The sequence below is a fragment of the Podarcis vaucheri genome (assembly GCF_965113315.1).
Source record: "Podarcis vaucheri genome assembly, chromosome: 16".
In the NCBI taxonomy this organism is placed as follows: Eukaryota; Metazoa; Chordata; class Lepidosauria; order Squamata; family Lacertidae; genus Podarcis; species Podarcis vaucheri.
In genome coordinates this window covers 39,946,517-40,074,102 of record NC_138754.1, presented here as the reverse complement: position 1 = coordinate 40,074,102, position 127,586 = coordinate 39,946,517, and the positions used below count along the sequence as shown (strand labels likewise).

Sequence of the window (127,586 nt, the reverse complement as noted above, 5' to 3'; positions counted from 1 at the left end):
CCAAGACCAGTTACCTGATCTCTTGCTATGCGGTAACAAAGACTTTATTTTAACTTGGAATCTTACATTTCTGTTCCCCTTTCACTCAAAACGCTGTCCAAGCAAGCTTAAATTCGGTTTTAGACAGTGGAGTATATTTTAAAATACATTGTCAGGGGTTCAGAAGCAGAGACGCAGAGAAGGGTGGAAACAGAGAGCGAGGGGGAGGAAGCCGAAGGGAGAATGAGTGATGATGACGACCCGAGATCTCCAAGCCTAAGCAGTGAGTCAGAGGACTCCCAAAAGGGAGCCCCAGTGAGCAGAGCAAGGGGGGGATCCGGGGGGACACCCCAGGAGGAAGGGAACAGAGGAGATTCAGAGAGCAGCAGCTGGAAGTCGGGACCCACGCTCATAACTGAGGGCGGCAGCAGCTGGAAGTCGGGACCCACGCTCAAGAATGAGAGCAGCAGGGAGGAAGGTAGCCAGGCATCGGGTTCCGGAGGCTGTCAGCAGGAGGGAGGGCACGAGTCAGGGGTGGTCACGCCCTCCTCAGAGAGCGAGGCAACGGTTAAGAGGAAAGTAGAGAGTTGGGCGCGCGCGCCAAGTTCAAATGCAGCGGAAGCTGGAGCAGTAAGCAGCCCGGAGAGTGAGCCAGGTCCTAAAGCCCGCCGCAAGGAGGCAGAAGGATCAGGGGGGTCAGCGTCAGAGGAGAGTAGAAGGGAGGAGGCCCAGGGGGGCAGAAGGACCCAGAGACGTAGGGAGAGGCGAAGGAGGTGGAGCAAGGCTAGGGTATTAAGCTGGTGTGCAAGAGGCGGGGACTCAGACGGGTCTTCGCCGACCTAGAGCAGAAGGTGTAGAGCTGCACGCTGCAGTTCGGAAATGAAACCTGTAACTCAATAAAGACTCTTTTAAAGTGGACGCTGTGTGGCGTGGTCCTATGTGAGCTGGGACCTGGTAGCAGCTCTGACAGTAAGACCCGTCTCTACAAAGCTTCAGAAACCTGAAACCTCGCAGCGGGAGCAGAAGCCGCTAGGGGAGGAAGAGGGGTGTCTGTAAGCGAGCTCACAAAGGTTAGCAAGATGACGGAAGAACAGAGGATCTCCGCGCTGCAAGAGGCAGTGACCCAGTTGTCCTCAGAGGTATTGGCTTCCAAGAAACGGGAGGAGGAGACTACAGCCGCCTACAGAGACCTACACGCCAGGTTTGAAATGCTTGTTAAGCAAGGGCAACCGGGACCCAGACCGGAGGGCGTGGGATTGGCACGGAGAGCAGGAGGGCTTGTGGCTCACTTCGATGGGACTTTGCAACAGTACCCTAATTTTAGAGCAGACGTAATGTGCGCACTGCAACTGCTGGCAAAAGACTTTAGAGATGAGGAAGAGAAGGTGGGGTTCATATTGTCCCATTTGCATGGGGATGCCAAAGCCTGGCTGCGCAATTTGTGGAGGGATAAAGATCCGGCGCTTCAGAATGCAGATGCCTTTATCAAAGCGATGGATGCGTGTTTTTTGTCTACTATTGATGTGGATCTTGCCAGACGGGAGATTCATGGACTAAAACAAGGGAGGGCGAGCGTCCGGCAGTATCACGCCCGATTTTTTGCGCTGGTCAGTGCTTTAGAATGGGATCGGGATTCGCCCCCTGTCAGAGACCTCTTCTGGGAGGGTCTAAGTTCAGCGGTTAAGGATGAAATTGCAAGGGGGGAGAGGCCCCGAAGCACGCAGGAGGTGGTCCAAAGGGCGCTGACTGTGGGGGTGAGGCTGGAAGAACGTCCATGGTGCAGAGATGAAGGGCGTGGAGGGCGCGAAGCAGCGAGAAGTTTCTCTTTCGTTCCGAGGGAAGCAGCGCGTGCGCAATCCACACCTCCGCCAGGAGGGGGAGGGGAACCGATGGAGGTTGGAGGTGCAAGGGCTCAGTCAGCAGCCAGAGCCCTAGCACCGGCAGCAGGGAAAGCGAAGCCTCCTAGAGGGAACAGGAAGTGTTACATCTGCGAGGATCCAGGCCATTTGGCGAAGGAGTGTCCCCGGAGGCTCCACAAGCACACTGCAGCCTCAGCAATGGTGACTGCAGCAACGCAGCAAGGAGAACCACAGCAGGGAAACGACGATGTCTGGCTGGAGACGGAGGCACTGGGGCCCAGCCAGACGCATCTGTGAAGCAGTCCCCAGCAATCTTGCAACCCACGGATCCCCTCCCACCCAAACCAGTAGTGCAGCTCACAGCATCTCTCCAGCTACCCGACGGCGTCACTATCGAAGTGCCGCTTTCTGTGGATTCTGGAAGCAACGCAGACTTTATAGCGCAGAGCTTTGTGGAGCAGCACGCTATACAGCTATTGCCTGCCACTCTGCCCCTGCAAGTCGTCACAGTGGATGGCAGAGAGTTGCTAGGGGGGCAGGTGGTGAAGCAGACGCCACCGATGGTGATGCGCCTTGGCAACCACAGGGAAGTCATCAGTTTTAATGTCACCAAACTGTCGGACACGCCCATTGTGTTGGGCATGAGTTGGCTGGACAGGCACAGTCCGACACTGGCTTGGTACCAGAGACAACTGATCTTCGGCTCCTCTTATTGCGCAGAACACTGCATCCTGCCCCGACGGGAGGGAGAGGAGGAGGAATCACAACTGCAGTTGGGAACGTTGCAAGCGGTCCCCCACAAATACGCGAGCTTTTTGGAGGTCTTCTGCGAGAAGGAGGCGGACAAGCTACCCCCTCACCGGCCATATGACTGCAAGATTGACCTCCTACCGGGGGCGACGCTGCCGAAGGGGCGGCTATACTCCATGTCTGAAGATGAAATGCAGGAACTCAAACAGTTCATCGAGCATAATCTGGAGCGTGGCTTCATCAGAGAGTCCAAGGCAGTGGGGGGCAGTCCCGTTTTCTTCGTGAAAAAGAAAGACACGCCCCAAAAAAGACTAGTTGTGGACTACCGCCTTTTGAACCAGATGACCAAACCGTCTGATTACCCCATGCCCAGGATTGACGACCTCCTCGCGACGGTGCGCAAGGGACGCGTGTTCACCAAGTTGGACCTGCGAGGGGCGTACAATCTCATCCGCATGCGGGAGGGCGATGAGTGGAAGACGGCCATGTTCACACCGCTGGGCACCTACGAATACAGAGTTATGCCCTTTGGATTACAAAATGGCTCTCACTGTTTTCAAGCTTTTATGCATCACGTATTGGAGGGACTCCTCTACAAGACATGCGTCTGCTTCCTGGATGACATCCTGATTTTCTCTGACTCGCAGCAAGCTCACGACCGAGACGTGAGGGAGGTGCTCAGCAGGTTGCAACAACATAGACTGTACGCCAAGCTGGAGAAGTGCCAGTTCGACACGACGGAGGTGGATTTCCTGGGATACAAGTTGTCGGACAAGGGGATAGCCATGGACAGCACCAAGGTTCGTGCGGTATTGGATTGGAAAAGCCCGCGCAACCGGAAGGAGGTCCAGCGGTTTGTCGGCTTCGCCAACTTCTATCGCAAGTTTATCAAGGGGTTCGCGATGCAGACGGCAGCAATTACGGACACGCTCAGCTCCAAAAAAAAGAAATTCATCTGGACGGAGCAGGCGGAACAGTCCTTTCAAGCACTCAAGCATCTCTTCGCATCGGAGAAGCAACTGCTGCATATCGACCCCAGTAAACCGTTGAGGGTAGAGACAGACGCGTCAGACAGAGCCGTGGGAGCTGTCCTGCTGCAGCGAGACCCGCAGGGGGTGTGGCGGCCGGGAGCGTTCTACTCCAGAAAGCTCAGCAAGTCGGAGCAGAACTACACCATCTGGGACAGGGAGTTGCTGGCCATTCATGCAGCTTTCAAGGCGTGGAGGCACTTCCTAATCGGCGCCAAGCACACGGTGCAGGTCTGCACGGACCACAAGAATCTGGAGCACTGGCGCACGGCTCAGTTCCTGAACCAGAGGCAGATACGTTGGGCGGAGTTCTTTGCTGACTTCAATTTCCGAATAGAGTACGTCCCAGGCGACACCAACATCATGGCGGATGCACTGTCCCGAAAACCGCAATACCTAGAAGAGGTGACGCCAGCGGCGGCCATGCACATCTTCGCACCGACGGCGTGGGCGTGTGCCTCAGCTACAGTAGACCTGGATGCGGTGCGACGTGCATTGCGGGACGACTCATTCGCGCAAGACAAGATGGCGGAACTGCTCAGAGGCACGGCTACCACGGACGAGTTCCAGGTGCGGGACGGCTTGCTCCTACGCAAAGGGGCTGTCTATGTACCAGGAGACGACCTTCGCGCCAAGGTACTGCAACAGTTGCACGACGCACCCACGGCCGGTCACTTTGGCACAGAGAAAACGATGGAATTAGTCGCGAGAGACTTCTGGTGGCCCAGGCTGAGAGGAGAGGTCGCGGACTACGTCGCGAGGTGCGACACCTGCCAGAGGGCCAAGCCGGTACACAGACCACCGGCGGGACTGTTAGAACCGCTGCAAACACCATTTGAACCGTGGGAGAGGGTGGCCCTGGACTTTGTGACGGATTTACCCAGCTCGAGAGGCAAGACAGCTGTGCTAGTGGTGGTGGACTTGTTCACCAAGATGGCACATTTCATTCCGTGTGCGAAGGTGGCCACGGCGGAACAAACCGCCAAACTGTTCATAGATCACGTGTTCAAAGTGCATGGCCTGCCACGGTCTATCCTGTCCGACCGCGGACGCCAGTTCATCTCGTCTTTCTGGCAGAAGCTGATGGGTTTTCTAAATGTCAAGGTCAATCTGGCATCAGCAAGACACCCGCAGACCAACGGGCAAGCAGAGAGGGTCAATGCCATCATGCAGCAGTACCTGAGATGCTATGCCAATCAACAGCCTGCGACGTGGGTGGATTACCTGCCGCTAGCCGAGTTCGCTTACAACAACACGAAGCACGTGTCCACAGGAGTGACGCCGTTCTTTGCCAACAATGGGAGGAATCCCAGAACCTTCCCGGGACTGGAGAGAGTGGGGGAAGGAGAACCACAGACGGCGGACGCGTTCGCGTCAGAGCTGCAGGCGGTCCACGATCAACTCAGACGGCAGCTGGAGCTAGCTAAGCACGCCTACAAGGTGCAAGCTGACAAGCACAGGCGGGTTGGCGAAGTGATCCAAGTGGGAGACTGGGTCTGGTTGGCAGCCCACGCAGTGCCGACCAGGTCGCTTGCCAAGAAGAAGTTGGGGCACAAGCAGATCGGTCCGTACCAAGTCGAAGCGCAGATCAACCCGGTAGCCTTCCGACTGGCGCTGCCGGAGGGTTCCAGAATGCATCCGGTGTTCCACAGGTCGGTGCTCACTCCCTACAAGGCACCTCACAGGTTCCAGGAGCCAGGGACGGCGCCAAGTCCGCTCCGGGAACGGACGGAGACGCGGGAGGTGAAGCACCAGGACCACATCAACGAGGTCACGGAGATTTTGGACTCCAGATGGGGGGAAGAGGGAGTCGAATACCTCTTAGCCAGAGAGGGCACCCGGGCCAGCGCCAATAGCTGGGTACCAGACTACGCTTTGGAGGAACCCCTGCTCAAGGACGAGTTTCATGCCCTCTTCCCACACAAACCCATGCCAGCGAGCTTCTTCGACGACTGGTTGTTCACACCCACACTTTCTTCCAGCACGTTCCATGGATTCGACTCAGAAGGGGAACCCGCACGGAGCACCCGTTCCCCAGAAGGTTCACCGGCAGGTTCGGCATCAGGCAACTCGTATTGGTGGGACGATCGACCAGAGGAGCGATGGCGCAGGAAGTGGCTGGAGATGCCAGGTCGAGCGACCGACGCAGAGACTGACATGGACGTGTTCGGGGAGGACCTCGGGTTCGAGCACGGCGGTACAGAGATGGAAGAGCAACAAGTCCACGTCGACGACCGCGAGGGGGAAGACTCGGAGGTCTTCAGTTGGCGGCCACCCACGGGGAGCGACCTGTATCCAGCATTCCCTCCCATGATGATGGAGCGCCCAGCACCCACACCTGACAGCGGGGAGGGGGGAAGGGGGGGCTTCGAGGGGGGGATGGATGTCAGGGGTTCAGAAGCAGAGACGCAGAGAAGGGTGGAAACAGAGAGCGAGGGGGAGGAAGCCGAAGGGAGAATGAGTGATGATGACGACCCGAGATCTCCAAGCCTAAGCAGTGAGTCAGAGGACTCCCAAAAGGGAGCCCCAGTGAGCAGAGCAAGGGGGGGATCCGGGGGGACACCCCAGGAGGAAGGGAACAGAGGAGATTCAGAGAGCAGCAGCTGGAAGTCGGGACCCACGCTCATAACTGAGGGCGGCAGCAGCTGGAAGTCGGGACCCACGCTCAAGAATGAGAGCAGCAGGGAGGAAGGTAGCCAGGCATCGGGTTCCGGAGGCTGTCAGCAGGAGGGAGGGCACGAGTCAGGGGTGGTCACGCCCTCCTCAGAGAGCGAGGCAACGGTTAAGAGGAAAGTAGAGAGTTGGGCGCGCGCGCCAAGTTCAAATGCAGCGGAAGCTGGAGCAGTAAGCAGCCCGGAGAGTGAGCCAGGTCCTAAAGCCCGCCGCAAGGAGGCAGAAGGATCAGGGGGGTCAGCGTCAGAGGAGAGTAGAAGGGAGGAGGCCCAGGGGGGCAGAAGGACCCAGAGACGTAGGGAGAGGCGAAGGAGGTGGAGCAAGGCTAGGGTATTAAGCTGGTGTGCAAGAGGCGGGGACTCAGACGGGTCTTCGCCGACCTAGAGCAGAAGGTGTAGAGCTGCACGCTGCAGTTCGGAAATGAAACCTGTAACTCAATAAAGACTCTTTTAAAGTGGACGCTGTGTGGCGTGGTCCTATGTGAGCTGGGACCTGGTAGCAGCTCTGACATACATGCATGTTGCTCTTTGTAAAACGTTATAGCAGTTGAACAGACTGAAACTAAAACAGGCAAATGAATCATTTTACATTAAACCAGAAGAATCAACACAGCAAACCAGGAAAAGCAGCAAAAGACTATGAAATAAAGCCGTCTCCACAAAAAAAGTCATTTTCAGCTATCGCCAAGACAACAGAAGGGAAGAACCTCCTGGGGAGAAGGTTCCGAACCGGGGCTACCAGAGAAGGCGCTTGCAGAACCCAGGGTGGAGACATGTGGCCTTCAGGTGTTGCTGGGACTACCATTTCCATCATCCCTGGCCACTGGGCCATTCCAGCAGGGACTCATGAGCTGGGAGTCCGGCCACAATTCCTACCCGAGAAGTATCTCCATCCGACGCTGATCCTTGACAGCATATGCCCCTGTTAAATTCTGTTTGGATTTTCCTCTCTCATCCCACCATCTTGTAAAGTTCTTAGAATTCAATAAGGGTTGAGCAAAGAGCTATGGTTGCATAAACACACCAAATTCCAGGACGAGGTGCATTTGAACAGCCTCTGCAGCCCCAATTCAGAAGCAGAATGCAGACTTGTTTCATGAAAGCAGTATCTGAACTGGAATAGGTCCTCTGCATTTGTCCATGTAAAGCAGTGCAATGCTATTTATTTGTTGTGCCTTGCTAGCTTTTGCTGTAGCCTTTGTCCAGCTTTGCAGGGCTTCAGCGGCACCTTCTGGCAGAGCACAAGTAGGTCCATTAAAAAGAGGAGATTGCTAATAAACAAATGGGAGGGAGCAAAACTTTACAGCTGGGTTTGAACCTTCATCTCACCCCTAACCAAAATGATTGTCAGGGATCATGGGAATTGTAGTTCAACATCTGGAGGGCCAGAAGTCCCCCATCTGTGCTTTACAGCCGTGACAAAAGCCAACATCCTTTTTGACCATGTAACTTTGGTCTTATTTAAAGGTAAAGGGACTCCTGACCATTAGGTCCAGTCGTGGCCAACTCTGGGGTTGCAGCGCTCATCTTGCTTTATTGGCCGAGGGAGCCGGCGTACAGCTTCTGGGTCATGTGGCCAGCATGACTAAGCTGCTTCTGGCAAACCACAGCAGTGCACAGAAACACCGTTTATCTTCCCGCCGGAGTGGTACCTATTTATCTACTTGCACTTTGACATGCTTTCGAACTGCTAGGTGGGCAGGAGCAGGGACTGAGCAACTGGAGCTCACCCCATCGCGGGGATTCAAACCACCGACCTTCTGATCGGCAAGCCCTAGGCTCTGTGGTTTAACCCACAGCACCACCCGTGTTCCTTGGTCTTATTTAAGTTTGTGTAAATCACTCTAGGAACCAAGGGTAGGATATAAATTGAACAAGTGAACAAGCATTTCTCAAATTCAGTAAGTGAAGGCACACACTTTGAGGAAAAAACAGAGACTAATTTCACTCCCACCAAAACAAGATTTACTTTCTGGAATTAGAACCTTCCTTAGATGATCCCACCACTTCTACTGGAGTCACCATTGATTTGAACATACCTCCTGGTTGTTATGAGGCAAGCCCAGAGCAGGGACTCCAAAGCATGGCTAATTCAGCTGTAAAGGGACGCGGGTGGTGCTGTGGTCTAAAACACTGAGCCTTGCCGATCGGAAGGTTGGTGGTTCGAATCCCCGCGACGGGGTGCGCTCTCACTGCTATGTCCCAGCTTCTGCCAACTTAGCAGTTCGAAAGCACGCTAGTGCAAGTAGATAAATAGGTATTGCACCGGTGGGAAGGTAAACACAATTTCTGTGCACTCTGGCGTCCGTCAGTGTCCTGTTGCGCCAGAAGCGGTTTAGTCCTGCTGGTCACATGACCCGGAAAGCTGTCTGTGGACGAACGCCGGCTCCCTTGGGCTGAAAACGAGATGAGCGCCGCAACCCCATATTTGCCTTTGACTGGACTTAACCGTCCAGGGGTCCCTTTACCTTCTTTAAATGCCACTATGCTGAGAATGGTTGATTCAACCACACCTAATGCAGGTTAATGAAAAAGAGGCAAGTACTGTGGTAAATCAGTAATAAACTGGCCACCTCCTCCTTTGCATGGGTTCACAAGTGCCTTCAATTATTTAATCCTGAGTAATTGAGACATGCTCATGAATCCAGGCAGTGTTTGGGAGTTAGTGGTGTGAACTTAGGTTAAAAAATATGGTAAAGGACCCCTGGATGGTTAAGTCCAGTCAAAGGTGACCATGGGGTGTGGTGCTCATCTTGCTTCAGGCTGAGGGAGCCGGCGTTTGTCTGCAGACAGGTTTCTGGGTCACGCGGCTGAACTGCTTCTAGCAGAAAGGAACACAGTGACGGAAGCCAGAGTGCATGGAAACCTTCCCGCTGCCACAGTACCTGTTTATCTACTCGCACTGGTATGCTTTTGAACTGCTAGGTTGGCAGGAACTGGGACAGGTCACACAATTTGAACCGCCGATTGAGACAGTCGATTGGCAAACCTGAGAGGCTCAGTGGTTTAGACCACAGCGCCACCTGCTTCCTTCTGGTGTGAACTTAACCCATGACTCAATCACTAAAATGTTCTGAGAATTGTGACAGACTGATGAAAAACACAGGACTCGTTGCTTGTTAGAACAATAGCTTTTTTTATTTATTTGACACCTACAAGATTTTGGTATCTTGCAGTTCTGTGGACAGGTTTATACAATCTCAAATTTTCAATAGTGCAACCTGTGCAAGCAAGAAGAAAAATGACAAACATTGTCCTTCACTTTCTTTATAAACATCTACTATTATAGGCAAAACAAAACTTACCCATATTTTTTAGATAAGTGACTATTCACATTTTGTACATTTACAATTTTAAACAGCTCCAGGATAAACTCTACAATGTCTTACAACATAAACAAAAGTATTCAAGTTACGGGGCAACGGGGAAAAAAATCAACCCAGCATACACATCGGAACCCTCACGTGCTGCTGCCCCCCTCCCCCCCCCATGTCTAATTTACAGCTCAAGTATTGAGTAACAAAAAACGAAAACTTTTTTTAAAAGGGCTGTAATGTGAAATGGAAGTAAATTTGCACTTGTGTTTCCTAAAAACCTCACTGGATAAAGGAAACATTTGAGAAGGAAAGAAAAAAGAAAATAAATCAGGCTTTTTTAAAGCCATTCTTGCAGCACACAATTAGGAACACCATCAACACATTTTAAAAAAGGAACTTTAAAAATTTAAGATGTTTTCATCACACACGCACACAAACATGTTGCAGATTCAAATATATAACCTCTAGAAGAAAGCCAGAAAATGCAATTGCTGGGCCTTTTTCTTAAAATGCAATCCTCAATGCTGTACTGAGATTGTCTCTCTCTTCCTTTTCCACGTTGACTTTTTGTGTAGGAGATCCTGCTCATGCCTAATCCAAAGACATGCACAGCCCAAACAAAAATGGGGAACAAACTTGAATGTGTGGTTTGCAAACTTTTAAATTTTCATGCTGCTTTTTAAATAAATGTACTTTTTTATTGAGACCTGTGTTGCCACAATTATATATATCATCTCTACAATATGAACTCAAAATACATGCATCTGAGGACCTCTCCTGCAGCAATGGCACCGATGTACTGCATTAAACCCTGAGCACTGTATGACAAGGTGAATGGATAGGTTGGTTGGGAATTTTCAAGCCTCTTCAAAAACAAAAAGTCATGGTTTGTAGCTTAAGTAGGACAAACATTTTTTGTAAAAAGAAGCAGCTCTATAAAGAGCATGGGGGGGTAAAAAAAAGGACACATGGACCACTGTGAAACAATGTTTGGCTTTCAGTTTGACCACCCTTCAGGTGTCTCTCCACTTCTGCACAGTTCTAAGAGAGCATGATGGAACTGAAAGTTATTTCTTTGGAATCTGTCCCTGATATTTTTAAAAAATGCAATGATGCGCTTGTACAGCCAAATACCAAAGACTCTCTTTTCTTATGCATTGTTGAAGTTGGTAATGCTCTGTGGGTGATGCTGTTGCCATATTTGTTGCTGTTGCACTGCAAGCTGTTGTGACTGGTCTGATGTCGAAAGGAGGTTTACAAGGGGAGACACACAATTTGCGGGAATGATCAAGCCTGCAACAGAAAAGATTGGGTCTTATTTCACAGACATTCATGCTGCTTGGAAGCAACCTACAGTATCCTTCTTGACTCCAAGGCAGTGAGTGGACCTCAGTTAACTGACCACCTAAAATCTTTTACTCTTGAGGACAATCACCAGCTTTGTGGATTTATGGTGGCTATTGGTGTCCAATCCCATATACTGTGCACACACAGGGATACTAGCTGCTACCATAGATATTAAGGAAACAGGTAAGTTCTCCATGCATCTGGGATATTGTCCTTCTTTAAGTAGAATCTGGCCACAAGAAATGCCCTCTGACCACTCCTCCTCCCTTTTTAACCTCATTTAGGGGACAGAGGCCTGATTAGAAAAGGTTATTTTAAGCATGATCAAGGGCTTGTGGTGAGCCCAGTACACCCATCCCTCCACCTTTTCAACTATGAATGAATGAATGAATGAATCTTTATTTACGTCAGCCATTGGCCATAGCAATAAAACAACAATACAATATACAGTGGTGCCTCACAAGACGAAAAGAATCCATTCTGTGATTCTCTTCGTCTAGCGGTTTTTTCGTCTTGCGAAGCAAGCCCATTGACAGATTAGCGGATTAGCGCTATTAGCTGATCGGATCAGCTGATAAGCGGCTTAGTGGCTTAGAAAAAAGGGGGGGAACCAGCAGGAACTCGCAAGACATTGTCGTCTTGTGAAGCAAGCCCATAGGAGATTCGTTTTGCGAAGCACCTCCAAAACGGAAAACTCTTTCGTCTAGCAAGTTTTCCGTCTTGCGAGGCATTTGTCTTGCGGGGCACCACTGTACAAATAATAGAAATAAAAAGTCAATTATATAAAATACATTTTAGGGTTTTGAATCAATAGTCAAATAGTGGATCTTATTCTGATTGCCCCAGCTAAAAACCTTGCAACCTTTGCTCATCTTGATCTGCCAAGAGAAAGGACACTGTGGCAGTGGCTGGGCGACCCGGAATGGACAATACAAGAAGGGTGATAATCTCATTCCTCAAGTCTTAATAAAGAGTGCAAGCCAGAAAGGCATGCGCCACCGATTCAGTACTGCCATCTCCACAGGGACATAAGCGTTTTTTGTGTGGAAGCAAGAGTAAAAGCGTGTCTACATTTTAGAATTTCTAGGTTATTCAGACAGGGTGCCAGAGAGTCAAAATGGGACGGTGGAAAATAGTCATACCATGGGCAAAATTTCCTTATTGTGGCCAAGTTTTTCTGACGCTCAATATCATGTAGGCACTGACAAATTAGACTGTTTGCTTTACTAAAACCCAAAGTGAGTAGCTGTTGTGGTTATAAACCACAAGAGTGAAGTTTTTGATAGACAATTTTAGTCCAGGCGCTCTTGTGACAATTTTGCAGCGCTAGGGATATTAGACCAGGGCGATTTAAGTTTAGGCGAAGCCAATAGTTAAGTGTCCTACGCCAGATCCGTAATTCTACTGAGGGAAGATTAGCCTCTAGGCGCAATGATGCATTTGGGACTCGGTGGTACACAGAAAATTTGCCTTACGAACTTTGATTGGACAGCTTTCATAGATCCAAGGTGAGTGCCTGTCCAAATCTGAGCCCCATATAACAACTGTGCTAGTGGTTTAGCTTTGGAGCACTTCCAGGACTGATGGTATAGGTTTACCACCTTTTGTGTAGAAAATGCATCTCATAATTTTGCATTTCTGGTGTGCTCCCCATGACCCCATAGACTGGGAAATAAGGCCAAGATATCTGAAAACTTTGACCTGTTCAATTAGCTGGTTGTCTATGCGCCATCTATGGGTCCTATAGTTTCTTGAGAAAACCATGACCTTGGTTTTCTTGTAATTCACAGCCAGCTGTTCTCTCTGACAATATCCTGAAAATGCTCTCACCAGTCTTTTTAGGCCTACTTTTGCTTGGGCTATGAAATGCCGGCCCTTTGCTCCTCAATGTAAGACACTAAAGAAACATGCTGCAGATTCAATAATGTATCCTTGGAGGGAAAAATAAAATAAAATGCAAAATTCCAAGAAACCAACAATACACAAAACTAGTTGTACACTTTTTAAGGTTAGAGAGACTTCAGGAGTTAGACTGCCACATGGACCAAAAGGTAACGACAAATTATCAGACTTGCCTACAATCCTCTGTCCATCCTCCGTCCGTAGCCGAACGATCTGCATTTTAACATTTGTACCGCTTACTGAGGCTAGAACTCCTTCTACCTTTGTCCAGACACTTAGGACTGAACCACACAGGACATAGTACGTCCGACAGCGCAGGCCAACTTCACAAACCAGGCCCAGGCCTGCTTTTTTGCAGTTGCCTCTCCTGAAAGAGGAAGGGAAGGAGGACTACTTAAAGATAGATACACATACACAATTTTTAATGAAAAGCAACACACAAGGATACTGATGTCCCACTATATTTTCTGAATAACGCTTTGATTTTACATAACAAATTGTTGCCACACAATAGACTAGTATGAGCTGCTCAAGCACGCAAGTCAGACAAGAATAGAGGATAAAGTTAGTTCTGAACAAAGAAGGTTCCTCAAGCCTAGTTAGAACTAGCACAAATCTCAGGCTCAATATTTCTTGTGGAAAAGCTGCCAATGCAACGCTTTGGTGAAGCTTTCACTAAATATGCTCCCATGCGAAGTTTCTTTTCTCAGAAAAACCCAGCACACCACACTAGGCATTTTGTACCGCAGCATTTCAAGAACTCACCAGTAAGCATGGGTGCAAGTGTCTGCTGATGACGTGTACTGCTCTAGCCAGTGGGCCACAGCATCGTCAGAAGGAACCTGAAAATGAAATAAATTAGATATTACATATTTATTACAGCCATATTTGGCTTCTTGATTTCCAAGATTAAGAGTAACTTTACAGGTCCCATTCAGATGCATGGCCAAACCATGCTCTCATGTTACATGGATGAGAAGAATCCCAGGGCACCGCAGGCTCACATGCTCTTCCTGCCCATGCAGCCCCCAGTCCTTACTGATAGAATACCATAGTTCAACAGTTGTCTGAAGGTGTGATCTATGGTTTGCAGAAAAGCACAAATCAGAGTTTGCTTGTTTGGAAGAACTGGCCAACTCTGATTTGGAACAAGAATCATTTTTATTTTTATTTTGCCAGGGGGAGGGAGTGAGGATGCTACATGTGAACGGAAGGCCCTGCAGAAGAGGACTATTTAACACCAAAATTATGGTTTGTTATTATGCCTAATTTAGTTGCAATACCAACTATTCAGCACTCAAGTATTTCCACAAGGTCATCTCATCTGACTATGGCTGCAATCCTAGGCATGCTTTACTTGTGTAGGAAGTAAATAAGATGGGTAGTTAGCCAGTGTGTGAGAGGTCAGCCCAGGGGAGAAGAGGCAAGCAGCAGGGCTGGGGCATGTGAATAAACTACTCTTTACATCTAGGATCTGTGTATTTTAAATGTAATGGATGCATATTAAGGGTATTCATGCATGATATTCATGCATACTTTGTTTCTCCCCTCCGCAAGATTATAGGTTTAATACATATGTGGTATTTTAATGTTTTCCACATGTTTAGTTAAATTTGTTTTCAAAAAGCAAGTAACCTTTTTATATTTTTTCTTTATTTCTGCATACGTCTCCAATTTCAATTGTTTTCCAGTATTTGGTCTATATACTAGAAAAAGCTTCTTTTTGGGATTCACTTCTTTCACCAGGATGGCAGTTTTCTTATTGTTTCGTATCTGGAAGAAGAAGGGGAAAAAGGGGGGGGGGGAGAAATACTGTGAAAATGCAGTATGCATTACTTAAGATACTGTCAGGATTTAACATTTATTTAAAGACAGACCAGGTTTAGAATGTGTTGGATGAAGCAAAACTTACCAGAAGAATAAGAAATCAAGATAACAAACTTTTTATTAAAAAAGTGGAAATGGTTTATTGAACATTTATAGATAAATTGTAAACAGATAAAAACATTGGCACGAGTATTGTAATTACCTGGTTTCATAAGAGTATATATTTAAAGACGATGAATAAATGAGCAAATTAGGTTAATTTGGATACACAGAAAATATTAAAAATAAATTTAAGGAGCCACAGAAAGGGGCAAGAAAGTCAAGTTTTGAAATGTTAAAATGATTGTAAAATTAGTGAAATGTATAAAATTAGTGAAATGTATAAACTTGAAAAGTATAAATAAAAAAAATTTAAAAGGAAAAGAGAAAGAAAATAAAACAGTCCTGTCGATGATGAAACACATCCCTAAACGCAAAACAGAATTTGTTTTATACAGAAGCACAGTTGGTGGCTTGTTTACACACACGTTGTCGTAGCAGTCAATAAATCACACTACACTCCCCAGAAGAAGAAGAAAAGAAACTGTTGGATGAAGTTAAGGAGGCAACAAAAATTTCAAGGAGGCAGCTTTATGGCACATGCAAGAGTAGTTCTGTCCTTCTGACCTCAGCTCTGCTCCCAGATCTGGTCTGAGGGGGCTGCTATTCCGGGAAAAGCCATCTTTTGCCACCATACTCTCAATCTCAGGCTCCCACCTGAAATACTGACTGCACAGTGCTTCAAATGCTTAAAGATACACTGCATAAATGTCAAGTATTATTTCTTTATTACCTTAAGAAATTATTAGGTTTGTAAGAAGGTAAAAGGTAAAGGACCCCTGGATGGTTAAGTCCAGTCAAAGGTGAATATGGGGTTGGGGCACTCATCTCGCTTTCAGGCCAAGAGAGCTGGCGTTTGTTCACAGACAGCTTTCCGGGTCATGTGGCCAGCAGGACTAAACTGCTTCTGGCACAATGGAACACCGTGACGGAAGCCAGAGCGCACAGAAATGGTGTTTACCTTCCCATCGCAGTGGTACCCATTTATCTACTAGCACTAGTGTGCTTTTGAACTGCTAGGCTGGCAGAAGCTGGGACAGAGTAATGGGAGCTCACCCAGTTGCGGGGATTTGAACCACCGACCTTCTGATCGGCAAGCCCAAGAGGCTCAATGGTTTAGACCACACCATCCACCCACTCCTTTTTTTACCTTTTTTTTTTGTTTTTATTACACACAATATATACTAATGTCCAATGAAGTTAACATGCTTTTGGGTGGAAGTTTGCAGAGAACAATCTCACCTGAAGTGATAAATAAAATCCATCTTCTGGTCCAGTTTGTTCAGCCCAAATCTTAGTTGCTTCTTCCCAAGACATCCCTCTCTCCACGCTTATCTAGAAAATACATTAAAAGTCAAAGGGTACTTAGCAGGAAGTTTTACCATTTAAGAGTCAACAAAAATGTCAGTGGCTCATGCAAAGGTGAACAATTAACCAAGAAACTTACAGTATACAATTCAACATGTCCTGAGGTAGAATATCCTGGTGTGAGGAATTTTTTAGCATCTGCCTTCCTCACTTTCTCATCTCCTGAACCCAGATCTTCAAGAAAGAGAGTCACAAGGTACATATGAGTACAGGACATAGAGAAGAACAAAAGTCTGCAATGATTCCTGTGTGGAGGAATCACCAGTCTCTGAACAGCCTCCTCTACTGTGGCAGCATATCACTCTCTGAGACATTTCTGAAGAAAATAAGGCAGCACGGCACATAAAAGCAGCATTACTCAAGCCTGCCTGCCTTGCCATCACAAGAAATACACGAGCAGTGCTGTAGAGACATGAGATAGAGGCTAGGCATCTGGGGCACTGCAATCCTCAGTAAGCATTACAGAACAGCACAAGAAACAGTGACTGTGCATGCGATGCCGGAATGGCAGAAAGACAGAGAGCTCAAACGGGGGACTAATCAAGGAAGCAGGTCGGAAGAACTTCAGTTGTTTGGCTCTTGCTGCTATTAAAACCATGGAGCACTTCCTATCCGTTCAAGGCACCATCTCAGACGCTGAAAGAGGTGGTGGCTGGTTTCCACTTGCCTCTATTACTGGCAGTGGAAGAACGTGGGCTCTGAAAAAAGCCTGGCATAGCAGGTTGTGCGAACGAACTCATGCTCTTACCTAAAATGCCCATGTCATATCTTCCATTCTTTTTAGCATTCTGTATTACTGCATTTAACGTGTCTGAGAAATACTGGAATAAAGCATTCTGCTGATGCACTTCCATACCCAGAATCCGGTTTAGAAATTTCCCTATATTGTTGTAATCTAGAACAAGAGGAGATGAAGCACTTTAAGCCAGATTATTTTGAGGGATGGGGGGAGAAACACAGCATTTTATTTCATCTTTGTTTTATCAGTGGAAAAGCACTATCCTGGCAGTCTAAACAGAAGGCAGGAACCTATGGCCTTATGGATGTTTTTGGGACTCCCAGCTCCCATCAGTCATAGCCAGAATGGTCAACAGTCAAAGACAATGGGAGCCATAGTTTGGCAACATCTGAAGGGCCACAAGAACAAGGAGGAGTCTCCACTGGCCAACTCTTTGCAGGGTCATGCCGCAATTCCACAGCAGCATAAAACACCTGCAGTGTGTTGTACTGGGTACCAAATTCAGCTCCTGTTTTCAACATTTCCTGTAGCTGCGGGGAGCACGGCAGCATTCTCTATAGCTCTTTGGCTCAACTTTATCTACAATCACCTCTGCTAGTAAAACCAGAATTGTGCACAACAGGAGAAATGATGGAATACAAATATCCTCGATTTGTATAATTAAAACTAGTTGATGAAGTTAGCTGTCTTGGAAAATAATTTATTTTTTGAAGCACACAGTACACACAGCCCCACCCTCTCTATAAATGCAAGTCATCCACCCACAATGAATGCAACCAAGATCCTAAATAAATGGATTGGTTAACTATAAGACAAATCATGAAACAATCTCTCTTAAAGTTCAGAGACATACAGAATACATTAATGGGTATTCTCCAATTCTCTGAAGAGGCAGATCTGTCTGGCACCTACTCCACTGTCTCATGGCTCATCACAAGGTTACCAACTGCATTATGTAAATGCAGATGGAGGTCATAGCTGACGTATCCCTATAAGCCCCTTGTGTAGGCACTAGCTGCCCACCTTTCTAGCTCAGTAAGTTATTTGCACTCTGTAGTATTTCTTCCTTAGTTATACTAGGCATTCTAGATTATTTTATGAGCAAGGATATAGGCAACTGTATGAGGTACACACTCTTCCTGAACTCTGTTTGAACAGTTTCTTCCCACCCTACCAACCTCAAATCTAACCATAAAAGCTGCATTAAGTTGTTCTTCTCCCCCTCCCAAGCCCCCTTCTGTATTAGGTCAGTGAGGCAGAGGGAAAGAGACAGGCTGGCTTCTGTCTTTAGAGCCATAAAAGACTTCAAAAGCACACTACCAATTTCAGATCACTGTGTTATCTGAAACCGTAGCTTTGCTTTGTATAGTCACACTTGAAGACTTTGGCCTGTATCTAACCAAGTTCTGCTTAGAGTAGACCCACTGAAATTAAAGGACCAAAGTTAGTCATGTATTAATTTCAATGGGTCTACTCATAGAAAACAACCCTTTCAAACTTTGCTGTTGACTTACAAGGCCATTACAGAATTAAAAAAAAAAAAAAAGGCAGTTACATAGACATTAAAAAGGAGCAAGTACCTTTGTCAAGCGTTAGAATTCCAGAGCGGTCTTCTACATTTATTAGGCCCACACCTATTAAACCCTGACGGACATCTAGGAAGAACAAAAGGAAGCTGTCATGGGTTCCATTCTTGCTGTTTACTAGTTTACTAAGGTAATTTAAGTACCATCAGTATTTGTGAAATGTAACCAAACCTTTGATGGTTTCCCTCCCCTAAAAACTAACACAACTGATTCAATATGCAAGAGTACAAACAGGTTCTGCTATCTACTACCCAAAGGCCCAACGATTCCATAGCTGGAGTGCCATAATTAACCCAAACCATTTGTACTCTCAGATCCAAGTTCTGAAAACAGATCATGCAATTTCAAAAGGAACTGTTGAATTTAGTTGTTAGGAAAAGGTACATATAGTCCCACCAAACAATTAGAGTACATAATTTTAATTCATTCTATGAAATTGTTTCCCTTCACTGATAAATGTGATTATCACTTCAGTACTTTTTCAAAAAATTCATATACCTTTAAAGAATTCTCCTGGATAGTCAGCAGGTGGAGACACCAACGGCGAGTCTAAGTTCACAATGGACTTCATCACTATTTCCAATGCATTTCGGCCATACTGTTAATGAGAGTGGGGGAAAACTATTGTAGCCACCATAAAATACAAACATCCTTCTTTTAAAAGTATTATGTTTCTCCCCTAGAAAGTCAGGACACTTGCCTTTCACATCCAAAATCTGGCCAATTTATACAGGCAGTTTTTTAATGTTTGATGTTTTTACTATGTTTTTATATGTGCTGTAAGCTGCCCAGGATGGCTGGGGAAGTTCCAGAGTCTATAACCCCAAAAGGGGAAAGGATAATGATGCAAAGAACACCCCCCCCCCAAAAAATAACAGCCTATTGTTTTTTAAGTGTCAAGGCAAGATAGGGCCTGCTTTATTCAAAAGGTGTCTCGCTTACCTTGTTGTCGAAGTTGAACCTGCTGAGGTCTCTTGTTTCTGTTGCTCTTCGGTCGCCATGAGTGAGAGCTCCCTATCAAGAGACAATAATTTTGAGACCAAGTTGTTTTCATAATATATCATCTCCTAAATGCTTAACACATCTTTATTCGCCATTATTTCACTTATCCACTGAATAATGCCTATCATCTGAAGCCAATGGCCTGGATCCAGAGATAAGCACAATGAAGGGGCTGGTGGAAATGGACTTTTCCACTCCCTCCTCCCTCTTGCAGTCTCCAACCCTTCCTCTCTGAGGGTTGGGACCTGTTGACCGGAGAGGACCTGCAGTGCAGGAGATAAACTCTCTAGTGAGGTGCCTTCTTCCAACAGAACTCTCACTCATGGAAGCTGAGTCTTGAGGAGTGGGTGGAAAATTCTGTTTCCACCAGTCCCCTTTGATATGCTTAATTTCTGGATACAACCCAATTTGCTTGTGCCTCAGCACATAACAAAGGTAGTGCAATTTTGTTCGATGAGAGGTACATTTTGCCCACTTGATTAAGAATTTAATCATCCAGGAGTATGGAAGATATTACAAAAAGTTGGCATAAGAAGCCAAAAGTATGTCAGAGAATAAGGCTCATCACCTGTACGACCATAGCCAATAAAGATGGGTTGTTGTTTCTTCGTTAAATATTTGTATTGAAAGTTTTCAACATAAGATACAATAAAAGCCCAACTAATAAAAAAGAGAAAAAGATACAGAAAAGCCAAAATAAGAGAAAATAAAAATAAAACGGCAAGGGGGAGGGGGAGATATAAAAGCCCTCTATCACAACTGTATCATGTCCTTTAACCATATACAAAAAGGTAGACCTTCCCAGCTCCCACCTGGGAACTTCTGTTTCTTCCCCCAGACTCCCACCCTGGGGGACCTTTTCTACCCTGTCTCCCACACAGAGCCCTTCATCATCTACCTCTCACTGATGGGAGGTACATTTTGAGCACCTGATCATGTCCACATGGCAGATCCTGTTCATTCTGAGGAGTAAAGTACAATCTATACTGGGGATAGGAAACCTGTTGCCCTGTAGAAGATGCTAGACTCCATCTCCCACCAGCTTCTCCCAGCAAAGCCAGCAATTGGAGATGATGTGAGTTATAGTCCAGCAACATCTGGTGGGCCAGATTCCCCATCCTGCATCTACCCAATGATTTGTATTGAGTCTCCAACATATTAACATAAATTGGGAACTGCTTAAATCCCCCTATGAACCCCTACCCCACACAATTTGAGATACCAGAGCCACTCTCTAGACCACAGAATCTTAGATGTTTTCTCCTTTGTTTTCAACTTTAACAGAACCTGGTATAATTGAGAAATGTGTTTTCTGGTTTCTGTGTCTTTAATCAAAATCTGCTCGCTTGCAGTGAATTTCCTAGTCAAAGCTATACCCTACAATCCGCTTACCAAGCTCTCCAGGCGTTTGGCAACGATTGACGCAAATCTTTGTTCTCCAGCCAGTTCAGATATTAGGAAGACATATTCTGGTGCGGTCACTTGGTTGGACCTGTGAGTTCGGCCTGGATAGGAAGAAAAAGCGGTTTTATTCACTCAAGTCACCCGGCATCAGCCACCCATTCTCAGAAATATTGGATAGGAAAACAGAGGTATATTTGGAGGCCATGTTCTTCACAACAATAAAATAAATGATTCAATTAACCATCTCAAACTGTTTTCCAGGGAATTCTGTGGTTCCTCACAAATTAATAAGAGGTTTATTTTAGGATTATAAAAACATTTCTTTACTGCCACATCATAAAATACCAGGGTGGGGTATAACAGCAGAATAGAAAACACTATGAAAACAACAATACATATAATAAATTGAGCAGCTGATCAAAAATTTTAAAATTAAACAGCCACACAGGCCTGCCAAGAAAAAAAGCTTCCTCTGTGAAAATCAGGAATAGCCAATAGCTTGCTAACTGCTACCATATCCTCCTTTCAGTATACAACCACAGACACGTGTGGTGCTGTGGTCTAAGCCACTGAGCCTTTTGGGCTTACTGATTGGAAAGTCAGCAGTTTGAATCTGCGCTACAGGGTAAGCCCCCGTTGCTCTGTTCCACCTCCTGCCAACAATAGCAGCTAGAAAGCATGCCAGTGCAAGTAGTAAATAGGTCCTGCTGCGGCAGGAAGGTAAACGGCGTTTCCATGTGCTCTGGCTTCTGCCATGGTGTACTGTAGTGCCAGAATCGGTTTAGTCATGCTGGCCACATGACTCAGAAAGCTGTCTGTGGACAAACATCAGCTCCCCTGGCCTGAAGCAAGATGAGTGCCACACCCCATAGTCAGTTCATATGAGGCACAACAGGCCTAGGAAATGTACACTGGTGGGATAAGACCCCCCACACACCAAGAAGGGAACACAATCCACAAACACCAGAACCTGTCGAAACCCCATGTTCATTGCCAAAAATAGTCTGGACATAGTATTGACTTGAAAGAAAGAAAGACCACTCTCTGCGGAGTGGGCAACACCAGGCCTAAGCAAATTTGAACCACTCTATGCTTGGAGCTAATAGGAGGACTAACTCTTGAAGACAAACAATTTTTATTGAACTATGAAGATTCAACTTGCTTGTGTTTGAAGCTACATTTTGGCTCAGATATACCCGAAGTGAAGAAACAAGAATTTAAACTTTACTTTTTAAGGAAACTATTTTAGAAGTGAATACTTAACTGCCTTGCAAGTCACTTCTTCCATAGACACAGATTGAATTGTGTTCAGTAGCTTTGTCTTTGTGGCAATGGAAATACAACTCAAACTAGACAGAACTAGAAAACTCTGTTCGAAGACTCCTACCATTATGTACCAATCAATGTGTTATCAGATTTCATTATCTTCTGGCACTGTGCAAAACCTAGCAGACTGAACTCTAGTTTGCATATCAGAACACTATGTAATTTGAGAGCCTACACACATCTGTTTAGCAGCATTGTAAAAATAGGCTACTTGCCAAAACTCTGTTACGGCAAATGATACAAACTCAACATTATGTGCCTGACAAAGAAGCATCATTTCCAAGTAAAGCCAAGACAAAACTGCTTACCAAACTGCTGTATTGCCCTATCTGCACTCCACGGCAACTCCAGAGTCATATGTACCCTTCGCCTCTGGTTCTTGGCTCGTCGATCTGCTTGCAATGAAATACCAGAGCTGGCTGCTTCAGAAATGATGGCAATATTCTTTAAGAGAGAAAGAATGGAAAGGTTGGATTTTAAAATTTTAATATGTCTATGGACAGGATGTGAACATGTGTTTGAACTGGTAGGAAGAGACTGTAATTCAAAAGGTAGATCACATTCTTTGCATGCAGAAGGGATCTCCAAGTCACCTTTAATGAAATAGAAGTTACATGTGTTTTATCTCTATTTTACCTCTTAAGCTACTATTAACTTTAATAATCTTTTGAATATTTTAAGTAACTGTTTTAACAGTCTTTTATCGAGAATGGAGTCAGAGGTTTCCTGTTACTGTTCTGCTCTTGTTTGATAGAGACCATCTTGGCTTTGAGTCCTGGAAGATCTGCAGGCCTTTTCCACCTGTCCTGGGAGGGCAGGACCCTGACTGACTCCAGCTACAAAAGCTGAGGCTGCTGAAGAGGACAGGGACCGTTCTGGCTGTATCTTAGTGCAGACCCAACCAAAATACTGCCAAGAATTCCCTGACATCTGTCCATCTATTTTATATGAATCTTTCCTTGAGAACTGATGTAGAGTAAAGAAAATGGTTACCTTATCTCCATCCATGAATCTTTGCTTCTCTGTGATGTTTAGGATTTCAACAGGAACATCTAGCTCAGACCTGGACTCGTAAGAGATGCTGCCATCATCATTACTCACGACTCTCCCTTTGCGACCTGTCATCTTGGGAAGAATGACCTGTTTTAGCATGCTAAACAGTGCTTTTAGGAATCCATTAAATACTTCCAAGCAATTTCACATGCACTCAAGAAAAAGCTTGTATGATTAAACATGCTGCCCATTTCTAGCAGAGTTTGTGTCCAAAACCTGACTTGCCCTAACAAACTTTTAGGTTAAGATTAATTCTGGTTCCCTTATTCTCTCCTCATGTGTCCCGATAACACCTGAAGGCTCACTCCAATGGAAGTAAGAACTGAGGGGTTGGTGGGTTTGGGGTGAAATAGTGACTGGTCAGAAGCCAGTGAGTTATTTTTAAAGGGACACAGAAGAACTTGTGTTTAAAAACTTCTCTATGAACAAAAGGTTGCTTTTGCAACTGTTTGGTTTTTCCTATTTGACAAAAGGGGGGGGGGCAGGGAAGCCAGGACAGTAGTGCTGGCTTTCTAAAACACCTACATGCTGAAGACATCCAAGTCTACTTCTCTACCCAGTAACTTTTGCCTTCCATTCAATTCCTTATCTATTAGTGTCTGATATTTCCACTTGGAAGCATCATCATCTGAAGCTCAGGATATCCAAGACTCTGGACTTCTAATCACTGAAGGCAATACCTTCTTTCTTTACTGACAATGTCACCAGCCATGCTGTTGGTGTGTGTGTGTGTGTGTGTGTGTGTGTAAGAAAGGGCGGGTGGACAGGGAGTCCTCATCAACAGTTGCCCAGAAGGGAATGTAATCCTCAGGCTAAAATAGGTTTGCTACACCTGTTATTAGTGGAAGGTAGTTTGACTCTAGGCCAATTAATGCAAAGGCACTGGAATGAACATCACTAGGCTTTATTTTATAAAATTATGTTTTGGTTTCTCAAATCTTTATTTAATTGCATTTAATGTTAAACATGTTAAGGTATGTGGATGTTCTGTAGCAATTCCTGCTCTTATGTTTGCACACCATAACACCTCAAACTACAGGTCTGCTTCCCACACAGTTACTTGAGATCCAGCACCTACCTCAGCCACATTCTCAGGACCACCGAGTTCATCTATAAGTTCATCCAGTGTATTAGGAGGAAGATCTTCTGATAATTTTTCCAATTTATCAAGCAATTCCTTTTTCATCTGCTGGGCTCTCTCAACAGCATCCTGACTTGTTACATAGCTGGTATGTGTATTACTGTTAGCTGTAGCATATATACAAAAAAAGGAATGGTGGTGTTTAGAAATGTGAAAGTGTTGTTTCCCTTGCTGGAAGGAGCATTCTGGCTTCAAAAGCCAATTCAGAAGCTGGACATTCAACATACCAGAAGTATTTGTAGTAGAGGAGGTAACTACTGTGGAAGAAAGAGAACTGGGCCGTTTGGATCCAAGTCCAGACGCTAGTAAGGCACTCTGAATGGAATCTGGGTCTATGCTTTTCTTCTTTTTCTTTTCTTTATTTTTCTTATGTTCTTTCCTAATTAGCCAGGGGTCTGAAGAAAAATAAAATGTATTAAAGGAGAAAAAAAGGCTTCTGGATAAATATGAAAATTATGCACCAGAGCAATTTCTTTTGTAGGTAAATCTTTTATCAGCTTAATGAAAAACAGTACAATTGTAACTTATGCACATTTAACACGTGCGGTTTCAGTTCTATGTGGTTAAAGGTTGGCCGGCTGAAATCACACAAACTAAATGTATGGAAAGCAGAAAGCTTAAAAGATCTTTTGTGCAGGGTTTTCCCAGCACAGAAGCTTCCAAGCCTTGCTTACATGGCTCTTGCAAGATCTTGTGGGAACTTGAACAGCTTCTTAAACTTGAACTCTCTTATGAGAGCACTCCAGAGCTTGAACAAGAGTATTCTAGAACTGATCAAGGCCCACTTGCTAGATGGCTCCAGAAAGGGAAGGATGCTTGCATGGCGAGTGGTTCAAGTATATGTGCTTGTGTGTGTATGTGCCATCCCTGGAGCGTAATCCCCCCACAAAATGTGATGGTACTATACTCAGCCTCTGCAAAGTAATACTACAGTGAATAGTGGCAGCACATGCAACAAAGCAACAATTGAGAAGAAATACTATATTACATGATACCCATTATTATCTCACCATCTTCATCATCCTCGCTAGATTCATCCTTAAACGGGTTGAAGTCATCATCTTCCCCAGAGCTTAAAAACCTGGAGCTCTCATTATCACTCTCTTCATTGTCCGAGATGTCCGACTCACTGTAGCTTTCATCAGAACTGCTCCCAGCTAGCCCGCCAGTTTTACGCGCTTTCTTGGCTTCTCTGCTTATTTCTTCACCTTTTTCACATGAAAGGTAATAAAGAGGTGGCTATCACTGAGTGGCATTTACCCCCACTATTCTCTCTATGGGTTGTTAGCAAAGACTTTGTAGATTTTTTATTATTTATGGATGTTTAACAAGGTGGAAAACCATATCAAAAGAAAAAGAAAAGGGGGGGAAAGGGCCCTGTTGTACTCCTTACACATTAACAGGCTTCCTTTCAAGTCTTCTTCAAAGTATAAAATTACAACTTCACTGGAACTGATATAAAAGGGCTGGAGATGAGGGCACCTCACAGGACACTGCCAAGTTTACAAGCCAAATGTTAAAAACCCAAGGTTGTACATATGTGTGTGAGTTTTCCTTTGCTTGTTCTAACTGTATGTAGTCTTTTCCTGTAACAAGTCATGATATTTCACTGCTGTTATCACCTACTGTACCAATTATAATTATTTTACACAAAGTTAAGGAGCTGAGAAGGGTCCTCATGGGAGCAAAGCAGTTTAAGACCCTGGTCACTCTGATGTGGAAACTGGGATGGGAGGCATATATAACAGCAGGGGTTGCTGAAGGTTCTATGTTTGTTGTGGTGCAGCAGGCCTATTAAGTCCCTATATAGTAAGAACGAGCAGTGCAAAGCCCTCTGCAACCAATTCCTGAACACTCAAAATTAAATGAGCACCACTTACAAAAAGGGTGGTTCAAATGAGATTTGTTTTTCACATCTCTTGATATTTAAATCAGTTCAGGCAATAGAGAAAGTGACAAACATAGTATTTCAGACAAAAAGCTTCACAGAAGAAGACAGACACTATGGTCTGTTCAAATAAGGAAGAACTTGCAGCTGAGTGTGGGTAAAAATCAGTGTACCAGTAGCTTGAATTAGTTCTTCAGTGACCCAGTGCCAAGACTCCCTGCTCTGTACAATTGCTGATTAGTCTTCCTTGCACGCCTGTGAACACAGTTACTTGCCAATACGGCTAGATTTTCCCATTTCATTTCATCTATATCCAATATTCAAGGTGGTGTCCATGGCTCTTCCCCTCATTTACTCCCCACAACAACCCTGTAAGGCAGGTTAGAATGAGAAACAGGCCCAAGTTCACCCAGTGAGCTTCATGGCCAAGTGGGGATCTGAAACTTGGTCTCCCAGGTCCTAGTCCAAAACTCTAACCACTATCTTAACTATATTAGAATAGCATTACAACTATGTACCTTTGCGTTTCTTCATTTTGTCCTCCTTGCAAGGGCTGTCTCTAGGAGAGTTGTTATTACTTTGAGCAGACAAGTCGATTCCCAGCAAGCTAAAAAGCTTCTTCCGGTCAGGAGCTGGGAAATGTTTCTCAATGAGAGACTGAAATACTCCCCTGCAGATTTAAAAAAGAAAAAACAGTTTTGCTTGGTTGAATGGGCAACCTAAAATTTCTCTTCTCCCAGCATTTTTAAATGCAGCTGTTTATGTGGTATTTTCTTGAAGGTCTGAATTGTTTCAGGCAGATGCTATTAAATCTCAATTCAGTCCGAACTGCCATACCAAGAGCGGCAATGAATCAGATGGGGACTGGTTAGTCTGGGGTCAATACTGTTCAAAAGAAGATCATCCACAGTACTGCATCATGGCAGAAAATTATGAAGGACCATGACTAGGCATGTGAGAGTCACTGAAAGCACACTATATTATATGCTGCTTGAACAAAGACCAATCAACTAAGAAACCAAAGACCTTAAAAACCATCTCCCCTCTTACATAAAAGGATACTGATAAGCTGGAATGTATGCAGAGGAGGGTGATCAAGATTATTGACGTTCTGGAAAACAGGCCTTATGAGGAATGTTTGGGGGAGTTGGGTACGCTTAGCATGGAAAAGAGGAGACTATGATAGCCATCTTCATATATCTAAGGGCTGTCAAAAGCTGTAGCAAGCTTGTTTTCTCCTGCCCAAGAGGGCAGGACCCAAACCAATAGATTCAAGTTACAAGAAAGGAGATTACGACTAAACATCAGAAATAACTTTCTGACAGAGCTGTTCGGCAGCGGAATGGACTCTTTCAGGAGGTGTTGGACTCTCCTTCCTTGGAGGTTTTTAAGCAGAGGCTGGATGGCCATCTGCCATGGATGCTTTAGCTGAGATTCCCTGCATTGCAGGGGGCTGGACTAGATGACCCTCAGGGTCCCTTCCAACTCTACAATTCTATGAATGATGCAGCAGAAGGCTGCATAATTAAGAGAACATTTTGCAGTCAGAGATGAGATTTTTAAAAATAACTTAAAATCAGCCTACAAGGTGCCGCTATACCCAGCAAAGTCACTGTGCAAGTCGCATGGCTTCTGCTTCTTTTTGTCCCACAACCCACATACACCTCAGGTCTGCTCCCAGGGTTCCTCCCAATACACCAGAGCAATCTGGGGTGTGCAGGGGGAGGATGCTCCGGTGTGGAAGCAAAGGTTGCTCTACTTATGCAATGACTTTGCTGGATACAACCCAGTGAATACATGAACTTATGTACAGCACCTATAATGAAAGTAAAGAAACTTGTAGCAGCTATGCGATGATTTTAGAGCTGGCACGAACGTTTCCTCAGGATAAAAGATCAATTAAGTTCTGTAATATTCTTTCCTATTGTTCTCAATCACTGTACGCTCTCATTCGGATTCCAAGAGTTTCCAGAAATTCTGATTGCTTGGGGTGGAGAAAAAAAGCAGCTGCTGGACAAACATCTCCAACATTTGCAGTTTTAAAACAGCATTGAAAGACCAAGTGCAGTTGATTAGCGAGCCCTCTTCCTCCTCCACATTAGCGAGCCCTCCCTCCCTTCATGTTCATTTTTTAGTAAGCTTGCTGGCGAAACCTATATTGATTTTTATTGTACAGGTCTCTGCATTTTCCAAGAACCTGAAAAACTAAGCTACTTCTCCCAGATTTGTATGACTGATAGGAGTCTTACTTTGCTGTGGAAACAAAGTCGTTCAGTTCCCCACCACCTTCTTCCAAAGCTTCTAAGGTTCTTGCTTCCCCTGTGGACTGCAACCCAATGACTACACACTGGAGAGAGAAAAGGACACTCAGTTTAAAGCTCTTCCAAATATACAAAGCATATCCAACCCCCTCATCGCCCCCACATCCGGTCACTCTGACATTCCCCTGAGAAAATGAAGCCATGTTTTGAAAACATTCTAGAGTCAAAGCCAACCTGAAACTTACTTTGCCATTCTTTATTTCTTCTCGTGCCAGCTGTACCACCCTTTTCACTTTGGAAGCTATGCAGAGGTATTTGAAGAATCTCTGGTGGGCAGACCAGAACTGGCCCCACATAGACTTCTTCATCCGCTGCTCAGCATCAATGAGGTCGGCTGCTTGCTGGAACTTCTCCCTGGCACTTACCCACTGAAAAAGGAACACCAGAAATTTTTCTATAAGTAAATATGATGAACTTTTACAGTGTAACAGATTAACCTGAGATGATTTGTCCAAGAATGTTTCAGTTTATCGCAGTTCTTTTCTAACTTGCTACCTTCAGGGAATCAAGGATGTATCGTTCTAAGGTGCTTAGTCAATTCAGAAAGAGTGCTGCCAATAACTACTGGACCTCAGTGTTGCCTTCTATGAGTTGAATACACCCTAAAATGAGAGACGGAACCTGGTGCCCTCCAGATGTTGGACTACAACTTTGATCTTCTCTAATAACTGTCCATGCCGGCTGGCGCTGGCGGGAGTTAGAAATCCAACAACATCTGGAGAGCCACAGATTCTCCATTCCCACACAAGAATATACCCCATGATAAAACACTGCCAAAGACGACTAGCAACAATGAGTATTCTGTCCTTCAGGGAAACTCACTCACTGCACTGATCTTCTCACTGAGGAGTCCCAGGGTTCCCTGTCAACTTCTGCACTATAGAATGATCGCTGTAACTTTGTTCATATCAATAATTTTATCATTAGTGCTTTTAATCTGACTCTGAAGACTGCAGTTACATTATGATGTACAAGACACACACCTGAATATTTAAAAGTCAGGACAAGTGACAGCCACCTCTTACAGGCTTTACAAATATGCATTGAGAGGTCCAGTAAAAAAAACGCATTTTCAAAGGATGGGAAACACATCAGTGATAAAATAATAAAGTAACTTATTTGAAACATTTAAAAACATGTTCTCCTAACTTCTTTCTAAGCCTTCACCAATAAGAGCATGAAAACCAACTTTTCAAGGAAATATTTTTATTTCCATAGTACATGCATGTCTCAGTCCAGAGAATTTACAAGTAGCACTGAAATCAAGGGGTAAGTTACTCATGACTAATTTGAATTATTTAAAATATTATTATTGTAATATCAATCTTACGTGTAGAATAAATAAATTTTAAACACACCACTTAAAGAACCAAGTGGTATTAGTCTTAACAGACAACATTAAATTAACAGGCTTCAAATACCCAACAAACAGTAATGTCTTCAGTTGATAATGAAAACTTATCAGTAATGTGTCAGATGGAAGAAGTTCCCCAACTGGAGCATCAGCACCAAGAAGGATCTTTCTCAGGTTACTGCATCATATGCTTCAACATATGTGGAGGGCCGCCACCACAAACCTTAATACAACCCTTTAGGTAAGAGCAGAACCACTGTACTGCCAACTGCCAACCTCCACAGCCAATCTAGCAAAATACCATGGGTTGTTGGTATTAGGAGCTGCTGAGAGATCAAAGAGGAGAAACAGGGTAGCACCTTCCCCTTCCGCCCTCCATCAGAGCCTGAAGCCCAACTGGAATGGGTCCAGATAATCTGTTTCCTTCAAGAACATCTAGATGGTCATCACCCTCTTGAGCACCTTCCCCAACATGTGCAACTGGGCAATAGCTTTCACAAACTGCTGGGTTCACTCTCCCCCCACCACCCCCGTCAACCGAGGAGCATGCACACTACTGCATCTTTAAGAGTGGCAGTTACTTCCCCATCCTGCAAATATTCATTTACCACACCTTGGACCCACCCGGTCAGCCACCCTACACCAGTCTGGATTAGGGTCTGTGTGTTCAACTACAATTCAAAAGGTACAGTGCCTAGTTTAACATGTAAAATGCTGTATTTAAACACACTTACCATTTTTACAGATTTATTATACATTTTAACATAGTGATGTGAAAGCTGAACCTCATCAATTTTGAAGGTTACACCCGAAAAGCTCAGCTGCCTTGCTATATACATTCCTCGTAGCTTCATATCCATAGCAACAATTTCCATGGCACCTACACCTCTGAAAACAAACAAACAGAAAGGAACCATCAAGGTAATTGAGAAGATGGAAATTATTTTAAAATAGAGAATCCTTGGATTTATTAGGGAAAGCTAATGTTGTATTAAAGCCTGATTAAATATGGTTTTTCAATGGAACAAATATCTTCAAGCACTATCACAAAATGACACCACCACCAGACTGACTTGCAAGCACCGTATTTTAAAAACACACTATAGACATGAGAAGGGAGAATCTGTCAAGCTTTCTATTATTTACATCAATGGACGACATGGACTTTGCCTCAAATAAGAAAGTCTCCTGGGAACATACAACGGAGGAACCAGAAGGCATTCTCACCCCCTTCCTGTGCCTTAACAGCTAATGTCAACTGAGTGGAGAAATGTTTGCAGTATGTGAGTTCTCAGCTCAGCAGGATCCCTTCCTGCATTTGCATCCAGCTTGAGTGTGGCACCCTATGGCTTGGATTGTTCTTTTATTGGAGGGGAGAAAGCAAGGTCCAGGTGAGCAAATGACCCTGCTCTGTGACTGAAGGACTAGATAATATGGCCTTCTGGAGCCATCTGATTTCAGTATACAGTAAGAGAGACTTGTATTGCAGTTTAATGTCACCAGCCCCGTGCTGTGTAACACTCCTCCAGCAGATGCAGCAAGCACCCTCAACTTTTGACTGAGGCACCTCTTGAAGATTTTTTCATGCCAACAGGCCTGTGCAGCTAGTTAAAACTCTCTTGACTAGTCACTTTAATAATTGTTTTGGACCATTTATATTGGTGTTTTATGTCTGATTCTTATACCACAGCGATATTTTAGTATGGTCGCATACTTTTATAAAAAATAAAACCTCCAAGTGACACAATGCAATGCAGTATCTGCTTTTGAAGGTAGAAATGGGTCCTTTATTTGCCATCATTGACAGAGACCTCTACACACAAGATCCTCCCACAACTGCTTTTGCATCTCTAGGAAGTTTGGCACTGAACTGAATAGTCTTCACATTTAGGTATTCTACTTACAAGCATGCATTTTGAATAAGGCAATTCACTATATTTCACTAGAAAGAAATTCAGATTTTCCTACAGCAAGTCTCCATTTTGTTTCATGCAGCTCCCCAGATTTAGTATAGTATCAGTTTCATTTCTGAGTCACATGAAATAATCCTCCCTCCTCTGCCTAGGAATTAAATGTTTGTTCTTACATCCTCTGGCAAATAATGTTGCCTTCAAATTCAAGCCGAGTTGTCCCCCTAAAACAGGGAAATCTTCAAGAGCCATGTGCAACTTGATAACAAATAACACCTCATATGAAACTGTCTTATAGAGTCAGACCATTCCCACGAGCCATCTTACTGAGGATAACCATTTTCATGCTGGATCTTCTTCATATAAACCTTGAGCTCTACCACATAGTTATAGCCTGCATATTAAACAACAAGAGTTGACATATGGAGTCAACAACTTACCTTCTTTCAACAGCCTGAATAAAGTCACTGAACTCCCTAAATGGAGTTCCTTCACCCCATATCCCAAGGCGGTTCATATATGCCATATTGCGTGGCTCAGATGCACCTGAAAAAAATATCTAGATTAAATTTCATATCTTTCCACCAACCTAAGTAACAAAACAACACCACATTTAAAACAGAGTACATACCTGTGGCACTAGCATAGACAACTCTGGCTTTTGGAAGTTTATTCTGCAGCTCCAGAACCGCCAAACCTGTCTTAGTTGGTTTTGATGACCCAACAGGACAAAGATTTTTAGCCTTGTGACATTCATCAAATACTATCTGAACATATTGTTAAGGAATAGACATTAATAATAAAAATAATCTTACTCCCAAGAAAGTTTTGACTTCCAGTGAAACAGAAAGATTGGTCATAATGTTACCCAATTATAAATAAATAATGCAGCACAATCCCAAGCACTTCTCCTTGCAAATGAGCCCCACTATGTTCAGTTGGACCTTCTCCCAGATAAACTGGATAGGGTTGCAACAGCAGTCGATTAATCATACAAGTTTTAGTCAATCAAATGTGCATATTGGTTGCTTTGGTATGACATATATATGCATGTGTTTCAGTGGACACCTTATAAGAACTTTCCTTCTATTTGGAAGAGAATGAGGAACACCTCAAAACAATGTTTAACATATACAGTTTTTAGAAGTACTGTACTTTTATTAACAATAGTTTTTGCAAGTAAGAAAAGGTGCTCCATCTGGACAATCAACTAAGAGCTAAAAAGTCAATCAAATACTGCAGCTTAAAGATCAGTTCAGCTTTTTATTAATTAACTAGACATCCATGTCTTGTATTTAATTATAAATACAAAGGTTTGACTGCTTGGAAACACTTCTACACTTGACACATGTCTTTCCCAAGTGACTAAGAGTCCAATAATTTAAAATCAGCAAGTCACACATGCTTAAGAAAGTGAGTGCATGCACAGGTTTAAAGAGCTATGGGAAGAGTCTGTTATTGTACCAAGTTAGAACACTGAAAAGATACAACTCCATCAAAGTCATCTCCGCACCAGTGAAGAAGTTGTTTGAGCCTCGTTTTATATTTACCCCCAGACTGACTTTCTCCAATAAGAGAGGAATAGGTGGCAAATATGACACCTTTCTTCACACTCCCGTTGTGTTTTGAAGAAATTTTTCCATATTTGAACTAAAATAAAAATACCATATTAGTATAAAAGACACCCTGCAACTGGCACAACTATTAGTTCCTTAAACTTCATTTACAAACTTGTACATCCAACATTCAATTTCCATCAATATAATTATTGTAAGGTTGCAACAGGATGCACATACCCAATACAAGCAACACTGTTAAGTGCAACACAGTGATCTTAATACCTATACTTTCTCCTACAAAGCTCATACACATTTTCTCTATTTTTAAAGCTAAAGTTCAAATGAGAAACGTTCCTAATCTTGGCAAGTTTGTGCCTGTGCCACTTTTTGTTTCTGCTGAAATAGTTCTAATACCAAGACACATGGAGAAATGTTTTTTGCCTGAAATCTATGGTCACAAGTTACAATACCCTTTTTGACTGTAACTGTACAACCCTGGAAAATGCATTTCCTAAGGAAAGGACAGCAAAAAGGTGGGCTAACTCCCAGAATTCAGTACACTATAGTAAGGGAAGAAGCGCAAATATTCAACCCTGCAAAGAGCATTAGACTTCTTTATTCAGTGTGAATAGTGGCACTGGTATGGCACATTCAGTACACCTTTGCTCTTTATTAGAAATAGGGATACTGCAGGATTTTGTTTAGCTCACATTTTTTAATGAGCTGACTTGATTTGTACTTCTCAGACCAATACACAGATCATAACAGTTATCCTTCAGTTTTTGCACTTGTTCACATTTTGTGACAAAGTTCTTGGCCCAAACATGTTCCAAAATGCTTATTTTATAAGAAAAGGCATAAGAAAAGAGTACAGTCATACTTCTTGTTACGTTAGGTTCAGGTTACGTTCTTTCAGGATATGTTCTGCCACGATCCGGAAGAAACAGAACGGGTTACTTCCGGGTTTCGCCGCTCACGCAGATGCTCAAAATGACATCACACGCATGCGCAGAAGCGGCAAATCACGACCCATGCACACGCGGGTTGCATTTTGCTCATGTTACGAATGGGGCTCCTGAACGGATCCCATTCGCAACCAGAGGTATCACTGTACTGTAGTGTGGTTAAGAAAATTCACAATAGATGCAGAACAGAGTGGATTTATGAGTGAACACATGCAAAACAGAAGTGGACTAGAAATAGATCTGTCCATTCCCAATTAGAAACCTGCACAAATGCAGTTCTTTCCAAGAACTTGTTAAAATGTTATGCAGCGCTTCCACCCAGATCAATAAGACTCTCTCCCACTGTATATATAACATCTAGTTGCCAATAACTCATTTGTTACTATAATCTTGCAAGTTTAACAGATTTGTTAAATCTATGAATGTCTAAGAGATAGTTAAGACATGGAGACTCATGTAAATGATGATTCGTAAAACTAATCATATTAATTAATTAAGAAGTCTAGCAGGATATCCAACGCTGTAAAGCAAAGGACTACAGAAGCATTTCCCACAACTAAATTTGTTGAGAACTACAAATTTCAGTGGAAGAGTTCAGAAGCAAATTACTACCCAAATAAACTCAAGAAAGCTCAAGCAATTGTCATGTGTTTTAGTAACTGGACACCCCCCCCCACCCCAATCCTGAAGTGCTCATCAAGCCTGTAGCAGTGCTCTAACACCACGCCAACATCTTGATTTTATAATACAGTACTGTACTGGAATAGCGGCATTCTAAGCAACTGTGTGCTAGTATTGCAACTTAGGCAGGAAGGCAACAAAACCATGAACAGCAGATTTTAGCATGTCTAAGATATACAGCATTCACATAATGTGCATCTCACACAAGCATACCTAATACTTTGCTTCAACTGTACATAGTAAAAAAATCCGCACCTTGTTTAATGAATGAACCAAAATGTTTTTTGCTCCAATATCTCTCAGATCTCTTTCTGCATCATATTTCAAATCATTTGAAACACTAAACCTAGGGGAGAGCAAACACAACTGTGAAGATACAGGCAAAAAAAAAAAGTTAAGGATCTTGCTTACATAGCATTCCCCCCCCCCCAATTTACGTGATCTCTACTTACCATACTGCCCTTTTTCTACCCAAGAGGTAGTTCTCATATATTATTCCAGCGATGGTCCTTCCTTTTCCTACACCTGCACCATCACCTATCAAGAAACCAGCTCTGTCTCCATTGGGTAGGAATGTTTCATGTTGCTGCAGAATGTTAAAAAAAGGAAGATAAAAGATTCAGCACAGCAGAAGTTACGCACCAACCCCACTCCTTCTGTAGCTGAACGGGAACTTGGTTCGTTTTGAGTAAACATGAAACCATGACATACCTGTGCTGCATATGTAACAGCTTCAAGCTGCAATGCTGACAGCCAGCCACTATCAATACTCTCTTCAGGAATTGAAGACTTATACCAAACTTCTGGAGGGGTAACACTGGAGAGAGAGCTGGTTTCTACCACTGGATCAGGATGACGCAGACCAATTTTTACTGTTTGTAGAATATAATACAAATATTATAGGCAACATCCTATCAGAGGTTACTTCAGCAAGATAAATTTTTTAGTGACTCTAATTCAAACATTTGCTCTTTACAAAACTAAAGCTAAGAACTGCTCTAAATACAAGGCTCTTAATCTACAAAGCCATCAGGAATTCGGAGGGTTTACGAAGTAAAAGGCAGAAACTAGAGTTCTATCTCAGTGTGACTCATGATTTATATACAGCCTTGTTTGCAAGATTTACATGTGATGGTACAGGCCTAGTCCCATCTCCTGAAGAAATGCAAGGGACTAAAGATGCTCCACAAAAAAATTAGATGCATGCAAAGCAACCACACTGCCTTAGACCACATGATAAAGCCACCTTGTTGAAGCTAATGAGGTCTGAGTTGGTAGAATGCCTGGATGGGAGATCCCATGTATGTCACCTTCAGCTCCATGATGGAAGATGCAGGACATAAATGTACTCAACGCATGAAACAAACATCTGCTGATTGCTTACTCAACCAAGAGGCAAAAATGCCCTGAAGAAATAATCAATTGAAGTGATATCCTAAAAGGAGCCTTGGATAAACACAAAGGCAATTCTGCCTATGCAAGGAATTCCCTCTCCTAAATTCCTGCATTTCCCCTTGGGCAGCACATACTTCCATTTGTGTAATTATCCAGTATGTTTTATTACATCATTCTAGCCCCCGCAACACTAGGATGGAAAACATCTAGAGATCTGTGGAGAGTGAAGAAGGCAGATGTTCACAGTGACATCTTTTATGGATGGTTCCCCCCCCCTTATGATTTTATTGTCGAAATTATGCCAATGAAGGCTGAATGAATCTAGAGATCTGTTGAGACCTAGTCTTCAAATGAAAAGAGGTAGGAGATATACAAATACACACTACAACAATTATCTACTTACAAGAAAGATATTGGTATACCTATGTACTGTAGTTTAATAATTTTTAACAGTTGAATAACCTATACAGTTGAATAACATACATTTTATGGGCATGTACTCTGCATACGTCTCTGCATGACCCATTTCTTCTTCATCTTCTTCTTCAGGCTCTTCTTCCTCTTTTGCTACTGGAACTTTCTGCAGCAAAGATGAATATTTGTAAATTGTGTTGATACAGAAACAGCAACGCTAAAGACTAATCAGCAAGATGGAGCCAAAAGACTCTGCTACACCAACAGAGAATAATGTTTATCTTTTAAAAGTGCTATGCCAGACTTCCAGTGTGCTGCAGGCTATGGTTGACAATGGGGTTTGCTCATCCTGAGCAACCCGACTGCTGCGAGGAGGCGGGAAGGGAGCACTGGCAAAGCACCTTCTCCAAAAAGCCCAAAAGGAAAATTTGGGTTCTGAAGGCTCCAGTGGTGTCAGGAACGCTCTCTAGTAGCCCCCAAAGCTCTGGAGGGAGCCATGGGAGCTCTGACATTGAGCACAGACACACGGCACGATCAAGACCTCACAACAAAATGTTTCATTAAAGCATTTTGCCATTAAAGCAGTGACTTCTCTAAAAAGCAGCAACTTCTCTAAAAAGTAAAAGGAATCCGGGCCAATTTGGACATAGTCATTTAAAAAAACAACAACATTTAATAAGAATATATCAATTGGATCCACACCCGGGAGGGAAAGAGGGCCCCCCTGCAAGCAGCTATTGATCTGCATGGAATAAAATCTGCAGGGACTAAGAGAAGAATAAATAAGCATTCCAGTGGATGAATCGAATTAACATTGTAATTTGAACTAATACTGGATGCATAAATTTAAGGCTTTAAAGTTCTTTTCCGGCAAGCTTTCCAAACATTGGAAAGGTAAGAAAAGAAAGCGGGACGTGAACTTTGTGGATTATCAATACTTTAAAGAAACCTCTTTATTTCATTTGTTTCTTTTTATGAACTAAATGAGACAAACACTGTATGTATTCCCAATCCCAATATTAAATTGGGATTGGCTTGGAAATATTTTTAGAGCATGCCATAAATGGATGGTTAAATATATTTATTATTGTTATTGTTGTTTCCATAATCATCATCATCACCATCATCATCATAAGGGTCCAATAGAAACCAGAAACAATTTGGGGGTGGGGTATTTATTTTTTAAAAAGAAACCTAAATCTTGGCAGCTGTAGGCACCTGTGAATATAGCTGGGTCAGGAATTCCCAAGTCACAGTACCACAAGAGAATGGCTTTCCCTAATCTCTGGATAAGCAGAGCAAGACCTCAGTAGATCTTAAGGAGTAGACTTATTTGTTAAAGGAGCAGGCACTCCTTCAGTAGCTTCTATATTTGGCTTTTGGGTGCAGAGAACTAAATTTTTCAGGAGCAGTGTTCCGTTAGAAAGCAATGTATACCTCGCTGCTGAGGAAGTTGCACCTACCATTGTAGGAGAAAAGCTTCTCATTTTCATGTCATTTATCCATATTCTTGCTACCTCTTTAGTAGATGCCTCCTTTTTTACAGTACCATTGCTTATATCAGCTACAAAGAGAAAATTTCCAAGTTAATATATAACAAATTAAATTTTCTAGAATGCAATCAAATCTCCTCTATAGTTGGATGCTGAGTCAGAGCATGTAAATTTCTGCGAATTTTAAACAAACAAAAAGGCAAATGTTTCTCAACAGGTTCTGCCACAGCAACGCTAAACAGGTTGTTAACCAGTACAGGTGCCACCGTTAAATCAAACTTACATCTGGATCACCTTGAAGGGTGGGTTAAAGAGAGGAAGCCCAATTCCCAGTTTTAGCAGTGAAACCAAAGTTTATCTTACCTGATTTGGTGGCATTTACCACCATTGTAGAAACTACAATTATTTCTGGAAGAAAGTCAACATTTTGGGGTCTAAATAATTTTTAGATTATTTAGATGAACACATAATTTAGCAGTCTCTCTCTCTCTCTCTTCATCCAAATCAATAATATGGCAATAGTACTAATAACTTGATATGATTCTGGGATGTGTATGTTATGTTCAAAGACTTGCAGAAATTATTTATTTTCCATGTGTCACATCCATGGCCCCTGGACAGAGTGTACTTCAAGAAAACAATTTCACCACATCTTTATGAGTCAGAACACAAGGCTAAAATGCAACTCTATTTTCACGACAGGTAACAGTGTAAATGCTTTTTAACCAAGAAAACATTCATGTGTTTCTATGCCACCTAAGAAGAGTCTATTCATTCACAGAAATACCCCCCCCCCGAGGAGTCTTTATCTTTCTGCAAGAGTTTGCTTTCCATCACAGTCTGCATTTAGAGAAAATGAAACAGAGCAAGTATGTTCTAAACAAGAGTCCTGTTTGTAAAGGTACTCAAATGTAAACTTCATGACACAGGTTAGCTTTTAATGCACACCATGCCCAGCAATTCACCTACATCGGCCTTCACTAACTTGGTGCCCTCCAGACATTTTGGACTACAAGTTCTATCAGCAGTGCTGCCTGTAAAGGTCATCAGAGACCTGGCAGAGATTGGCCTACAGTATCACATGCTACAAAGTTTACTATCTATTTAGAAGAGTCACATTAACATAGTTAGCCTGTCCAGTTTATGCTTGCACACCATTTTGTTGTAAGATGCTGTAGAAAAAAAATCAGGCTAAATACCAAATATCTAACATAGCCTTCTCCAATCTGGTACCCTCTGAATCAGGCTTCCTCAACCTTGGCCCCTCCAGATGTTTTGAGACTACAATTTCCATCATCCCTGACCACTGGTCCTGTAGCTAGAGATCATGGGAGATGTAGGCCAAAAACATCTGGAGGGCTGAGGTTGAGGAAGCCTGCTCTAAATGTTTTAAACTATGAACTATTATCAATGTGGCCAATGATAAGAGAAGATGGTTGCTGTAGTCCAAAACTTGTGGAAAGCACCAAGCTGAGGAAAGGTGATCTAGTATAAAGACAAATGGCTAAGGAGTCTGCAATGAGCATGCTAGATTATTCTGTTCAAGTCCCCCCAAAACTAATACTCCATACAGTCAGCTTCTTAAGCCACTTACTTGCAGCTGTCGCAACCGGCTGAGCAATGTTGGGAGGTGGCTTCAGCTTCATCAGCTCATTAAGACTGTTGTTTTTTAGCAGATCTTTTAGCTGGATCTGGTCCTTGGGAGTTGTGGACGTCAGGGCATTCCGAACTGCTGGCGCTGCAACTGACGGCCTGGTAGTGGTGCTGGTCTGTATAATTTTTGCTACAGTGATCGTCGGCCTGGTGGTGGTGACTGGGGTTGTTTTTGTCATTACTATGGTAGTTCCCAGAGTAGGAAGTTGGTTTATTTGATTCAGCACAAAGGTTGTAGTTGATGGTGGTTGCTACAGAAAGAACAGAAAGATCATTACCGTTTGCTGGAAAACCCAACTGAAAACTCTTATTTAGTCTTGGCCTGCAAGTGAAAGCAAAAACGTAAAACTGAATAGTTCCAGTTTCAATTTCAGACTCCACAGCAGGGTCTCATTTGTTTGCTTGAGCTGGGCGAGCCAGAAGTGTTTGTATAAAATCTTATCTTTTTTAGAAATTTGGTTATAATATAATAAAAAGCAGTGCTTGCAATAATTAATATAATGAAAGCAATGAATGGAGGAAATGGGTAGATATATACTCTGCAGGCAGGAGTTGGCCAACAATGCAGCAAGAATGAAAAAAAAAAATTAATGGTGGGGAGGGAATTAAGATGGGGTACTTATAAAGCTTTGTTTTTTGTTTTTAAAAACACATGCTAAGTTAACTCTGGGGCATCAGAAAAGTTCTCAACACAACTTACCCTATGCAAGTTTCCTAACCTAGGTAAAAGTTAAGTAATTTTTAAAAGACATTTTCCTGGATTCCCGCCCCCAAATTACTATTTAGTTTTTTTGTTGAGCTGTCATTTTAATAGTGGGTGGCATCCAATGTTTTTGTTCTGAGTGGATGGGGCTTTCATTCACAGCTCAAGAACAGTGCATTATACAATGTTGATGGTGTGGGCAGTTTGGGACCTGTTTAGTACAACAAGTCTTAAGAAGCACCATATACTGTACAATACTAAGGGTTCCAAATATACTCAACTGTCTCCCCACGGTAGATTTGGCCCTAACCATACAATACATACATGAATCAGCATGATATGCAAGACAGTGAACACTGAATTATACACTGTAGTTTAACACCTTTCCCATAGAAAAAACTGTTTCTTCATAGCTCAAGCCATTCTGTGATACAAGGTATCTGCAGGAAGTTTGTGCTTACTCATTTTTCTTTCTTCATGTAATCAATTCCATCAGAGGCAAATTTCCAACTCACACATTTACCGTATTTTTTCGTGTATAAGACTAGGTTTTCCCCCTTAAAAATAATGTCAAAAGTTTGGGGGCATCTTAAACACGGATACATCTCCCCCCATTTTCTAAAATACGGTAATTAAGGCTTTACTTCTCTTACCCTGATGTTCAGTACAGCTGGAGAAGATGCAGTCTGTGGTTCTGGTTTAACAGCAAGTGATGTTTCAGTCTCCATGCCCAGTTCTAAGGCACTAACTGGGGCTGACTAAAGAAAGACAGAGATAATAAAATCACATTGTGTAACATATCTTGGAAACAACATTCAAGTAAGACAAGCATCTCACTTGCTTTGCCTTTTTATTTATCTATTTAATACAGTCTACAGTCAAGAGGAAGCCAAAGGCAGTTGGTCTCTCAACCAGCAATGAAACTGCTCTGAAACCTGAGTGAATGGGTTAGTACCAAATGACAGTTGGAGAGCTTTTATTCTTAGATATATCCCAAAGAAGATACTGTATGCGCAGACATGCAATATGTGTTCACAACAGGCATGCAGATATTCCACACAAGATACTCTTGCACTTACTACTGAAAAATAAAAAACACTGACAACTGTGACCTCATGCAATTTCTAGATGACAACACATATTTTTATATAGTGATTATATAGTTTCTCTATGGAGTGACAGTGGTGCCCTGCACGCTCACCCTGCATTCTCCATGCAAGTGCAGTGCTGTAGCTCAGTGTTTCTCAACCTTTTTCCAACCATGGCTCACTTCCGATATTGTTTCCTTCCTGTGGCCCTTCTGTCCTACTGGACAGCTTGGTGCAAACAGTAGTGGAGTGCAGAAGTGGGAGCAATGCTGCCATAGGGTACGTGTGGCGATTCATCCATTGGGAAGCATGGTCACTTCTCTGTTCACCCTACTTGTTTTCTATTTTCTTCTGTTTGTGTCATGGCCCCCCATTTACCCATGGCCTCCTTGAAATAACCTGGGGGGCCCCAGGGAAACAATGCTATAGCGTACACCATTAGCCTACACACATCTCCTCCTCAGTATCAAGAGGAGGGCAGCACAGGGCACAGTAGCAAGAGTGGGAAAGCAGTCTCTCTCCATATGACTTCAATGGCATGAATCGAAATGCTTAAATGAGGCTAGGTTATTGCAATTGAAAGACAAGACTGACCAGGTGATGGATCTGATATTATTAAATGCTTAAAATTTTGCAAGACGTAAGCAGCACCACAGGCAGAAATACAAAATGTTACAATGTCACAGGAGAAACTTTCCCAAACTTTCTACCACTAGGAGCAGCACATAACCCGAAAAGTTTATTTCCTAGATTTTATCACCCTATCTCTAGCCACAACACTAAAGCACATTATTGACTTGGAACTGGGCATATTTAATGTACAAGAGGCTAGGATACAATGCTTGCACCCAAACTGGTTAGGCACACTTATTCTACAGCCATGTTGCTTCATATCCAAGCTATCATTTTGTTTTAGTGTAGAATAGATAACTTTTAAAATATCATTATTTTCCCTTTTCAATTACCCAGTATCAGCATTGTACTTGAATGAAAAGGCAGCTCAAAAGGTTATTACAGTAAGCAATTTAAGTGTTTTGGGTTTATCAACCTGCTGAACAGCTGGAGCTGGGGTTGCAAGACCCATATCTGTAGACTCAATATCAAACAGGTCATTTGGGCTGATTCCACTCTCACTCAAAGCAGCAAGCAACAGATCTTGTCCTGGTTCCACCATCTCTGAAACAAAGCAAATTTACAATTAGGTGGTTTAAGTGGCAAGAACTCAAGAAGACAATCCTTCTGCACACTTTCCACAAGCACAACTACAGCACCTATGAAGTTCTCAGACAACTCTTACAAATACTAGAAAATTATAAAATTATTCATAAAGCATTTAAATCTTCACGGCATTAGGTGAAGAACTATTGTTCCTGTTAGGTAAAGACTATTAGGTTAGGTCACACTTCTATTGTTCCAAAGAACCACCATAATGTCACTGGGATTTGCTTCTAATAAACATGTTTAAAATCAGAGCATTGGAAGATTTGGTCAGAGCAGTGGAACTAAAGTTAGAATATAGAGGGATTCTGACAACAGTTCATAGTTAAGAGGACTGCACGCCTTGTTTCACCAAGCCAGTGATGGGCAACTGTTTTGACAATTTCACCTAAAGTCTGAGGTATTAGGTCAGAGGTAGGGAACCCTTAGCCCTCATATGTTGCTTAACTACAACTCTTATCAGCCCTAGCAAGAATTGCCAATGGCCAGGGATCTTGTCTTCTGCGCATAATAGTAGGAAGGAGTGCAGGCATGCCTATGCCACACATAAGCTTCTACTCACTTCCAGGAGTGCCTGTGTCACATAAGAAAGGGGTATCACATGTTGGCCACAGCCACCTGGATAAGTCGGCCAAATTATAAAGTATCACCCCCAATACTTTTATTTTTTTTGCTTTGGGTCTTTAATATGGACATTATCACTTGGTTCTACTTTTCTGTAAAGTCTGCTCAGCATGTATGGTTGCTATACTCTGACCATATTCAATACTGTTAACTTAAAACGCAGAGACACAATTTCTCTTTCATTTACTACAACTGTTTGCATTAGATTAACCCTTCCCGTAACAAGGAAGGTGATACCATTAGTTTCCAGTAATGAAGAGCACAAAGTGAACTACCAAAAAGCAATACTAAAACACATTTACTATTAAGGTTATTCTCCCTTGAGTTTTGAATGAACTGAATTGGTCTCTGAAGTTGTGTGCAGCTACATCAAGAGCTGTGCTAAGTTGTGACAATTTCTCTCTCTCTCTCTCATATATATATATATATGAAGCCTTCCACCTGAATCATTTTTAAGGTGGATTATAGTGGTTGTAATAAAGTACAACACTTTGCCCTCCAACTGATGGATGGGGCCTTTGAAAACAGTTTGGAAGCTTCAGTTACTGCAGCCTCACAGGTTTAAGATGAACAGAAGAGAACACCAATTCTGTTCACATTAAATTGGTTGCCTGTATGCTTCTGAGCCCAATTCAAAGTGCTGGTTTTGACTTTTAATACTCCTTATGGTTCAGGAGCCCAATATTATTGGGAAAGGCATTCCAGAAATGAACACACCTGGACCCTTAGAACATTATGTGAGGCCCTTCTCCAGGTCCCTCCTCTGAGGGAGGCTTGGAAGGTGGTGGTGGCAAAGGGAGGCGGCCTTCTCAATAGTGGTTCCACATCTGTGGAATGCTCTCTTTAGGAGGCCTGCTTGGCACCTTCACTGACATCTTTTCAGCCCCAGTCTAAGAGACAATTTACCCAGGCCTTTGATAAATTCATTTGAGTTTGGTTTACAACCAAAGCTTCCTGTAGCTGTTACTGGGGTGGAGTTTTTATATGTTGCATGAAACATTTCCCCCTTGCCTACAGTACAATGTATTGTGTATATGTTTTGAAATGTACGTCACTTGCAGACATTTTGGGTAACAAATGATTAACACATTTAATAAATAATAATATGAAACTAGGTCACAGATAAAATATATTCATTATTAAAAGAGAATCTCAAAAAAGCCTGTGGAAATTACCACGGTCATTTATCAGGATTTTAAGTTGAATACAACAGCTTTCAATACCATTTATTTCAAGCAGAAAGTTTTCTGTCTTTGGAGCAAGAAAATATACTCATGTTCACAAAACAGATCCAGGTAGGTTGTTTTCCCCTATCAAACTCTGAGAATTATGTTCACAAAGTTAAACCAGCAGGGTTAATGGTCAGGGATGGTATGAGTTGCAATTCAGCAACTTCTGGAAGGCCACAGGTTCCCTGGCTCCGGGTTAAACAGACTTTGGATCTATTTCACAAATTAATGTTTTCCAAACAATGTTGATTCCACAGGAATGCTGCAAAAAAGTTCCTATATGGATCACCAGATCTTAGCCTTCCACATAAACCACATGTGCAGGACATAAACTTCCAGGTTAGGTTAGCTCCACCTGTGTAATTGTTATACACATGGTATTGATTGATCAACTAGAATACCCCCTCTTAGTAGCAGACTTTTACATTTCACTGAAAGATGAAAGTCTGCTTGCTGAGATAAGGAAAGAGAACTAGAAACATCCAGGAATGAAAATGATTTCTGCTTAGTCAGGCAGGCAGAACAAACTACAGCTGTCCCCACGTTTTAAATGCAGGCAATTCTCTTTAGAACTTACACACCTCAACTAGGTAGCTCAAGGCATCCTTTGACAAAGGGCTATAAGCTGAAGTTGTAACTTCTTTCACAAACAAAAGAAAGAAGCATAAATCCCAGCTTGCTGAAAAAGACTCCATCTGCAAGCATGCTATTGCCACTGGCAAACTGCAGTGGAGTTTGTTCTGACCTCTCATCAGTTGAAAGAGCCTGTGAAAGAGTATGTTTATATACATTATAGAGCAAGCCAGAACAGCCAGCTGCTATTTCAAAACACTGGAGTTGAAAGACCATGCTTCTTTACTATCTCTAATCTTGATGTATCCACTGATATTAACATTTAGATTTAAGCAAGGTGTGTGCAAGGGCCTTGGTTTAGAAATGATTAGATTTCTTTTTAATGGACCATATACAATTACAGTGCTATACATATAGGGGATTACCTGTTACATACTCAGTCCTCACCATCTTTCTTCTCTGCCCAGCCTATGTGGAAGCAGGGGGTGCTAGATGATTAGTTCAATCAAGGTGGAAACAAGACCCTGCCCTGACGAAGACACTAGGTCAGTGGTAGCCCATGTGCTGTCCTCCATATTTCACTAGACTACAATACGTATCAGTACAAGCTGGCATAGCCAATGATGAAGCATGATGGGAACTGCAGTCAAACAGTAACTCGAGGGCACCAAGCTAAGCCGCACAGGGAGCTGCAAGGCTTTTCCAACAGTAAAACAGCTTGGTATCCTGGCATAAACCCCAAAGAAAGTAGAAAACCCCATTCCTAACGGGGAAGGAGGGGGACAACCCCTTGCACCATAGACAAATTGAAAGGAAAACCCGTAATAATTTTTTTTTGGGGGGGGGGGCGAGTGTGCGAAGGAGACGACACACCAACTCAGTTACTTTCTTCACAGAGGTGGCTTTAAAGCAAATTCCTCCTCTTTTATGTCTGTTATATGGGGCCAGTTATGCTTCTTCTCAAGCTGAAGGGCTGGGGGAAGAAAGAGCCCCCTCCCCGCATTGCAACGGAGAACTTCAGGGCTCTGCGCTGTGTTGTTGTTCTTAAGCCCGTCTGGGGTGCGCGGAGGGGAGGGAAGAGGCGGCAGAAAACGTTCCCCTGCGCAGCACTGAGGGAGGGGACCCGAGAGCAACACCTGAGAGAAGCTGCGTGTGGGGAAGGAGAGCGGGGGGGGGCGCTTCTTCCTTCAATACAGCAAAGCTACGAGAGACAGAGAGAGATAACGCGGGGCGGCAGCGGAGGGACCCCCCCCCCCACCGACGAATGAAAACCAAAAACACCCCAGAAGGGTCGGGGCAGGAGGGACTCACTCTGGCCGGGATTCCTTCCGCCGAGCTGCTCTCCCTCCTCGACGCCTCAGCCGCTTTCTAACTCGCCGCCGCCATCTTTGCGCGCCCGCCTGCCCTCCCCTCGCGCAGAGAGGGCAGGGGGAGGGAGGGGCGGCGCGGCGGCGCGCGGCGAGGGAAAGGCTCGCGGCGGCGGGTGACGCTGCGCCACGTGACCTCAGCAGGACGGCTCGGCTGCTGGAGCTGCTGCTGCCGCCGCGGCCGCCGCCTTCTTCTGCCCGGAGACGCGCGACGCCACTGCGCAGCCACGTGACCATCGCCCGGACTCCGCCGCCCCTCCCGTCTCCCTCGCCCCTCGCGCCCAGGGAAACGCCAGTGCGCACGCGTGCTCCTTGCTCTCCTCGGCGTCGTCACCACAAGCTCCTTCGCCGCTTTGCCTCGCATCACGTGGCGGGCTGCCCGGACGATCCTTCGCCGCGTCCCTCGGTCACGTGGCCCGCCGTTTCCTCACGCTCTTCCCTCACTTCAGAGGAATGCGAAGGGGAGGGGGAGGCGCGGCGGGGGGAGGTTTCTAAAATGCGAACCCCCTCCGTGAATCCCGATGCCGGCTCGTAGTTCGCTGGAGTAACCCGCAAGCTGCCGCCTCAGGCTCAAGCGCTGGCCTAGGCCCGGTTTTTTTCCCCGTTGGGAGGGGCAAAAAGGAGGAGGTCGAGGAGACGACCGTTGGGAGTCACGTGATGCTGCTTCCCAAGATGGCGGCGCTGTGCGTGCTCACGCAAGAGTAAGAGGTCACACGTCCGGCCGCATCGCGAGAGTTTGTTACTCGTGTGGTCTGACGGGAGAGAGTCGTGCCTCCCGAGAGAGCCATGAGGAGAAGGTCCGGGGGCCCAGATAAGGCACCGCGCAGGCGCGCACGCGGGTCTCCCTTTCGCCTGGGAAGTATCCGCAGCAACGCGTGTCGCGTTTGGCCCCATTCCCTAAATGTAGCTGCACGTCCTCGTCTTCTGGAGCCAGCGCGGCGTAAAAGCTGAAGCCCAGTTGCTCTGCTTCTCCACCTCTCAAAGTCGAATTTGGTTCCTTTAATCTTTCAATGGTCCCATTTCAGAGAAAATGTACACGCTATTTCTTATTACCACTACGGTATTTAGTATAGAAATACAAAAATACATAACAAAAAACAGTGACTCCACCCATGCACAAAACCATTTAAAAGGCTGTCCGTAGATGGGTCAAAGGCCGTTGGCATAGAGGAATGTTTTTGTCTGGCACCTATTTACAGAGCATCTTATTATTACCACGTATACTGTGACTATACTATGAACGCAGGTGTTGCACTGCGCAAAACGCCCCAATAAAGGTCTCATGGGGAAAGCTGTGTAAAAAATTTCCTGGTGTTTTTATTTAGAATCTTGTCTGATTCTGTTGGAGTCTCATCATCGCACAAGGGGCAGAAACAGCAGATCCCCGTCAAATGGGACTTTGGTCACATCCGTAGCACAATGGCTTCTTCCAAAGAATCCTGGGAGGTGTAGTTTCCTAAGAGTTTCAATTTCCACCACCCTTAACAAACTACAGTTCCCAGGATCCTTGGGGGAAAGCCATGTGTTTTAAATGCACTGACTGCTATGGAAAAAAAGGTTAAGACTGGATCTGGAAGTCGTTTTCCATTTCTGAAATAAATCTTCCTGTTGCCAGTTCTCAGTGTTTTCATTTTCTGTGGTGTAGAGCATTCTTCAATATTTTAGGCATCTTTTTATTCACTCACAGTGTGATAGGAATTTTATTGTCTTAGATATATGATAATGTTCATAAGTGTACTAACCAAGCACATACAGTGGTGCCTCGCAAAACGAAAATAATCCGTTCCGCAAGTCTCTTCGTCTAGCGGTTTTTTCGTCTTGCGAAGAAACCCTATTAGCGGCTTAGCGCTATTAGTGGTTTAGCGGCTATTAAAGGCTTAGCGGCTAAAAGGCTATTAGCAGCTTGGCGGCTTAGAAAAAGGGGAAAGCGGGGAAAAATCGGAACACTCACAAGACGTTTTCGTCTTGCAAAGCAAGCCCATAGGGAAATTCGTCTTGCGAAGCAGCTCAAAAATGGAAAACCCTTTCGTCTAGCGGGTTTTCCGTCTTGCAAGGCATTCGTCTTGCGGGGCACCACTGTACATAGATCAGCACAGGAAGGCCAACCTGGAACCATTTTGATTCCTAAACTGAGCAAATGTTTTCTCTGCAAGGTCAAACTGGAAAAGCGTCCCCATTGTCTTTTCCTTCACAAATTCCTGTCTTAAGGGTATGTCTGTGTTTGAATAGGGTGTGAGTCTGTGACCTGGCCCAGGAACTACCGGTAAGTATTTATCACTACAAAAGAACGGCCAGGCTTCCCAGGCAATCCAATTAAGTAACATGCCAGATAGGAGATAACAACAGGAGAAAACCAATATTCAAAATTCTGTTTTAGACTGCCTTTTCTGTGATGTAGGTGTGATGTATCTGAGGGGTGGTCTTAGGTTACACCCCTTCTGTGATGTATGTATGATGTTTCTGGGGGTGGTCCTGATCTACAGGATGGGAATTTCAAAAGTCTTTATAAGGCCTTGCATACCATTTTTCTGGGTCCCTCCTCTCTCCTGCGGGTGAGGGGAGCACCCTGTTGTAATAGATCAATAAAGATCAAGCTTAATAGCTACTTTGCTTCTCAATATTCTCTGATTGGCCTCTGTTATTCTCTCCTACCAATAGGGAACCTATGTAAGGACTCTATATGGGCTCTTGGATACCCCATAAGGGAAAAGGGCATTTTTTGTTTACAACACAGGGGAGACTCTGTCTTTATGATTCTCCTGAGACAGACGGATACCAACAACAACATACATACATATACTTACATACACACATACATATATAGCTGTCAGCTTTCAGATTTGAAAATAAGGGATCAGCAACCTCACCTGTCCCGGGGACAGTCTACAAGATATCTAACAATTTGGGATAGCAGCAGGAAGCAGTTGGAAACGGTGCTGGAATAAGGGAATTTCCCACAAAAAAAGGGAACCTATGCATATACATACGTTGGGAGAAGCAATATATATATATATAAATGTATTGCTTCTCTCAGGCTTGGATTCAAGTAGAACTCACACATGGCTCTCACCACTATTTTTCTTGAAAATATGGTGCTGGAACTCACCATTAAGACCTCCCTCAGTCTCTTAGAATGGCAATGGTCCCTACCTGAAAGGTGCTGGAACTGAGTTCATGCAAGTTCCAGCTGCAAAAAAAAGCCCTGGCCCTCACACTCTGGCTTCTGCCTGCTTCTAGCCCAGCTCTCTCTCTCACAGGACTCTGGTTTTGTCTTTCTTACAGGAGCCAGGTGAGGGAGCACCCCCACCCATTTGTCCTTTGGCAGAAATCCACTTCCATACTTAGATGATGACTATGACCTTTCCCTGGCTAATTCAACAGTGGAATCTTCCAGTGGATTTTAACCCTTGCTGGATTCAGGAATTAGAAGGGATGCAGGCATCATACAGCCTAACCTCCACTCCAGTTTACACCATTATGTTACAGGATGCACATTTTAGGTGTTTTGTGTTTATTTAAATATTAGTTGAATTGTTTTAACGAATTGGCCTTCATGGTACATTCCAACTCTACAATTCTATGATTCTAACTTGTATTTTATGTTGAGACACTTTGAGACTTTTTATATAAAAAGCAACTATTAAATAATAAATAATAGCTATTAAAGAATAATCTCACTTGTGAAGAATACTCACAACTTCAGCAGCGCCATAGTTGCATGTCTCCTCAGAAGTAAAACTCATTGGTGGTTTAGTAGTTATGCACTGCATATTGGGAGAAGGCAGTGGGGTCTGCATTGTGTTTTACTCGAGTTCCAAGATTCACCAACAGGAGTCAGGCAAAAGAGACATTCACTTAGGGCTTACCCATACTGCTGATTAATGTGGGTAGAAAGCTCCCTGTACCTCCATTGATTCTTTCTTGTCTATAATATGTTGTCCCATACACAAGTCCCATATCACTGCTTTCCCACACTTTCCTCTCCCTCAATCCAGACGTTCTAATACCCTCTCCTTTATAGAGTATTCCTGATACAGTATGAGAACATATAGATTGTAGGAGGGAAAATGAGGGAAGGGTAGGGTAATTTTAAGATGTTTCAGTATTTTAACCTTTGCATATTTTAAAATAGGTTGTAATTTTTTCTCAGTGTTATTATTTAATCTTTTTGTAAACCGATTTGAGTGGGGGGGGGGGTTTACAATCAAACAGTGAAACGAGCAAGGGACACGGGTGGTGCTGTGGGTTAAACCACAGAGCCTAGGAGTTGCTGATCAGAAGGTCGGCGGTTCAAATCCCCGCGATGGGGTGAGCTCCCGTTGCTCCGTCCCTGCTCCTGCCAACCTAGCAGTTCGGAAGCACGTTAAAGTGCAAGTAGATAAATAGGTACTGCTCTGGCGGGAAGGTAAACGGCATTTCCGTGCGCTGCTCTGGTTCGCCAGAAGCAGCTTAGTCCTGCTGGCCACATGACCCAGAAGCTGTATGCCAGCTCCCTCTGCCAATAAAGCGAGATGAGCGTCGCAACCCCAGAGTCGGCCACAACTGGACCTAATGGTCAGGGGTCCCTTTACCTTTACCTTAATGAAAAAAGCAAGCAAACAAACAAACAAACAGATTCCACACCTGATTTACAGCCTTAGGGTTCAACCCTAAATCCCCTTATTGGAGAAAAGCCACAGCTTGAACTCTGTGGCACTTTCTATCAGCTACGTGTGTTTCCTTATGCCGGCGTTTCTCAAACTTGCGTCCCCAGCTGTTGTTGGACTACAAGTCCCATCAACCCTAGCTAGCAGGACGAGCGGTCGGGAGATAATGGGAGTTGTAGTCCAACAACAGCTGGGTCCTTCCGCCTGCTACACATAATAACTCGAAACTGTTACACACACGTGGAGTTAGTCCCGCCGAGAAGGAGGGACAACTATCACCCTTCTCCTCCTATCATGCGCCTGCTCTCCCCCTCGCTCGCCAATCAGCGGCAGCCGAACGCCAATTTTAAACACTCCTCCTCGGGAAGCTGTACTGAGGTTCAAGTGCAGAAAGGGAGCCGTAGCCAACCAGAGGCCGGGGAAACGTGAGCGGCGGGCAGCCGGACCAATCGAACGACAAGGAGAAACTCCACTGTATCCATTTTTTTGAAAGCGGTTGAGAGGTTGGGCAAAGCCTCCCGCATCTTTGCTGCGGGTTGTCTAAAACGGGGGAGAAAGGAGCCCCCCTCGGCTGGTTCTCGTCTGCCCCGTTTGCTGCTGGCTGTGAGCTTTGCTACTGGCGACCATGAGCAGAGGTATTCCTCCCCATTGGTTTGAGGACTATTATGGGATGGGGTTTCAGGAAGAATTTGATATGGGAGGAGCGGGGTCCCAAATGGACGGAGATAATGAGGATTGGGGGGCAAAGTGTGCTTTGGAGAGCAGGCGAAGATGGGAAGTGGGGAGGGGTCTGCCTTTGGTGGAGTGAATTTTTAAAAGTGAACGGAAGCTAAGCTGCAGGATGGGAGATGGGATTTTTGGTGCGTGGGTGGAAAAATTCAAGTTGTCCTGGGGGTGGGGAGCAGGGGCACCTTACAAGCGGGAACCTTGGGTGGTGGTCCCCAGTTTTAGACGATTATTGCACTTCTGTAGGGATCTAACAGCAAAAGGCGTGGGGCTTCCCCTCGAAGCTGATTCAACCAGTTCTTCTGAGCTTTTACAGTGTGTAGCTGTAATGGATAGTTGCTGAAGGGAGTTGAATTATACCAGTGTTTCTCAAACTTGGTTCCCCAGCTGTTGTTGAGGCTATGTACATTGTCCCTGCATAACCCATAGCTAGCAGGACCAGTGGCCAGGGGGGTGGGGTTGGGATGTGGTTGTTACCTGCATTAGTTGTCTAGCAGCATGGCTTTTAAAAGTCATTAACTCTGCAATGTCATTTAGCTGGGAGTATGCCCCAGTGAATTCAGTAGGACTTACTTGGAACATGGTTAGGATTTGTGCTGTAAGTTTGTGTAAATAGCTACCTGACAGTTCTGAAGGGCCCTATCTAAGGAGAGACATTCCTTTCTGAATATGAGATAATGCCTCTTCGAAAGGGGAACCCTCCCATCCATGGCTTTCATAATTTTAATTTAAAAAAATCAAAAAGAAGTCTTCTGTTTAATTAATATTGGAAGCACTTTTTTAAAAAAAAATAAAGGAAAAGGATCTGAATCGATAAATTGTGGAAGCTGCCGAAATTAAGATTTGTATGTAGAATAAAATATAGTGTTTTGTTAATTCACCCTTCTGAAAAGTGTTGTTGTTTTGGTATTTTTTTAATTTGCATTTTCACGTACTGTACAACAAACATTTGAAAGACAAATAAAAAAACAGCAACAGCAGCTCTAGTTGCTTAATTCTCATGGAATAAAGTGTATCTGGCAGCTTAAGGTTAACGCCAATACAAAGAGAATGCCTACACTGTGAATTAAGGTCATTAGTCCAATAAATTCCCCAAAGGTTTCCATGAGTTTGATGTGGTTGTCTGAATTGATAATCACATCATGTTTAAGAGATGAATGCCAAGCAGTGTAGGAGGATAAAAGATCCAATTTGCCACTGGCTACTTTGATTTGGCATGTCAATTTCCCAACCAAACATGTATGTACCAAGAATCAACAGACAAACCTGATGCAGAACCCCAAGATTTGGCTACTTCCAGATGTGTAGCCACAAATAAGAACATTAGCATTTCCCTTTAGAAATTGTGTAAGGTTAAAGTTCAGGTGATGGGGGGCACTGTAAGGAATGCATAATTGAAGATGAGATCACCTCAAAAAGGATGCTGAAGAATTGGAAAAGGTTCAGAAAAGGGCACCCAAAATGATCAAGGAGATGGAGCAACACCTCTGCTAGGAAAGTACAGTGGTACCTTGGGTTAAGTACTTAATTCGTTCTGGAGGTCCGTACTTAACCTGAAGCTGTTCTTAACCTGAAGCACCACTTTAGCTAATGGGGCCTCCTCTTCCTGCTGCGCCGCCAGAGCACAATTTCTGCTCTCATCCTGAAGCAAAGTTCTTAACCTGAAGCACTATTTCTGGGTTAGCGGAGTCTGTAACCTGAAGTGTATGTAAACTGAAGCGTATGTAACCCGAGGTACCACTGTACAGTACTTATTTACACAGTGCATAGTTATCAACTATGGAACTTGTTTGCACAGGAGGTAGTTATGGCCACCAACTTGGATGTCTTTAAAAGAGGATGATGAGACAAATTCTTGGAAGAAAAGACAACCAGTGGCTGCGAACCATGATGCTTCTGCTCTGCTGAATGGTTGGAGCCCGTAATGCTTCTGAATGCCAGTTGATGGAAACTGCAGGAGGCGAGAGGCTCTTGGGCTTGGATCCTGCTTGAAGGTGGCCACTGTGAGAACAGGAGGCTGGACTAGATGGGACACTGGCATGATCCAACAGTCTCTTATGCTCTCAAGTAGTATCTGGGGCACCTTGCATAAATGTAGGAGGATGTGAACCGTGGTACTGTGTGCTGGGAAATCTGAAGGAATATGGAGTTGAGACAGGTACATGTGTAAGGTTGCAGCCATGGGCAAGTGTCTGAGGTCCCCGATTTTGTAGCCCAACTACCTCCAAGGAAGCAATTTGCTTTTGCCTAAAGAGGTATAAGGAGCTATTCTATGACTGGAGCTATTCCATGACTAAGACATCACACAAATACATAGCTGTCAACTTTTCCATTTTCTTGCGAGGAATCCTATTTGGAATAAGGGAATTTTGCTTAAAAGGGGGGGAATGTTGACGGCTAGGCACAAATAAACTTGTGATCCTACACACCAAGGATCCTTCAACTTGGCACCCTCCAGGCGTTTTGGACTACATCTCCCATCAGCCACAGTCTGTATGGCCAACAGTCATCAATAATGTGAATGGAAGTGCAAAACTGAACACAGTGAATATGCACAGATAATTGTCAAATGTCTGAGGCTGCCTGTATTTATGACTTGGTTGTTTTGCAATTATTCTGTTTCCCTGCCACAATATTTCAGTCTATAGGCGGTGGAGCCTTAGGTACAAAGCTTTAGGTACAAAGGCAGGGCAGAGAGTTATTTGGCATATAAAGTGCAGATGACAGCAGAACTCTCTGGGGTGGAGGGTTTCTACTTTGTAAGGGGTCTGGGGCTCCCTGTGGAATAAGAAAAAAGAAGCTTTTTAAAAAACTATCGTGGGGGTGCATACAATTGCAGGTTCTTGTGTGGCATACAGAAATTCAACAGGTCGTGTTTGTTGGTGTCAGTGCCTCTTTAATGTCGTTCTGCAGCACCGTTATTAAAGAATCTGAAGTCCTAATACAAAGGCGTGAGCTCTAGGGGCGAAGGGGGAAGCTGAGTGGGAGCAGGAGGTGGACTGTTTTGGGGGCGCGGGGGGGAAAGCCATGCTATGGATCAAGCGCTGTCATAAATACCAGGAAGGAAGGAATGGTAACTTGGGAAAGTCATCCAGCGTTATGTCTGTTTGAAGAGGCCGGAAACTATACCAGGGGTCTAGAAGTGGGGTAGTTTATGCTCAGTGCATATCAGGGCCGCTGTTTGGGGGGGGGGGCTTAATTAGGCTGCATGTGCGGGAGGGGCAGAAAATCAAAGGGAGAAAGGCTTTTGCGGGACTTGGGATGAATGGCGATTTGGTCTGTGCCGGAGCTTGAAGCCTGGCAGCTGGAATCGGGGCCGGGGGAGGCTAATCCGTGGGGTCGGGGGGGGGGGGGACGACGGAGATGACCCCTGGCTGCTGAGCTGCCTGCCGCGGCTCCACCTGCTGGCCGGGAAGGAGCCTGGCCAGCCCTTTAAACATGGCGGTGGTGGGAAGCGGGGCAGCGGCGGCGGCGGCGGCTCCTCTTGCGCGCCGGGGGCTCCGGGCATGAGCCGCGCTCTGACCGCCGCCTCTGCCCGGCCTCTTCCCGCCACCCGACCCCGCTCCACCCGCAGGCCGGAGGAGGAGGAGGAGGAAGATGTCCCGAGCCCGAGAGGGCAGAGCCGACGGCGGCGCGGAGGTGGTCGCCGAGAGCGCCGAGAAGCGGGGCGCCAGCCGGCCCAGGATGAACGGGGTAAGCCGGGGGGGGGGGTCGCTGCTTCCCTTCCTTTCCCCGCAGGGACGCGCACGCTCGCTCTCGCCTGCCCCGCAGTTGCCGACAGGAGACGGCGAGGCTGCTCGGCCTCTCCAGCGCGCCCGGGGCGCAGCGCGGCGCCACCCAAGCGGGCGGAAAAGGCCTCTGGCGCGCCCGGCTCGTGGGCTCGGAAGCGCAGCCGGGGACGCCGCGCCGGGGGCTTCTCCCCCCCCCAGGTCACCCGCCCCCGCGAGGGCCTTTGCTGTGCGGCAGTCGGGGGCCGATGGACTCCTGCTGCTGCTGCTGGCGGGGCGCCATCTGGGATCCTCCCCGCCTTCGCCTTTTTGGTCATCCTAGGGTCCCACCAAGTCGGAAGCTTGGAAATGGCAACTCAAGATCCTGTTTTCAAAAAAAGCCTTTTAAAGTAGTGGACTTCTCAGGAACTTTAAAAATGAGTTGGGGCACAGATCTGGATGGTAGCCTTTTATGGGCTTGTCCCCCCCCCCCCATGAAGAGTGCTTTATACTCCAGATTTGTATGCTGTTTACCCAGGGCAACTCTGATCAAGCAGGCTGCATCAATCCCCATTTTATAGATGAGGCCAGAAAGGAATTGGGTAACCGAGGCCAGCATTGCTGAGCAAGGATTTGAGCTCTTTGCTCCAAGCTCAGAAATATAGCACTAGGTCTTAACATGAGTCATTTTTCTTCCTTTCTCCTCACCCCCCTCTGCTTGCTGCTACTGTACTTTCATTATCACTACTGTTATTGTTATTTCTAAAGTGCTTCAAAAGCTAAATGCTGTACAAAATTAGACCTTTTCTCCAGGGATAGAACTGTTGGTCCCTTGTACCATTTTGAAAGTGTAATATTTACTTGGAAACAAATCCCCACTGTTTTAACTCCTGCCTTAGGCATTGCTCCCTAAGGCAGGAGTTACCACTGTGGTGCCCATAGGCCCACTTTGTCCACAGAGGCCCCCCCTTCTATTCTCCCTAGTAGAATAGGATATGGTGTGCACTTAGTTGTGTCTGGGTAGAGCTCCTGATATTTTCCCCAGTTTGCAGATTGTTAGTGTTACTAGATTCTCACCTGCCCTTCACCAAAAGGTACCAGGGCAGGTCAGCAGCTGTATAGCCCTGAATGTGACAGGAGAGGCTTGTTGCCTTCCTGCCTCAGTTGTAGGCTTCCTGGTTAGCCACTGGGAGTGGCAGGATGCTGGACAGGATTCGGTCTTTGGTTTGACCCAGCAGGGCTTTTCTTATGTGCTCAGTCCTATTCATGACGTGGAAGAAATTCACATTGAGTCCAGTAGCAGTTACTGCCATGTCAGTGTGCTATGATTGTATGCATGTGCACTGCCACTAAGAATCCTAGTCATGTTTCCCTCTTCCAGTGTTGCATCCTGATATTTTATTGGGAATTGTACACACTGTTGTAAACCTCAGCTTCAGGGGCTAGAAACGTGGTGAGTTCCCCACTCTGCCCGCCCGCCCACCCCCAAAAGAAAGCTGGCGTTATCCACCACAATTCTAGAGTTGCATTTTTAAGAAGCACAAAAGTATGCCAAGAGAACCCGTGTGCCTGCATACTAGAATATTTTGACTGTTTCATTTTAGGAGAACATATTTACTTGCCAGTCCAAAATCTATACCTACATGAGTCCAAACAAACCTCCTTCTGTACGACCTCCACTTCAAGAGGAAAACTCTGCCACACATCATGAGGCAAAATGCCAGAGCAAAATGGGGAATGAAAGCTACAGAAAAGGAGACGGTAAGCACGAGCTTTTGTTATTAGCGACTTGGTTGGCATTTCAATCAAGGTGTGTGTGTGTTTGCACGCACATGTATGTTTCTTTTTAAATTTGTTGCCTAGATTTCATTCAGAGGGAAAATGCTTTTTCACAAGCACCATAAGAGGTTTCTTACAGTGATGTTGCATCATCTCTGTGGGTGCTGCATCTTTCCCCTTCCCCACCCCGTGTTGTATCCTCACAACAGCCCTATGAGGTAAGTGAAGCTGAGACACAAGGATGAGCCCAGATCCATCTGGAGAGCAGAGATGTGAACACAGCTCATCCACATTCAACTTTTCAACGTCACACTGACTCTCAAGCTCTCTAGAGTCTAGATCAAGAGAGGCGAAGCCTTTTCACTGCAAGGGCCATATTGCTTAGTTGGGAAAAAAAATGAGGGGGGAGGGCACCCAGTACCTCCCCAACCCCAAGCCAACATGTTTGGTGTTGACAAGGAGGATTTGCATATCCTAGTATCCAGGGCATTCCTAAGGTGGAGGTAGAGACATGGGGTGGTATCCAGTGCTGGATTACCCATTAGGTAGGCTAAGTACATGCTTGGGGCATGAGATGTTTTATTAAAATAATGTGGCATTTGAAGAAGCTGATCTTATCATAGAGTTGGAAGGGACCCTGAGGATCATCTAGTCCAACCCCCTGCAAAGACAGGCGAATGCAGTTGTCCCATATGGGGATCGAACCCGCAACCTTGGCATTACCAGCAACACGCTCTAACCAGCTGAGCTATCCAGGCATCATGGGGAAATATATTCTCATACTCTGCCCATGCACCCCCCTCTTTTCTCTTTTTATTACTTATTCCCACCTAAACCAGGGGTCATCCTACAAACAATAATTTAACTAACGCAAAGGACTCAGACTGTGTTGTAATAAATACCGTATTTTTCGCACCATAGGACGCACCGGACAATAGGACGCACTTTGTTTTAGAGGGGGGAGAACAAGAAAAAAAATTTCTCCCCCTCTCTGCCCAGCGCCCCTTCAGTGAAGCGGCAGGAGGCGATGCACAGAGAGGGGGAGAACTTTCCCCCTCTTGTTTTCCCGCTCTAAAACAAGGTGCCGTTTAAGGTGCGTTCAGGCGGCTACCTTGGAAGCCTGGAGAGCGAGAGGGGTCGATGTGCACTGGCCCCTCTCGCTCTCCAGACTTCAGGTTCCTTTCGACCTTCTCTTTGGGACGGGGAAGCCCACCACCAGCCCCAAAGAGCAGGTCAGGGAGCAGCGGAAAGGCGCAGCGGAGAGGCTCCTGCCATAGCCACGCATCACCTCTCCAGCTGGGAGAGGGTTGCGGGGTGCTTCTTTAGCCCCGCGTGCGCGCTCTCCTGGCTGGAGAGGTGACGTGGGGCTGTAGAGGCTCCTGCCATAGCCGCGCATCACCTCTCCAGCCGGGAGAGGGTCGCGGGAGGCTGCTTTAGCCCCGCGCGCGCTCCCCCGGCTGGGGAGGTGACACAGGGATGTAGAGGCTCCTGCCATAGCCATGTGTCACCTCTCCAGCCAGGAGAGGGTCACGGGGCTACGGCGTCTTCGCTCCATAGGACGCACACACATTTCCCCTTCATTTTTGAAGGGGAAAAGTGCGTCCTATAGAGCGAAAAATACGGTATATGTTTTATTACTGATAGAGTATTCTGAGTTAGATGTTCCTGATTTGGTCTCATCCCCCGTCCCCCGATGAATATTGTGCAGTTTGGTTTCTTTGTTGTTTCTATTTTGAATTACATACCGGGGAGGGTGCAATAATCATTTCAGTCCTTAGGGCCTCCAAAGGTCTTAATATGCCCCGTGTTGTGTCCAGTGTGGTGCTGAGTTGAGGTCACTTACAGACTGACTTGTTCCACTGGTGAAAAGTGTCGCCCCAGTGGAACGCCGTTGCGCTAGAGAATGCCTAAGTAGGATGCTGGCAATGTCTGTGACATAACAGACTGCACAATCTCTTGCACAATAGGCTTCTGCTTGCACAAAATGGTTGCGCTGGATTTCTCGCTTGCGCAATGTTAAATCCCATCTGTCCACTAGCACTGGATACAGCCCAGAGGTAACATTCAGGTTTGTTGCTCTGCACACCTTTGCCTCTGGTCTCCTCTATTCCTGGCATGTGGCCTGAGGAATGTTGCCCAGATGGTAATGCAGCCCGTGAGGCAAAAAGAGTGAGAAGATTTCTGAGGCGAGTGGTAGAGGAACCAAGGTTTGGGTGGTAAACAGAGCTCACTTACTACAGCACTCCTGTGTGCATTCAGTTGTTGGACGGGTTTAGCCGTCAAACGCATCTGTCTATCTCCACAGCCTTTTTCGCCTCCTGTGGGTTAGAATAATGTTTAAACTGGTGCACTGTTTTGACATGGAGCAAAGCAGATGTGAGCCTCCTCTCCTTTCATGTTGATTTGCATTCCCCCCCACCCCGGCCATCCTTTGCAGACAGACTAAATATTGGCAATGCAGCCGACAACACTATGAAATCTGAGGACCAGAACAGCAAAGAGTGTGAATCTCCAGCCTCCTTCTCCAGTCCCAAACCCGAAGCCCCACAGCCTCCAAAAGCCCTGCCTCCAGAGCCCGCTGATGTAGCAAACAGAAAGGAAGCCCCGAAGAAAGGTAGCAAGACCAAACCTGGCTCCAAGAGAAAGTAAGTGTGGCTCCAAGGGTGGCTCTGGAATACAGCTGATAAGGCAGCTTTCAGGCTTACAATCTGAAAGTCATGACGCAAAAGGAAGAGCAGAGGTTGAGGGAGGAGTGGGGGAAAGCGAGCACTGTTCCTTAGTTTTGGAGTTCTTGTAATATCCAGCTGGAGTGGAAAATAATTTGAAGAGAGGAGGACCATATGTTGCTGGTCTCTCAGCAGGGCTGATAGCAAGACCTTGCAGTCCCGTTTTTCTTCCTTTCTTGTAGCCTGATAGAATGGCTTTTCTTGGCTTAATAAAGCTGTCACTTTTTAAATGGGGCTAATGCCTGCTTAAGGGGATGCGGGTGGCGCTGTGGGTAAAACCTCAGTGCCTATGACTTGCTGATCGTATGGCCGGCGGTTTGAATCCCCGTGGCGGGGTGAGCTCCCGTCTTTCGGTCCCAGCTCCTGCCCACCTAGCAGTTCGAAAGCACCCCCAAGTGCAAGTAGATAAATAGGTACCGCTTTATAGCGGGAAGGTAAACGGCGTTTCCGTGTGCGGCGCTGGTGCTGGCTCGCCAGAGCAGCTTTGTCCCGCTGGCCACATGACCCGGAAGTGTCTGACACAACTGGCCCGTACGGGCAGGGGTACCTTTACCTTTAATGCCTGCTTAGGGACGCTGGTGGCACTGTGGTCTAAACCACAGAGCCTAGGACTTGCCAATCAGAAGGTCGGCGGTTCGAATCCCCATGACGGGGTGAGCTCCCGTTGCTCGGTCCCTGCTCCTGCCCACCTAGCAGTTCAAAAGCACATCAAAGTGCAAGTAGATAAATAGGTACCGCTCCGGCAAGAAAGTAAATGGCATTTCCATGCACTGCTCTGGTTCGCCAGAAGCGGTTTAGTCATGCTGGCCACATGACCCAGAAGCTGTATGCTGGCTCCCTTGGCCAATAAAGCGAGATGGGCGCCGCAACCCCAGAGTCGTTTGCAGCTGGACCTAACAGTCGGGGTCCCTTTACCTTTTAATGCCTGCTTATTGTCAGTAGGTGCCACTAGAGTGCAGTCTGTAAACAGTAAAAAAATAATACTGTACATGCAACTCCTGTTTTGCATGCATTCTGAGAACACACAACTGTGCTCACGAGCATCACCACAAACCTTGAAGTGGCAGAAAAAGGGGGTGGGTTGGGTTTATGCATGCTCTGCCAACGCACATGATGACCCAGAATGTAATCCCTGTGCAAAACAAGGGTTGCCTGTACTCCCAGGCATAGCAATAATGACACCTAGTGGGAATAACCAATTATCATAACGTGAAGAGGATAAAAAGGACACACAAGAGGAAGAGGGGAATCATAGAGTTGTAGAGCTGGAAGGGACCTCAAGGGTCATCTGGTCCCAACCTCCTGCAACGTAGGAATCACAGCTAAATCACAGGAAAGAGGTAGGACATTTAAAAATTGATCACATAAACTGACTGTATAAGCGGTGGTTTCAATTGCAAGGTGATTTTGGGTGTTGTTACGGTATAATGTAGGGCTTGGGGATCTGTGGTTGCTGGATGTTGTTGGACTCCCATCAGCCACAGGTCAAAGGTCAGGGGTGTTGGGAGTCCAGCAACCGCTGAAAAGCCACAGCCCCCCTCCCTGATCTCCAAGCCAAAAGGATGCAGAGCTTTGAGGGGACCCTGAGCTCTCCCAAGCAGAATGGGGATGCGGCAACCTCATAGGCGTACTAAGCACAGAGATGCCCCGTCCTGGGAGAGACGAGGCTGATTTAAGAGGAGAGTGGGGGAGCCCCTGGGCGTTCATGTGGCTTTCTCCATCTCTCTCAGAGCCCAAGGGAAAACGCAGCAGAACCGAAAGGTCACAGATTATTACCCTGTTAGAAGAAGCTCCCGGAAGAGCAAAAAAGAATTACAGGTACTGTCTTCTCTTGTGGTGCCTCTTCAAACAGCTTTGCCAAACCCCAAACACCCCTTGGGGACAGATACTCCACCAAGGAACTGTGAAAACTCTTACAAAGGGTACCATGGGAAGGACTGCCCCATCTGACAGCCCAGTTCCTTGTTTCTGGTTTTGTTTTCTTTTAATTCCACTTGCTTATTTAGTCACTTTTGGGGGCCAAGCAAAACCTAGTAAAGCAACATACAGAGAGAAACTTAAGCCATACGGACATACAGATGCATGGGAGGTGCTGAGTTAGATCATCAGCATTCTCTTAAAGGCAGTAGTAGAAAATTGTATGGTTTTAGGCCTCCTTTGAATGCCAGAACCTGACAGGGCCAAACATATGATAACAGGAAGAGAGGTCTACAGCTTAAGGGCCACCACTGGGAAACCCCTGTCTCATGTGCTCACCAGTGCAGTCATTAAAAAAAAATTTTTTTTAGTGCCGTCAGTTTCAGCCAGTGGGCACATGACAGGACCCCAAGATTACTGATCCTGCATTACAAATTTTAGTGGTCTCAGACTTTTGATTTTAAGTTTTGTTTGTAAGCTGCATTGGGTTTATTTTTTCATGGAGCCTTTTTCACTAGCTCCTGGTTTCTAAGCCCTACTGCAAGGGTTGGAACCTTTGGCCTGCAGACCAGTCTAGGCCTGCCTGGGTGTCCAGGTTAGTCCATGAGGAGATTTCCCCCAAATCACACCCACCTGTCCCTCAACTGATGCCACTGGGTGATATCAGTTGACAGGCAGGAGAGCAGGGTTCCCTTCTGCTGGGGTCTCCTTCACCAGAGCATTCCCTGTGGGCAACTTGCTGGCCAAGCAGGCCCTGGCAGTCAGCAGGATTAAACCCTTCGCTCACCAATCCTGCTGGGGTCTGCTTTGCCAGCCCTGTCAGGCAGGAAATGCATTGGCAGAGGTGACCCCTGCAGGGTCAAACTTTCCTCTCATCAGCTGACAACCTGAGGGTTTAATCCCACCCAGTTTGACCATGTGTGCTGGGGATTTAAAGAGCAGTGCTGTGCTTTGAAATGTCAGCGCTTTGAAGTCACAGTTTGGCCTGTTGGGGGAGAATCAGGATCTGGCTTAAGGTTCCCCACTCCTCTACTGCACATGTAGCCGAAGCAATTGTGTTACATTACGTTGCACCTCTGTTGCATGAGGGTTTTGAGGTATTGGGGTTTGGGGGTTATTTTTAAAGGTTTCTGTGGCCTTTCTGGAAGGGTGGCATCAAGAGGAGGTCTATGAACTATTTGCTGCCTCCAATGCTGTTGTTTCTATGTGACATTTTGGCTGTAGGGACTGGGGACCCTGTGGCCCTCCAGAGGTCTTTGGACTTCAACAGCCATCGGCCCCAGGCAGCATGGCCAGTGGCCCAAGCTGGAGGAAGTTGTTGTCCATCAACCTTGGGACACCATAGGTTCTCCACCACAGACATTCTATGAGGCTTTGAGAATCCTTTTGCCACTTCATGCATATAACAAAGCCAAGACTTTTGCTTCAGTGTGTGTATCGTATTTATATTCCCAAACTTACACAAAATAAGGGCTGTGGAATGCTTATATGAAATGGGAGATTTTATCATTGTGCAGTAGCAATCCTATGTGCATTTACAGGGAAACAAGTCTCGCTGTGATCAGTTTGACTTCCCAATAAGTTTGTGGTTGTGTGTTAGGATTGCAGCCCAACTCTTTTGCTTAAGTGCTGTATCCCTCATCATGTTTGCTTGGGAGCAAGCCTTCAGGAACTTTCTAAATAGTAGCACTTAGGCAGTGATCCTGTGCACACTTTGCATGTCTACTCAGCAGTAGGCCCCATGGAGCCCAGCAGTGCTTCCTCCCTAGAAAGTGTGCATGGGATCACAGCCCTAGGCTCATTCTTATAAATGTGGTGTTTCCAAGTAGCATTGCTATGTTTCTTGATCTCTTTTCAGATAGAGGAGAAAAAACGGATAGATGACTTAATAGAGAGCGGCAAAGAAGATGGCATGCAGGTAACGGCAACAGCATCCTGGCACTGCTGCTGGCAGTGGTTGTCCTCCAAGGGCAGGCCTGGGCTGCCAGTGAACCTCCAGGTGAACTATGGTTCCCATCAGCCCCAGCTAGCAAGACCAGTGAGCAGGAGTGATGAGGCTGTAGCCCAGCAGCTACTAAAAAGCTACAGGTTCCCCATTCCTGCCTTGGGGCAGCCTTCCCCAACCCGTTTGGGTCACAACTCCCATCAGTGCCAAGCAGCACAGTTGCAATCCCAGGAGTTCCTCCCAGTCCACCAGGTACCATTTTGGCAACGCTGGGATTCTCCTGTGGAGAGTGAGTTAGCTACAGTGGTGCCCCGCAAGACGAATGCCTCGCAAGACGAAAAACTCGCTAGACGAAAGGGTTTTCCGTTTTTGCGTTGCTTCGCTAGACAAATTTCCCTATGGGCTTGCTTCGCAAGGCGAAAACGTCTTGCGCTTTTTTCTTAAAGCCGCTTGAAGAGGCGCAGTTGCGACGGACCGTGCTTCGCAAGACGAGAAACATCGCAAGATGAAAAGACTCGCGGAACGAATTATTTTCGTCTTGCGAGGCACCACTGTATTAGTATACAGCAGGGATACTGGGTAGGATATTTTTAAGGTAACCCCCACCCCCACCCCAAGTGGGAGGTATTTATTTTTAGTTGTTTGTAGTATTGCAACAGATTATTGTAATATTGTAATGTAAATATTTTTGAAGGGGTTTTTTTCTTGCCTTGACCAAAATAAAGCAACTAACAAATTTAATAAATACAAATAATCATAATTCTGTCCTCCTCTGACCTCCAGTGAGGTAGCAGCTGCTCTGTGCTGGGTTCAGGCCGACTGCAACAAGAGAGCGGAAATCGGGTGTTTCTGCAGCAACGGTCAGCCTTGGACTGAGCCCCACACAGAGGCAGCAGTTCTGTCCCAGCCTGCTCCGGCAGCCTTTTACTCTGACAGGGCAGAGGAAGCTCTGGTTGAGCCGAGGGCTCTGTGGTGAAATCTTCTGAGGACAGCAGGGCGAAGTCCTAGGCTTTTTTTTGGGGGGGGGCTTCCCCGTGTGCAGTTCTGCTTCTGACTCAGAGGCCCCACCAGCGGTGCATATTTAAAGCAGTGTTCCACCCCTTAAATTTCCCTCAGAGAATCCAGGGAATGGTGGTTGAACAAGGCTGAGCCAAGACTTTTTGGCAGCTGAGGCAAACCACAAAATGGCAACACACCCTGCCGGGGAAGAGGGGGTGAAGAAGATCTACATCTGGAACGAAGGGGGGTGAAGATCGACATTGGGAATGAAGGTGGGGGGAGACTGGCAGCACCCTCTGTTTGCCTGTTTGCCATGGGGGGGTCCTGCCAAGGAGGGCACCACAGTTCCAGCCTCCAAGGAGGGCACCGCAGCCATTGCTGCCACTGTGGCAGCAGCAACAGGCAATGGGTTCCTTGGAGGCCGGAACTGCTGCCCTTGCGGCTCCTGCTGCCCAAGACAGTCCCCCCACCTTGCCTCATGGGTGGGCCAGCCCTGGTCCTGAGAATCATTAGGAGACCCTCGTTCCCCTCCCAGAGTTGCAGTTCCCAGAATTCCCTAGGAAGAAATACTGGCTGTTAAACCACTATGAGAATTTTAGCTCTGTGAGGGCAAACGGGGTGTGTGTGTGTGGGTGGGTGTGTCTCCTAATAATGCTCAGCACCCTTAACAAACTACAGCTCCCAGGAGTCTTTGGGTAAGCCATGACTATGTAAAACAGCATCATAGTGCTTTAAATATATGGTGCTGTTAGGGCCGGAGTCCCTGGACCACTTCTCCAAAAGAAAGGGAAATCTGACCCCAAGGTAATCAACTTGGTGACCTTCAGATCTCACTGGACTCCAGCTCCCATCAGGCTTAGCTAGCACAGCCAGTGGCTGGGAATGATGGGAGTGCAGTCCAGCAACAACTGGAGGGCAGCTGGTTCCCCACAGAGCTTTGGGGTGTTTGATGTCTTAGGCAGTAATCTATTTTAGAAATTTGGGAGGTCTCAGAAGCAGTTCATAATATGTTAACAGGGATCGGCTCCTCAAAGATAGAACGGGGGAGATCCCACTGGAGACCCACAAGTCCATAGCTACAGCTGCAGTCGTCCCTGGCCTGCGGGTAGGTTAACATGTCTTCTTCTTCTCTGCAGATTGACTTCATTGATGGTAAAGGGCGAGGGGTCATTGCAACCAAGCATTTTAAACGAGGGGAGTTTGTGGTTGAATATCACGGGGACCTCATTGAGATCACGGATGCCAAGAAACGAGAAGCTGTATATGCCCAAGACCCTTCCACTGGCTGCTATATGTACTACTTCCAGTACTTGAGAAAAACATACTGGTGAGCTCCACTCCTTCTGCGAAGATGCATCTTACATCAGGGCTGGGGAGCCTGTGGACTTCAACTCCCATCAGCCCCAGCCAGTAGGTCAGTGGTCATGGATGATGAGAGTTGTAGTCCAACAACATTGGGAAGGCCACAGAGTCCCTACCCCTAATTTGGAGGGTGAGGTAATGTTGCTTCAGACAGCTTCGCACTTGGGGTTTTCCTTGGCTTGGAGATATGGGGGCGGGTTCCTGAATGAAAATGGAAGGGGCATATTTCCCTCTTATCCTGGCAAAATATTTACTGAGAATCAGGCCATGTTAGAGTAGTTTGGATGCTTTTTCTGCCTATGACTCCCATGACACAGAGCCAGGATGGGAGACATGTGGTGCACCCGACGTTGTGGGACTCCAATTCCCTTCAGCCCCAAAGGGCCAGGGCTGATGGGTGTTGTGTTCTAATGTCATACAGAAGGCTGCTGACTTTCCCACCAGTGTGCTAGAGCAGTGTTTTTCAACCACTGTTCCGCGGCACACTAGTGTGCCACGAGATGTTGCCTGGTGTGCCGTGGGAAAAAATGAAAAATTCGAAAGATTTTTTTTTTTAAAAAAAGTCAAATTTTCGCCCACTAGGCGGGCGCTGGACTGTGCCCACCCTATTTTCCATCCATCCTGGGTGGGGATCAGATCGGATGGGATCGGATAAGAGCGGACAGGCGGTCCGCTCTCATCCGATTCCCCATAGAGAGCAGCGGGGCTCTGACATCTCCCTCTCCGCACACCATGGTGGTGTGCCTCATGATTTTTTTCATGAAACAAGTGTGCCTTTGCCCCAAAAAGGTTCAAAAACACTGTGCTAGAGCACTGGTTCTCAAAGGGTGAGGCAAGTGTGGTGGAAAGATTCAAGGACAATTTAAACATTTCACCATAGTATAGTATAGTATAGTATAGTATAGTATAGTATAGTATAGTATAGTATAGTATAGTATAGTATAGTATAGTATAGTATAGTAATAATTTCTTTTGGATACACAACCAGGAACAGTACTCACGCTTTTCTTCAAGCGCATTAGCTACTCTACAGTTCTCCATGACATATTGTTGTGAACAGGGATTTTCAACTCTGACAAATATGGAAGATCAGAAAAGAGAGAGGCTTCTTTATGTTGATGAAACAAGAGTCTGTTTGTCTCAAATTACGACCTAATATAGATGAGATTACCTGGAAAAAGCAAACTTACACCTCTCATTGTGTTTGTGTACATACTTAAGGTGCATATTCAAGAGGCTAGTTTATAATTATTTCTGGGAATGTTTCATGTTCTTATGTAGCTGCATTGTTCTATACTTTCTGGATATCCCAAGATCACAGTATAAAGTAGTTGTGTTCTATGTAATAAATCAAGCACTGCTGGGAATTTTTCTTTTTCTTTTCCAGTGTATTTCTTATCAATAACAAATTTTTATTCTGAAACAAGTTTGAGAACCTCTGGCCTAGAGCAGCTTTTCCCAACCTTGGACCATCAGCGATTGTTGGGCTACAGCTCCCCTCATTCCTAGCTAGCAGGGCGAGTGCTCAGGGATGATGGGAATTGCAGTCCGACAACATCTGGGGACCCAAGGCTTTGCTAAAGAAATTGTGCCTTTCTTGATTTAGCGTTCCTTCTCTTCTCTGCTCTAGTGTTGATGCCACAAAAGAGACCCACCGTCTTGGAAGGCTGATCAATCACAGCAAATGCGGTAACTGTCAGACAAAACTTCATGACATTGATGGCACGCCCCACCTCATTCTGGTCGCCTCCCGTGACATTAAAGCCGGCGAAGAACTCTTGTACGATTACGGAGACAGGAGCAAAGCTTCCCTTGAAGCCCACCCGTGGCTGAAACATTAGCGCAACTTCCTGGAACGGACTTACCAAGAGGACTCTTGTTTACAGCTCTTGCGGTAGACCCCCTTCCTGAGTCTGCTCTGTAACGGTGATTTGAGATGGCCGCTGCAGGGTGGAAGTCTTCCAGCCCTACCCCAAGCAGACTTGAACCTGAATTCCTGGTGATTTTAATACATTATGCTCATCTGGATTGCCTAATCCTCACTTCCTCTACCCATCTGCATACGAACAGAAGAAATAATCAGTGATTCCTGACTTGGGGTTTTGGGGACTGAATTTTTACTGATGAGAAAGCAGCTTTTACTAAGGTTTGTTCGTTTTGAAGTCGCAGTTTTGCTCGTGCGAGGGAGGGAGGGCGAGGAAAGGATAATATTAGGAAAATAAACGTCTGAGGAGTGTTGACCATCTCAGGTGAACGTCAGGGGCAGGGAAGATACCTGTTTCCCCTTCCTCTTTGGCCACTTCTTCAGTGAATGCCTTTTCCGGGGCACATCAGACACTTCTGAACTTCATCTGGGATTCTCACAATTCACAGGTGGGTTCTGGTGCTATTAACAGAAATCAGATCCCTGCAACCATTGGCAGAGATGTACTTGTCCCAGTAACCCTGGGGGCTGCAAATGGGGAGGAGAGGAGGGAGAAGTTTTGTTGCACAAGCAGAACAGCTGCACTGGATACAGTCCTGTTAGGTTGGCAACTAGATGGGCAAAGGGGTTATGTGAGGCTCTGCTAAAGGTGAGCAAAGCTTTCTCCTTTCCACAGTGACTGTCCATGCAACCCTTCTGGCACTGATTATACAGCTAATGCTTCTAGATGTACCTTCCTGGCTAAAGGAAGTAAACTGGAGCGAGTTGGTCTGTCATCACCTGCCTTGGACAACCATTGATCATATTGTCTGCCACCCTTCTCTGAAGCCTGGGATGGGGAGCATGTGGTCCACTGGTGGACTACAACTCCCATCAGCCCAACCCAAGCAATGACCAATGTTCAGGGAAGATGGGAGTTGTAGTCCACTAACATCCCGAGGGAGCCACTGGTCTCCCCTCCTGTCTTAAACCCAGCACGGATAAGTAGTCAGAGAAGGGAAAAGCTCTTCCGGCGTTTTAGGCCCCAGTGAGCGGCCTCTTGCCACCTTGGCATGGCCACACAGCTGTCCTTGTTTGGCTTCCTTCCACCAAGTCCTCCAGTGCTGACGTAGGATTTAGGGACCCAGGCTCTCTTTCTCTTTTTTAAAAGAGCTGTGAACTCCACTCCTGAGGTTGCTGGATTATTATTTTAAAATTTATTTTAAATAAAGGGCGTTTGATCCACGTAGAACTGTGAAGCCAAAATGTTAATAATTAACTGCACTTTCTCTCTGATAGAAAAGAGGGAGAAGAATAACTTGGAGAAAACTCGATGGTTTTTATAGAATCAATGGCCGACTTTTGCTTAAGGGGATTTTTTTTTTAATGAAAGCTTATTGGGACAAAGCTCTTTTTCAACAATCTGGCTGCTGGGAAGCATCAATCAGTTCTGGTGCGAACATGAGATTATTTATTTACTCTTGACTGCTCTTCGGGGACCTTGTCCCCAAACTTGGACTTCCTCTTCTTGTACACACACACACACACACACACACACATGCATGTATGTGCACACACATACAGGCACCCTTGGCACACCTCCAATTAGATCTAGTGGGATTAAATAGGTACTTGCAGTATATCTCTTAGGGCAAGGATGGTGACCCTGTGACCCCCAGATGTTGCTGGAATCTAGTTTTCATCACCCCAGATCACCTGCCATCTTTGCTGCCATGGCTGGGAGGCAAAGTCCAGAAACATCTGGGGCACATCAGGTTTCCCACTCCTGATTTTGGGTGTGCTCCTCAAGCTGGCACCAAGCGCTCTTGGACCTTGGCTGCATCCAAGGCTCTGGGAGACAGTTGGGGTGTGTATGTCCATGAATACTGTGACATCCTGGTTGTATGCTTCAGCAGCAAGTAGGGTGGGGTGGGGCAAAGGGAGATGGGACCTGACTTGGTAATGTATTTTTAAAAGCTTAAAAAGGACACCTTGAAGAAAATAGTATTTCTCTGTATAAGAAAATAAAGTGATGTATTTATTAATGATGAATTGATTGCTTTAGCCAGCATTGCGGTTCTGCCTTCACCCTTTCCCAGCTGTCTCTGACTATGTTCATACTGGGTGTCATTGGACTACAACTCCCATCATCCCTGGCCATTGGCTGGCTGGTTGAGCCTGATGGGAGTTGAAGTCCGCAACACCTAGAGGGCAACAGAATGGGAAAGCTGCTTTTGAGTGTTGTCTATGAGGTCATTTTATTTGCCATGTGCGAGCATTTGGGCTTGTGGGAACACCAGTGGCAGTTTTGGGATAGCACAACCGGTTTGGCTGCACTGAGTGCCACACTGCAGGGGGGCGTCACAACTATGCTGTAGAACAGAGCATGAGAAGCAGAGGGTGGGGGTGGTTGCCACTGGGTACACTGGGAAGCTCTTAAAATCCCGTGGCTGCAGCATGGAACCAGATTCAGCCTGATTAGCACGCCTAGTCGTAAATATTAGAATCATAGAATCCTAGAGTTGGAAGAGACCGCAAGGGCCATCGAGTCCAACCCCCTGCCAAGCAGGAAACACCATCAGAGCACTCCTGACATATGGTTGTCAAGCCTCTGCTTAAAGACCTCCAAAGTAGGAGACTCCACCACACTCCTTGGCAGCAAATTCCACTGTCGAACAGCTCTTACTGTCAGGAAGTTCTTCCTAATGTTTAGGTCGAATCTTCTTTCTTGTAGTTTGGATCCATTGCTCCGTGTCCGCTTCTCTGGAGCAGCAGAAAACAACCTTTCTCCCTCCTCTATGTGACATCCTTTTATATTACTGCCCTGCTCTTTGTGAAACTAGGGTTCAGTTCCCTGGGCCTCCGAAACATCTACTTCATGCATGGAATAAATTAACTTATGGAACTCACGGCCTGTTAAGATGGCTGCTAACCACAACGCTTGTGATCTACACCCTCTTTTGGAGGCCATAGGCCCCTGAATGCCAGTTGCTGGGATTCACAAGTGGGGAGGGTGTTACTGCTCTTGGGTCCTGCTTCCGGGCTTCCCAGAGGCATCTGGTAGGCCACTTTGAGAAAAGGATGATGGACTGTTCCAGTGTTTCTCAAACTTGGGTCCCCAGCTGTTTTTGGACTACAACTCCCATAATCCCTAGCTAGCAGGACCAGTGGTAGGGAGATAATGGGAATTGTAGTCCAACAGTTGGGAACCCAAGTTTAAGAAACACTGGACTGGTAGAAACACTACAGGACACTTACTGTGTTCTAGTGGTTGTGGTCTTCCATATGTTGAAAGTTTAACGAAAACAGCAGGGAGCTGCCTTAGGTCAAGGCAGATAATTGACCCATCTATGTTGGTGCTGCCTACATCAGAGTTTTGGATGCTGTGTCCCTCCAGATGTTCCCAACTACTCCCATCAGCCCCAGTGAGTGTGTCCAGCAGTCAGGAATAATGTAGTTCAAAATGCATGGAGAGTACCAGGTGAGGGAAGCCTGCTCCATATGTTACTAGCCTCTGACTTCCACCAGCCCCGGCCAGCAGGCAAATCGTCAAGGATGAGGGAGCACTTAGCCAGCCATGCTGGGGGTGGTGGGACACAGTTTCCCTATCCTTGTGATGAAACGTGGATTCAGCCAAGTCAGGGAGGATGAATTTGCCAAAGGCGATTCAGGTGTGATGGCGAGATGAACCCTCCCAATGCTGTGAGGGAGTGTTTCACTAGATGTAAGGAAAAACAACTGTGGATGGCTGTTGCCTTCATGTTATTCTCTGTGGCTTTGCAGGACTGCTGCCCTGGTCCAGCAGGGCTCATCTTTATAGTCCTCCTCCTTCCCGTGATAGCAACATCCTGTACGTGATGAACATTTTTTTTCCTACCAACATGATTTTCTGACCAATTCATGATAAGACTCTCCCTCCTGTGTGACCTGGGAGGTTATGCCACTGAAAGGGCTGTACCCCCTGACTCTCAAGAAGAACATCACAGCAAGGCGAAGACTAGCTTGGCCCCCTCCATCGGCCAGAGAAGGAGTAGGGCTGAGGACCTGCTTTTTCCTACCAGAGAGAACATTTGGCTCTAAGTGTTAGTTGCCCTGTGGCTGCAGAGCTGCAAGGAGGCACCCTCTGTCAACACCCATCAACCAAGACCACGGGGAGGCTGCTTCCCCCTCCCCCCGCATCCAAGGAAGGATGCTGCAGAAAGGTGAACACCAGTTTTGTTGTACTATACAATCACATGTGGGTATGAAAGGGTTAACCAGAGCCCTGAGCTGAAGTTGCCAGTGAGTGTGAGCAGGTTCCCAGCAGCCTTTTCTCCTCCAAACTTCTTTCTCTCTTTGCCACCTGCTGGAACAAGCTGGAGCTGCGGCATAGCTCCTAGCTACAAGCAAAAAGCCAAGTGAACCCAATCTCTAAAAAGAGATTTGTACAGCCTGCAACTTTGCTAACCCAAATATTATATGATCCTTTTTGTAAGGAAACAAAATTCTTTTTTTTCTTTGTTTTTACTGCCAGCGGAAGTAGACTTGTTTGCTGTAACTTCTGAAACATATTTGCACTTCACTTATTTGCAAAACTAAGTGTCTGTGATTTATTCTAGCCTATTTTCATGGGTAACGTTAGTTTAAAGTTGGATGGTGGCAGATGTAAATCTAACTAAGTTTAATGTGCTTGGAGCAATCAACATTGTGTTAGCTCTGCTACAAGAGAGTAAGGATCTCTCTTCCAAACCCCTCTCTCCAACAAGTTTGGCCCCATTTGTTGACCAAAGAAGAACAGCTGCAGGGAGTTTCCTACCACCACCACCCCTGTCCCTTGCAAGCTGCTCTGATGAGTATCATTCAGTTGAAAGCCAGATTGTAAACCTTCACAATAAATACAAAAATACAGAAATGATCTGATAGGCGTGCGTAGTCCAGACAAATAGTTCTTTTTCCCGCTGTGAAGTAAACCCTGTGCAAAGCAACAAATCAATAGGCAAACCTCAGAATGATTAAAGAAACAAAGGTGTGTACCAATTTATTCCACTCTTTGCAGGCATACAAGCCTTTCCCGTAGGACGGCTGCACCCATAATATGGGTGAGAAACATTTTGTAGCAACAAGGAACTTGGGAAAGGGATGCTAACTTTGCACAGAAACACAGTGCCCCAACCATCCTGCTGCTGCAGTAAACAACCAGCACAGCCATCAACTAGTGCAGTTTTTGCTCCAGGTTTTGTCTCCCATACAGCCTTCAAAGCTCAACAAGGGAGGCTCCTCTTCAAGGCTTTTTAAAAGCAAACCTGCATTTGGAAGGAGGAATAGATGGTGAGTGAGGATGAGGTACCCAAGTGCAGTGAGGCAACAACTAAGGCCAGGGCCACCATCACAGGTAGGTACAGTGGGGCACATGCCAAGGCCAGTGACCCCCTGTCACCCCGTTCAATGGGGGGAGTAGGGACATGTAACCCTGATTGTAGTAGAGACTACCAAGTCCAATCATTGCCTTATATAGATTAGTATTGTCTACTGACTGGCTCTTCACGCCCCCAGCCTGACTTAGAGATGCTGGGATTGAACCCGGGACCCTTTGCTTGCAAAGCAGATGCTTTGCCACACAGAACTAGAGCCCAGACTGTGCAACGGAAGGTGAATTACTGCAGGAGGGCGATAGGCCAAACGTGGCCCACCAGGGAGGACATATTTGGCCCACAAGTCCATTTTTTTTCAACAAGCAGAGTCACCTGTCAATCAGCTGACATCACTGATAGAGTGGCCCCAGCTGATGAGTGGGAGGTGGGTTCCATTCTGTGCTGGCTGAACAGGCCTATTTCCCTGCTGGGAACAGACGTGTGCAGCCAAAGGGAGGCTGAGGGAGCTGTGACCCTGCAGATGAATGTTGGACTCTGGCTTCCATCAGCCCCAGCCAGCAAGGCCAGGAGTCAGTGATGATGGGACTTGTAGTGCAACAACTGGTTCTCCATGCCTGTTTTAGCTGATTCTAATAATGGTGTTACCTTGAAAGTAGATTTCAGCTTCCCCTGGTAATAACTAGACCAGCAGGACTGCCTAGGCTTTCTTTCCTGCCCCTGGCCCACAACTACAGCAGCAGAACTCACAATCGCTTGATGGTGGTCTTTTCTTCCCTTCTTTGACACGAATCTGAAGTGGTTCCCACAGTCGGAGTCTTCTGCAAGGGATCACCCCAGTCTTTCTTTTCTGGAACAAGGCCACTGACAGAAAAAGAGAGGGGATTAAGCCCCTTCTAACATGACATGTGGACGTCATATACCCTTTTGTAATCATTAAGCACGAAACTGGTCACAGGCACACCATACATTGAAAGCATATTTTAAACTACAGTATTGGCTGGAATATAAGCCTCACTTTCTCCCCAAATGCCGACTGTGAAAAATTAAAGTGCAGCTTATATTTGTGACCTTACGGTATGCAGCCACTTTGCCAGTATTGCGGCAAAGTGGCGTCCGCCCAGTGTGTAGTCCCCCGTCCTCTCCTCCAAGGCCGGGAAGGGAGAGAGTGAGGAAGTGGAAAGGCCGCCGGCAACGCAGCGTCCCCCCCCCCCCCCGTGACGCAGCCATGAGCAGCGAGGAAGGGAGCAGCTTATATTCGGGCACAGTGGTACCTCGGGTTACATACACTTCAGGTTACAGATGCTTCAGGTTACAGACTCCACTAACCCAGAAATAGTACCTCGGGTTAAGAACTTTGCTTCAGGATGAGAACAGAAATCGTGTGGCAGTGGCACGGTGGCAGTGGGAGGCCCCTTTAGCTAAAGTACCTCAGGTTACGAATAGTTTCAGGCTAAGAACAGACCTCCAGAACAAATTAAGTTCTTAACCCGAGGTACCACTGTATTTTTTTCTCCCCCCCCCCCCATTTTAAAGGTGCGGCTTATATTTGGGTGTGGTTTATATTTGGGCCAATACGGCACACGACTTCCCGCCCCCCTCACCACCTTAAAGAATCTTGGCAACTTAGCTCAGGAGCTTTAAACTTTGACATGACATGTGAATACTGTCTCCTGTACCACTCAATATCAATTTTGACAGCACAGCACTGGAAAGATCTTTCCAATACCTAATTAACAATCCTAACAATCCTTGCATCTTGTAACATATGTCCATATGTCATTACTGTGTAGGTCTGTTATCGTCTGTAAAAACATTCAGTTTAAGAAACACTGGTGCTACCTCAATGTATTTCTGTGTTGTTATATTCATTTTAGCAAAAAATAATAACCAAAATACTTTTACCTCAGGGCAGTCCCACCATACATGGAAATAAGTACCCAAGAACAGCAGCCTCTAACAATTCAGTGATGATCATGGGCGAATCACTGCTACGTTTCTAGGGGTCAAGTACCACCTATGTATTCATTTCAAAAACAGTTTCAAGTTCCTCACTGAAACTGATCTGAAATGAGGCTTCAACCACAGTCTAGTCCATTGATCTGACTATTTCTTCCCCTAAGCCTTGTTTTCACTGATATTTTAAAGAGTCTAAAGAACATACATAGATCTTAAGAAGTTAAACCCTTCTCCCCTGCACTGATTTTACAAAGGATGAGAGTTGTTCTCTCTGGTCAGTGAAACATCATTATTGTTGAACTGACATTAGCAGTAAAGAACCCCCCACATCATACACACAACTAATATTACTTCAAAGTGGGTGGAAAGCCAAAGGAATCACAGGTGACTGGACATCAGGAAGATCTTTCTGACAGGAAAAGGGGTTTGATAGTGGAACAGACTCCCATGACAGATGGTGGATTCTCTTTCCTTGGAGGTTTTTAAGTAGAGGTTGGATGGTCACCTGTCATGTAGGATCTAGTTGAGTTTCTCACCTTGCAGGGAGTTGGACTAGAGGACCCGCAGGATCCCTTCCAAGTTACTCTACAATTCCACGAGTCTATTAACACATCTGCTTTTGCCTTCCAAGAGTTAAACATGGTTTATGTAAATCTATTTTCCATCTTAAGACCGCTTCTAATTTTTTCTTTCAAAGAAGGGAACATTGATATTGGAAGCCCACTCCCTACTTCCATTTCTGTTTGAACCAAGATATTCTCTCTCTTTCTGACACAACTTTGTCTCTCTCTCTCTCATGCACACATTCACAAAGAACCTCTCCCACTCATCCTTATCACTCTCTCCATCGCTGCAACCCAGCCCAGTAGGCTGCTGGAAGAGGGACAGATCACACTTACTAGAATCCTGAAGCTCTCACTTGCTGAAAGCTCCCTCTACTCCTCTGTCCATTTCTGCCGCCCTGTCTTCCACTTCTCCATCTGTTTAGGTTCTTCCCTATTTTTCCTTTCCAGCCAGCCCCAATCCCGTGAAATTAGAGGGCCACTATCAGTCAAGCAATAAACACATGGATGTGTGTTACCCAGTGTCTAAATCAGAGCTGCACAGCTTAATTCCTCAGCTGCTCACAAACTGCAAATAATTGCACAGTCCAGTACAGTAAGTCTGCATTCCAGCAGGAAAAACAAAACGTATTTGACGTTCCAAAGGGCTGCCTTAAAAAAGCCATAAGCTAGCAGCTTACCTCTTGTAGCACTGCAGCTCCTCCTGGGCCACCAGCAGCTGGGCCTTCAGCTGGTTGCGTTCCTGAAGCACCTCCCTCAGCTCCTGCAGCGTGAATCGCGGGCGGTTTGCGTCCGTGAGGTCTATGATCATCTTGTTGGGGCCAAGGTTTACCTACAAGGCAGGACAACAGCAAAACTCAAGCGGTGCAGGCCAACAGAAAGGGAGTCAAACAAAATGGCACCACCTGCGCCTGCTTGACCACTTCGCTCAGCAGAATTGGCACTTTTACAGATGCCACATAATACCTGCACCACATCTGCAGGAACTCAATCATTTAGTGTGACAGCAATGACACTTTGAAACTCCCTGCCTATTGATACCAGGCAGGTGACTTTACTGTATTCCTTACAGTAGCCACTGAAGACACTCTTATCTAGAGAAGCTAACCCAGATGTTTAGAAAATTTAACACAGAGTTTTAATCTGTGTTAGTCTCTTTAATTGTGGTTTTAATTTTCTATAATTTATGGTTGTAATTTTCTTAGTGATCATTTTTATTGGTTTATCTTTTTTGTAAACTGCTTTGATGGTTCCCCCCCCCCTACAATCAAGTGAGATATAAATTTTACAAAACGAAAAAAAGAGGCCCACGGAGAAACAAGAGCAAGGAGATCCCTGACATTTAGGTGCACAAGATAATCTTCACCACCAGCCCCAAGATCTGAGCACACTCAGTAAAGTGGGAATGCCAGTTGTAAAAGAAAAAATGGAAAAATGGAAAAAAATGGAGGGAATCAGAACATAAGAAGAGTCTGCTGGATAAGACCAATGGTCCAGCTAGTCCAGCCTCCTGTTCTCACGGCAACCAACCAGATGCCTGTGGGAGACCAGAACATGAGCCCATGAGCCCTCTCTCCTCCAGCTAGTATTCAGAAGCATTGCTCCCTCAAACCAGCTGAGGCACTGTGGTTAGCAGCCATTGCTGGCCTTCTCCTCCATGGATTTGTCTCACCCTCTGTTGAAGCCATCCAGGTTGGTGCCATCACTGTCTCCTGGGGGAGCGAAGAGGTACTTTCTTTTATCTGCCCTAAGTCTTCCAACATGCGGCTTCATGAGATGCCCACAAATTCCAGTCTTATAAGAGAGGGAGAAAAACTTTTCACCATCCACTTTCTCAATGCCATGCATAATTTTATGAACTTCTATCCTGTTGCCTTACTCGCCTTTTCTCTAAACTAAAACATCAGAAACGCTGCCACCTTAGCCCTGTGGTCCCTTTGAGCTTCTTCCAGGAGGAGGGCACGGCTGGCCAGAATCCTGAACAGCACTGCTCCTACTAGGAGGCAAGGGGGATACACTTCAACATTCTGTTGCAGATCCTACTTGCAGGACCATATGAGACTTAAAGAAAAAATCAGGTATTTAATGCTCCATTCCTATAGTTTGGCAAGGGCCAGGATGCTTACAATAAAGAATGATGTACACACTGCAGCATATAAAAACACAGGTCAGCTGTTTGAATTTGAAAGCTAGGAGAGAACTGAGTTCAAATTCCAGCTTTGCCATGCACCCCTGGGTGGCCTTTGGATAGTCACTTATCTTCTGACTTCTGCGCTGCTGTGTTATTACATTTATATCCCACCTTTTCATCACTCCAAGGAGCTTAAGTTCTCCTCATTTTATTTACCATCAGAACAGCCCTGTGGAGCAGACTAGATGGAGACACCCAAGTTCACCCAGTGGGCTTCAAGGCTGAGAGGGGATTTGAGCCAGGGTGTCCCAGGTTCCAGTCCAACACTTCGTTTTTTCCTTATTTTTCCCATTTTTATTTCCTCTTTTCCCCTCTGTGAATTTTTGTAAAACAGGAATAATAATAATTTTCCTTTTAGGACTGATTGCAAAGTGTAAAACTTGTGTAAATCACTTTCTCTTGTAGGACTTCAAAAAAATTCACAAGCATGTAGTTTCAGACTAGGACCAGGAGTGCATCTCCAGGCAGGGCTGGGAAAACCCTCCGGGATGTTGGATAGCCACTGGCAGTCATTGTAGACAACTAGGTAGATCGATAATCTACCTAGCACTTTCCTCTGGCCAAGCACTCCCTTTCATCCTAGTCAACCTCACAAGGCTGTTGTGAAGAAAAAATGCAAGAGATCTGATGTATGCCAGAGATGGGGAACCTGCGGTCTTCTGAATGTAGGCCTTCAACTCCCATCAGCTTCAGCCCGCAGAGTCAATGGTTGGGCAGGTTGGGTGTTGTAGGCCAAGAGCATGTGGAAGTAGAGCACCAGCAAGGGCAGACTGGCTAAAAATCTATGCACAGCACATAAAATAAATGTGTGGTCTCATTTTTATGGTAATGATAAATATGTTAACATTCATACCTGATGAGAATATTAAGGGCTAATAGCCGTAAATAAATAAATAAATAAGATCCTAATGACTAATATCAATTATGCAAACACCCACACAATTGCTACCAAATTAACCACACACTCTAAACATTAAAATTCCATGTGTAACACAGCAAACTGTGCGTCATGCAACGAGTTTGTTGCATTCACACAGTGTTCTCTTACAAAAATGCACAACTGCAGCTGCGCTTCAAAAGATGAGACTGCAGCATTACACCATCAAAGCACAGGCGCAAACAATCATACAGAGTTGGAAATGCTCAGTTCACGGCACAAGTCTGCAAGCTGTAATTCAGAATTCTGTGCGCATTGCACATGAAACATACATTTTGTTGAGAATCAGATAAAACATATGCAAGAAAGTCTGGCTCCCTCTCATCGGCCCTGTCTGGAAGGTGTGTGTATGTCACAGATTCCCAGTCCTCAGTGGACATCACCCTGAGCTTGGAGGAAGGGTGGGATAAAAATGTAATAAATTTCAACCATGTGCATAATTTTCACTTCTGCTCTTGCATGTGATCTGCCATGGAGCTATGACACTGCAAACAGGGGAGAAGGTTGCCACATTGCGATCTTCACAGAGGCATATCTGGCTAGGTGCAGGATGCGGGTGGTGCTGTGGTCTAAACCACTGAGCCTCTTGGGCTTGTTGATTGGAAGGTCGGCAGTTCGAATCCCCGCAATGGAGTAAGCTCCTGTTGCTCTGTCCCAGCTCCTGCCAACCTAGCAGATCAAAAGCATGCAAGTGCAAGTAGATAAATAAGTACTGCTGTGGCAGGAAGGTAAACGGTGTTTCTGTGAGCTCTGGTTTCTGTCACGGTGTTCCGTTGCACCAGAAGCGGTTTAGTCACATGACCCAGAAAGCTGTCTGCAAACAAACCCCGGCTCCCTCGGCCTGATAGTAAGATGAGCACTGCAATCCCATAGTTGCCTTTGACTGGACTTAGCTTTCCAGGGGTCCTTTACCCCCTTTTTTTTTTTTTACCTTCCCAGATGCATATTTGGCTAGGTGCAGAATGCTGGCTTGGCTGGTCAGTTCTCTTTTCTTCACTCAGCTGTGGGACACTGGAAAGAACTGCCTGGCTTTGTGCAGGCATGACGCTCCTTCCTTTCCCCCCTGTGAGTAACTCATTCCAACACTTGCATGACTGATACGATATGAAGCCTGCAGACAGCTTCCTGTCCAAATGGTGCCAGACCCAGGCAAAGACATCTCTTGCATCTCCAGACTGATGATGATGGTGATAATGAGTCCCATCAAGGGAAAAGGCAGAGTATAAATAAATATATAACAGTAATAATAATAATTGTAATGGGAACCTAAGGAGTTGCCTCATACCAAGCCAGAGCCTGGGTCCCTCTAGCTGCTGAAGACTCTCCCAGCCTGCCTGGAGTCGCTAGGGAGCCCTTATCCCTGCAAAACAGGTGCTCTACCCCCTGAGCTATGGCCCTGCACATCTCATAATGAGAACCGGTGTTGTGTGGTGGAGAGAGTGTCTGACTGGATCGTGGGAGACCACGGTTGGAATCCCCACTCAGCAATGATGCTCGCTGGGTGACCCTGGGCCAGTTGCACTCTCTGCCTCTCTCTCTCGCCTAAACTACCTCTCAGGGTTGTCGTGGGGATGAAATGAAGAAGGGGAAGAACTGTGTGACCACCTCGAGGTCCTTGGCGAAAAAAGGTGGGATACAAATGCAATAAATTACAACAACGACTCAGTCCCAACTTTGGACAGACCTCTTTTGTGCTTCCGCTGGCTGCCTGCTCCCGGAGCCCCTCCACCTCTCTTCTCAAGCTGTCTCTCTCCATCTTCAGGGCTTCCACCGTCAGGTTGGTCTCATTCACCAGCGCCTCCAGCATCTCCAGGATGCTGACGATCTTGAACTGCAGCTGGGCCACCTTGGAGGGCACGGCCACGCGCGGCTCGCTGCTGAGCTTGTGCAGCTCCCGGCCCAGGACGTAAGAGATGTCATAGACATCCTCAGCAGTCAGCTGGAAGGGGCTTTTCTCGAAAGCGCTGTCTGGCCCCCCACTGCCTTCCTGCTCCTCATCTTCCTCCTCCTGCTCCTCCTCCTCCTTCTGGTGCTGCTCAGCTTGCATGCCCAACTGACGGGATGCACCTGGGAGATCCAACTGCGCGAAAGGAGGAAGGGGGCTCCGGATCGCAAGGAGCTGCCTGTTGCAAACTCCAGCCACTTCCTTCCTCCTTTGAAAGTTTCGAGCAGAGGCCAAATCCTGTCCGCCTTGAGGGCGAAGCTCCCGAGGACCCAATCAAAGACCAGCGGGAGAGGTGGAGCTAAGGGAGGAGGGAGCAGGGTTGCCACAGGGATGCGGACGGGTGGGAGGGCGCGCAAGCAGGGCGGTCCCGTGACGAGGGGGCTCCCTTGGCAAGAAGGTTACTCAGTACACGTGCTTGTTTCTCAAAACCACACCGCCCCCAGTGCATTTATGACCCATATCATAAAAAAATAAACTTAATGATTTCACCCGTAGGCATTCTACATAACCATCCACAGTTGCCTAGAGTTCAGCAAGGCACTTGCTTCTCATACAAATACACGCACGTGCAAAGCGGTTGCAACCACATTTATAGCACTCTTAATAGCATAAAAAACTAACTTCATGACTTCATACAGTGTGTACACGTTACATATCAAAAACCCCAAACACCCATATTTAAAGCGTTCAGTTTAAAGCTTTTCTGAAAATAATAACAAGGTTTTTTAGTGTTAGAGAACTAAAATAATTATTACACATAGAAATAAATATAACCACAGTATTACTTACTTAACAAAGGGTGTAGATACTTCTGCTGCTTTTCCACCTGCAAAGAGCTAAGATCGCATACAAAGCACAACGGTCACATCCATACCATACATTTACGGCACTCTTCTATTACTTTTAATAGTCATGGCTTCTCAGTGGCGTAGCGTGGGGGGTGCAGGGGGGCCGGCCGCACCGGGCGCAACATCTGGGGGGGGGGCGCTCACACTCGCAGCTCTCTGCCCCCTGCTAAAATCCACGGGTTAGGGGGCGCAAATTACTTGCCTTGCCCCAGGTGCTGACAACCCACGCTACGCCACTGTGGCTTCTACCTCCCTCAAAAGAAAATCTGGGAAGTTGAAGGGCAGCATATTCCTGAGAACAACCAGTGCTTACACGCTGCACTTTTAAATCACATTTGAAACACATTCTTTCCCTGAAAGAATTTTGGGCAGTGCAGTTTACCACAGGGTTACACTTCTAGCAACCCTATAATGTTGTTTAAATGTGTCTGAAAGATATACAGGCAGCTCTGCTTACGTGCGTTCAATATGTGCATGACCGAGTATAGGCACATCACACTGAACTCAGAAGTGTCCTGGAAATGCCATAAATACATGACTGAAACATCACTGAACAGGGGTCTGCAGGCTTCTTCAATGCATTCCCATTATACTTGATTTCATTGTGTGTGGTGCCCTGTGGAAACAGAGGGCTGCCTGCAGTGTGTATGCAACCACAGTTGACTTCTGTCAATCTCCTGGGGGTTGGACTCAATGACCCTCAGGGTCTCTTTCAGCTCTGCAATTTAATTGCATGATACAGGATATTGGGATTCGGAAACCATTTCCAAAGCTGAATGTGGTTTACAAACTGCCTCCTCCTCATTGTCATGACTGTAAGCAACAGAATACGGACTGGACTGCTATGTACAGTGGTACCTCGGGTTACAGACGCTTCAGGTTACAGACTCCGCTACCCCAGAAATAGTACCTCGGGTTAAGAACTTTGCTTCAGGATGAGAACAGAAATTGTGCAGCGGCAGCGGGAGGCCCCATTAGCTAAAGTGGTGCTTCAGGTTAAGAACAGTTTCAGGTTAAGAACGGACCTCTGGAACAAATTAAGTACTTAACCCGAGGTGCCACTGTATTGTTTAATGGATAGGACATGTATTGTACTGCTGCTTGTAAATATAACCATTTTTTTTCTTTACCCCCCCCAAAAAGGATTTGTACAGTGGTACCTCGGGTTAAGAACTTAATTTGTTCTGGAGGTCCGTTCTTAACCTGAAACTGTTCTTAACTTAGCTGTCAAGCGTCCCTTATTTGGCGGGACAGTCCCTTATCCCATCGCCATGTCCCGCTGCTGTCCCTTATTGATGATGTCCCTTAAATAAGCTCCTGAAGGTAACGGGGCCCTTTCTATGTCCAGCTGTCTTTTGTCCACAACAAATTGTGGCTGTTTTTTGTGTTGAATAGATGCTATATGGCAATTTATGGACCTCATAGGTATCTCAAGCCATTTGCACGCAACAAAATATGTATTTTATCAAAGTAATTGTTGATCCCTTATTTTGGCTGCTGATCCCTTATTTTCGAGGCTGCTGGTCCCTTATTTTCAAATCTGTAAGTTGACAGCTATGGTTCTTAACCTGAGGTACCACTTTAGCCTAATGGGGCCTCCCGCTGCCAGTGTGCCGCCACCATGCAATTTCTGTTCTCATCCTGAAGCAAAGTTCTTAACCCGAGGTACTATTTTGTGGCATCTGAATATAGACTGCATTTTTAATCAAGGCATATATTGGCTTATATCTTGATCAGGTTCCTAAATTAAATGGGCTTAGATTTTCAAAAGTTTCAAGCCAGGCAGAAGACCAGCAGTTTACAACCTTGGTAATGTTTATCCTCCTAGACAAGGGCCCCTTTGACTGATAGCAGAAAACAATTCTCAAAGTCGTAAAAGCTGGAATTACAGACTGAGTGAGGACACTGACCCTATATGTTACAGAAGATAAAAAAGGCAGAAATAAATAATTAGGAATGAGTAAATAGTAAAATAATGCCAATGTGCCTCCCAGTAAAATGAGCCAGATCTTCTTTCCAAGGTTAAAGACCAAATGGAGAAGCATCTGGCTGGCAGAAAGAAAGCATTTTTTGGGAAGTCTTTTTAAAGCTGTTTCTTTCTTAAACTGAAGAGAGTTAAAGGGCAATAAATGTTGGGAAGAGCTAATGGGAAAAGCAGCTGGCTGGAGAAGGGGGGGGGAATGTAAACTGGAGAGGCTTCTTTTAAAGCGGTTTTTTACTGTGTTCCTTTTTACTGAGTTCCTTTTCTACTTTACAAAGGCCTTATTCCTTTTAAAAGGCTACCTATGTTATGTATTAAATATATTGTCTTAAATGTAATTATGCAAAGGATTTAAGAAATGCTAGATTTCATATAGTTGTAAGAGTTAAATTAAGTCAGCCACCAGCCTAGCCCTGCCAGACAGAAAGACGCCATCCGAGCAGTCCTGATATATTAGTTGTCAGACATTTGTTTAGAAACCTTCAAATGAAGGAGATCTTTCAATGTTGATGTGAAACTCAAGATCCTTGACATATGTTTAAGATAAAAATTTAAGATTAACCATTTGTTTTAGAAGGCAATAGGGCAAGGAGGGCAAGAGGTGAGCTGGTAATTAAGATGCCTTGTTGAGACACATGTAAGATATATTACTACTTATTTGTCATTTATAGATGTAACAATATATAGCTCTTTGTGTTCCATATAAGGACAGGAGGATATGGGTGTATCTTCTAGGATTGGTTCTAGCAATCAGCCAATAGGAAATTCAACCAGGCTGATTGGACAGAGGTAGCCACAGGAGGAGCAAAGGGGGCTGGATTAAGGGAATATAAGTGCTGGCCATAATGGCAGGAGGCCAGGCCAGAGCTTGGTAACCATATACCACTGTGCCTCTTATTTATTTGTCTGACAAATAAATTATTATTTTAATTTCTCTGTTGCTGCGTTGAATATTTCATTCCAGCTAAGCGTTAACCACAAGCAGGGTGCTACAATTTCTGGGTTAGCGGAGTCTGTAACCTGAAGCGTCTGTAACCCGAGGTACCACTGTACTTTCTTACTGACTGGATTCAAAATGTTTTTTGCTGATTTCTGCCTTGTTTTTTGAGCAGCCATGAAGGGAGATGGCAAGGCACCACCAATGGCAAGGCAGGCCAAATCAGTCACCTGAGACGCTTGATTCATATTATCCAATAAAAAGAACTATTTGACACCCTAGAGACCTTTGGGCTCAGTAAAACAAGGTTTTGTAATGTGTTGGGCTTAGAAAAACCTGCTTCTTTATTATTATTTAGCAAAATGTATATACTGCTATACACACACACACACACACACACATATGAAATGGTATAAAATTGCTGTGAACTGCCCTGAGTTCTTCGGATGAAGGGCAGTACACAAAATAAATAAATAAATAAATAAATAAATGAATAAATGAATAAATAAATATTTATTAAATTAAATTAAATTAAAATAGATTTTAAAATCGGCTGGGTTTTAAAACACACACACACGTATATAATAAAATTACATTTCTAAGTTGGGTTGCCTTAGCAGGCGCTGGAAATAGTACAATGAAGACGCCTGCCCAATAATAATAATAATAATAATAATACATAACTCTCAAGGCCTAAGAGGAGGGTGCTGAGATAATCGAGCATTATTTAAATTAGGTGTAACGCGCGACCTCTGCCGCCAGGGGGGCCCGCGGATACCGCGGCAGGCCCAACGTGTTTCCGGTTCCTGCCCCGCAGATTCGCGCCGGGCTCCTGGGGAAGTTCTTTTGGCGCGTCCGGGCCGCGGAACGGATTCTGCCTTTGAAAATTAACCGACCAACCAACAAGTATCAAGATCCATCGCTCTTCTTGCCAGGTCCACGGAATCTAGTGGTGGCGAATGAGCCGCTGCCAATGAGAAGCCGCCTTGCGAACTGCCTTCTTTCCTCCGGCAGGTGAGGAGGATTTCCCCCCTTGGGAAAAAGGAATAATTGGGCGGGGGGCGGCGTCGGCTGCTGGCTGTGCAGGCCCTTCTCGGGGGGGGGGGCGAGGGGGCCTTTTGAGCCGCCGGGGAAGAGGAGGAGGTCCTGGGCTGCCAGCAGATCAGAGAGAAGCAGCTTGCTTTGCTTCTGCAAGTTTTCCTTTTCTTTTTAAAAAAATAATTTTCATTAACAAACCAATCAAATCACATTAATTCCACATTATATCAATACATACTAAATTCCAAATATTTCCAAATATTTAACCGATTTTTTTTTAAAAAAATTAATTGTTGGGGGTACCCATGCTTCGAGCTCAGGAAGTTTTCCATTAGGAGACTCGCCTCCTGCTTCCCGGCCTCTGGGGCTTTGCAAGGCAGGCTGCGTTGTGACAGACACACGCACACAAAAGTTTCTGAAGAAGTGTGCATGCACACGAAAGCTCATACCAAGAACTAACTTAGTTGGTCTTTAAGGTGCTACTGGAAGGAATTTTTTTATATGCACACAAAAGGTTAGGCAGAAGTTCCACGTGGTGTTCAAGCAGAATATTCCTGCACTGGATGCGCAGCGTGCATTTAAAACGCACGACTCTCCCACCAAAGAATCCTGAGAACTAGTTTGCCAAGCGTGCTGAGAGTTGTAGCTCTGTGAAGGGGTAAACTACTGTTCCCAGTTACCTTTTTCGGGGGTGGGGGTGGGAGCCGTGTGCTTTTGCTGTGTAGTGCACATACAACCCAAGTCCATTGGTCTCTACATCTGGGCTCCGGCCCGCATCAGTTCTCCAGGATCTGAGGCAGAGGTCCGCCCCATCTCCTGCTGCTCAGTCTCCTATGGGAGTTTTCACAGGGGGTTGTTTGCTGCTGTGGCAGCACAAGGTCCTTTGATTCCTTTCTGCTGAGCAGTGCTGAATCTTCTGCAAGGAAGGGAGAGGGAGGTGGGACGGATGAGAGCCTAGTGTGGTGGAGTGGTCAGAGGGTCATACTAGGACCCAAGAGAGATGAGGGTTCAAAGCTGCCCAGAATGGCTGGGAAAATCCACTCAGATGGGTGGTGTATTATTATTATTATTATTATTATTATTATTATTATTATTACTCTCCTTGCTGGGTGACCTTGGACCAGTCACTGCCTCTCAGCCTTTTGGAGAAAAAGGCGAGATTTAAAAACTGCAATAAATAAATACATACATGAAATTAAGAATGGTAAGAGAAGGATGGTTGTGGAGGAGGGCAATAAGTCAGATCTCTCACCTCCCCAAATTATTATTATTTAAATGGAATGAGGAATGTGACAGTAATACAAATATAGTCCTGTAGCAAACCAACACTGACTTGTTTTACATTACAGGTAAGAGGTGTGCTAAATATCATAAATAGATTTTTTTTTAAAAGAAGACGCACAAACGGAAACAGGAACCCTGAAATCTGGAATGCACTAAAGGCTCCCCCTGCAGACAATGAACGAGTGGACGCCCATTGCAAAAGAGTATGATCCCCTCAAAGCTGGGAGCATTGATGGTACAGATGAAGAGCCCCACGACCGGGCTGTTTGGAGGGCCATGACGGCACGGTATGTCCCCAACCGAGGCGTTTCAGGGGACCCTCACCTCACGCTGTTTGTGGCCAGACTCAACTTGCAAACCACAGAAGAGAAGTTAAGGGAAGTCTTTTCTCGGTACGGAGACATCCGGAAGATCCGCTTGGTTCGCGACCTAGTCACTGGCTTCTCCAAGGGCTACGCGTTTGTTGAGTTCAAAGAGGAGCGTGCCCTTGTGAAAGCCTACCGAGATGCCAACAAGCTGGTTATTGACCAGCGTGAGGTATTTGTGGACTTTGAGCTGGAGAGGACTCTCAAAGGGTGGATCCCTCGGAGGCTCGGGGGCGGCTTTGGGGGCAAGAAGGAGTCGGGGCAGTTGCGGTTTGGTGGCAGGGACAGGCCCTTCCGGAAGCCCATAAATTTGCCTGCCATGAAAAGTGAGTTTTACGGGGAAGGACAGGCAGAAAAAAGAGAGAGAGGTTGGTCCAGGGACTGGAAAACGAGGAACAGAGACCAGAGGCGCTCCGAACGGGAGTGGTCGCGAGGATGGGCAGAGAGAGATGGAGCGCGTCACTCCAGAGAGGAACGGAGCAGAGGCAGAGAGAGGAGAGATCGAAGTCGGGACCGCAGCTCAAAGAAGCAAAGAGATGAAGACAGGCACTGATGGGCCGCTCCCTTCCAGTGCTACGCAGCCACAGAACACCAGTGGATTGTGGGAAATTGTGGGCCCATCTTCAAAAGCAAACTGAGACAAAGCCTGGATAACTGGCTCGTAAGCTTCAAAATAGTGGGGTGTTTTCATCATCACGCTCCACTGCACACTTAATGGGTTATCCTGTATGGTGTTGCAGGTTTTGATGAAATTGTTTAGTTGTCTTGCTCACTCTTCTACACCACCCTGCCCTAGCTTTTTGGTGCATATGACCAGTGATGCACAACATTCGTGGAATTCTAACAAACAGAGCAGAGAAAGGAAAGCTCAATTTGACTAAGGGGAATGTAATAATTCACAGGGCAGGGGGAAGAGAGGGTCTGCAGTGTAAAGGCAGGGAGGGTGGGTGAGGAGAGGGATTTTAGAGAAGCAAGAAAAGGGGCCAGATAGAAGGTGGCTAAACAAAAGGAGATAAAGAGCAGGCCAGAGGTGCTTAACTCGTGTCCTTTGGGATGCTGCTGTACTGCAGTTCCCATTATCTCCAGACAGCTTGGCCAACGGTTAGGGCTAATGGAAGTTGTAGTGCAGCAACACCTGGTGAACCGCCGGTTCCCCACTCCTGAGATAGGCAGTGGGTTGAGGAGCATGTGGTTCAGTGGGATGAGAAAAGGAGACACTAAGGAGAAACAAGGGTAGGCTGGGAGGGCTCTCCTGTAGGCCTTTGAGGTGGGAGTGAAATAGAGCAGCAAGATAGGGAACCTGGGACACTCCAGATGTTGCTGGACTACAGCTCCCATCATTCCTGACCACTGGCCGTGCTAGCTGGGCTGATGGGAGTTGGAGTCCAATGGTGTCAGGAGAGGCACCAGGTTCCAGCAGACTGGGCCTAGGAGGTAGGACTGGATTTCTTGTATCAGTTTGGGTTAAGGAGCCAAACCTTTGGCTGAGGTCCGTGGCTTATAGAAGATGCAAAAACAGACAACCTCTTGTTAATCCAGAAATAGTTTATTTAGAATATTAAAAAGATCTAGTGTTAACATAGCCCTATACCCACCCATTCCCTCCAAACATGCTGTTTATTGCCTTTTTTTTTACCTTACAGTACCCTGAATCTTTATTAAAGATACACATTCACTCCTTTTGCATATCACACAGTTGTGTGCTAAGCCTTATCAGACAATTGCATTAAGGGAATGCTCAAGTCTGTGACACTTAGCGAGATGTTAGCGCCTTGCTAGGAACTGAAAGCACATTGGCAACCCCTGTAATATGGGATTGATATGGCATGGAGACTTGTGACTTGTTTTGATGGTGGTTCTTCTGGGGTTTTTAATTTGCCCTGCACACCTTTGAAATGCGCCCTTGGGAGCATGGTTGGGTTTGAATCCAGCCTTTGGGTTAAAACTATTTCCCCAAGCCCTCCTGTAGTGTAATAAATTATGCAAAACAAGAATCTTTGCAGTGTTTATTCAGGTTGTTGCATCTGTGTGCATGTGATAAAGAGCAAAAATAAAAACAAACCCCCTTTTAAAATTATAGGACTATGGGGAAACTCAATTTCAGCAACACTTAAGCATGTAAAATATTAACAAGGATTTCCATTATTGCATTCATACTGTAGTCCAAAGTGGCTGGTGTCCATTAGGACAGGTAGGCTGTAAAGCAGGAGGCCAACAGGAGGTGGAGCCAGAGCCAATGAAAGGGTGGAACTAACCATAGTTTTGTCTCCATTCTCCCTGCTAAGTCAGCGCCATCTCCCTGGACTGGTTTTAAGAAGGCAGGCAGCTGGCAGCTGCTGAGGGCAGACTGAGATTGGTGGGGCAAAGCCCCATTTGCCCTAACAGACAAGCCTCCACTGTACACACAGTTCTAATGATGACCTCACGGACAGAAGGCAGCTGCTGATGTTGCTGCACAGGTCAAGTTCTTGGGATACACTGGACTGCCTGTTCACAGAGCCATGGGAAATGGACAAGCTGCATATTTGGGGCAGCTCTCTCCACTTCTTCACAAGCAGTCGGAGAACAAGAAATAGCAAACAGAGTTTTTAAAAAGAGCTACATGCCAAAAGCTTTTAAATACAATCCAAAACCTAATCTGTATTAGGAGCAACAAAAAATGCTTTCCAGTTTTCCAAAATACTTCTAATTTAAGAAGAACTGGGGAGGGAAGAAAAATCAAAGAATTGTACGAGTTCGTAGGGACCACAAAGGTCATCTAGTCCAACCCCCTGCAGTGCAGGAATCTTTTGCCCAACGTGGGTTTTGAACCCACAACCCTGAGATTAAGAGTCTCATGCTCTACTGACTGGCATGATGTTAAAGTCCTGAAATCCACAGCTTGTGGCAGCTGGGAGGAATTGTACACTCGACTTGAAAACTGCAGGCTTGTAGGGCAGCCCTGTAAATAAATAAATTCAAAAAATTTACCATTTTAATATGTTCTGTTGACCACTCCTCTGTATCAAGCTTGGAAACACAGGCTAGCATCTTCGCAAGCTCTTAGGAAATACACAGGCTAGTGGGGTGGGTGGGTCAAATAATCCATCCCCACTTTCGTTTCTGGCTTCCCATGAAAGCAGCTTTTATTCTATTATGGCTACCATGGAAACCCAATGGGCTCATGGTGGAGGAACCGTGGTCCGTCCTTGTCCTCCTCCAGCCCACTAACTTGCTCACAATGTCTTGTGTCCTATGGCTACAAAGCAAGTTGGTAAATAATACAGGGTTGCTCTCAGGCTTTAGCATTGTGTAGTATTTTATCTCTTCCTCTGCCCTGCTTTGTTTAGCATCGAGCTCATGGAAGAACTCTGGGGAACTCAAAAGCAGGCTCATAACACAACATTTTCGCTGGTTCTGATAAAACAGGCCTGGGGATCCTGTGGTTCTCCCGAGACTGTCGGTCTACAACTTTAATTATCCCTGGTCACTGGCCATGCTAGAAGGGACTAAGAGTCTCACTATATCTGAAGAGCCATCTGTTCCCCATCCATGCAATAAAGGGATTCTGCCTATTGGAGTAGTATTTTTAGTAGATCAGCACAACTACCCACAATGTTTAGCTGTAACAATGTTAAGTGACGGCAACCAGACGCGATGAAGCAATGGTTGTCAGTGGTCAGTTTTTGCCAGACGTCTCCATCTTTTGCAGCTGCACAAGAAACAAATTTAGGAGGCAAAGACCCTGCCCCGATCATTGCTTCTGAATTTTGGAAGAACTTTAGCTGCATGGCCTGACATGAAGTCACTGAACATTTAGCTGCAAAACTGCTGTCAAGCAGCCCAGTTCTTAGCTTGCCTGCAGCCTGGACCGAAGCCTATTTACTCAAGCAACTTTCCAAAGAGCTTAAATGGGATTTGCATCCTGTGCATGTAGGATTTTAGTTTAACTGAGAAGCAAGACCCTTTGAGAATCCAAGGGGAACTGCCTTTGCTTACAGGTATTTGGGATCAGTTGGGTTTGCTTACATTAGAGAAATCTCAGTCATCCCCTAAACCCATTTTTAAAATTCAGTATTAAAAGCTGCCATATGCCAAGTCATACCACTGCTCCATCTATCCCCAAACAGGCTACTGGGAATGGCATAAGCTCTGTGAGCTGAAGACTCTCCCAGCCTTGAGTTCTTTTATAGTAGAGAACCCAGTTCTTTTAAGGGGCACTTTAGTACAGTGGTACCTTGGTTTGCATACGTCTTCGTTTGCATACGTTTTGGATTGCAAACATGTCAAACCCGGAAGTGCACGTCCTGGTTTGCAACCTTTCTTGGGATTACAACCCATTTTGGATTACAAGCAAATTATTTTTGGAGGGCCCAATGGCGAAAGCGTGCCTTGGGTTACAACCTGTTTTGGTTTACAAACGGACCTCCGGAAAGGATTATGGTTGTAAACCAAAGTACCACTGTAATTCCAAAATATACATTAGAACAAAGCAATACATTTATTATACCAACCAAAATGTGGACAAAATAACTGTGCTCACAAGCTTCTGAGTTCCCGAGAACTCTGCATCAGGCTAGATGCAACTGGAGGATTCACAAGCTTCGCATGCTATTTTGTGACATAGCTAAGAATGGACCCACTGAAAATGAAGCACACAACTAATTTAAATGGGCCTACTCTTGAGTTTAATTCAGTTGAATACCACCCATTTTGGTTGGTTTAATGAAGGTATTGCCTTAATTCAGCCTTCACTGATCTGGTGCAGATGTTGTTCAACTGCAACTCCCATCTGAAGGAATCTGTAGCTCAACAGAATCTGCAGGGCATCAGGTCAGCGCAGGCTGCCCTGTGTGCTGAAATTACTGGAACGAGTGTCCCTCCTTGTTTATTCCCAACAGGAAAAGATTTGTTTTGGCCACATAAATGGCTTCTTTAAGGATCAGGTGGGTCCAGGCAGCCGCCAGGCAAGACCAGGCCCTGTTCCAAGAAGAGGGTCTTTCACATGAGACAGGAACTCTTCCAGTTGGAAAAACACTAAGTAAAAACCCTTACAGCTGAATCGCAGGGCTGTTAGTGACAGTGGCAGCTCTAGAGATACTGGGAGTGTCCACACCACATAAAAACAGTGGCTAAGGAATCTTACCAATACTACCAGCCTCCCTTTATATATAGCTAGAGTACTGTGATCATCAGAGGCCACCAGAAAGAAATCTTGGTTTGCTTTTTCCGCAACCAAATTAAGACAGGAATTATCAGAGTTAAAGTGATTTTTAGCTCAAAGGTCATCCGGCTAAGTTCTGTTGAGGGAAGGCCCATTTACATTCATGGACCCAAGTTAGTCACGTTCATTATTTTCAGTGGTCTACTCTGCATATGATCAACACCAGATACAACCCTATGCTAGTTTGTTTCCATGTTCTGGAATGGCAAGCTTTTTTAAGAAAGTATTTTATACACTGGCCCTGCTGTTTAGAGAAGATTCACTATGCTATTAGTATTCTACATATGCTGTTAGCCCAATGCTGAGAACCATAAGTGTAATTGTTATCTATATAGCATTGATGTTTAACTCAGAAAAATGCTTGAAAATTTTTGATAACCTTTGCAACAGTCCGCAGTGGATTTGTGGTCCAGAATTTTTTATCCCTGTATTGTAGATGTGAGGCTGAGGGACTAGCAGCTTGGTTAAGGCCACTAAGTAGGTTCATTGTGAAGGGGAGATCTGAACAGGGAACCATCCAGGGCAAAGTCTTAGCTAATATATTGTGTGGAGGAGAAGGGTCTTCGCACAAACCCTTGCTTTATCTCCAATGAATACGTGAGGGGGAAGCAGAAAGCTGGCAGTTAGCTACTACACCAAAATGGGACAATTGACCAACACTGAACAATGACCAATCAAGTTCCCACTGAGTTTGGGGTGGGGGGAGCCCTACACACACATGACATCATTCCATTTCATGGCAAACACAGGTGATGAGCGACAGCATGAATGGAGCCAAAATGAGATTGCTGAGAAACAAGAGGGCGGTAACAACACACTCTGGGAAACCCAGAGGTTTGCAAAAGTACAAGAAAACATCCTCCCTCTCTTTTTTTGAAAAGCTCCTGCTTGCCTATTAAATAAAGCCCAGTGAGGATGGAGGAGGCTTACCAGCCTCGGAATGTTGAATGCCGGTTGGAAAAGTAATATGGAAAATGGTAGGATGAGGAGGGACCTTCTTGGAGGAAATGGCTGGCTGGAACCTTGATCAAGAACACTCCTGCTGGGAGTGGGGGATACACGGCAACATTTTGTCGCCAGTTTCATTTGTTCTCACTATAATGCCAAATGGGTGGTTGCCAGGGTTGGGGGCACGGCCATTGGCCACATCAGCATCCATGGGACCCCATAGGTATGAGCTGACTCCTTCATCGCACACTTATTTTAAGCATAGGGTAGGCAGGAGATTGCATGGGGACTCCTTACATCAACTTTGAAAATATATTTCCTGACCTTGCCAAATGGCACAAAAAGCCTTGGAGGTAGGCAAGTATGTGTGTTACCCACATAGGTGAAAAAACTCAGACACAAGCACAGTGCGGCAGTTTGACGGCCTGTCGTCACATCGATAGATCATGAACCATGTAGCAAAGCACCTCAGGGACAGCCCTACTGTGAGCAGGGTCCCCAGCGCTGATCACTCAAGGGGCACATTTAAAGCCATATCATACCCCTTTAAACAGTCATGGCAATAACTACTCTAGGGTGCTGCAAGTTGTTACAAGAGAGTTGTTATGAGATGTCTATTCCTGACACAGAGCTACAATTCCCAGAATGGTTTAGCAATAAATCCTCCTTCACATGAAGTCTGAAAATTATAGCTCTGTGAAGGGGTCAGGGGTCTCCTAGCAGCTCTCAGCACCCATAGCCAATTAGTTCCCAGAATTCTTGAGGGGGACACTACTTTAAACATTTAGTGTGCAGCGGGCTCCATATAGGCAAAATTTGTTTCAAAACTGACTTTTGTTCCCAAAGCTATTGAAGAGACAACACCTGTGTTTTCTGTAGAAGAAACTGCCCTCGCAATGACAGAGGGGGAAGAGGTTAGGATACAAGGAGGAATTTTTAAAAGGGTTAGCATAAATTTCAGATGTTTAGTTTCCATTAATACACCAGAAAATTCATAGCAAAAATGCAAGGCACCATCACCTTGTACACCATGCTTTAGGCACTATAAATAACAAACCAAAAATAATAATACATAGTCCTGATCCATTTGGAAGGCGATCCAATTCCAGTATGTTGCATTAGTCATTTTCCACCATGGATTCATTCCTGCAAAAGGAAGGCCCTGCTTCAGCTGCAAACAGGACTTGCATTTGAGCATGACAGCTATGACTCGACGCCACTTCTCTGGAACAATCGTTAGAGGAAGATGACAGCTGAATGATCATGACGAAGTTCCCATCCCCAATAAACTAGGCAAGGGGCGTCTTCAGACGTTAGCAGGACCTTGAATGCAACTCTTCAGCAACAACATAGATCTCTTTTTTTGGTTTAAAGTGAACTTTTGTTAAGTGAAGTGAATGCAAGCTTTCAAAAACAACCCACAGGCTTGTTAAATTAGCACACAGCAACGACCCTGCAGGGTGGCTAGAGCGGAGTATGCAAAGCCATTGCTTCTACAGAGGCCCTAGGAGCTTGCTTTCGGAGTGTAGTCACCAAGTAAACATCAAGGGATTCTGTGTGGAAAAAGAAACCCCTCATTCCAACTGGGTAAGGGGCTTGGAATGGGGAGGAGAGCCGTATCCAGGTGCCACAATCCACTAGACAAGTTCCCTCATCTTTTCTTGTGCTGTTACCATTGCAACCGCAATCCCTGGGCTCCCGTCACAGGTGCTGGAGGGCTTCCAGGCCTTGTTCGGTGTATGCATCGTCTTTGTTCGAGTTGGCCCACTCGCCAAAGGAACTCTGAAAGGGGGCATTTCTCTGCATCGCTGGCATCCGTTTCTTATCACGGGAAAAGAAACTAAACCTTCCAAGAGAAGTGGGGTGTGGAGGAGAGGAGAGAGAAAAAAAAGGGGGGGGAACACCACACAGGTTAAGGCGTTGAAACTTGGGAGGAAGGATTTGAAAACATATTTCAGTGCTAAGTGATGCAACAAACATGGCCAAGCAATGCAAGAAACCAGGCCAAATTCTAACAGGGGAGAGAAATCTCTTGTTTTCGGGGAGACAGGTTTAGAAACAGCCTCTCAATTGGGACAAGAACCACATAAGTACCATTAGTGGAAAAGTGTAAGCCTTCTGTAGGTATTTCTCCATGCCATCATAATATGCTGGATTCCAAGTCACAGGGGGCAGTTTATGGGCACAGAGCAGGTGACCCCCCAGGCCCCGGGTCCAGGGTATTTTGCCACCTGAGGCAAAAGCCAATATGGCACCCATCTCCCATGTATAAAAGCTGACCAGATTGGCAGCTGAATCTTCCTTTGACAATGGCAGTGGACCAGTCTTCCACTGCACCCGAGGGCAGGATAGCTGGGTGGGGGGCCCCACAGGGCAGGCCGTATGACACATCCAGCGCTGTCCACTCCTCACCCCACACATTCTGTATCTGAGGCGGCCGCCTCACTCTGCCGCATGGGCCAGGCCTCTTCCTCAAATGCTCTCCCCGCAAACACAAGGACAGCTGAGAGGGGGCAGTGGGGGCAGGACCCACAGGCACCCTCCCACCCCCTGCAGGCCATGGGATTATGGGCACATAGAGCAGGCTATCTGGAGGGGGCTTGCGATTTTGTACCAATTACCTCAAGTGACATTGCTTTCTGTTTTTACACCAAGTGAAGGAAATAAAAAAAGTGAACAACTAGGGAGAACAATATTTCAATGTTCTAATTATTATTACCTTAGTCTGTGTGAAGGGAAAGGGATTTCTGTGCATTTTTTGAATTAGCTATTAGAGAACATTGAGAACACTCAATGGAACTGTAACCTGCCCCCTTCCATCCACTCCAGCCAAATTCTGCCCACTTAGAAATGAGGGGACTTTCCAACAGGCCAGATTTTGAACAGGTTTTTGTGACAAGCACAGATCTAATTCCAGCCAGCTGAAAGCTGTTGGCAATTATCCTTCCATCAAAGAGACTTATGTTAAAATTTTATTTGATTCAGTCTTGGGCAGGTTATTTCTCTTTCAGTTTCAGGTTCCAATTAGTAACATGGATTGTGGGGATAAATTCAGAGACTACGCAGAGGATCTCCCAATATACACAGTTCCAGTTATTTGTGTGCCTATGTGCAAATCTAGCCCAAATCCCCTCATTTCCAAAAACAGTTTATTATACAGACTGGGAAGAAGTTGGGGTAGCTATTTGCCAGGTGCAAGTCCAAAACCCAGACTTTTAAGAGCACAAATTCAGCAGTCAGACAGAATTTGGGCAGTGTACACTTCACAGTTAGTAGCATTTCAGCACAATCCTATGACATCTACTCAGAACCAAGACCCTTCAGTTCAATGGGGCTTGGGTCTCAGGTACATGAATTTAGGATTATAACCTGAATTACACTATGATCTTCTATTGGGACAGCACAGTCCAACAGAAGCAGAAGAAGCCAACCATATTCTTTGAGACGGCCACAATTAAAATATACATTGAATTTAGAAGCAGGATAGAGGGGGACAGCCCAGGTGTCCTGGTAGCCCAAACACCTACAAAGTTGATGCTGGCACCTCCAAACTTGAGACAGGTCTCCAGCCATGACATACAAAGGTGAGCACCTGTGTTTGGGCATCTTAGCAAATATATCCTTTACTCCAATTTGGGATTGTCTGTGGGCATTACAACCAGGTCGTAAACCTAGGTTGCCAACTTGACAATGCTTGTTCACTGCTGTTTCGAGGTTTGATACCCATCTGAGTCTCATTACAAGCTGAGATGTAAGATGACAGGCTATGCTATCCTAACATTTGGGGCTTTGTCAGTTAAATCAATATTGCAAATCATATTTCACCTGTTGTGATTAAATTTAAAAATAAAAACAAAAATTGCTGTGATCTGTCAGTAGGCAGGTTTCAAAAGCAAGATTAAACAACATTAGTGATTAATATGCTCCTATCTAATAGGTCAACAATAGGTTCTTGTTTGTCTGAACACCCGCTCCATCACTGGCAAAGTACATGTCATGGATGCCTAAACACTTCCTAGCTGCTGAATGGGAATGGCTCACTGTCAGAATGTTGACAAAGTGACAATTCTACAATGTCAGTTGAACAAAGTAGGCTTATAAGTTGTAGCCAGACAAGCAAGGGAATTTCAGGTAGAGCACTGGGGGCTGGGGGCCAAAGGGCCAGCAAGATGGTAGGAAGGACCGGAGTGTCATATATAATTTTTCAACCAACTGTCCACATATTTGCTTGCATCATTCCTGGCCGCTGGGCATTCTGGCTAGGGCTGGTGGGAGTTAAGAGTCCAGCAACACTGGTGAGGCCAGAGGTCCCCCTTCTTGCATTAGAAGAAAGTGCAAAGGGGCACAGACTGCTTAGTAAATAAGCGGTTACATCATGCAGCAGAGGAGCATTCTGATTGGCCATCTTCAAAAAAAAGTTTTATGATCCCACAGTCAGCCAAGGAGAATACAGCCAAGGTTAAGGTGAGGAACAGCCACACATCATGCACAAATAGGAGAACAAAAACTCCACAGTAACCAATTAAAAAGAGAGTTCCTACAAGGGACATAAGTCTTCTTATTGGCTGCAATGTGGGATCATCAGGGATCAATCCGGCAGCTACCATAGGCATTATAGCTGTAAACATCCTGGTTGGGAAAGCACAGACACAAAAGAGAAAAGAGGCTTAAGTAAGAAATTAAAAGATATTCAAGTACACACAAGCACAGGAGGGGGGGGGAGTAAATAAAGGAAGCCAGAGGAAACGACAGACATGGGTGCTGACTTACACAAAGGACAATGTTTTTACAAGGTGGGGAAGGGTCTGTATTGCCCTAGAGAGCCTCTGATCTCAAGGAGAGTCCTTCTGAATCAAACCAATTGAGAGTCAGTTGTGGGGGAGTGAGAAATGTCCTTATTATCATCTGAGGAACGTTAGAGAGTATGAACATAGGCTCCAACTCCTAGGGACTGAGGTCACTTCAGCCCACCCAGCAAAATACTGTGAGGGTCCAGCCCCTCCCTCCAAGTTGATGGGCATTGCCATTCAAATGGTGTGCATGACTGTGTCATGTGATTATGTGGGGCAGGGCTTACCTGCACCTCCATTATTTTATTCGAGTTGGCACCCCTGCCCATGAATGTTAAAGTAGTGCAAGAGGGCTTGATGTGTTTACTGTGGATGTGACCTTAGAGCTTAAGACACAAACAGGGAAAGACTAACTCCACCATGTCCTGTTTGTGAGTTCCCAAAGGCATTTGAGGGCTCTTGCACTAGCGGATGGGTAAGTTTTGTACAAAAGAGGAATCCGCTGTACTAGCAGAAACTCATTGCACAGTCTATTATGCCTGGGGCTGCCATATGTCCAAATTTCCCGGGGGGCAGGATATCCAAAATATGGAGTTTTGTCCTGGATCTTAGGCAAGTCAATGAAAAAATTGCAGCTCAACAATTTTGGGGTCTTTCTAAAAAAGTTGCTTATCTATTCTTAGGCAACCGTGTCTCACAGGCACAAAACATTTCACCAGTGTAGTGTAGCCGCTGGAGGGTCGGGGGGGAGAGAGTTCAAATCCCCACTTGGCCCTGAAACTCCCTGGGTGACCTTGGGACAGTCTCTGCCTCTCACAGGATTGTATCAGGGATTAAATGAGGAGGGGGAGAACTGTATATGTCACCTTGAGCTCCTTGGAGGGGGAAAAGGTGGCATGTAAGTGCAATAAATAATGAAGTATACCACTGGCTTTAACTCCGTGCTGCATTGCACACAACCCATACATTAATAGCAAATTCATTTGCTGAGCACCTGTCTTTATGTAGCCAAAATGGCACCATCCATGCACAAGACAGGAAATGCCAACAGGTTTGGGGGAACCCAAATGTTTGTAGAAGTACAAACAAACATCTGTGGGAGAATAAAACTTAAGAGGGCACAGAAAAAGCCGAATGAGGACTGAGCATGTTCTCTATGCATGGATGGTGGCTGATTGCTGGAGTGGAATGAATGGGACATCATGTTGGGACCTGGAAGGGGAGCAATATCCCGCTGCAACCGTTGGCTGCAGATGCCACTTGTTGCTGTTGATTAAGGACACAGCTGAGATCACCAGAGCACTTTTTTGCTTCTGACCTAAACACAGCTCCGAGACATTCCCAACAGAGCTGCTTCTGGGAGATGCTATTATTAGAATCAAAAACAACACATAGAGTTGTTATTATTCTGAACGGGTTTTCTACAGTTACACAGCTTGGCTGGCTGGGTTGCATCAAGCCTCCCCCCACGTCATTAAACACACACACACACACACACACACACAGAGAGAGAGAGAGAGAGAGAGAGAGAGAGAGAGAGAGAGAGAGAGGCTTTTGTCTGTCTTCTTTTTAAAGCCAGAACTGTTGATCATGTCAGCAACAAACAAGTGACACAACCTCTGAAACAAAGGGCCCTTTTTGCTCATTGTACAAAATGAGGTAGATCTGGCTTCTTAAAAAACAACCACCATATAAACAAAAATCCCTGCTCAAAGATTTACAATTTAAAAATTTCCTAATTGGTTTTTGCCTCCATTAATTTTTTTGTCCATGACAGCGACACAGTCACCTTCCTGTGCTAGCATCTCACACAGCTTGGGGAGCGGAGAGGGACGTCCCTCCCCAAAACACCTCTTTGCCAGTGCTCTCCACTGCTGAACCTCTGATACTAATTGAAGGAAAGGTACTTTTCACCTACAAATGAGTAATGAATCACAAACTGGAAATTAAGCACACTTTTTTTTTAAAGTTTAATGCTAGGAGAATCAATTAGACTTACTTTGGAGGAAATACGGTTTAGGATGCTAATGTGGAAAAAAGGGGGTCCTTTGGGACAAAGCTCTCTCTCATATAGAGATTCAAAATGCAGTTTGCCACTTTGGACCCACCCACCACCCACCCACGTTGCTTCTTAGTCCCCTCTCCATAGTCTCAAGAGGAGAAAAAAACAAAAGAAAACAGAACTTCAAGGGAATTTATGCTGAGGACATAGTGAAGCACCACATGCTTACTGCAGTTTGGTGCTTGCCATTTTCTAAGGTAGCAGCACCAGGGTTTTCCAGGAAGCCCACCCCCTGGTCCGGAGATTTCCAAGAGAGCTTGGCAGGCATCTAACTGTATGCACTGCCTGTCACTCACTCTTTTTGCACTACAGTACCAACAGATTTGGTGCCAGTGCATCCAGGCATTGTCTTCTATTGGCACACGGAACAGCATGGCAGGAATGAGGAAGCCATGGCCTGCTGGACGGCCATTGTCCCTGACTGTTTATCCATGCTGGCAGGTGAAAAGTTGGAATCAAACCCTATTCTGGAGGGCTACAGCTTCCCCCCCTTGCAGTGGGGCAGGGGTTGCCAGCCTGGTGCCTGCCATGAGCTTCACTGGCACACCAAGGCAAGGGCCCTGGACTCTGGGCTTACTATCGTTTTAAGTACATCTCTAGACCTCCTAGAAAGAAAGGTATGAAGAAGTCACCCTTCCGAGTAATTTCTGTGAAATGAAGAAGGCTGCCAGTGTTTTTAGCCAATGAGGGAAGTTGGAACTGTGACGGAAAAGTGCACTGTTTGGACATGAGGAAATAAGAATCCCTGAGGTCCTAAAGAGCTGCTGCCCCCCCCTTTAATACACTTTCATTGTTTCTCTATAATCTTGCAAGCAGAAATCCAACAGGTCGTACCTTTTATGAAAATACAATTACAGGGAAAGCTTCACCATGACTGTTCTCTCTCTAATTTCATGTTACTGCCCTGCCATCCCAAGGCAACCATTTTGTGACTGGCGCCCCAGCACTCTCTCAAAATTCAAAATGTGCCCCCACCCTGGTCCAAGAAGGGTGGCGGACCCTCGTTGTAGGTGATGACGCACACATTAAGAAAATGCGGGCTGCTCATTATTTACATAGCACTATTGGTGCAGCACATAGCGCTTTTTGGAGTCCAAGAGGAGAGGTCTCTTGCCTTAAGGAGTTTATAGTCTAAATTTCAATGCAGGGGAAACAAAAAGAGGAAGCAGGTAGAAGTGGAGTCAAGAGGTAAGCAGGTGGCAATATGCAGTTGTTTCAAGTACACGGTTAGGCTTGGTTACAGACTTCACTGCAGAAGGGTCATTATTATTAATTATTATTATTACCTATAATTTATGATTTGCTTCTAAACCACAGTCTCAAGGCAATTTACACATAAAATAATTTAAAATGGTTAAAAACACTAACAATGAATACATTTAAAACAAGATTAAACCCCAAACAAGTGTTTAGGGCCACCTAAATGTGGCGATTGGGCAGGTGGGCGAATCACATGCTTCCTTGCTCCACCCACCACACATTAAAAAACAAATTCCTGCATATTAAAAAGTAGCTCGGCCAGTGAGAAAAAGCTGTAGTTGGGTCTCATGGGGAAATATTCAGAGAAAGCGTCACGCTAGGAATAGCCAAGGTAGCAATTTGTTACTACTGACCCCAGGGGGAAATGTTTTGCTATGAGTTTGGTATGGGGGAGGAAGTAGGCAGAATGCGAGATCCTTCTCACCCCTGGCCCCACCAAGCAAAAGCCAGACTGGCTTCCTGTGTTGAGGTGATCGCCTGGGTGATGGGCCATGAAGAGAACAAAGGAAAGGGGGCTCAGTGTGATAAGACAAGTGGGTGGGGCTACTCCCTCAACACAGAGATACTTTGAAGGACAAAGCCTAAGTTTAGAGCTGAAAGGGGCAGTGCTGTGACCTGGAAGTAAAGAAGCAAGCTGGAGAGTCAGAACACAGTTTGAGAGCAATTTTGATTTATTCTTGAATCTATTGCACTTATGGAGGAAGCAAGACCCTTATATATGTGTAAATAAACCATACATCAGACAGGGCACCACAGTCTCTGTTGTGTCTCATTCCCAAAGGAAACAAGAACCCTGAGTTAAGCACCTGGAAGCCCTGGAATCTCGCAGAACTCAGAGGTTGGGGAGGCAGGCAACAGCATTTAAACTGTGTCAAAATGAATCAAACAGATAAACAAAAAGAGGTGCTTTGTGGCATTATGGAGATTATTCAAAGGACACTGAGCACCATTCTTTCTTAGAGCATTTTTAAAAGCCCATGGACCCCAAGAAGCATAGGAAAGCAAGTTTATTCCCCCCATGCTTGGTTTAAGGCAGCCTTGGGAAGAGGAGGGTACTTACAGTCGTTTGATTCCAGATTCCTGCTGAGTGGATGGTTTTGAATGAATAATGGTTGTGGGTTGGGGAGACCTCATTTCTTCATCAGCCTCATCACTTTTAAAAAAAAGAACAGGAAAAGAGATGAAATGTATACGTTAGATACCAAATACTCTCATTACACCTAGGAAAAATTAGTCACTCACTCTACACACAGAGAGGAGAGAGAAAGCATACCTCTGTCAGTGCATATAATTGTGTATATAAATAAAGGGGCCTCCGTCCTCTTGTCCAGCTGCCTGCTCATTGCCAGGTGCCACAAGCATATCCAAGACAGGCAGATGCCCAGTCTCTGCTTAGATACCTCTGGCACAGGTGGAGAAAAAGTGTGAGGAAAAGGGGCCCCATGCAGTGCAGGGAAGGGGTTCCCAAATTGTGGGAATGATGGATGGGTCCGATATAAGCTTTATTCCAAAACATGTGGAGGGTACCACATTTTCAGAGGCTGCACCAGAGAGCCACCCCCAGTCAGAGGAGACCAGAACTTACTAAACTGTTTAGCAACATGTCGGTTGCAGTGTATAGGTGTGTCATGTGAATGCTCTTATAAGGGGTTAGTTTAGCTAGTAAAACTGAATTACTGTGTCTCAAAACGATGCATGTCTGAAAAGAGTGTCACCAACACGAAATGTTTGGAAAGCTCTTGAGTAGACTCATCTGGGCTAAAGAAACAAACAGCCTGACCTGGTATAATGTAGGTTTACTGATTACTGCCTGAACATTCTTCCTTATCTTCATAAGAAAAAGGAGCAGAGAGAAGAAGAAGAAGAAGAAGAAGAAGAAGAAGAAGAAGAAGAAGTAGTAAAAATTGGGGGAAATCACTTGAAATATTATTGGCCCTTTTGACTAGCGGTGCATTTAAAAGTGTACCTAGTGTGAGGTGGTCCCAGGATTTTGGCCATTCAATAACCATGGCCCAATGGGAAAATTTATGGAAGATCAATTGGAAATTCACAAATTGTTACACGATTAGAGAGAACTTTCAAAAAATGCAACATTGATGGTATCTAACACCATGGAAACTTTCAAAAATGTATAAAAATGTGACAAGTAATTGTTGGAGATGCGGAGACTCAGGAACATTCTACCATATGTGGTGGACATGTAGGAAAATACAGGTATTCTGGGAGAGTATACATGCAGAACTGCAAAAAATGCTAAAGATCTCTTTCAATAAAAAACCAGAGGCCTACCTCCTGGGAATAACAGATTTGGATATTCCACAAAAGAGGAAGGGTATCTTTTTATATGCGATGACGGCAGCAAGACTTTTGATCGCAGCAAAATGGAAGAGTAATGAAATCCCCTCTATACAAGATTGGATCCAAAAGCTGACAGAATATGCTGAATTAGATGGTTTATCAGAAAAAAGAAAGAATAAATCAAAACAGGAATTTGTTTCTAAATGGGAGGTTTTCAAAGAATATCTGAAAAATAAATATAGTAGTTTAAATTCTGTTACAGCATTCGAGGAACTCCAGTAATAGTTGCAAGGTAGATATAAGTAATTAGATTTATTGAGAATAAGTTTAATTATGATAAAAGTGTGTATTGGCAATAAGTAATATGAATCTGAAATATGGAATAGACGGGAGGTTGGGTCTTTAGTGTTAAGACCAATAGATGTTTTATTGTTTGCTAAGAAAATTATGTGTCTATGGTTATTTTTGTAATTTGTGTGTAATTTGGTATTTGTGTTTTGTTCCCCCCCCTTGTTGTATAAATAAAAAACTTTATTAAAAAAAAGTGTACCTAGTGGCCTCTGAAGAATGTGAAACTTGTGGTTCTCTAGATGTGGTTGGACCCCAACTCCTATCAGCTCCAGACAGCATGGCTAATGGTCAGGGACAAGGGGAGTTGCAGTCCTGCAACATGTGGAGAGCTGTAGGTTACCCCCAAGTGGCCTCACCCAAGAGAGCTCCCCATTCTGGCTCCAGTCCACTTCCAACTAGTGTGGGCTTGCAACTGAACTTCAGTGCTAACACACACACAAACACAGAGGAACTGAGCAGACGACTGCAGCCTCAACAGGACGGATCCCACTGAAAAGCAAACCGGCTTCAGTCCAACTGCTTCCACATAGAATCAGACTAGAAAGGAGCTGAAAGCAACAGCGCACCTCTTATAATACAGAAGCTCCTCTTGCAGCAGAAAAACTTTAGATTTCAGTTCATTTCTCTCATGCAAAACATCTCGCAGCTCTTGCAAAGTAAACCTTGGACGGTTGGGATCCTTCAAATCCATGGCTATCTTCTCAGATTCTGAGATGTATTCATCATTGTTTGGTTCTTCGGCCTGGGAGGAACAAACAAAAATCCTACATTAATACATAGCTTGGGTCTTACTTTCAAGTCGCTTCGACTGCATCGTATTTTTTTCATAAGTAACCTAGGGCAAGCGTTTAATCTTAAAAACAAACAGCCAAGGCTGAAAAAGGAGGCAGCCAATGATGACGGTACTGGCTGTAGAGAGCGTGTGGTAATGTCACCTCTCTGCCAGGGTCTATTATACTCAGAGAAAGCTGGGAGCAGCTCTAAGGAGAGAAAAGAGGCAAGCAACATCACCATAAACCAACAGACTACAGAACAGCAGAAGAAAGGAACCATTCCTTCTAAGGGTCTGTGCACAAACAGACCTGGCGCCTGGCTGTGGAAAACTGGGTACAGAAGCCAAATCTTCCCCACCAACTGAATGAACAAAAAGCCGGTCAGATGATAATGATAACTTAAATTATTAATTATGACTTATTGATGCATTTATTAATATTTATTATTCATAATAAATGTCATATTTGTTTATTTAACAATTTTTATATATTGCTTAATCAACAGAAACCTCCAAGCATTTAAAATAAAGCAGTACAAACTATATACTGGATAAGCAAATACTGTAATACTGTACCCAGAAAGTATAGACTATATAATCCGCTTTCCATAGAACTGTAGTGTTGGAAGGGACCACGAGAGATACATAGTTCAAACCCCTGCAATGCAGGAATCATTTTGCCCAACGTGGGGCTTGAACCCACAACTCTGAGATTAACAGTTTTATACTCCATCAACTGAACTATCCCAGCCCAGAATAGCAGTCACAAAACATTTAAAATATCCATTTCACAACAATCCTAAAATACTAAAAGCCAGCACAACACATATACACCTAAACAATTCTCAGCGCACACAAACCAATCTGCAACACCAAACCAGCAACCAAAACCTGCAATCTGTCAAGGATGCCCACTCTACTCCTCAGCTTGGGAGAGATTCAAATTATCTCCTTGTGTTAAAAGAATTCTAAGGTCTCAAATATAGAATAAATATTTATAAATGCACACATATCTGTTAAGTTGTGGGTGAACATATCAGACGACACAGCGATTCTCCAAACATCTCTTGTTTATTCACAGGTCAGAACAGAACTGAAGTGAAGGGTTCAGCCAGCCTGCTTATATAGAGCTCCAGTACAATGTAACTGTAACAACTTTCTGTAACTACCCAATCACTGAACGTCACTTTCGATCCCTTATTTGCATATGTGGACCTGAACTATCTACAGTATCCCCCAGCTGGCCCAGGGTGAGAACTTCAGTACATAACATAAACCATGTGTCTGAAATAGTATGAAATAGCAATCCTGAAGCAATTTTGACTCTCCCAGTGACCTCAAATATTGCTCCGAAGTAAAGGAAACAAATGAGGAAAGCTTTCCGTTGTCTTTTTGCTTACAAATTCTCCAGGAACTAAAGTATTAACCATCACAAAAGAATGGCCAGGCTGCCCAGACAATGCAATCTGCGACTATTATTAGGTATCCGGGCAGACAGGATTTCTACTGTAGACCGCCTCCTATGATGTATGTATGATGATTTTGGGGTGGTCTTTGGCTAAGGGGGTTGGGCAATGTCAAAAGTCTTTAAGGTTTCTGCACACTTTTGTTCAGGGTCTCTCCCTCCTTGGAAGGAGGGGAGGAAACTCTGTTGCAACAGAAAAATAAATGTCTGCCTTGCTTTCCCCTGGATTCTGCCACCACCCATTCTTCTCTGACCGATCATGGACTTAGGGGACTCAGAGTCCCATGGGGAGTTGCGCAGCAAAAGTCAAACCCGAATTTTTACATCAGTTGCATGTTCACATTCTGTTTTGGGAAACAAATCTCACATTTCCTTCTTCTTCCTTGGCGCACAGTGTAAAGCATTTTATTTTAAAAGCTATATACAGAGCCAGATTTAGAAGCAGACAACCCAGATGCCAACTGCCTGAGGCACCAGGCTCTGGAGAGCAGTACAGTAGTGTCAGAGAGGGCATTTATTTAGCTACTCTTCTCTTAACTGCTGGCTTTAAGCCATGGTTTTCCCAGTAGTGATGTATGGAAGTGAGAGCTGGACCATAAAGAAGGCTGATCACCGAAGAATTGATGCTTTTGAATTATGGTGCTGGAGGAGACTCTTGAGAATCCCATGGACTGCAAGAAGATCAAACCTCTCCATTCTGGAGGAAATCAGCCCTGAGTGCTCACTGGAAGGACAGATCCTGAAGCTGAGGCTCCAAGACTTTGGCCACCTCATGAGAAGAGAAGACTCCCTGGAAAAGACCCTGATGTTGGGAAAGATGGAGGGCACAAGGAGAAGAGGACGAGATGGTTGGACAGTGTTCTCGAAGCTACAAACATGAGTCTGACCAAACTGCAGGAGGCAGTGGAAGACAGGAGTGCCTGGCGTGCTCTGGTCCATGGGGGTCACGAAGAGTCAGACACGACTAAACGACTAAACAACAACAACAACTCTTAACTGCTGAAATAAATACAAACAATACAAACAGTTCAGGCCCACCTGTAAAGCTGGCAACCCTCAAGCTGTACAGAGAGTTTGTATTAATGCTTTTTGTAATAGGTATGAGTTACTCGTGCGTAAACTGGTGCCTTTCTCGGTTAATTTGCCTTGTTAAACCTTTCTGACTGCACAGCCCCTTTTCATCGCGGCTGCCTCAGTCACTGGCAGAATCCGTCAGTGGGCGTTTCTTGAACCTCTTCCAACATAAAAGTTGTTTGACACCCAGTCTCCTCCTCCTCTTACTGCGCGGGAGTCTTCTGCGCAGGGAAGGCGTGGGTAGCGGAGGACCTGGGCTCTCCTCACTGATGTCCAGTGAAGAGTCCTGGAGCCCTCTCTCCACTTCCCCCATCTGCCTCCCTTTATCCCTGGTGTTGCGCCTATTGGCTTCCCCCTCTACTGAGCTGTTTCTCCCCCTGCTGCTGAGTCCTTCGCCAGCATCATCTGGGAGCCTCCCCTTCGCCTCTCGCTCCGATGTCAGTTCCCTGACACTTTTTTTTTTGCTTAATTTGCAGGAAAGAGGCACAGCTCAGCAGTTCAAGCATCTGATTTGCATGCAGAAGCTCCTAGCTTCAACCCCTGAGATATCCAGGTATGACTTGGAGAGAGCCCTGCCTGAAATGCTGACGAACTGGGGGCAATCTAAACAACACTGACCTAGATCAGGGTAGTCCGGCCCACGAGACCTTTCTTGGCGACCCCTAGCAACATTCAAGAACCACCTTAAAGCCTTAAAATTTTATTTTTTGTGTCATGCATCGTTAACAAAAGCACATTCATCTGCCTGTGTATTACATTTGTTTAATAATTAAAAATATTAAATCTATGTTGCATATTTAACTATATATATTTAATTAAGTATATTAATTGTGTATATTAAAGGTAAAGGTAAAGGGACCCCTGACAGTTAAGTCCAGTCACAAACGGCTCTGGGGTTGCGGCACTCATTTCGCTTTACAGGCCAAGGGAGCCGACGTTTGCCTGCTCCACAGACGGTTTTTCCGGGTCATGTGGCCAGCATGACTAAGCCGCTTCTGGCGAACCAGAGCAGCACACAGAAACGCCGTTTACCTTCTTGCCAGAGAGGTACCTATTTATCTACTTGCACTTTGATGTGCTTTCGAACTGCTAGGTTGGCAGGAGCTGGGACTGGGCAACAGGAGTTCACCCCATCATGGGGATTCAAACTGCCAACCTTTTGATCAGCAAGCCCAAGGCTCAGTGGTTTAGACCACAGAGCCACCCACAAAAGTGCAAAATCATGCTTTGTGCATGCACAGATGCACCGAATTGCAACCCGTGCGTGCGCAGATGCACCACTGTGGGTTGCGAACGTGCATCCCGCACGGATCACGTTTGCAACCCGAGCATCCACTGTATATAAAAAAGAGCAGTACTTTTATAGCAGATGCAGAAGCCAAGCCAGAACTGAGATTGTGGTGGTGGTGGTGGTGGTGGTGGTGGTGGTGGAGGAGGAGGAGGAGGAGGAGGAGGAAGGGGACAATAGGGCCCACAGAACTGGTTGTAAGTAAGAAGGCAATTCACCTTAATGGGCCACCGTTCACTGGAAGGTAGAGTGGTTAGAGTGTCAGGACAGAACAGGACCCAGGTTCAAATCCCTACTCAACCATGAAGCTCATTGGATGACCTTGCGCCACTCACTGCCTCTCAGCCTCACCTCCCTCACAGGGTTGTTGTGGGGATTAAAAGAGGAAGGGGGAAGACCATGTGACCATCTTAAGCTGCTTGGATAACAGGTGGGATATACAGTATACGCAATATATAAGTCATCTAACTACTATAGTAGCCTGCTTGCCCTACAGCTCCCTCACTTGAGATTTTAGTAGGAATTGGTTACATTTTTAAAACTCACCTCGGGAACTTTGAGAGTTAGAAACCTTTAAAAAATATAATAGAAAGGATGTCTTGTACCCGATTTTAAATACTGTACACCAGAGCTTTCTGATGTGTGTGTCAAGACACATTAGTGTGTCGGCTGCAGTGTGTAGGTGTGTCATGTGAATGCTCTTATAAGGGGTTAGTTTAGCTAGTAAAACTGAATTATTGTGTCTCAAAATGATGCATGTCTAAAAAATGTGTCACCAACACGAAAAGTTTGGAAAGTTTTGCTGTACACTGTGTGGTTTTAGTCAAAGAATCATGTAACCAACCACTCCAGCTCTGTTAGCAATGTAATATTTCCTTCCAAAGTCACTTTTTCTGTAAAGCCACTTTATTTTGAAAAAAAGTGTCACATTCTAAGCTCCCCTCAGGTATAAAAGAATGAACCTCCTGAGTTATTAGGGGGAGTAGGGGGACAGGCTGTGTCTAAGCAAGGAATCCTTCAAGTATCACAGAATCCAGTGCTTGGTGTTACATACGATATATTAAGAAGTCTTGTGTTTTGTTTTTTAAAAGATGTATGTGGGCTGTTTCTTTTAAAATACCAAGTTCCTAGTCCTCTCTATTATGCTGACAACTTCCCTTGCACTCATTCTTATACATCACCTACTTCCTTGTTAGGAAAGTAAATAGAAACATTTGCATACATGAAAACACAAACAGAATTATGCATTAATATTTAAATTTGTTCTGCACCCACAATTTGAATATCCACTGAGGAATTAGTACTGGGAGTCCTTCATGGCATTTACTTCTGCTTCACTCTCAGCTTTTGAGCCTCAGCCATAAACATGAGAGGCAGACAATAGTCCTCAATTGTGGCATCTGAATATAGACTGCATTTTTAATCAAGGCTTATATTGGCTTATATCTTGATCAGGTTCCTAAATTAAATGGGCTTAGATTTTCAAATGTTTCATGCCAGGCAAGAAGACTAGCTGTTAAGAGAACCTTGGCAATGTTTTCCTCCTAGACAAGGGGCCCCTTGATTGATAGCAGAAAACAATTCTCAAAGTCGTAAAAAGGGGGAATTACAGGCTGAGAACGAGGACACTGACCCTACATGTTACAGAAGATAAAAAAGGCAGAGATAAACATAATTAGGAATGAGTAAATAGTAAAATAATACCAATGTGCCTCCCAGTAAAATGAGCCAGATCTTCTTTCTAAGGTTAAAAGGCCAAGACCAAATGGAGAAGCATCTAGCTGGCAGAAAGAGAGCATTTTTGGGAAGTCTTTTTTTTAAAGCTGTTTCTTTCTTAAACTGAGAGAGTTAGAGGGCAATAAATGTTGGGAAGAGCTAATGGGAAAAGCAGCTGGCTGAAGGGGGGGTGTAAACTGAAGAGGCTTCTTTTGAAACTGTTTTAAACTGAGTTCCTTTTTCTACTTTACAAAGGCCTTATTCCTTTTAAGAGGCTACCTGTGTTGTGTATTAAATATATTGGCTTAAATGTAATTATGCAAAGGATTTAAGAAATGCTAGATTCTTATTTCATATAGTTGTAAGAGTTGTATTTATCCTGAAATTAAGTCAGCCACCCTGCCAGACAGGAAGACGCCATCCAAGCAGTCCTGATATATAGTGGTCAGGCATTTGTTTGGAAACCTTCAAATGAAGGAGATCTTTCAATGTTGATGTGAAACTCAAGATCCTTGACATATGTTTAAGATAAAAATTTAAGATTAACCATTTGTTTTAGAAGGCAATAGGGCAAGGAGGGCAAGAGGTGAGCTGGTAATTAAGATTCCTTGTTGAGACACATGTAAGATATATTACTACTTATTTGTCATTTATAGATGTAACAATATATAGCTCTTTGTGTTCCATATAAGGACAGGAGGATATGGGTGTATCTTTTAGGATTGGTTATAGCAATCAGCCAATAGGAAATCCAACCAGGCTGATTGGACAGAGGCAGCCAAAGGAGGAGCAAAGGGGGCTGGATTAAGGGAATATAAGTGCTGGCCATAATGGCAGGAGGCCAGGCCAGAGCTTGGTAACCATATACCACTGTGCCTCTCATTTATTTGTCTGACAAATAAATTATTATTTTAATTTCTCTATTGCTGCGTTGAATATTTCATTCCAGCTAAGCGTTAACCATAAGCAGGGTGCTACACAATCTCCATAGCAGTGTAGAAGGTCAAATGTTTCAGATGAACTCATGCATTAAAGAAACTAAAATTGCACTGCAATGGTGGTGGGGGAAGGGAACATTGGATATGATATTGGCTCATGGGACACAATCTTAAAATAGATCCCAGAGTCGCTTCTGCATTTCATCCACCCCTCCAAAATAAAAATCAATTAGCCGTTCAAGTGAAATGTTAAGAATTCAAACTATTTCAAATACAGCCTGGGGAACCTGCAGTTTTCCAGATGTTGCTGGACCACAAATCCCATCATACCTCACCACTGGTCATGCTGCTCAGGGCTGATGGGAGCTGCAATCCAACAACATCTGGAGAGCCACAGGTTCTCCACCCCTGCCCTCCAGGGTCAGATAAAAAGGTCTACCACCCAGCTGCCAGCTTCTCACTGTGGCAAAAAAAATGCCTCCAGGAAGCCCCCCAGGAGGCCAAACAGACAATAGCCCTTGCCACTGTCCCCCACCCAGCCCCAACAACAGACATTAGGAAATATGCCGTGTATGATTTTGGGGGATACATCTATCCACAGTGAGTTTGCCACACCTACTTGCCTACTCAGAGCTGAGCTGCCGCCACCTGCCCCCAAGTTCAAAGGGATTTACTCCGGGTAATTAAAGGTTTAATTACGCATTATATGGAGGAGAGAAGAAACATTGTGGTACATCTGCAGCAGCACAACCAGACGCCTGCATCTGCCCCAGCTGCAACAAAACAGGTGTCTTCTGTATTGGTTTCTACAGCCACAGCGGACGCTGCCACCTTCCAACCGTTCAACTTCACCCCCAAAGGCGCCCTCCCCTCCACTGTCTCCCAAGACAGACAGATGTCAACAATTAGGGAAACCATGGCAATTGAAGTGGTATGAAACACACACACGCACAAATACATCATACTTATGTTTGCATATACACTGTATAATATTATATATGTTTCATGGAGACCAAACCAGGGCTTACCTGGATTTCTTCTCCATTTTGACTCGGCTCTCCCTGCAGTTTTTCTCGGAGCTTTCCGAGCTCAGCCCTCAGGGCTCCCATCTCCTGCTCCTTGGTCTGGAGGTACGCCTCCAACTCTACTTTCTGCTCAATCAGCGCTTTTCCCTGAGCCTCCACAACCGTGATTCTGTGGCGAAGGTCGTGGTTGATTTTCATTAACCTGTTTTGCTGTTGCTGAAGCTGTGAGAGAAAAGAAAGGAGGGAGGGAGGGAGGGAGGGAGGGAGGGAGGAAACTGATAAACCGCTGCAATTATGGCCCCATCGACACTATACAATATAGAGCAGTATCATTTATTTTAAGAAGTTGTTGCTTCGCCCAAAGAATCCTTGGAAAGTGTCAAGAGTGCTGGGACTTGTTAGGAGACCCCTATTCCTTTCACAGAGCTACAATTTCCAGAGTGGTGTAACGATCCCTCTTGCCAGGAAACTGAGAATTTTAGCTTTATTTTAGTACTCCCACATCCCTCCCTGTCCTCTGTTCAGGAAAGCAAGAAACATTAGCAGGCACATTCTAGCCAAGGAGGGTGCAGTGAAGAGTTGGTAAAGGGGTTGGGTCAGAGGAGAAGATGTATGGGCTTCAAGGGTCAGACAAAGAGGCCTAGAGGGCCGCATTCTGCCCCTGGGGCTGAGTTTCTCCATCCCTTTTGAACACAGGTGCACCATTATCTACTAATAGGGATAATATGGCCTCTGTGAATTTTCTACATATCAAAATAAATGGATTTAGATATTGGGGCCTTTAAAAAAGTTACTTGGCAGTACTTTGGCATTTATCCCTAAAGGGATGAAACAGACTTACAGCTTCTACATCCTCATTTTTAAGACCAAGTTCACGGTCCTTTGCTCTGATTTCATCCCTTTGTTTATCTACTACTTCCTTCAGTTTTTTCATCACTTGCCTTTCCCTTTCAGACATTCCTGGAAAAAAAGAAAGAAAGTGATAGGAGGCTCCAGTTGCAATACTGCTCCTGTTAAGTAAACACAATTGGTTGTTGAAAATACATAACTAAGGTAAACATTTCCCCCCCCCTGGCAGGGCTCCTGCACTTTTTATCAACTACACGACAGGCAGAAATTCATCAGGTTAGGGCCATCCAATAGGGCAGGGATGGGAAACCTTTGGCCCTCCAGATGTTGACGAACACTAACTCACATCAGCCTCAGCTAGTTTGGTCAATGGTGAGAGATGATGTGAGCTGTAGCCAAGCAGGATCTGGAGGATAGCCAATGTCGTGCCCTCCGGATGATATTGACTACAACTCCCATCAGCCTCATGCAGCATGGAGGTCAGGGATGATGGGAGTTGTAGTCCCATCATACCTACTACTCATTCAGCCTTTATTTCCATAATTTAGACAACAAAACCATAAGAGAAATAACCATCAAACATTGGCAATTCCAATATATTAAACACATAAAAAGCATAAAAGACTCAGTAGCCGCCATTAAGTAATATTAAGTAGTTTTAAATTTGACTTTTAAAATCTTGGCTACTAGCCATGGCTACTCTGCCTCCATAGAGACCGCAATGCCTCTGAATGCCAGCTGCTGGAAACCACAGGAGGGGAGAGGGCTCTTGGGCCTGGATCCTGCTTGCTAGTTTCCCATAAGCATCTGATTGGCCATTGTGAGAACAAGATATAAGGCCAGATGGGCCATTGTTCTGGTTCCAGCAGCCTTTTCTCATGTTCTTGAGGGGGAATGGCATGGAGTAGGAAACTATCATAGCTGTTGGTACCCTGAACAGAAGCACTCCGCACTGCAACATCTGCCTGCAGGTCCCATGTGTAGCAGTACCTCTCTTCCATTACTAAGCTTATTTGCTTCTCAGCCAATATTAACGACTACAGGGATTTGCAGGTGCCTTCCAAACTGACTAGATAGTTTTTTAAAAGTGTTAAAGCTTAGAAAAATAACCCTAAGGGCATAGTTTAAGCGTGCCCCCCTAATTCTTCCAACCATTAAGAAAAAAATCTCTATTTTAAGTTCTCTGCATTGCAAGATTTTCTTAATTTTGTTCCTCCCATTTTGGTTTCTGTTGGGGAGGGGGGCATATGCATAATCAGACTCCCAGTACCTTTCTAAAATTTCCAAGCAACAAGCTAAATCATATCCTGAACCCAAACTAGGGATGTCTCTACAAAAAAATAAGTCTCACCACTGAGATTGTTTCTTCCTCTCTGCAGCTCTACTGTGTGAAGTCTGTGGTGGACCTTAAGGATTCTCTAAGCAGGTGACTCCACCCTCCACATCAAAAGGATGCTCAGAAAGCACCTGTGGTAATGAAGAGCCCTCAAGGCAAGTAGCCTCTCCAAGTCTGGAAGCTGCATTACTTGCTGAGCTTCTGGTGTGGCTCCTGCTAAATTCTGCTAAGGTTGCATATTTTGCTGCCTAGAAAAAGATCAGAAACCTGCTTGCTTTGATCAGATTTACTCATTTATTCTTGGCACTAGATTAAAATGTTTTTCCCCCACGCATCTGAACATTAATTTTTTACTTGCAATAATTATTATTGTGTGTATGTAGGCATGTTTTGTGTATACACATCCCTTTGGGGGCTATATGTGGTAGTTAGGGGATGGAGAGATCGCTTTTATGGTCTGATTGCTTCAAATTGTGCTTTGCTCGGACACACTCTCTCTCTCTCTCTCTCTCTCTCTCTCTCTCTCTCTCACACACACACACACACACACTCACTTATTTGTAAGCCATTTTAAAACACTTATTTAAAGCAACTAATAAATACTATTTAGTATGTAACCCTAATTAATTCTAAATGTTGATTCAGCACAGATGTACAGAATGGCATTGTGATCAATGCTGCTCTGCCCCTGATCCTATACTCATTTGTTTAGCAGTAAATACCATAGGCTTACAATTTGTTTCCAAGGAAGGGTGTGCTGTAGGACTGCTTATAGCTCGGTCGCCTGCTTCTGTGCATTTTTATTCAGAAGCCAGTCCCATTGAGTTGAGTGAGGTGGACTCTTCAGAACGGTAGCCTTTCATTTCACTCCCTTTCCTAATTGTGGTTGGTAACGGATGGATTGAATTTTCACCTCTTCATACAAAAAATATGTCCAGGGCAGCTTACAGCTCAATAAGAAACAAGACATTCCCTGCCCTCAGGCTTCCTAATCTAACAAGACATGACACAAAAGGAAATGGGTGGGGAGGAAAGAGGAAATAAGCAAACTCAGGCATCAGTTGCAAGTTCTTTTAAAATAGCCTAAGATGGAGAAAAGCCGTATTTTAGTGGTGGAGTACAACATTTGCAGGGATGCGGATGGCGCTGTGGGTTAAACCACAGAGCCTAGGACTTGCCAATCAGAAGGTTGGCTGTTCGAATCCCCGCGATGGGGTGAGCTCCCGTTGCTCGGTCCCTGCTCCTGCCAACCTAGCAGTTTGAAAGCAATTCAAAGTGCAAGTAGATAAATAGGTACTGCTATGGCGGGAAGGTAAACGGCGTTTCCGTGCACTGCTCTGGTTCACCAGAAGCGCCTTACTCATGCTGGCCACATGACCCGGAAGCTGTATGCTGGCTCCCTCGGCCAATAAAGCGAGATGAGCGCCGCAACCCCAGAGTCGGCCACGACTGGATCTAATGGTCAGGGGTCCCTTTAACTTTACTTACAATATTTGCATGGAGAAGTCCCCAGGTTCATTCCCCAGCATTCCTAGACAAGGCTGAGAAAGACCCCTGGCCTGATTTCCTGGAAAGCTGCTGTCAGTCACTGTAGGTAGAGCCTGGTTCGCACATAACCCTTATCTATGAGTTGTCCCACAGAGAATCAACTAAACCATGGCTTGTTCCTTCCAAGTTTGTTTTGTTTTCCAGATGCCCTTGCTTTGTACCTTTGCAGTTTGACCAACCCACGCCAGGCATTCACCAAATGGTTACTGGGTTAGCATACTTAAAGGCAAACCAAGGTTTGTAAGCTACCAACAAACCATAGTGTTGGATTGTGGTTTGTTGGCAGCAAACACAACATAAACTGGTGGGCTGGGTTTATGCATAATGTAGAGCCAAGGCATAGTTTAATAAACAACAATGCATAGGATTGCAGCTTAAATGTTCTGAAACATTTCATGGAGTGATGACACAGTTCTCAGCATGGCTACCTAGAAATATACCCTATTGAATTCAGTGAGTCTTGCTCTCAGATAAGTGGGGATAGGCTTGCAGCTTGCCTCAAAGACGGAGAACTTGTGGCTTACAGAGGCTCGTGACTCCATCAACCCCAGCTAGCATGCCTAGTGGATCAGAACTGATGGGACATTGTGCTCTTATGAGAGCTTGCTTCATCCGGCCAAGGCCCCCTAGTCCAGCATCGTGTTCTCACGTAGCCCAGCCAGATGCCTATGTGAACCCCCAAGCAGGACCTCAGCGCAACAGCCCTCTCCCACCCCTGTGTTTCCCAGCAACTGGTGTTCAGAAATATTACTTCCTCCGCCCTTGGCAGCACAGCACTGTCATCAAGGCTAGCAGCCATTGATAGCCTTGCCATCCATAAATCTGCCTAATTTCTTTTGGAGCTGTCCACACTGGTGACCATCACTGCCTCCTGTGGGAGGGAGTTCCATAGTTTACGGTGTGACTTCCTTTTCTCTATCCTGAATCTTCCAACATCCAGCTTCACCGAATGTCCATGAGTTCTTGCGTTTTGAGAGAGGGAGGGAAAACTTCCCTGTCTACTTTCTCTGTGCCATGCATCATTTAATACTCTTCTGTCACACTGCCTCTTGCTCACCTTTTCTCCAAATCCCAAATGCTGCAACTTTTCCTTGGAGGCAGTCTCTCCACCCCCTTGATCATTTTGGGGGTTGTTTTCTGACCCTTTCCCAACAATACCCTTTGTGAGGCGAGGTACCCCAAACAGTACACAGTACCCCAAATGCAGTTGCACTTGTTATTCAACAGCACCGGGGGAGGGGAGTACAGTGGTACCTCGGGTTACAGACGCTTCAGGTTGCAGACTCCACTAACCCAGAAATAGTACCTCGGGTTAAGAACTTTGCTTCAGGATGAGAACAGAAATCGTGCTCAAGCAGTGCAGCGGAAGCAGGAGGCCCCACTAGCTAAAGTGGTACCTCAGGTTAAGAACAGTTTCAGGTTAAGAACGGACCTCCAGAACAAATTAAGTTCTTAACCAGAGGTACCACTGTACAGGTTCCACTCCACCTGGGCAAAGTGGCTGTTCTCTAGGAGAGATGCAATCATAGAATCACAGAATCATAGAGTTGGAAGAGACCACAAGGGCCATCAAGTCCAACCCCCTGCCAAGCAGGAAACACCATCAGAGCACTCCTGGCATATGGTTGTCAAGCCTCTGCTTAAAGACCTCCAAAGTAGGAGACTCCACCACACTCCTTGGCAGCAAATTCCACTGTCGAACAGCTCTTACTGTCAGGAAGTTCTTCCGAATGTTTAGGTGAAATCTTTTTTCTTGTAGTTTGGATCCATTGCTCCGTGTCCGCTTCTCTGGAGCAGCAGAAAACAACCTTTCTCCCTCCTCTATGTGACATCCTTTTATATATTTGAACATGGCTATCATATCACCCCTTAACCTCCTCTTCTCCAGGCTAAACATGCCCACCTGTGGCTACTGTGGAGGTTCTGTTCTGCTCCTCTGCTGACCTAGATCTTGACAAAGCAGGTGCTGCACCCACTGCTTCCCAAGAAGATTATTTCATATAAAAATAGTTTTATGTGAAACATGATGCTGGCAGCTCAGTTCTGTGGGTGCCATGCAAAAGCTCTGATGGCGCAGGACTAATTCCACCAGGGCAAGCTGCACAGGATTCTGCAGGGTTGTCCGGGATTTGTTTACCAAGGGATGTCATGGAGGTAAGAAAGGAGCCATCCCCCTCACTTCATGTTTCAGCCCACACATCTACTTCATCTTTTGGAAATTTGTTTTGTCTCTTGCTGTGTGTTTAGACATCCTTAATTTATCATAACCAAATTTTGCATGAGGGTTCCTGAAATAAAAAATCATTTATATTTGGATATGATTAGACGTTGCTTTGAATCAAGAGGGCAGACTGAACCTTTCAAAACTTCACTGATTTTAACAACTTATTTCAAAACTGCGGGGGGTGGGTTGTTTCTTAAAATTCCTGAGCAGCACTGGCTATCAGGCTGCTAGTATTTAATATTGGAATCATCCTGGAAACTTTTATTTTTCAAAGCTATTAATGATTAAATAATAATAATAATTTTCATCCAGTGAATTTGGCTGGCAGTAGATACAGCACTCAGCAAAAACAAGCGGTACTTTACACAACACAGAGTTCATTTATGGCTGGACTGGGAACTGTGCAGCCCTGTAATGTTGCTGGACTACAGCTTCCAACTATTAGCCCTGCTGACTAAGGGACAGATGGGAGTTGTGGCCCTTTGGATGTTGTTAGGCTTCAAGTTCCTCAGTCCTGATTTACAGAATTTGCAGCCACAAAGGCTGATGGCGCCACTTGCCTTCAAGGCTTCAAGAGCACCAATTGGTGGAAAGGTGGTCTAGAAATGTAAACAAACTAATAAAAAGGGACTTGGGCCGCTCCTCCTCAAATCTATCAATTCTCAGCAATGCAATGGAACCTCTGTGGTTGGTGAATAGTGAATAGCGCTTGCTGAGGCACACCAGGGAAATTAGGGCTGTTGCTTCCATGTCCTGCTTGTGGACTTCTCTGAATTAAGAATTTGACTGGGCACTGTGGGGAGCAGGATGTTGAACCTCAATGGACCTTTGGTCTGATCCAGCAGGCTCTTTTAAAATTCTCCCTCCTCAACAGCACCCAAATTTCTAGTCAACAAAGGCAATTGTTATAAACCAGAGGTGGGGAACCTGCAGTTTTCTAGATGTTGCTGGATTAAAACTCCCATAATCCCGGACTATTGACCATGCTGGGTGGGATGAATGAGTGTCAGAATCCAACCACATCTGGAGGGCTACAAGCCTCCCTGGTATAATTAAGTGGGTCTGCATGACCAATACCAGCCCCACATGCCAAGAGCTCAAATCCCTTTGTTTCCCCTCCCATATAATTGACTATCTGGCCTGAGTGCATTTAATTACTATAGTTATTACAGGTGATATACAAGGAACTGCAACAAAAGCCATTCTTTTCCCATGTACTTCGCTCCTGTGCACCTGAGGTTCTGCACAGTATCCTCTGCCAGCTGAGGCTCAGCAGGTGAGCAAAAAAGAAGGGCCTTTTCAGTTGTGGTGCCCATAAGCCCCAGCCAGAATAGCCAATGGTCAGGGCTAATGGGAGTTGCAGTCCAGTACTATGTGGAGTGACACAGGTCCCCCATTCTGGTTTAAAGGTGGTGAAAGTCAAAACCAGGCATTTGAACCGGTCCAGGAAACCAAAAGGAAGCCAGTGAACTTGTCATACAACCGGAGTCACGTGCTCCATACAGACTTATGTCAGTACTTTTTGCCTGACTGCTGCCATCTCCTATACAGTGGTACCTCGCAAGACGAAAAACGCGCAAGACGAAAGAGTTTTCCGTTTTTTGAGTCGTTCCGCAAGACGAATTTCCCTATGGGCTTGCTTCGCAAGACGAAACGTCTTGCGAGTTCTTGCGAGTTTGTTTCCTTTTTCTTAAAGCCGCTAAGCCGTTAATAGCCGTGCTTCGCAAGACGAAGAGACTCGCGGAACGGATTAATTTCGTCTTGCGAGGCACCACTGTACTTTCCCAAACAGTTTCTTACTGAGTTTCAGGTCAAATGAACCCAATGCTGTCATCGAGAATCTCTGCCTACCCCACTGACCTTCATGCTTCTGGAACTCTTCTTCCGAAAAGTTGACGTCCTTGTGGGAGAGATTGGTCATCAGCTGCTTATTCTCTTCCTGAAGCTGGGCGATTTGGGTGAGGAGATCTTGAGCTTCCCCTCTCCAAACGTCTTCCACCAGCTCCAGCTCCTAGAGGGTGAGATTGCATACCATCACTTTCAGGTCCCGGACAGTCAAATGTCTCCCGTTCAATGGAAGGGCCAGATCTTGCTGGTTATAGCATCTTTCCATGCAGAAGGTTCCAGTTTCAAAGCCCTGCATGTCCAGGTAGGACTGGCAAATACTGCCTGTCTAAAACTCTGGAGAAATGCTTCCAGACAATGTAGCCACCACCACCCATATTATTGGATTACAACTCCCATCAGCCTCAGTTTTCAGGGCTGAAAGTGAGGAATGTTGGAAGTTATAGACCAAGATCCTCTGCAGGGTCACAGGTTCTCCACCTTGGTGTAGACAATACTAGGGTTGATGGACCAATGGTATAAGTCCGCTTCTTACATTCCTATTCTCATATCTCATACAGGGGATCTTGGAGGCATGTGAATCAGCAAATTTTCCTGAGGCTCAACAGATCTGGCTTTGGTCAATGGCTGAAGACACCACCTCCAAGCTCTGATGTACATTGCCTTTAGTTCCATGACAGAATAAAGATAAGGCATAAATGCAATAAATAAATATGAAAGTTTAAGGAACACAATAGGACCTTAGATGCCTTATGCCAGATCAGATTGCTGGTCCATCTGCGTCCTTCCAGATCAGCCTCCCCTGACCTAGTGCCCTCCAGATGTTTTGGACTACAGCTCCCATCAGCCACAGTCAGTATGACTAGCAGTCAGGAATGATGGAAGTTGTAGTCCAAAGTGTCTGGAGGGTAGCAGGTTGCTCCAGATCTTGTTGGGACTCCATCAGCCCCAGCCATCATGACCAATGGCCAGAGGTGATAGACCACCTGTAGACCAACAACAGGCTATCCATACCCTACCAGCACTGACTAGTATCAGACTTTTGCAGTTTTAGACAGGAATCTTTCGCACTTCCACATGGAGATGCCAGAAACTGGACTTGCAACTTCTCCCTGCAAGGCAGCTGCTCTGCTGCTGAACTATGGAGCTATTTCAATTTCCTGAAGACCCTGTTCTGCACCTGCAGAGTAAACTGACAACCAAGGCTGAGATCCCAGCTCCAGAGGGAGGCGTGGAGTGCTTTGTTAAGGAGAAAACCAGAGAAAGACGCTTGGTGGGGCCTCAGGAAAGGTTTGGGAGAACATATGTTTGCCAGCATTCTTCTCAGCTCTTGCTCCTGCGACTGAAGTCAGCGTGGAGAACCTCTGGCTCACCAGATGTTGCCCAGCTCCAACTCCCATCAACCCCAGCCAGAATGGCTCAGGAATCATGAGAGTAGCAGGCCAGCAACATATTGAGGGCTGCAAGCTTTACCAAGCAGCTTGATATATAGACATCAGCAGATGTTGATGTTTACCTCTTTGCTATTAAAAAGCTTTGTTGGTAGATCTCCGCTGCTCTTTAAGGCACAGAGACATGCCATCTTCTGGTCAGCTGGCAACCACACTTGGCAAGCCTAATATAGCTGCTTTCCCACAATGCAATATGATCAGAGAATGTTGGTTTGCTACTGGTTTACGTTTGTATTACTGTCACCTTCCTTAACCCATTTCATCTATTATTATTATTATTATTATTATTATTATTATTATTATTATAATATATTAAATTTGTATACCACCCTTCATCCGTAGATGAAGGCAGTTCACAGCATAAAAATTCAAGACAAAAACACAAAATGCATATTAAAAACAAGAACAAACCAATAACCCCCTCCCCAGCTTTTATCGAAGGAGGAGGTCTTAGTTATTGCTCCTCTAGCCATGCTCCCTTCCCTTCCCACCCCCTCTTCCGTTATTGCTTTAAAACCTGCTGAGCAGGAAGGAATTTTAAAGCACTTTTTGCAGTGCCAGTAGCAAACAAAGCCCATGAGGAAACACACCAGCAGGCCGTGGATTGGGGAGATCCATCTTTCTCTCCTCCCCACCCGCTTCTCCATTCTGAGATTGAAAGCAACACACAGGGGAGGAACTGAGAGGCTGGATTAAGGAGGGAGGGGTGCCTGGTGCAGTTCCCAAAATAGGACACCCACCCCACCAAATGCATTAAATAAGGTACCATAAAAGTAAGTCATGTGGGTTCTTAAAGACTTCCAAATGGATCGTGGCATAAGCTTTGATGGGCTATGAAAAAATATTCTGATCATGTGCAGTTTCAAAACTCTCAGCAAAACGCAAACACATTTTGCCGACCTTGATAAACAAAAATAACTGAGCATGTGTAGTTTTACATTTAACACTCACATAACTCATTGATGTTTTCACTCCCTCCCTGCCTTGGGCCAGGCACCAACTCTCAGCCTAACCTACTTTACACGTCTGTTGTGAGGATAAAGGACAACCTGGTGTAATTGCCCCAATGCAATATGGCCATAGACACAGCACATGCTAACTACAGACAAAGCTTTGCTTAAAACAGATGTGAGGAACCTGTGCCCCTTCCAGATGCTGTTGGTCTCTACCTCCCATCATCCAGCAGTGTTTGGTGCTGTAGTCCCCAAAACATCTGGAGGGCCATAAATTATCCAGGGCTGGCTTGAAATAATTACCCAGAAGACTTAGGGTTCCCCATCCTCTCATTCTTTGATCTTTCATTGAATGGAAAGTGACCTGGATGAGAAATTTCCCTGGAAGGGTGGCAGCTCTGAGATTATCTTGGGGCTGCAGTTGTTACCCAAAGCTATACACCCCAATATTTGGAATCAATGAATTCCAGAGAATTACAATTATGCAGTGCCTCTCTGCAACAGTTACCTCCATCCACCAGAGTTGACAGCCCAGCTATTGTTGCACAATTTATTCTGGGCAGAGAGAGGGAGAAGTGAGTCAAAGGCCTGTGATCTTTTTAGTGGCTGGTGACTCTATTTTAGCCTCTCGTTTACCACTTTAATGCACAACCAAATTGGAGGCTGATGTCAGCTCAGAGCATAATTCTAGGAGAAGTGAATGGGTACAGTGGATAAATTAATACTCCCTAGTTCCCATCCCATATCCTTTCTTATCTCTTCCATCTCTTTTTCCTTCTTCCTGGGGCTCTAACATAATCCAAGCTCAGCTTGCAGAACCTCAAAGCCCCAGAACTTGTATTTGAAGCAACTCTAGAGTAAAAAGTAGGACTCATAAGAAAAACAACTTGAGTGCCTCTTGCCAAGTGCAGAGCACAGAGCTAGGCTGATGGATGCTTAGAATGCTAAACTAAGCCTGGGGAGACCCAAGTTTAAATCTCCACTCAGCCATGAGGCTCACCTTCAGCCCATCACTATTTTTCAGTCTGTCCTTCCTAGCAAGGTCATTGTGAGAATAAAATGAGGAGAAACATATATGTGCCAAGAGTTCCTTGAGAGAAAGGTGGGATATAAATGTAATTAATAAAAATAGTAAGAATCTGTTTCATCACCAAATAACCTCTTTTCTGGTTAGAGTCAAATGGGATAGGAATTCTGCCTCAATGAGTGCCAGGAGCACCGTAATTTCTAAGACTGCAACTATATCCCCACTTAATTTCAAGAGTTAACCTCATTGGGTACTTAGAGTAACCATGCATAGGCTCAGGCTAGTCAATTTGGGTAAAGTGAATCCCTTTTTATTTTAAATCTGGGCTGCAAATTGTTTTATGCTGCCTCTATGCAAATAGGAATTTCCAATATATTTTTATTGTTCATTGCTGGTTTTAAATAATACTTGTGTGTTTCATTTTGTTTGTTTGTAAGCCACCCAGGCAATATTTATTGATGAATCAATGATGTGCTAAGTGGTTCGGAGGCAGAAGTTTATCTGGAAGCTTTTAACCTGAATTGTATCCAGATATGTTTGGTTGGTTGTTTTAAAGATTTATATCCCACCTTTCAGTTGAATGATGTTCAACTGTATGAACAGGGTGGCTAGTCAATGGCGATTGAATGGCATTCTGCCCATGTTCAGAGACTCGCCTCATGTCAGACATATTATTCCACAGCAGGAGAGGGAGCCTGAGGTCCATATTTGCTTCTGGACAACCTTTTTGAGGGCCACATATGTTGCCTTTGTATAAGCACTGAAAGCTAATTTCTACACACACTCTTCTCTGTCCACCATCCCGGTAAGCAAAAGCCATTGTCAGCGTTAAAGTACACTTTCCAGCTACGCAAAATATTTTGAGGGCAAAATAGGGTCCTGGGGGGAGAGAATGTGTGGTTTAGAGAGAGTTCTGGGGGCCTGACAGAGAGGCCCGAGGGGCCACATTTCATCCACCCCTCTTTAGGAGCAAACCCCATCCTTTGAAAGAGTTGCAGGGAAGGGAGGGGCTCAAAGGCTTCCTCGGGGCTTGGCGACTTCCCCCCTTTTCCTTTGGGGTCAGCAAATGCTCTGCACGGATTCCACCCCCTTCCGTGTAGAGGATCCTCAATCCTACGACGCCCTTTTCCCGCGAGTAAACCCCACCGATCCCAGCAGGACTTCAATTCTGAGGAGTAAAGAGCAGAAAACAAAAGCGAGCCCGGGCACCCGAGTCCTGCGGCACCAGCGCGCCGCGCAGCCGGCCAGAGTTTCGTAAGCAGCCGGGTCCCTGCCCCGAGGACCGCGCACGGGAAAGAAGGGCTGCCTTGCCCTGAAAGCGACCGAGCCCCCCCCCCGCCCCGCGAGAAGCCCCGATCCCCGCCGGCGCCCGACCTTCTGGTGCTTCCTCTCCTTCTCGATGCGATCCACCCTCTCGAGGCGCAGGCGGTCGAGCTCCAGGCGCAGCTCCTCCATCTCGGGGTTGAGGTGGTTGCGGCTGACCAGCAGCTCCAGGATCTCCAGCACGCGCACCACTTTGGGCATCAGGCGCCCGATGGCCTCGCAGCCGTGCTGGTCGATGAGCCGCTCGAACTCCTGGCCCACCGCCGAGGCGATGTCGTACACGTCCATCACCGTCAGCTCGGCCACGTTCTTCTCCAGCGCCGGAGAGCCCAGGCCGGAGACGCCGTCCATGGCTGCGCCTGCCCCCCGCTTGCCCGGCCCAGGCGGCGGCCAGCCAGCCTCGCGGGGCACCGGAGCGGCCTTTCCCAAGGACCAGAGAGCCGAGCAACTTGCAAACTTCTCTGGCTTCGCGCCGCGGCAAAACTTAGCTAGAGGCAGCAGCTCGGCGCTGGACACCCGCGGCCCGACCCCGACTCTGGCCCCTCCGGAGGTCCGGTGGGCATCCTGGGAAGAGGACGGAGAGGGCGAGGAGCAAATCTCGGTCGCCGCCGAGCCCCAGACCCCTCCTCCGCCTCCGCCTCCGCCTCCCTTCCAGTATAAACTTGAGCTTGTGATCAGGCCGAGACGGAGGGAGGAGGAGGAGGAGGAGGGTCCACGAGGCTGCCCAGGACGCAGGCCCGCCCCCGCCCCGTCCAGGCTGGGAAGAACAGCTGGGCTGGATTCGGGAGCAGCTCTGCGAGGGGATCGGGAATGGCAGCGCCGGAGGATGCGCCAGCCCAGCTCCCCAGGATGGGTTTCCCCGGCTCCTTGGTTTGGCTGGAGCAGCGGCGTGGGGCGGCCCGCCAGATGTTGCCCGGGGGGGGGGAATCCTCCCGGATGTTCCGTAGAAGTTGAACGTGGGAAGATCCCGGGCAGAAAGCGGCTCTTCACCCAGGAGCCGGAGGCGGGAGCCTTCCTGGGCAGCTTTACAAGAGGAGCGGACGGATTCACGGAGGACAAGGCTCTCAGGGGCTGCAGGTCGGAGACAGTTTGCCTCTGAATCCCAGGGAGGCAAAGGGCTGCTGCGCTCAGGTCCAGCTTCTTCCCGGCTTCCCACTGGCTGCTGAGAGAAAAGGATGCTGTTCCAGCCAGCTGTTGCCTTCTTGATTCCCATTGTCCTTGGCTGGCTGGGAAAGAAAAGAGCTGGGGCCCCACAACATCTGGAATGGGCTTCCCCGACCTGGCACCCTCAATAAATTTTGGACTACACGCCCTTCACGATGGTCGGTTTCATCTTGATTTGTTTGCATGGAGATCAGACAATCCCAGACTGCTCTGATTCATTGGTGGGGAAGTTAGATAACAGTTGAGCCAAAGCATCACCCCACCCTTCCCACTGCATTTCCCTTCACTTTCTTTACCGCGAAAAGTCTGGTGTTTTGGAAAAGCGAGTTTGTTGGGCAAGAGCTTCCAACTATAATTGCCCACCTGACTTTGACAGGTTGTGATCTGCATCCTGCCTGAAAATAGAGTCAAGCTGGAAGAACCAAATGGCCTCCATCCCTATTCCTGATTGCTTGCTATGCTTGCTGGTGAGAGTTGTTTACCAAAATATATGGAAGGCACCAGGCTGGGGAAGGCTGATCTGGAGCATAGCTGTCAACTTTTCCCTTTTCTTGCGAGGAATCCTATTCTGAATAAGGGAATTTCACTTTAAAAAAGAGAAACATTGACAGCTATGATCTGGAGGGACACAGGCTTCTTCTTCCTCTGGTGTAGACAGAGCTGAGTTAGATGGACCAGCAGTCTGGTTTCCAACATTTGGAGGACACTGTGTTGGCTGTCCTTGATTTGAAACATC

The 127,586-nt window shown here is 45.4% G+C and overlaps 5 protein-coding genes across 7 annotated transcripts; 2 read left to right on the top strand and 3 right to left on the bottom strand.

Moving 5' to 3' along the window:
- Positions 1-9,404: 9,404 nt before the first annotated feature.
- SBNO1 (strawberry notch homolog 1) lies at positions 9,405-46,952 on the bottom strand. Its single transcript, XM_082204072.1, has 32 exons — positions 46,779-46,952; positions 42,872-42,999; positions 41,389-41,493; positions 39,974-40,283; positions 38,350-38,450; positions 36,956-37,052; positions 35,789-35,949; positions 35,530-35,663; positions 35,333-35,423; positions 33,361-33,522; positions 32,504-32,639; positions 32,313-32,418; positions 30,697-30,850; positions 28,794-28,976; positions 28,537-28,634; positions 26,806-26,957; positions 25,410-25,607; positions 24,627-24,794; positions 24,337-24,506; positions 23,199-23,330; positions 22,514-22,649; positions 20,868-20,980; positions 19,416-19,487; positions 18,972-19,071; positions 18,468-18,542; positions 16,897-17,043; positions 16,228-16,322; positions 16,023-16,115; positions 14,490-14,627; positions 13,620-13,696; positions 13,028-13,221; positions 9,405-10,898 (listed from the first exon to the last, which is right to left on the bottom strand). Exons 2-32 carry the CDS (start codon positions 42,995-42,997, stop codon positions 10,756-10,758), a joined length of 4,167 nt encoding a protein of 1,388 aa, XP_082060198.1. The 5' UTR covers positions 42,998-42,999; positions 46,779-46,952; the 3' UTR covers positions 9,405-10,755.
- Positions 46,953-51,971: 5,019 nt separating this feature from the next.
- KMT5A (lysine methyltransferase 5A) lies at positions 51,972-70,590 on the top strand. 2 transcript variants are annotated; one of them, XR_014214702.1, is made up of 8 exons: positions 51,972-52,115; positions 55,781-55,899; positions 57,518-57,674; positions 60,130-60,337; positions 62,149-62,236; positions 64,194-64,253; positions 66,416-66,693; positions 68,272-68,408. XR_014214702.1 is itself a non-coding variant. In XM_082204165.1 (8 exons), the coding sequence occupies exons 1-8, from the start codon at positions 52,106-52,108 to the stop codon at positions 68,480-68,482; spliced, it is 1,044 nt and encodes a 347-aa protein (XP_082060291.1). In that variant the 5' UTR covers positions 51,973-52,105; the 3' UTR covers positions 68,483-70,590. The 2 variants fall into 2 exon arrangements, 1 of the variants encoding a protein (XP_082060291.1); XM_082204165.1 differs by having other exon boundaries at positions 51,973-52,115; positions 66,416-66,606; positions 68,272-70,590.
- Positions 70,591-73,535: 2,945 nt separating this feature from the next.
- On the bottom strand, positions 73,536-81,885 carry RILPL2 (Rab interacting lysosomal protein like 2). The gene is made up of 4 exons (XM_082204196.1): positions 81,227-81,885; positions 77,095-77,246; positions 74,643-74,756; positions 73,536-73,826 (listed from the first exon to the last, which is right to left on the bottom strand). The coding sequence occupies exons 1-4, from the start codon at positions 81,587-81,589 to the stop codon at positions 73,805-73,807; spliced, it is 651 nt and encodes a 216-aa protein (XP_082060322.1). The 5' UTR covers positions 81,590-81,885; the 3' UTR covers positions 73,536-73,804.
- Positions 81,886-86,053: 4,168 nt separating this feature from the next.
- SNRNP35 (small nuclear ribonucleoprotein U11/U12 subunit 35) lies at positions 86,054-92,021 on the top strand. The gene is made up of 2 exons (XM_082204188.1): positions 86,054-86,267; positions 87,641-92,021. Exon 2 carries the CDS (start codon positions 87,750-87,752, stop codon positions 88,491-88,493), a length of 744 nt encoding a protein of 247 aa, XP_082060314.1. The 5' UTR covers positions 86,054-86,267; positions 87,641-87,749; the 3' UTR covers positions 88,494-92,021.
- A 1,437-nt stretch (positions 92,022-93,458) lies between these two features.
- Positions 93,459-126,999, bottom strand: RILPL1 (Rab interacting lysosomal protein like 1). 2 transcript variants are annotated; one of them, XM_082204155.1, is made up of 8 exons: positions 125,738-126,999; positions 120,948-121,098; positions 113,972-114,090; positions 113,134-113,352; positions 105,419-105,594; positions 103,264-103,356; positions 98,633-98,720; positions 95,798-95,937 (listed from the first exon to the last, which is right to left on the bottom strand). In XM_082204155.1, the coding sequence occupies exons 1-8, from the start codon at positions 126,035-126,037 to the stop codon at positions 95,932-95,934; spliced, it is 1,152 nt and encodes a 383-aa protein (XP_082060281.1). In that variant the 5' UTR covers positions 126,038-126,999; the 3' UTR covers positions 95,798-95,931. The 2 variants fall into 2 exon arrangements, with proteins under 2 accessions (XP_082060280.1, XP_082060281.1); XM_082204154.1 differs by lacking the exon at positions 98,633-98,720 and having other exon boundaries at positions 93,459-95,937; positions 125,738-126,083.
- Positions 127,000-127,586: the final 587 nt, after the last annotated feature.

Bases quoted from the DNA above. Each gene is read 5' to 3' on its own strand.
- SBNO1 (XM_082204072.1), bottom strand. From the start codon at position 42,997: ATGGTGGAACCAGGACAAGATCTGTTGCTTGCTGCTTTGAGTGAGAGT. The intron at 38,451-39,973 runs GTAAGTGGCTTA...TTCTCTTTGTAG, and splicing joins GCCGGTTGCGACAGCTGCAA to CTGATATAAGCAATGGTACT. The intron at 13,697-14,489 runs GTTACTTGCTTT...TTTCATTTTCAG, and splicing joins TAAAGAAAAAATATAAAAAG to GTTCCTTCTGACGATGCTGT.
- KMT5A (XM_082204165.1), top strand. The intron at 62,237-64,193 runs GTACTGTCTTCT...ATCTCTTTTCAG, and splicing joins AGAGCAAAAAAGAATTACAG to ATAGAGGAGAAAAAACGGAT. The intron at 64,254-66,415 runs GTAACGGCAACA...TCTTCTCTGCAG, and splicing joins GCAAAGAAGATGGCATGCAG to ATTGACTTCATTGATGGTAA.
- RILPL2 (XM_082204196.1), bottom strand. From the start codon at position 81,589: ATGCAAGCTGAGCAGCACCAGAAGGAGGAGGAGGAGCAGGAGGAGGAA. The intron at 77,247-81,226 runs GTCTGTCCAAAG...CCTGCCTTGTAG, and splicing joins CCAGCGGAAGCACAAAAGAG to GTAAACCTTGGCCCCAACAA. The intron at 73,827-74,642 runs GTGAGTTCTGCT...TTCCAAATGCAG, and splicing joins AAGACCACCATCAAGCGATT to GTTTGCTTTTAAAAAGCCTT.
- SNRNP35 (XM_082204188.1), top strand. From the start codon at position 87,750: ATGAACGAGTGGACGCCCATTGCAAAAGAGTATGATCCCCTCAAAGCT.
- RILPL1 (XM_082204154.1), bottom strand. From the start codon at position 126,037: ATGGACGGCGTCTCCGGCCTGGGCTCTCCGGCGCTGGAGAAGAACGTG. The intron at 114,091-120,947 runs GTCAGTGGGGTA...CTTTTTTTCCAG, and splicing joins AGAGTTCCAGAAGCATGAAG to GAATGTCTGAAAGGGAAAGG. The intron at 113,353-113,971 runs GTAAGTCTGTTT...TTTCTCTCACAG, and splicing joins AAAATGAGGATGTAGAAGCT to CTTCAGCAACAGCAAAACAG.